General features: G+C 36.0%; 7 protein-coding genes and 2 pseudogenes across 7 annotated transcripts; 7 read left to right on the top strand and 2 right to left on the bottom strand.

Annotated features, from left to right (window-relative positions):
* Window positions 1-16115: 16115 nt before the first annotated feature.
* Window positions 16116-18898, top strand: LOC140865090 (uncharacterized). Its single transcript, XM_073269597.1, has 2 exons — window positions 16116-16230; window positions 16447-18898. Exon 2 carries the CDS (start codon window positions 16500-16502, stop codon window positions 18720-18722), a length of 2223 nt encoding a protein of 740 aa, XP_073125698.1. The 5' UTR covers window positions 16116-16230; window positions 16447-16499; the 3' UTR covers window positions 18723-18898.
* Window positions 18899-19008: 110 nt separating this feature from the next.
* On the top strand, window positions 19009-28704 carry LOC140865089 (DNA mismatch repair protein MSH2). The gene is made up of 14 exons (XM_073269596.1): window positions 19009-19145; window positions 20176-20356; window positions 20457-20506; window positions 20615-20647; window positions 21046-22119; window positions 22702-23256; window positions 23346-23456; window positions 23532-23621; window positions 23703-23774; window positions 24321-24431; window positions 25227-25353; window positions 26541-26743; window positions 27577-27726; window positions 28069-28704. The coding sequence occupies exons 1-14, from the start codon at window positions 19113-19115 to the stop codon at window positions 28267-28269; spliced, it is 2991 nt and encodes a 996-aa protein (XP_073125697.1). The 5' UTR covers window positions 19009-19112; the 3' UTR covers window positions 28270-28704.
* Window positions 28705-29162: 458 nt separating this feature from the next.
* LOC140865091 (peptidyl-prolyl cis-trans isomerase CYP26-2, chloroplastic) lies at window positions 29163-30842 on the top strand. The gene is made up of 2 exons (XM_073269598.1): window positions 29163-30131; window positions 30574-30842. Exons 1-2 carry the CDS (start codon window positions 29317-29319, stop codon window positions 30683-30685), a joined length of 927 nt encoding a protein of 308 aa, XP_073125699.1. The 5' UTR covers window positions 29163-29316; the 3' UTR covers window positions 30686-30842.
* A 676-nt stretch (window positions 30843-31518) lies between these two features.
* LOC140867429 (transmembrane 9 superfamily member 9-like) lies at window positions 31519-33540 on the top strand. Its single transcript, XM_073272501.1, has one exon. The coding sequence runs from the start codon at window positions 31576-31578 to the stop codon at window positions 33538-33540; it is 1965 nt and encodes a 654-aa protein (XP_073128602.1). The 5' UTR covers window positions 31519-31575.
* A 33481-nt stretch (window positions 33541-67021) lies between these two features.
* Window positions 67022-108543, top strand: LOC140862133 (transmembrane 9 superfamily member 9-like; annotated as a pseudogene).
* A 1632-nt stretch (window positions 108544-110175) lies between these two features.
* Window positions 110176-116796, top strand: LOC140862132 (transmembrane 9 superfamily member 9-like; annotated as a pseudogene).
* A 2619-nt stretch (window positions 116797-119415) lies between these two features.
* LOC140894709 (DExH-box ATP-dependent RNA helicase DExH3) lies at window positions 119416-129628 on the top strand. Its single transcript, XM_073303290.1, has 19 exons — window positions 119416-119896; window positions 120190-120344; window positions 120429-120516; window positions 120743-120967; window positions 121780-121875; window positions 123105-123293; window positions 123393-123552; window positions 123637-123767; window positions 124031-124198; window positions 124285-124557; window positions 125031-125225; window positions 125313-125516; window positions 125627-125696; window positions 125796-125944; window positions 127292-127597; window positions 127889-127948; window positions 128052-128204; window positions 128333-128443; window positions 128614-129628. Exons 1-19 carry the CDS (start codon window positions 119543-119545, stop codon window positions 129073-129075), a joined length of 3549 nt encoding a protein of 1182 aa, XP_073159391.1. The 5' UTR covers window positions 119416-119542; the 3' UTR covers window positions 129076-129628.
* A 790-nt stretch (window positions 129629-130418) lies between these two features.
* On the bottom strand, window positions 130419-131961 carry LOC140894630 (uncharacterized). The gene is made up of 4 exons (XM_073303192.1): window positions 131671-131961; window positions 131383-131575; window positions 131230-131285; window positions 130419-130873 (listed from the first exon to the last, which is right to left on the bottom strand). Exons 1-4 carry the CDS (start codon window positions 131914-131916, stop codon window positions 130586-130588), a joined length of 783 nt encoding a protein of 260 aa, XP_073159293.1. The 5' UTR covers window positions 131917-131961; the 3' UTR covers window positions 130419-130585.
* Window positions 131962-132676: 715 nt separating this feature from the next.
* On the bottom strand, window positions 132677-136952 carry LOC140894629 (beta-glucosidase 44-like). Its single transcript, XM_073303191.1, has 11 exons — window positions 136636-136952; window positions 136235-136293; window positions 134815-134890; window positions 134624-134695; window positions 134459-134546; window positions 134124-134376; window positions 133915-134030; window positions 133557-133774; window positions 133438-133469; window positions 133250-133352; window positions 132677-133163 (listed from the first exon to the last, which is right to left on the bottom strand). The coding sequence occupies exons 1-11, from the start codon at window positions 136868-136870 to the stop codon at window positions 132889-132891; spliced, it is 1527 nt and encodes a 508-aa protein (XP_073159292.1). The 5' UTR covers window positions 136871-136952; the 3' UTR covers window positions 132677-132888.
* Window positions 136953-144179: the final 7227 nt, after the last annotated feature.

Here is a 144179-nt window from a genome sequence, read left to right as displayed (position 1 = left end):
GGGAGTGTTCAGAGTGCGATGGGTACTACTCTCAGTTTGAGTACTGCCTATCATCCGAAGACTGATGGTCAGTCAGAGCGCACTATCCGTACTTTGGAGGATATGCTTAGAGCGTGCGTCATGGATTTTTGTTCAGCCTGGCAGGATCATTTGCCATTGATCGAGTTCGCGTACAACAACAGCTATCATACTAGTATTGGGATGGCACCTTTTGAGGCGTTGTACGGGCGACGTTGTCGTACTCCACTCTTCTGGGAAGAAGTGGGGAAGAGACAGGCTGAGGGACCGGAGTTTATCCAGCAGACGGTAGACATTGTTGATCAGATCAAGAAACGGATTAAGACTGCACAGGATCGTCAGACCAGCTATGCTAACACCAAGCGTAGGCCTTTGCAGTTCGATATCGGGGAGAAAGTATTTCTGAGAGTGTCACCTTTTCGCAAAATTCTCAGATTTGGCCTTAAGGGCAAGTTGTCTCCTAGGTTTATCGGTCCGTTTGAGATCTTGGAGAGCATTGGCGATTTGGCTTATCGACTAGCTTTGCCACCGCATCTTTGCAGTATTCACGACGTGTTCCACGTATCTCTGTTGCGACGATATGTGGCAGATGAGTATCATATTCTGCAGCGGTCTGAGGTTCAGGTAAGCAAGGATTTGACCTATGTTGAGAAACCTATTCGTATCCTGGATTATAAGGATAAGGTTTTGCGGAACAAAGTCATTCCTCTGGTTTTAGTTCAGTGGCAGCGCCGAGGCACTGAGGAAGCTACTTGGGAGCTTGAGGACAGGATGCGTGAAGACCATCCTGAGTTGTTTTGATTTCATTCTTAAGTTGTATTCAGTTGCAAACTCTGTAAACGTTTGATTTGAATAAAGAATGTTTCTGATTTCTGTATTACATTCAGTACTTAAAATCTGATTTCGAGGACGAAATATCTTAAGTGGGGGAGAATGTAGTAGCCCATAACCAAAATCAGTGATTAAGGAATTTATCATAATTACTTGGGAAGGGTTCGGAAGCTCCGAAGGTGAGTTCGGAAGCTCCGAACAGGATCGGAAGCTCCGAAGGAGCGATCGAAAGCTCCGATCAAATTACGTCAGGCATGACGTGTGGCAGGATCAGAAGCTCCGATTAGGATCGGAATTTCCGATCACCTCTATCCGAAGTCAACCAGTGAGATTTTGAAACGTGGCAGATAAGCGAGATCGGAAGCTCCGATGTCGGGATCGGACGTTTCGATCGTGATCGGACGTTTCGATCGAGGAACGGAGGTTCCGATCGTCGTCTATATATAGGGGTGCCGAGCTCACATTTGAATGCACCAGTTCCTCTCTCCTCTCTCAATTCCTTAGCCTTTTAACTCAGATCAAGGGAATTTAAGCGTCCCTTGGGGAATCCGAAAGTGGCATAGCGATCCAGGCGTCGTAGCAGAGCTGTGGCCTAGTTTTGAGGCACTCGACATCAAAGGGCTAACGACGGACGAAGGTATAACTTTTGCTTTCTATAAATATTTAGGAGTATGCAATGGCTTAGTTAAGGCTTTTAGAGCACTTTAATGATAGTAGTATCATTTGGCAGTGTAGAGATGACTATAGGCGTGGACTTAGAGTTGGTAGAGCTTGCACTGATTTGAGGTACGAAAGTACTATTCGAGATATCCTGACTGAGTATGCATGTATTATGTGACTGCATGGTTTATATGTCATTGATTTATGCTGCATTCATTTGCATAATGAGCTATCTCATTCGAGATGTCTATTAGTAGGGTTGTACACTATCCTGTTAGTGGATGAACTTCCATGGCTTTGGATCCGGTAAATCCACTGGTATTATGGTATGGGAGCCACCTCCTGAAGCGACAGCACAGCGTGCTACATACCAGGGCCCGGTCTGTATCTGTTATCTGACCCTTGACCTCGAGTTTATAGGGAGTTCACTTTGCATGCATGTATACTCATACTCTCGTACTGAGCGTTTTATGCTCACGTCTCGTACTCTGTGTTTCTGGACACCCTATTCCATGGGGCAGATTTGCGATTGGACGAGGCGGGTGGATCCAAGAGGGGCTAGGCAGTTGTTGGCCAGCTGGAGCTTCGCCTAGGTTTTATTCTGTTGTTATTGGATTGATACAACTATTCGATTTGGTTGTATTATATTTGAGTATTTACAGATTCCTTGCCTTGGGATTGTATTTTGTTTATGGTTTTCGCAGTTTTATTCTGGTATCCGTTTTATTAAGTTAATTGCATGTCTAAGTTCTGTTTAGTAGGTGATCCAGGTAAGGGTCACTACAAGAACTACAAGAAAATAAGGGGTATAGATAAGCGTACAGCTTTGTGTTGTAGAGAAAATGATCTTCCAACGATAATTGGAAACAGAACACAGGGATTTAAAAGGAAGAAATTCAGAAATAATCCCTATAATAAAAGAATGAAAAGTTCTTGGAAACCAAGAACATTTTGGTCCAAACAAAAAGCCAGATCCTATAGATCAGGTAGAAGAAATGGACCTACAAGAACTTCCCCAGCAACAGGCTCATCACAAAGCAGGGGAAGAACACCATCAAGAAGAACTTTCAGAAGAACTCATACAAGGGAAAGTGAAAGTTTCAAGGATTGCAACTGCTGGACATGTGGGGCAAAAGGACATATATCTACAAATTGTCCAGAAAACGAGAAAAAAAGAGTCAAACTCTTTGAAGCAACACCAGATATGAATGATGCGGTTTTCTTTCAAGATCTAGTCCAAGTATATCAATTTGAGGATATCCCCTTAGATGAAAGCATATACGAAGAAGAGATATTATTTAGTCAAGAAGTTTCTGAGGATGAATCAGAATCAGAATCAGAGTAAAGAGGAGGTGTTTCGACATGAAACACATGAAAGTTTGGCTGGGTTCTTTAGTCAAACCACGATATCTCATAATATGGTTCAAAGGATTATGAGAGAAAATCCAACACTACAGAAGTACCAAGGATTTTCGGCAGGACAAGTTGAAAGAGTTTTAGAAAACCTAGGGCTAAGACAAAGAAGACATAATTTGATTTATAAGGTATCCAAAAGGGAAATGACGATTCCTATGGAATTAACCAGTAATCAAATTGAGATGCAGTTGATTCCCTTTGAAGAAATTCGAGAGGAATTACAGAAATTAAAAGCAGAAGTAGCAAAGACAATGTCTTGGATTCATATTGGAGCAATCCAGATTATGATCAAGGCTACTTTTAAAGAAGGAATAGATTCACCCATAGATATCGTAGTATGCGATAAAAGAATGGGGAATATACAAGATGCGGTTCTAGGAACTATCTCAGGAAATTTGTGCGTAGAAAAAATTGTGGGAGTTATTTATCCAAGAATAGCCTACAATTTAGCTGATAGAGATTTTAGTCGAGTCTTGACGTTGCATCAAAACTTCAAGGAAAAAATACTAATGAAGGAAGGTAATAGGCCATATTCTATTACATATCAAATTTCATATGCTCTTTCTAATAATCACCATTCTGAATTATTTATTAGAAATGAGTTCATTGAAATTCCAGAGATATTTGGGAAAGTTGCTCATGCAATATACCCGGAAAGAATCGAGTTTCCTTTAATCCAGGAAACAGACATTCAAATTCAAGACAGACCTGTTCTATACAGAGACCTTAAAATAGAACCCCGAAGGTTATCTTTCCAAGGAGACCGAATGACAAGTAGAAGATGGGACAAATCTCCTATTCAAAAAATTCCACCAGAAGAAAGGAGTTTTCTATAATAGGAAAACTTAGATCTCCAGAAGGATGGAAAGAAGTGAAAATAGTATTCGAAATTACAAGTCATCGGAATCAGTTCCCTTGTAACTCGATTTACTATTTGGAACAACAAGAAAAAAAAACTTACCAATGAGTGATAAATATTGGAGAATTGAAAGTTCAAATCTGTGAAATTATAGGAAAAGAGATGGATCAGCTCATTCTTGGCCTAGAATTTCTGGAGGACCATAAACCATGAAAACGCCTTGAAAAAGGAATAGAGTTTATGGCAAAAGAGAAGACTTGGATGATTCAATAAAAATTCTACGAGATGGAAAACCAAGAAAATTGGATAAGGGACAATCCCTTAAACATATTCGAAAACTCTATTTACAAACAGAGGAAGAAGCAACTATTGAAATTAGTAAGTCATGAACATGATTTACTAGGACGCATCGAAGAAGTAAAAATAAGTAACCATACTCTACCTTCTGAAGCCTTAGGAAAACTAAAGGTGAAAAGCCTTAATCGGATTACTGAGTTGCAACACAGTCTGTTAAAAATGGCAGGGCCATTTAGTAATCCCTTTAAAAAAATGACAACAAGTCCTTTCTCCATATACATTCCAATAGGAATGTTGTATGAACAATATAAGGCTGGATACATTGCAGCTTATATTGACTCGGGAGCAGGAATTTGTACAGCAAAAAGAGGAGTCTTTCCTGAAGAATGTGAAGAAGAATTGCCAAAAATTGCTGGACGGGATTTCTCTAGAAGAATTTTAATTCTTTGCAAAGGAATAAAACAAGCAGAAATCCTCATGGGAGGAGCAGGTCAAACACCTTGGTACAAGGTAAAGACACCACCAATCTATTTCCATGATACATGAGCTGATATCCTATTAGGAAATAACTTCTTACTAATGTTTAAGAAGTACACACAAGACAATGAGTCAAGAAGACTTATGTTCACTACAATTTGTGATCATAAAATTATCGTTCAAAGACTCAAAATTGCTTTTTATCGACAATTGCCGATAATATTTTGCAGCCAGCGTGGTGATAAAGGACAACTTTTTCACCCAAAAATGAAAGATCCAAGAAGGTTTGGAAAAATCATGTTGAAAATAACAACAGAACAAGAACTCCAAACAGAGGATATGGAGCTTCTCAAGGTGACTCTAAATCACAGAGATATAGAGTTAGAAAATAAGGTATCCCTTGAAGATGTCAAAAAGAGGCTCAAAGAAAGTTACAACGAGCATCATTTGGCATGGTGGGATAGAAATCAACTCAAAGCTAGTCTTACTCTAAAGGAAGGCAAAGAGTATGAATTCGTCAGATATAAGCCTATCCCGATAAACATAACAGATCAAAGGGATATGAGAATAATTATCAAGGAACATTTGGACCTTGGTTTAATCAAAGAAGGAGTTTCACCATATAGCAGCCCAAGATTTCTGGTCAGAAATCATGGTGAAATAAAAAGAGGGAAACCCAGGTTAGTTATTAACTACCAAGGTATTAATAAAATCTTGGAGTTTGATGGGTACTTCATATCGAGTAGAGAACACCTAATTAGCTGTGTACAAAATGCTAGAGTGTTCTCAAAATTTGATTGTAAGTCTGGATTTAACCAGATTCGAATGGAAGAAGGCAGTAAAAAAATTCACAACCTTCTCTACTCCACAAGGACACTATATTTGGGAAGTTATGCCTATGAGATTGTTAATGCACCCCAGATATTTCAAAGAAATATGGATAACCTTTTTAAAGATTATTTCAACTTTGTGTTTGTTTATATTGATGATATTCTTATAGCATCAAAAAATATAGACGAACACGTTAAACACTTAGAGATTTTCTCTAAAATTAGTAAACAAGAAGGACTGATCTTATCTGAAAAGAAAGCAGTCATAGCAACAAGGAAAATTGAATTCCTTGGTATTGAGATTGATGAAACTGGAATAATTCTACAATCCCATATTGTGGAAAAGGTAAAGAATTTTCTAGATAAACTCAAAGACATAAAACAACTACAGAGTTTTCTTGGAGTAGTTAATTTCGCAGGGATGTTCATTAACAACCTAGCAATGTACAAAAAGGTGTTCAGTCCTTTGTTAAAAAAGGATGCTAGGTTTATATGGACCGAAGACCATACTCAAGGGGTAAACCAATTAATGGAGATATGTAAAAATCTCCCAAAAATGGCTATACCCGAAGATGAAGATGATCTGGTTTTATTTACGGATGCTAGTGACGATTGGTGGGCAACAGTCCTTACCAAGATCACTCCGGATGGAGAAATACCATGCAGATACTGTAGCGGTCTTTTTTCAGAATCAGAGGCCATCAGATGGCATATCAACGAAAAGGAATTTTATGCAGTTAAAAGGGCTTTCGAAAAATGACCATTATTTTTACTTGCTAAAAAATTCACACTAAAGGTTGATAACACCCAGGTAAAAGCTTTCTTAAAAAATAATATTGAATCTAAACCTGAGAAAGCTAGGTTATTAAGATGGCAAGCATTATGTCAAAATTATATTTTTGATATTGTTATTATTAAATCTCATGAAAATATTCTTGCAGATTTCTTAACAAGAGATGGAAGGCAGTGACGTGGATTCCATCATGAAAATGCAGAGGCATCTAAGGGAACACCTTGGGTTGCTTCAAACCGAGTTCAACCAGTTAGCCATTAATACTGAAATGGCCGGCAGGTTACAACAAGCTGATCAGATCAAAGTATCTAATCGAATTACAGGGTGTATGCAAGCTCAAACACAACTATGGGCTGCTATTCAAGGGCCAATTGTGAAGGCCATAGAAAAATCATTGGTTTCTCGTAAACAAGATATGCTAAAACCATTGGTTTTACAAAAACAAGAAATACAACCACCGGTTGGAAAACAAGATGTTGAGGAAGCTAAAACTCAAGAAACAAGTGCTAAGCTATCATCAGCTTTTGATGATCTAGATGAAGCAACAATTGATGAGGATTCCTCATCAAGTCAACCCTGCGTCTCTGGGGTAAAAGAGGAAGAGATCAATCTTAGACCCAACACTGACAAGGGCAAATCTAAGATCGATACTAATCCAGCTATTATTTCTCCATTTCAGGTTTATCAACAGAAGTGGGAGAAATTAAGTACAAGAAGTGAAATTAACCCTAACACTTGCAGGATTGATGTTGCAGGGATATATCCAAGGGTATGGCTAAAAAACAATGTCGATCCTAAGGATGTAAAGCTTTGGTATGAATTTGGAGCCTTGGCCTCAGTTTATACAACGTCACCAAGCTTCTCGGAGATATCATAGTTACCCAAATGGATTCAGGAAGCAGTCCAAGAAACATGGGCAAATAACGACCATTTGTCCAGAGGAGATGTGCTTGAATTATATTTCTTTAGTGCAGCTCCAGAACCAACAGGGAAAGGATCACACGAACCCTTTCATTTCATCAAGCTAAGGAGACCTGACATGAATAATCAAAGATTCATTAAGGACCCTATTCCTGAGGAAATACCATTAGTGTCCACTTTTGGAGAAAATGAAATCTCAACCAGAAGGGCATGGGGTATTTGGGTTTGTCTCACCGAGATGGACAAGGTCAAGTTTTCGTTCAAATTTTATCAGAATTTTGTGAACGGATCATTCCTGTTAAACACAATGACAGGAAAAACTACGGCTTATGCGGAAGAACTCTTCGAAAAGAAGAAAAACTTTTTATGGAACAACAAGCTGCCGGGGAGTAAAGAGACTCGCCGAAATTTTTTTAACATGGCTCATATCGGAAGATGGTCAGAAAACATCTGCCCAGAGTGTCCCAACCAGAAGGAGCCAGAATTCGGAAAAAACTTCAGACCCCGAACGGATCGAAAAGATTTTTCCGAGACAAGCAAAGGTGGACAAGGACCACCAAAGATGCATTTTCACAGGGGCCTACTTCAAAAGCAAAAGATGCCCCGACAACAATAAAGCAGACATGTGAGGAGCATAAAGCCAAAAGAAAGTGGCAGACATGTGATTCCTCCACTAGTAAAAGATGTCATCAATAATGACATAAAAAATACAAGACAGCTGCCTCCTCCACTAGTAAAAGATGTCATCAATAATTGCATAAAGAAATAAAAGATAGCTGTAAGATTCCCTGAAGTTTCTCGGTGAAACGAGTGGAACCTCAACTATAAATACAAGCGTTCAAGGAAGCTGAAGACATCGATCATTCCCTTCAGTTTTCTTACAAATAAATTGTTGTAATATTTCTCTCTCTATTGTATTAAGTTTTCTTTATGTATTACAAAAACAAGGCTACTATGAGTAGCTAAACAAGTTGTCTTCTCCTCTTCAAAGGAGTTGATTTATGTAATAATATCATGTCTGAATAATTTCTTTAAAGCCTCTTGTTCTTTCATGCTCATATTTTATAATTAAATTTATATACCATACGCCTTAAGGTAGAAAATGAATTAAGGCTTGTGTTGGGTGTCGTTGAACGAGCTTGTGCAGAAACCATCTGTTGCGACTGCGTGGTTGGAGTGTGAGGAGCACTTCGTAAAACTCGGCAGGTATGACCCGACGACATTTTGATCAAAGAGGTATTTAAATTTATTTCATCTTACGGAAGCATGTTGGACCCTAATTCGGAGTATATCGGCTGAAAACCTTGCGTAACTGATAGTCTTGCATGGCCGGGACTGGTTCGATAGGTTAACAATGCCACGTATAAAGGATTAGTTGCTAAATAATATTTAATTCAAAAATGGGGACCACTAGGGAGTTGAAATAAAGAAAATTGTGGTTAGGGAGTTAAGATAAAGTTTGAAGGGTTGGTAGGGATTTTTAAATCATTTACCCTAAATATAAACACATCAAAAATATATTTTTTCTACATGTATATTATAAAATAAAACATTAATAATACGTAGCAAGATTGCCAAGAAAGCCACGAAAGATATTGAAAATGATAGGAATTTCACTGCAGATTCATTGACCATCAACTTTAATACTTAAAATAAAATTCATTAATAGTATCACTAAATAAATACAATAAATAAAGTAATTGTTGTGGAAAGTAAAAATTTATGGTAAAAACTAAAAACTCTAAAACTCAAAATATATATCAAACCAAACACTTATAAAATCTTCTCTCTAAACTTGTGTTATTTTTTCACAAATGTTGAGGTCTATTTATAGATCCTCAATTGAGAAATGTCCAAAAATAAATATGTCATCCATTACATAATCAAAAATTAAAATATCATCACATCACCATCACAATAATTTTCAATCTAATTTTAATATATAATTTCCAATACTCCCCCTTGTGATGATGATCGTGATATAACGTGTTTGTATACTGCCTCGTTAAAAACCTTACTAAGAAAAACCCAGTGGGTTAAAAACCATAGCAAGGAAAAAAGAGTGCAGCCACGTAAACTCCCCCTTATGTTAATACGATCGATTCTTCACATACGCTGTAGATTTCGCATCCCAATATTATATATATGATTTTTGAATATTGTCGTAGGAAGCGCCTTTGTGAAGAGATCTGATGAGTTCTCACTTGATTGAATGTAACAGATATCAATATCTTTATTCTTCTCAAGCTCTTGAGTGTAGGCAAAGAACTTTGGGGGGGGGGGGGGGATATGTTTGGTTCTTCACTTTTGATGTATCATTCTTTCATTTGAGCAATACATGCAGCATTATCTTCATACAGCGTCATAAGATTCTTGTTTACTGATAATCCACAAGAAGTTTGGATATGTTGTGTCATTGATTTTAGCCAAACACATTCACGACTTGCTTCATGTAGCGCAATAATCTCAGCGTGATTTGATGAAGTTATTACTAGTGTTTGTTTATGTGAACGCTAAGAAATTGATGTGCCTCCACGAGTAAATACATATCCGGTTTGGGAACGTGCCTTATGTGGATCAGATAAATATCCAGCATCAGCATACAATGATACTTTGATTGGTGTCTTTTGAGTACAAAAGTCTCAAATCTGTCGTTCCTCGTAGATAACGGAATATATGTTTAATTCCATTCCAGTGCCTCTTTGTTGGATATGAACTGAATCTTGCTTACAGCAAAAGATATATGAGGTCTAGTGCAATTTGCAAAATACATAAGGGCGCCAATGACACTTACATATGGTACTTCTGGACCAAGAATAACTTCATCATCTTCATATGGACTAAATGGATCCTTTTCTATGTTTAATGATCTTACAACCATTGGAGTACTTACTGGATTTGATTTATCCACATTAAAACGTTTAAGGATCTTTTCTGTATAATTTGCCTGGTGAACAAAAATTCCACATTCTTTTTGTTCAATTTGCAAATCCAAGCAATACTTGGTTTTTCCAAGATCCTTCATTTCGAATTCTTCTTTCAATTACATCATAACTTCTTGAATTTCTTTATTCGTTCTAATGATATTTAAATCATCAACATATACAGCAATAATTACACATCCGGATGTTGTTTTCTTGATTAAAACACAAGGGCATATTGGATCATTTACATATCCCTTTTTCATCAAGTGCTCACTTAGCCGATTATACTACATTCGGCCGGATTGCTTCAACCCATATAATGATCTTTGCAATTTTATAGAATAAAATTCTTTGGGTTTTGAACTTTGTGTTTCAGACATCTTAAATCCTTCAGGGATTTTCATGTATATATCACTATCAAGTGATCCGTATAAGTAAGCTGTAACAACATCCATAAGACACATTTTCAAATTTTCAGACACGGCCAAACTAATCAAATATCGAAATGTAATTGCATCCATAACAGGAGAATATGTTTCTTCATAATCAATTTCAGGCCTTTGAGAAAAATCTTGTGCAACAAGTCTAGCTTTATATCTTGCTATTTCATTTTTCTCATTTTGCTTTCGAATAAAAACCCATCTGTATCCAACAGGTTTTACACCTTTAGGTGTGAGGACTATAGGTCCAAAAACATTACGTTTATTTAGCGAATCCAATTCAACCTGGATGACATCTTTTCATTTGGCCCAATCATGACGAGTTTTACATTCTCCAAAATATTTTGGTTCATGATCCTCATTTTCTTTTATGATGTCACATGTCACATTATAAGAAAATATCTCATCAATATCTTCTATATCTTTTCGGTTCCATATTTTTCCAGTATTAATATAATTGATAGAGATTTCACGATTCTCGTCAGTTTGTGGTTCTGACATAATATTTTCATCATCAGGTGTTTCTTCTGGAACACCATTTTCTATTTTATGATCATCGTGTTTCTCTATGCCTTTTCTTTTTCGAGGATTTTTATCCTTGGAACCGACTGGCCTTCCACGCTTCAAGCGTTTTATGACATCATGAGTGTCTTCAATTTGTTTCTTTGGAATTTCAATTCGAGCAGGGGTATTTACAACATGTATATATGATTTTGTTACCCCTTTGGTGTCTGCAAATGCATCTGAAATTTGATTTGCAATTCTTTGCAAGTGCACAATTTGTTGTACATCTTTCTCACATTGTTTGGTCCTTGGATTCAAATGTAACAATGATGGTACATACCATGTGATTTCCTTTTTGATGTGTTTCTTTTCTCCCCCTAACATTGGGAATATTTCTTCATTAAAATGACAATCAGCAAAGCGTGATGTAAACACATCGCCTGTCTGAGGCTCAAGATATCGAATGATTGATGGACTATCATAACCGATATAAATACCGATTTTTCTTTGAGGACCCATTTTTTATCGTTGAGGTGGTGCAATAGGCACATACACCATACATCCAAAAATTCTCAGATGAGAAATATTTGGTTCTTTACCAAATGCAAGTTGCAATGGGGAGAATTTATGATATGCACTTGGTCTGATGCGAATTAATGCCGCAGCATGTAAAATTGCATGTCCCCATATAGAAATAGGGAGTTTTGTTCTCATAATCATTGGTCTAGCAATCAGTTGTAGACGTTTAATCAATGATTCAGCTAATCCATTCTGTGTATGAACATGAGCAATAGGATGTTCAACAGTAATCTCATTTACATACAATAGTCATTGAAAGTTTGGGAAGTAAATTCTCCAGCATTATCAAGTCTTATTTTCTTGATTGTATAATCGGAAAATTGATTCCGTAATTTTATTATTTGAGCCATTAATCTTGCAAATGCCACATTCCGAGTTGACAATAAGCATACACGTGACCATCTACTGGAGGCATCGATCAATACCATAAAGTATCGAAATGATCCACATGGTGGATGAATTGGCCCACAAATATCACCCTGAATACGTTCAAGAAATATGAGTGATTCTGTTTGGATTTTAGCTGGTGATGGTCTTATAATAAGTTTTCCAAGAGAACATGCTTTACATTGAAACTTATTATTCTGAAAGATCTTCTGGTCTTTCAATGGATGACCATGTGTATTTTCAATAATTTTTCGCATCATTATTGAACCAAGATGTCTCAATCGACCATGCAAATTGGTTAATATTGAAGAATTATTAACCACCATATTTGATTCGATTGGCCTTATATGTGTATAATGCAATCCAGTAGAGAGCATTGATAATTTTTCAACCACATATTTTTTTTCCTGATTTATATGTGGTAAGACACATATATTTTTGATTTCCATCAGTTATCGTCTCAGTATCATATCCATGAGAATATATGTCATTAAAACTCAACAAATTTTTTTTCGATTGTGATGAATATAAAACATCATTTATCCGAAATTTTGTACCATTTGGTAACAAAAATTGTGCTTTACCATAACCTTCAATCAAGTCTACAAGACCTGATATGGTATTCACTATTGTTTTTGTTGGTTTTATTTCCATGAAATATTTTTCATCTCGCAGAATAGTGTGCGTTGTACGACTATCCGGTATGCAAATTTCCATTATATTATTTCCATGTTTGATCATAGCATTTTCCATATCAAACTTCACAAAAATGCAATAAAGAAAAATTAAGTACAATACAAATGCAAAATATAACATGCTTTATAATACAAGAATGCATGAAAAATACAAATTTATTACAATCTAGTCCCACCAATCTTTTAATCAATGTATTCGAAATCATTCAAAAAATTTGCAGCATTGAAACTAGTTGAACCAATTAAATGGTCACTATTTTCAATAAAATTGGTCTCTTTTCCTTTCCCCTTTGTCGATTCTTTATAGAGCTTACATAGGTACTCAGGGGTTCGACAAATATAAGACCAATGTCCTGGAGTGTCATATCTATAACAAACACTCTCGGATCTTTTTGAGTGATTTTCATTTTCACTCGTATTTTCATGCTGCCTTTTTGGTGGGTGGTTCGTGACGTTCTTTTGAGATGAGTTATTGAAATAACTATCTCGATTATTTTCATATCCACGGCCACGACCACGACCGTGATAATTTTTACGTCCACGTCCACACCCACTTCCTCGACCTCGTCCACGACCAAAATATTGTCTATGCCTTTGATTTTGGTTTTCATTTTTAATTACGACATTTGCTTGTGGAAATGCCGTTGAACAAGTGGGTCGGGATTGATGATTTCTTACTAACAATTCGTTGTTCTTTTCCACCACAAGAAGACATGCGATGAGTTCAGAATATCTCGAAAATCCACGCACTCTATACTGTTGTTGTAGAGTTATATTTGATGCGTGGAATGTGGAAAATGTTATTTCAAACATTTCCATCTCAGTAACAACATGCCCACAAAATTTCAATTGCAAGACTATTCGATATATCGCAGAATTGTAATCACTGACTTTTTTAAAGTCTTGGAATCTCAACGTATTCCATTCATCACGGGCGGTCGGGAGTATAACTTCCCTTATATGCTCAAATCTTTCTTTCAGCCTTTTTCATAAAATTATTGGATCTTTTTCTGTGAGATACTCACATTTCAATCCTTCATCAAGATGTTTACGTAAGAAAATCATAGACTTTGCCTTTTCTTGTGAGGATTATATATTAATTTTTTTGATGGTATCACTTAAACCCAATGACTCAAGATGCATCTCTACATCGAGAGTCCATGACATATAATTCTTTCCAGTGATATCGAGCGCAACAAATTCAATCTTTGCCAAATTTGACATGGTGGTACTAGAAAAATAACAATGCATTTTATTAGTTAATTTCTATTAGTACGACAATACAAAATAATGAAATAATGAAGATTACAAGTGCGTGAACAAATAGAGAAAAAGTATGTGGTGGAAAATCGCTGGTGAGTACAAGACTCGTGAGCATGATGATCATAGTCGTTATGAAAAATAGCCTTATAAATGTCATCATCTTCATCTTCGAAAAATCGAGGAGAAATTATTTTGAGAGAAAGAGTGAATTTGGTGTGATTGAAAATGAGTTTGAGTTAACATATTTATAGGGAAAACCTAGTCGTTTTTACCGTTGGGGGTAAGAAAAAAATCGAATATGTGTTGAATAAAAATTTGTGATAATCATGTGATGCATATAATGATAATCATAATTAAATATACGTAATAAAATATATATCATATCACGTTATTATAAAAGTATTATTTATTTAGTATTGATATGATAAATTTTTTTTTTATCAAAAATCTAAATTTTAAGTTAACGAAAACCTAGTATTTTTGCATCAATTCAGCTCAAATAGATCTGAATTAACTCTTCTAGGTTTATCCAGACCCGAGGAAATCCACAAATCCAAACAAATTAAAATAAAGATATGACTATGCTAACTAAAATTTAAATTAAAAATAAATTTATATTTAAAATTATAAAATAAAATAAATTTATTGAAAATATGTTGTTTAAGTTATCTAATACTTTTAAAAATATATTTGATTAAAATAAATTTATTAAATCATTCTAATTTTTTTTAACTGTAAATTTTTTGTTTTACTTATTTTTTAAAATTTTTTAACGTGGTCATCAAATTCGAAAATTAAAATTATATTTTTGTGAAAAAATTATTATACTAATACTAAATAAATAATATTTTTATAAAATATTATTAATTACTTAATTAATTTAAAAAATATTGTTAACTAATGCTTTTATAAATATATTTGATCAAAATAAATTTATTTAATCAATCTAATTTTTTTAACTATAAATTTTTTGTTTTGCTTAAAATTTAGCAGCGGACGCCGTTGCTCAAAGATGCGGACGCTGGAATTTAAAAATTCCAGCGTTCGCTGTTGGCAGGGGCTTTTTGCAGTATATTTGCAAACGCCCCTAATTCAAATTATTTTTGTAATTTAAATTTTTTTTAAAATTAAATATAAAAAACCCCTAACATAAATCATGAATATATAGAAATATATTTTTAATCATTAACAATTTAATTTTATGATAGAAATATTTATAAAGGGGAATGATATTTACACTCCAAAAATTTATAATTGCACTCGACTTTTAATTATTAATGTATTTTCTTACAATATTACCCTTACTTAATTATTCCATATTTTTATTAGATTAATATACCATTTCATCAATCATTCAATCTTACTAATTATTCACTTGTACATCTTATATATATTTTTATAATGATAATAACAATCAAACTTTTACTTAAATACACCATGGGTTCAAATAAATAAATAATAAATAAATAAATAAGTACTTTTTTTTAGGGAAAATAAATAAGTATTTCATGGGGAAATAACAAATATTTTGTTAAAAACATTATGACATTTTTAATTGTTTTAATATTTTAACTAGATTAATACATAATTTTTGAAGTATTTGAGGAGAGAATTTTAGATGATCACTTATTGAAGTGAATTTGAAGTCATTGTGATGATTCCATAATTGAATTTTAAATATATCTTCAAATTTTTTTTTTTGACGATTTATTGTCATATAATCAAAATTTTTTTTGACGATTTATTTTCGTCTAAGTTCTACTCGAATTAGGTAGTATTTGAGAGAACTTTTAAGAAACTCTTTTCAATTTTTTCTTAACAAAATTTTTATGTATCTTGCGTAAATGATTAATTTATCTAAATGGAAGTAAATCATGAGGGTATTCTTGTAATATTCTCAAAGGCTGCACCAATTGATTGAAAATCAGTTTATTAGAGCCTACTTTAATAAAATAGAAAGATATATATATATATTTATTTAAATATATAAATAAATAATTATTTGGGTACTCCACTCTCAGCTACATTGGGCCAATCCTTAGCTAAACCCAACTAGCACGTGCCTACCCACAAGTTATTGGGCTGGATATGTACTATCTTTCAATGCCCATTATATAGATATGCTGAGGCGGCCCATACGTTTTCGATTAGTCCAATTCGGCGGCCCATGATAAATCATATATATAATATAATCAAACCATCGCCCGCCTGCTTCCAAAGTGGCAAAAACAGGTGCCCTAGTTCTCAATCTCCAGCCATCATTCAGCAGTATTGGCTGTGGCGGCGATTTTTGCATCATTGTGAACATATTCAGAGTATATTTTCAATTAATCCAGGTATGTTTACACTGTTTCCGGTTGATTTCGTTCTGTGCTGATTGATTTTTCCTTTTCTTTTTCGTTGTTTTTGGGTGATGGTTTTTTTTCTGTTCGTCGTTAATTTTGATCGGAAGTATGAAACCGAACTTATTACGTGAATTATTTGTAGGAAGTTAGTTGAATCTTCCCTTTTAATGATGTTTTTTTCCTTGTTGGGAATATGGGTTCCTGTAGATTTTATCACAGAATTTATCCGTTCGAAGAGATTTGCTGGACATTGATGTGCGATGGTGGTGACTTCCAGGAAAAGCATGTTGTTGATTACTTACTCCAATGAAATTTTAGATGGGGAACCAATATATGTTTGCTGTAATGGTCTTCCTGTCAAGGCTTCGAGTCTAGAGCCTGCAGGGCATGCTTTTCACGCTGCTGCCCTTAGGTTGATAGGCCACGTTGAGGAAGTAGAAACAGAGAAGGATGGCAAAGAGGTTTCAGGAGAAAAAGAAAATGTTTATGTACAATCATCAGATTCGTACAGTAGTAAAGGTAGGAAGAAGTCTGGAAGTGAATCTAAGCAGCAGGATCATTATGCTCTGCTGGGTTTGAGCCATTTGAGGTATCTTGCCACCGAGGATCAGATAAGAAAGAGTTATCGCGAGGCTGCTCTGAGACATCATCCAGACAAGCAGGCTGCTCTTTTACTTGCGGAGGAAACAGAGGCTGCTAAGCAAGCAAAAAAAGATGAGATAGAAAGCCATTTCAAGGCCATTCAAGAAGCGTATGAGGTGTTGATTGACCCTGTTAGGAGAAGAATCTATGATTCCACAGATGAGTTTGATGATGAAATACCTTTCGATTGTGCACCCCATGAATTCTTTAAGGTTTTTGGACCTGCATTCTTGAGGAATGGTCGGTGGTCAGTAAACCAGCCAGTCCCAGCTTTGGGGGATGATAACACTCCATTTAAAGAAGTGGATAGCTTTTATGATTTTTGGTACAGCTTCAAGAGCTGGAGGGAATTTCCTCATGCTGATGAATTCGAACTCGATCAGGCTGAGTCTCGTGAACACAGGAGGTGGATGGAAAGGCAAAATGCAAAACTGTCTGAGGGAGCTAGGAAAGAAGAATATGCCCGTATACGTGCTCTTGTTGATAGTGCCTATAAAAGGGACCCCAGACTTTTGAGACGGAAAGAGGAACAGAAAGCTGAGAAGCTGAGGAAGAAGGAGGCGAAGCTTTTGGCTAAGAGATTGCAGGAAGAGGAAGAAGCAAGGATTGTTGAGGAGGAGAGGCGGAGGAAAGAGGAGGAGGAGAAAAAGGCAGCTGAAGCTGCATTAAATCAGAAAAAAATGAAAGAGAGAGAAAAAAAGCTACTCCGGAAAGAACGTACTCGTCTTCGATCACTGGCGGCACCTATTTTGTCCCAGCATTTACTCAATCTTACAGATAGCAATGTGGAGGATCTCTGCACGTCACTTGATAAAGAACAGCTAAAGAATTTATGTGACATGATGGAAGGAAAGGAAGGGCGAGAGAGTGCTAAGCTTTTGCGACAGGCACTTGAGGTTGATTATAAAGACAAGGATGAGAAACATGACGATAAAAAATTGCAGCAGAATGGGTCTTTAGGGATAAATGGACAAGTTGCACAAAGCAGCAACGAGAAAAGGGAAAAACCTTGGCATAAGGAAGAGATCGAGCTTTTGAGAAAGGGAATACAGAAATATCCTAAAGGTACTTCTCGAAGGTGGGAAGTGATTTCGGAATATATTGGTACTAAGAGGTCCGTAGAAGAGATTCTCAAGGCTACTAAAACAGTTCTTCTTCAGAAACCTGATTCTGTTAATGCTTTCGACTCCTTCCTGGAGAAAAGAAAGTCAGTCCAAACAATTGCATCTCCTCTTTCAACTAGAGAAGATTTGCCAGGATTATCAAACGGAAACGTGTCCGAGGGGAATGCTTCAAGCGTAGACAATTTGCCAGAATCATCAATTCAAGCAGGAAATACAGCTGCCGATGGGGTTGCTACTAGTTTGGATCAAGATTCGTGGTCTGCTGCGCAGGAAAGAGCTCTAGTCCAAGCTTTGAAAACCTTCCCCAAGGAAGCACCCCAGAGATGGGAACGAGTATCAACCGCAGTTCCTGGGAAAAACGTGAACCAATGTAAGAAAAAGTTTACCTTGATGAAAGAAAGCTTCAGGAGCAACACTGGGGCAAATAAACAGGCTACACAATCAGACGATTCACCCAACCCTTCCAACCACGGCGGAAATAGTGAAGTTTCAGATGATACTAACGTTGTGAATGACATTTCTCCTGGTTCTGACGAGGATACGTGGTCTGAGGTCCAGGAGAAAGCATTGATCCAAGCTCTAAAAACCTTTCCAAAGGACACCAACCAGCGGTGGGAGCGGGTTGCTGCTGCAGTTCCTGGGAAAAGTATTGACCTCTGTAAGAAAAAGTTTGCTTTACTTAAAGAGAACTTCAGGAACAAGAAGAGTGCAGTTTAGACTGTTGATCTTATTTTGTGCTGGTTTTGACGTCACATCCGAGCGGAAAATTTTTGGGTTACATTAAGTTATGTGATGAGAAATAGAAGCAAGATTTGTTGTCGGTGTTTCAAGTCATACTGTAATTCTATCAAACCTGAACAACCCTTTTTGAAAACAACAGAGTACGATATTTTTAATTGGATTACATGCTCAAGCTCGAAATTCTTTCGATCTTCTGTTGTTTTATGCTTCTACATTGTATTGTACTGTGTATGTACATCAGTACATGTGTGTTCAGGAATCACGAGATGCTACATCGGGGTGTTGCCTCCTCCACTTTACTACCGAATACGGGGGTCAATGCTTGATCTCACATAAAAGAAATACTTGGATCAATGGTAACCATTAATGATTACTTTGTCGAGCAGGGGCTCGAGAAGGGTGAGTAAAGATTGTAACAAATAATTTGTTTGGTAAAAAGTGTATCTAATATTGCAGACGATAAACTTACTACGAGTGTATAACCTCTGAAAATTGTAACAAATAATTTGTTTGGTAAAAAAAGAAATAGTGACATTTGTTAATCTCTAGACACACAAGTCTTCTCTTTCCACTATTTCTTTTCCTTATGATTATTATCTTATGAAAAACCAAGTTACGTGATATAAACTTAATTACTTCAATCTCGTTATACTTCAATATATTTTGTATTAAAATTTGAGATACTCGCACCCACGGTAGAACAAGTCAATTTGCTCAGGCATATTTTATCATTTCCGATGTTCTAAAAAGCAGGTGGTTTTTATTTTTAGCTTAAATATACAATTATTTTTGTTTATTTTAACATTTCTCCAACAATTTCTCTTTATTTAATTCACATGCCTAAGCGGTATTTTTTAATCTAAATTAATTATTATTTTTTATCTTAATATTATTCTAATAATTTTTCTTTATCGAATTCAAAGTTAAAATATATGGTGTATTCCTCGTCTTCATTTGATATAAATTGATAAGAAAATATGTAAATAATATATTTTAAAAAATTTATTTATTTTTAAAAATAATAAATATTATATATTAATTTTGACGTAGATTAGATGCCTAAACAGTCAATTAATGTAATAACACAAAACATCTTCAATTGTTAAAAAAATAAGGATGGTGAACAATCACATAGACGGTCATAAGGAACAACTTTTAGAACACTGATCATTTCTAAAACTAGAAAAATTATTTATTTTTTTATGATCGAAATAATGACGACTGAATTAAGTTAAAGAACCTAGTTAGAAATTTTATGTAATAAATAACTACCCCAGTATTAGTTATCTCCCTTTTAAATAAAGAGTTAGAAATTTTTTTTTTTTTGAAACCAAATAAAAAAGTTAGAATTAAGAATAATGTAAATTATATAGTACGATAAATACATATTATTTGCGGAAGATAAAAAGAACGGCCCTAACTATTGCAGGCCTGCGTGAAAGAGACCCCCGCCAACTCCTCCACTTCTTCCCGCCAATCGCTAAGCCCGAGAACTCATACGCACACTTCTTTCTCTGCAATTTCTACTCAGTTTCCGGAGACTGCTGTTGTTGCTAGAACAATGGACAAGGAATTGGAAGAGCAAAATAAGCTTCCCGAGCTTAAACTTGGTAGAATTGCACTTTCTTTAATCTTCCATTTTGGCTTAGTATGTCGATATTCTCGTTTTTGCTTTAACACCGGTGTGAATTTGGGTTTAATGTGTGCTAGATGCTAAACAAACTCAAGGGTTTCTTTCATTTTTCAAAAGACTACCTAGGGTAAGCGATTCTTTTTGTTCTTTTTTCCAACAGTGAGGTTTCATTGTGGTAAATATTGTAATATTGGGAAAAACGGTTGAAGCAGCTTTTATCTTCTCCATTTTGCAGGACCCTAGAGCCATTCGGTTTTTTGATCGTCGGGTTAGTTGCCCTTCTGCTCCAGTTTTTTTCATTGGCTCTCAGCATAAATACTTTGAGTATGTTGATTGCAAAGAATCTCCTTTGGCTCCTTCATCAAATAAACGGGTTTCGACCATGGTCAATTTTTGTAGACGAATGAGGATCGCGTGGCTATGACGGATTATTGCAGCTATTAGATGAATTGCTGGTGCTGAGATAATAATTGTGTTAATTAGTCAGGCTTGCATTTAAAAGCACTAATTTATTGATTACTTATCTTGCCACATTTTACATTTTTGTTATTAATAAAAATGTTCAAGCAATTTCTTTTGCTTGATCATCTTACAATTAACTGGCTTAAGTTACTGTGGATTACAATGCTTGAGGGCTAAAGTAACTTGCACTTACTATGTTTCCAGGATTATTATACAACTCATGGTGAGAATGCTATTTTCGTAGCAAAGACATACTACCACACTACAACTGCTTTGCGCCAGCTAGGAAATGGATCTGATGCCCTTTCTAGTGTTAGTGTGAGTAAGAACATGTTTGAAACAGTGGTTCGAGACCTTCTTTTGGAGAGGACCGATCACACTCTTGAATTGTATGAAGGCACAGGAGCAAATTGGCGACTAGTGAAGAGTGGGACCCCTGGAAATTTGGGGAGCTTTGAAGACATTCTGTTTGCTAATAATGACATGCAAGACTCCCCTGTAATTGTGGCTGTTTCACTGAATGTTAAGGAAAACATACGTAATGTTGGCTTGAGCTATATTGATCTGACTAGAAGGACACTCGGTCTGGCTGAATTTCCTGATGATAGTCACTTCACAAATGTGGAGTCAGCTCTTGTTGCTCTAGGATGCAAAGAATGCCTCTTGTCTGAAGAGATTAACAAATCTAGTGAATATAAACCATTGATGAATGCATTTTCCAGGTGTGGTGCAATGATAACAGAAAGAAAGAAAACTGAGTTTAAAGCAAGAGATTTGGTACAGGATCTTTGCAGGCTTGCGAAAGGGTCTACTGACTCAGTAAGAGATCTGCTCTTTGAATTTGAAATCTCACCAGGTGCCCTAGCGTGTATCGTGTCTTATGTAAATTTACTTGCAGACGAGAGCAATTATGGTAACTATACAGTGCAAAGATACGATCTTGATAGTTACATGAGATTAGACTCCGCTGCTATAAGGGCACTAAACGTCTTTGAGAGCAAAACAGATGCTAACAAAAACTTTAGCTTATTTGGCCTTCTGAATAGAACCTGTACTGCTGGAATGGGCAAGCGATTACTTCATTTGTGGCTGAAACAACCTTCGGTAGATGTAAATGAGATAAACTCTAGACTGGATGTGGTTCAAGCTTTTGTTGAGGATGGAGCCATTCGTCAAGATTTAAGGCAGCATTTGAAAAGAATTTCAGATATAGAGAGGCTTATCTGCTGTCTTGGGAAGAAAAGAGCAAGTTTGGTGCACGTGGTTAAGCTTTACCAGGTATTTTTAATTTCTTGATGTATACTTGAACAACGCCACAATGGTGGTGCATATGAATACTGCATCAAATAGATTTCAAAATTTTCTAACTTAATGGTAAACAACCGAAAGAAAAATGAAATTGCCCTTGGGAAGGTATCATTGAGCTAATACAACTGTGAATAAGGTAGATCCTTTGAATTCTAATTGCAAAAGCTATCAGTGTGGTCATATCTTGACAAACTAGCCACACTCTTTGCCCATCATGTAGGTGCTATCTGATCTCATTTTATCTCATCTCTTTGGCTTAAAAATATCCTCCTTTCGCTTACTTTAAGGCATCTCATTTCCTCTGGATTTTATGGGAGTAGCACTTTTTTTCTACTATATACTTTTGTACAAAAAGGGATTCCTTATGTCAGTCTGTCCAAAATGCTCAGTTGCAATAGCAAGGTATATTCTTTGAGATTTTTTTACCCATAAGTTCATATTTGTTGATTAGCATAGAAATTATGAGGTTGAAATGCTTATCACTCTTTATCTCAACTATTATAACTTTTTCACCGTACATTTCTTTGTTTGTTACTTTTTCATGGAATACAGTCGAGCATCAGATTGCCATTCATCAAAAGTGCATTAGAGCAGTACAGTGGGCAGTTTTCTTCACTGATCAGAGAAAGGTATTTGGATACTCTAGAAAAATGGACAGGAGATGCTCATTTGAATAGGTTCATTGGTCTTGTGGAAGTTGCAATTGACCTTGATCAACTCGAGAATGGAGAATACTTGATTTCGGCTGACTATAATTCACAATTATCTGTTTTGAAAAGTGAGCAAGAGTCTTTGGGACAGCAGATACATGAATTGCACATAAATGCAGCTAACGATCTTGAGCTGGCCCTTGAAAAAGCTCTGAAACTGGAAAAAGGCACACAATATGGACATGTCTTTAGAATTACGAAAAAAGAAGAACCAAAAGTAAGGAAGAAGCTAAATACCCATTTTATTATTCTTGAAACTCGAAAAGATGGGGTAAAGTTTACCAATACCAAACTTAAAAAACTAAGTGATCAATACCAAAAGGTGGTTGAGGAGTATAAGAACTGCCAGAAAGATTTGGTTGCAAAAGTAGTTGAAACTGTTGCTAGCTTTTCTGAGGTAAATGTAACTGAATGCTTGTAATCTCTCCCTGCCATTTTACAGAGTTTTTTTCCCATTAGTGTCATTTTTGTTGCTTTCTTTTACAGGTGTTCGAAGGAATTGCTGGACCTCTCTCTGAATTAGATGTTTTACTTGGTTTTGCTGATTTGGCTGCTACTTGTCCGACTCCCTACACACGACCTAGTATCAATCCACCTGTAAGAGTTAGTTAATCATCCTAACTCTCTTGCGAAGAAATTGTAACATGCTTTTTCCCATGTCTTTCTTGTCAGGATATGGGAGACATTATTTTAGAAGGAAGTCGGCATCCTTGTGTTGAAGCACAAGACTGGGTGAACTTTATCCCAAATGATTGCAAGCTAGTAAGTTCTCATGCTCTGTGGGCAACCTATCTTTAGTAGCCTATTCTCAGTTTTTCATGTAGTATTTTGTTTATGTTCCAGATCAGGGAAAATAGCTGGTTCCAGATTATCACAGGGCCTAATATGGGTGGAAAGTCAACTTTCATACGACAGGTTGGCAAAAATTCTTGTTTAATGTGGATATCAAAAAAGTACTTACTGGAGCATTCATAAGCATCATTCATGATAACCAAGGGATTAAACTTTTACTATCAGCATAGGGGTTAGTCCTACTTGTGTTGTTTAGATTTAACTCTTATTGACCATGATAAGACAAAGCATGGAGTTTGTCCACGTGTCTGATGATGCAGGTAAAAAGTTCCTTGGAGAAGGTGTTGTTAAACTATCAACTGTAGCATGCTATTTATACTGTTTACATGCATGCTAGTGCACATGGGTGCAAATGACAAAAGATATCTAAAAAATAATTTCTGATCTTGATTTCCCTTGTTATGATGAAAAAATGGGGTTTCTCCATGTCCTTTATAAGCGCAGCCGCTCAATGTGTTTAGCAAAGCAAAATAATTCATTCTGCTAAATTTGAACTGTAACCACAATTTATCTTTAACATTTACTTTTATGAGTGCCTGATGCATCACATGTGATTAAAGGTTGCTCACTTACTGAAATTAGGCTATTCTACGTTTTATTTACACACAGGTGGGCGTGAATGTTATGATGGCACAAGTTGGTTCCTTTGTCCCATGTGAAAGCGCCAGCATTTCTATTCGTGATTGTATTTTTGCAAGAGTAGGTGCTGGTGACTGCCAGGTAATATTGATGTGCTACGAAATGAACTTGTTGAAGTTGGTTAAATTCTTGAAGATTTGTTTCAGTGACTGCAGATGATGTATCTTATTATCACCTATTCATCCATGACCCGTGTGAATAGACCTACAGTTGTCAGCATGATTGTCAGGAGTTGGAGTTTCATGGAATTGAGTGGCGCCGCAGTTTTTTCATGGCACCGCAATTATTTTCTTTTATTGTCAAATTATTTTCTTCAGAGATTTTGTTTAATGGAAAAGATGAAAGTTGAGATTATGATTTTTTCATATGTTATTTTGGCTTTGATGATAAGTAGGAAGAAGTGGCTTGCTAGGATGACTTGATTTTATTTGACTTACATATCCCTTTATTAGTATGAATATCGATTCTGAGTTCCTCATTGCATCACTGTTGAAAACATTTTTGGTGGTTCAGATATTTATTTATCATTCTTCAATTGTTATAACATTGTAGACAATGTCATATATATATGTTTAAATTGTGTTTACGTCCCTATCAACTTGTGGACTTCTGATGAATCTGATCATAGATTACAACATTATGTCTGGTTGTGTGTCACTGATCCCTATGCACTCAGGAGAGAGAAAAGATTTTGAGAAGTACAAGGCAATTGCAGCTTTATAAGAAGGAAACCAAATGACTTGCACTTGCTTAGCTTAAACTATGAAATCCCTCAATATGTGCAAGTGTGTGTTTTTGTGCGACAGAAGGATGTAGATATTTATATTTCATTTGTTTAACATAGCTTCATTTTGCCTCTTTGTCTCCCTTCTATAGATGCGTGGAGTTTCAACTTTCATGCAAGAAATGCTAGAAACTGCATCAATCTTGAAAGGAGCTACAGACAAGTCTTTAATAATAATTGATGAGTTAGGTCGTGGCACATCAACCTATGATGGATTTGGTTAGTCTTTTTCTCATCTGCATCTTTGTTTGTTAATTTTTCAGCATGCCCATTCAGAACTCCTATGGGCATGTACACACCTTTTTTTATTTCTGCATACACTTATGCTAGTATTTGTCAATATGATCTTTTTGTTTAAGTTTTGTGACCCCTTTCCCAATAAATATCCTATTGGGATTGTTTTATGTGCTGGTGCAGAAGTGAGAATACTAAATACAATAATTAGAATTAGTAATTACCATTGTGCTTGACTATGAAATGTCATTCTTGCGGAAAATATGTTTGTTTGGGTGAATGTGCATAATAGGTGTGAACACATCAAAATAGCAGGAGGAAAATAATAAGTTTGTGGGAGCATATCAACTCTGATAATCGCTGAATTTTCATTCATTTCCGTATATCTTTCTTTTATCACACGTCCGATGGCATACCCATTCTCTTCTTTTCCGCACAATGTTGCAATTGTGTCACACCTGCACATATAAAGGACAGTGGAACATTAGTAGTGTGTTATATTTATTAATGCTTGTAATCTTTATCAACAAGAAAGGTAAATGCTTTGAAGTTAATGGATCACTTGGACGCATTTGACAGTGAATTGTCGGATGCAACATATGCTGAAAGAGAGAGATAGTCAATATCCTGTTTTATATATTTGAAAAATCTATGTAATTCTAGTCAAAGGATCATGTAAAAATGGCAATAGTTATATCTAAATACAATTCGCTTGGTGTGAACCGGATAGCTTGCATATGACATTGATTGTGGATCGACTTCACATTCTATTGTAATCTATAATGACCATGATTGCGTAATGAAGGATGTGTATTTGAATTAAATTACTATGAATGTTGTAGTTTGGTGACTGAATTTGTTTTCCCTATTCCAGACTGCTCGTAGAAAGATTTGAATTCCCAGAGAATTTCATTGAAAATATATATTTGCAACTTTATTTTTGTAGTTTCTAGAAACACATTATTTGCAGCATAAACTGATTAGTGTTGATGTGAATCATGTTTATGTCCATTTGATGTTCTCTTTTTACCCTCAATGCAATGAAGGTTACCTTTGTTTGATTTTGGCCCCTCTTTTATGGCTCAATCTTGGAGGATATTGCTAGCTTTTTCCCATTCAACTTTGTATTGCTAATAACCAGACTTTGAAATATTGTGTTGTGGCAATTACAGGTTTGGCTTGGGCTATTTGTGAGCACATAATTGAAGTTATAAAAGCACCCACCCTGTTTGCAACTCACTTTCATGAGTTGACGTCATTAGCTCATGATAATGCTGTTGATAAGCTATCTTCAAACAAGCATATAGGAGTAGCTAATTACCACGTGAGTGCACACATTGACCCATCAAATCGCAAGCTTACCATGCTTTACAAGGTGTCTCTCTCCCTCTCACACTCTACACGTTTGCCATTTTGTATTGATATTAAAGCTGCCTTTGTTGACCACCTAAAGTGTGGAAAGCAATGATAGGTTTGATGCTGAAGGATGAGTGTGATGTGCATGCCCACTTGATGCGAAGATGTGTGGTCGAGTTGATTTATGATGCATTCATCAACAGAAATCAAAATATTGGACAACATTAAATTTTTTTAAGGCAACCATGCATATGAGCCATCAACATTTTTTGTCTGTTGCAAACATGAAACAAATTAACTATGGGCTAATTTTGATTTAGATGGAGTAATTTCTTGTTTATGACTCTTTTGAGTTTCAATTGGGCTCTCTCGCGTATAGAGTGTAAATACATTTTGTCTAATTTTTTTTTCCACTTTTAACTTAAATAAAGTTTTTTGTGTTTCTTAACCTCAATTCTGCTTCTACTCAATTTAATTGAAATCAGAACCTAGACCGATGCTGCATCTGATTCTTAAAAGTGGTTTTGGTATTTTAGTAAATAAATGGAAAATTTTCTTGACACTATTACCCTCGATATTTTTGTGTAATTCAAAATTATTGTTAATTTCTGGAAACATTTTAATAAAGGTATTTTTGGTTTTTATTTTTGTTAAAAAAAAAAAAAACTAGTATTAGAATTACTTGTTCACCAAGGACTTCAGGAAAAAATCATCAGCTTTTCACTTTTATAGTCAAACACCAGCCACTTGTGTTTTTTCCATCACAATCTATAAATTTAAATACTTCTCTAATTACATAATATTTTGCAAACACTCCCTTAACAATGCTCGGTGTGCTTTACTGTTTCCAAGGTTGAACCAGGTGCCTGTGATCAAAGCTTTGGAATACATGTAGCAGAATTTGCCAACTTTCCAGAATGTGTTGTTGCTCTTGCCCGCGCAAAGGCTTCTGAATTGGAAGATTTTTCGCCCATGGAAATTTTTCGCCATGATGCAGATGAGGTATGCAAATAGCAACAGCAAGATTTTGACTTATAAATTTCTAGTTTCACTTTAAACTGTCCTGGTTGATAAAAATCCCACCGGATGATAAACTATTATTAGTGACAAAGAAAACATTTCTGATAGAAGAGATGATAAATTAAAAGAACAAGTAACTCTTTGTCCCTCCATGTATAATTGTTGCTGGTGCTTTGAATGACCACACCTTTTTGGTGGGCACCGTGGGATCATGCATATTTTGACATATCACCAACATTTCTATTTCTCCTCATCGCAAATGTATGAAAATTGATGATGCAGTAGCATGCTTGTTGATACATCTAAGTTTGTCCTGATATTCAGATTATACCAAAACGGAAGCGAGAATGGGATGCTGATGATGTAGGTAGGGGCGCTGAACGAGCTCGCCAGTTCTTGAAGGACTTCTCTGAGCTGCCGCTGGACAAAATGGACTTGAAGCAAGCGTTGGAACAAGTTAACAATTTGAGAGAGGGATTGGAGAAGGATTCCGTTAGCAATAGCTGGCTCCGACAGTTATTCTAGAAACTAGCCAATGCAAACATCTCATTTTTTGTCCCCCCCCCCCTCTGGTTTTGTTGAAGCTGATCAGCTTGGATACCACCACCCGAAAGCTGATCAGCCATACTGATGCTGCACTTGCTAGTTTTCCTTCTGTTGCGTATGTGTATATATGTAAGTAATGCACGGTTATGCCTTCTGATCCATTCGTGTAACCTTGCTGTTACATTTATGGTGGAGGCGTAAACAAACTAAATCGAGCCAAGTATGCCATAATATGAGCTCGAGTTCAAGCTTCAATTTTTTTCTGTTTGAAGCCTGAAAGATGAGATACTTTGAGTTCGGGCTCTGCTAGAATTAAAATTTAAATCGAACCTGATTTGTTTTATGAGATTAAGCTTGCTGAGAAAATGTTCAGATTCTTATTCGAGTTTTGAGCTCGGTTGTATTTATTATGTTTATAATATATTAAACAAAATGATATCATGCACACTAATTTGGGCTCAAAAAATTTATTTAGAAATGATCTAGCTCGAACTATTATTGAATGCAAAAGAAGTAATATTTGAGGCTCGATATATTTTTTAATACATAGGAAATAATATTTTGAAGCTAAAAATAAAAAGGAAATAATATTTTGAGTTGTTTCACAAATCATAACAAAATATCTTCATTTAATACCTAGCTTAAGGTGCCAAATGTTAAATTTCCTAAAATAGCTTTTTTTTTTAATGTTACACTTCCATTTTTCCAAAATAAATAAAATATTAACTTTATTTTTTACCCATATGTTATTTTTCTAAAAGAACATGTAAAAATATAGACTAAAAATTCAAAATCAGTCGCTTAACAAATATAATTTAATATTTTATGATCTATTATATTATTTTTAATTTTTTCTGTCTTCACTACAAAGTTCCAGATAAAACTTGCGCCACGAAATGCATACATGCTGCAGCTTTCTTCTTCTTCTTCCCCCTCCTTATCCAATCCAAAACTCTGCAACGTTTTCAAGTTTCAACCTTTTTCTCTTCTGTTAATCGCCCAGAAAAAATTGATACAGACCCACGAATGCATTCTTCATCTCGGCTACTATGTCAAATCCACCAGCTAATTCCCCCGAAGCCACTTCAGTTTCCCGCAACGCAAGCTCCCCCAAATCCAATCCTCCGCCGGGACCTCACCTTTTCGTCGCTGCTGCTGTTCATGATGGGCCCTCTTACGGCGCCGCAACCACTGCGAGCAGAAACAATGGTGATTACACCAGATAAACCCATTGTTCCATGCGTGGATAGAAACCCAGAAACGGGAAAGAAAGCATTTCTTGATGTGTCCATAGACGGAGAGCCTGTCGGCCGAATCGTGATTGGGCTGTACGGCGAGGATGTCCCATCTGGTTCCTCCAGGTTCAGTGATCTTGTCTCCGGAGCAGGTGGGGTAAGTTACCGCAGAAAAGAGTTCGTGAAGATAATGCCTAATTACGTGCAAAATGGTGGGCTTCGATATTACGGCGGGGATGCGGAGATTGCCCGGAAAACGGGGAGGAAACTGTCGATACTCGACCGTTTAGTGGACGAATTGGAGAAGCAGGATGTGTCTTGTGTAGGGACCAAGAATGTGGCCAAGAGTGTGAGCATTATTGTGAGGGATCCATTGAAACCACCTCCGAAGCTTAAGCTTGTTGCCAGAGAAGGGAAGCTTGAAATCGGCCAAGAAGAAGTCGGAACGGACCCGAACGGGACGGAGTTCGTGATCACGACGGAGGACTCGCCGGAGTTGGATGCCTCGGCTTTGGTGGTGGGGAGAGTGATTGAAGGAATGGATGTTGTGGAGAGGATTGGCAGAGTTGAGACTGTTAAAGAGAATACAACTTCTCCTTACTTTAGGTACTCTTTCTTGCCTAGCTCCTAATTGTAACAGAATTTTTTTTTTTTTTTTATTTATGAACAGAGGTTAAATAGTTATCCATCTCACAAGATTAAAGATTAATATATATGGGTATGTATATGCAATATGTTATGGTTTGAACTCAAGTTTCAACTATGTTGACAATGGATTAGTGGTTACATCAGTAACGCACGAGTTTGGCTAGAATTCATGCCTCTGAATTTTGTATGAGCCTTTAGGTCATATACACTAGCTAGATAACTCAAATCCAAAAAAATCTAGCTTTCTATATGCATATGAGCATATCCTTTCTGTCTTATAAATCATGCCACGATCTTTCGTCGAGCTGATCCAATATCACGATTTTTATTCGCCTATAAGTATCTTGTTTCGAATTCGAGTCTACTTGAAATAACTATATCATCTTCTCTACTTGAAAAGGGTGGCCAAGCTAATAGGAGACAAAAGGGCTGTGGTAGCGGAAAGAGGCTTCAACAGACCTTACTCCAAAGTGGTGATCACAAATTGTGGACTCATTATGGACACGAACTAGTTTTCTTTTAATCTTTTTTCCTTCTTCCCGAAATGTATTTATAATTTTAGACTCTTTTTTGATAATGGTCGGTGTAGTTAACTAAGCAGAGTTGTATTATTTGAGAGTATCACTTCTTGTGGATTTGCTTATTTGAATAAGAAGCAATATTCAAGTATTCAGCAATTGGGGTTAAGAATTTTGCTCACTTTGTAGGTGAGAGTTGTTTTGTTAAGTTTATTAAAAATATTTTATAATAGCTTATAAGTTGTTTTAAGATTTTATAAGTTTATTTTAAAAATAAGTTGTTAAAGTCTTTGAAACTTATTTTAAACATCTTAAAGATGTTGATGTATTTGTTATCTTTTTATTGTCGAAATTACCAAAATAATAAAATACTATGAAAATAATTTAAATAGTAATATACATAAAAAATAGTTTTACATTTATTATAAATGTTAAACATAAATTAAAAAATAAAACTATTTTTAATTTTAATTTAGAAAATTTTTTGAAAAATTATGTACAAAAAATTGGCATAGGACGTGCAGAGAATTTAATAAAATATATAGAAATAATATGTAAAAATAAAATATCAAAATAGCTTATAAACTTTCTCATCCTCTTAATAATATTGAATTTGTTTTTAATACATTTTACCTAGAAAAAAAAAAAGAAAAAAAAAGCTTCAATTAATAAGTGAACGAACTCTAGGAAAGTTTCATGAGTTTAGAATGTATCAAAAAAAGATATGCATCTCCCAGTTTTTCTCTCCGTTAGGATTCTTGCTTATATTCCAGTTTCCTCTTCTCTCCTATTCCACAATATCCTTCTATTTCTATAGTATACACACACACACACACACACAGATTTTCTCTACTTTAATCTTTGATCATCTTCTTGACATTTTAATGGAATGGATAAAGGATTTCATCGAGAAAATACCCAACGCATTTTGGATGTACTTGCATGTCTTCGCATATGGTTGCATCATGCTCAGTTTTCACGTCTCATATCTTCCGGGCACCGTCGATCCCAAAGATTTCGCCAATGGTGATCCTTTGTTGGTGGAAGTGCAAAGATTGACCTCACCGAAAACTCAGATTTCAGAATCCTATTATTCTCTCCCTTACTGCATACCAAAGAAAATTGTAGAGGACAGGAAGGACGACCTGGGGAAATTTCTTAGCAGTGCTCGCCTTGCGATCTCTCCCTATGAGTTCAAGATGGGAGAACCACAAATGTGCCAAGTTGTTTGTCGCACCATCCTTGATGCCAAAGATGTGAAGGAGTTGAAACAGAGGATTGATCGCGAATACCGGGTGAACATGATATTGGATAATCTCACTCTAGTTGTGCCATACAACAGATCATCTTATACGGATTCCTCTGTGTATCCTAGTGGTTTCCCGGTTGGGGTGAAAGTGCAGTATGGTGGAAAACTGGAGCCAAAGTATTTTATCAACAACCACTTGGCATTTACTGTAAAGTATCACAAGGATGAAGAAAGTACTGATCATGTGGCTAGAATTGTAGGATTTGAAGCCAAACCATTCAGTGTAAAGCATGGATATGAGTGTGAGAATGAGAAGCTGAGGTTGAAAAACTGCACTCTAACTGGCAATGATTCCCAACTAGAAGTTGAAGATGACAAGGAAATTATTTTCACCTACGACGTAGAGTTTCAGGAGAGTGGGATCAAATGGGCTTCTAGAGCCGATGCTTATCTTTATATGCTTGAAGATGTTGAGATTCATTGTTTATCATTCATCATTTCGATTTTTGCTGGTACTCTTCACTTGTTAATGTTGGCGAATATTACTGACGACGTCCAATTGGTGGAAGAAGAAGAAGAAGAAGAAGAAGAAGAAGAAGAAGAAATTGGATGGATATTAGTTCCTGAGGACATTTTCAGGCCTCCTGCAAACTCAGATTTGCTGTGTGTTTATGCTGGCACCGGTGTTCAGATTTTTGGGATGATTCTATTTACGATGATCTTTGCTGCACTTGGATTCCTTTCTCCTTCGAACCCATGGGAGATGATGACAACTTTGCTATCTCTCTGGGCATTCATGGGCCTGTTTGCAGGCTACACCTCAGCTAGTCTCCATACAATGTTGAATGCAAAGGAATGGAGAAGGATCGTTCTCAAAACATCTTTCATGTTCCCTGGAATATTGTTTGTCATTTTCTTCATCTTGACGACTGCTCTAAGTTGGGGAGAGGAATCATCCAGAGCCATAACATTTGGGGCAATGTTTGCATTAGTCCTCAAGTGGCTCGGCGTCTCTGTTCCACTTGTTCTTGTAGGTAGCTATGTTGGGTTCAAGATACCCGCCATCAAGGGTCCAGTAAAAATCAACGGAATTCAGAGGGAAATATCCGAGCAATCATGGTTCTTGAACCCAGTCTTAACTATATTATCTATACTAATAGGAGGCGCAATCCCATTCTTTGTTGCATCTGCAGAGCTATTCTTCGTCATCACATCAATCTGGTTACATAACTTCTATTGCGACTTAGCATTCCTCTTACTTACATTCTTCCTTTTTATCGTCACCTGCGGCTCAAGCAGTATATTGCATTGCTACTTCCACATCTGCAGAGGAGACAACTTGTGGTGGTGGAGATCATTCTTCGCCTCGGGTTCATCTGCACTCTACTTCTTCCTTTATGCTGTGTACTACTACACACAGTTCAAGTTCACAGAACCAGTACCCGCAGTTGTCTATTTCAGGTATGCTCTTGTTGGTTCATTCGCGTTATTTGTGCTCGCCGGCACGGTTGGTTTCTTGGCTTGTGTCTTCTGGTTAACTAGTTCTATCCACTCGTGCCAAGATCGACAAAATGTCGAAGCATTTGGAAGTAGAGATTGAAGCATATATCACTTGCAATTCAAAGATCTTACAACTCTGGGTTTTTTTTTGTTTTCATTTGCCCCATGTATGAATTAGTTGAATCTCTTTTAATTTTAAGTGATGTTTTTAGCTTTTTTGATAAACAATCTATCGTGACATCTATGGCTATTGCCTACTAGAGAACTGGTAAACCGATGCGATCCAATAATGGAGGTTATAATCAGAAAATTATTTTTATCAGAATTAAAATCTACACAAAAGCTCTCCTGTAGAGCATGGGTTTTTTTTATTTTTAATGTAAACAAAAGTTTTAATTTCAAAAATAATGTGAAATTGGGGTAATAACAAAAATAATGTAAAATGCCAATGTAAATGGCGGACGCTCGATTTTTTTAATCAAGCATCCGCCACACATAGTGGTGGACGGTGCCATGTGGGCAGCGTCCTCCACATCGTGTGGCGGACGCTGCCTACATGGCATTATTTATATATTTATATTTATATAGTATATCGTGTATATATAAACGTATATATATATATATATATTTGTATATAATATATTTATATATACGATATATATTTGTATATCGTGTATATATATATACGATATATATCTATAAATATATTTATATATCTTATATTTATATAGAAGATTAAAAAAACAAGATATATATATATATATATATATTTATTTATTTATTTAAAGAAAAAAATATATTTTGGTACACGAAATATTGGTAAAATTTCATATTGGTATACAAACTATTGAAAATGGCTTAATTGGTACATGGTCCAAATAAAAGGTCAACTTTACCCTTAATATGAATTAATATTATATTGATTAATTTTAAAATATCCTATTTATTAAAAAGTAATATATATATATATATATATATTAATAAACCACAAACTCAATAAATAAATCATATGCATGTAAGACTAAGAATACTCATTAATAAATTATTTATATTTTAAAATTTAAATAATTTATTAATGAAAAAAATACTCATTAATAAATTATTTATATATTTAAAATATAAATAATATATAACGAAGTGATATTTTTTCTATCAATGTAAATAATTATCCATTTAAAAAAATTGATATAAATTATATATTAATAAAACCATAAAGTCAATAAATAATATGCATGTAGGACTAAATATGATATTTTAAAATTAATCAATATAATATTAATTCATATTATGAATAAAATTGACCTTTTATTTGGACCATGTACCAATTAAGCCATTTTCAATATTTCGTGTACCAATATGACATTTTACCAATAGTTCGTGTACCAAAATACATTTTGCTCTTTAAATAAATATATATATATATATCTTGTTTTTTTTAATATTCTATATAAATATAAAATGTATAAAAATATAAATATATTTATAGATATATATATATATCGTATATATATATATATAACCATACAAATATATATATCGTGCATATAAATATATTATATACAAATATATATATATATATATATACGTTTATATATACACGATATACTATATATAAAATATATATATATATATATAAATATATAAATAATGTCATGTAGGCAGCGTCCGCCACATGGTGTGGAGGACGCGCCTACATGGCACCGTCCGCCACAGTGTGTGGCGGACGCTCGATTAAATAATCGAGCATCCGCCATTTTCAATGGCGTTTTACATTATTTTTATTATTGTATCCATTTCACGTTACTTTTGAAATTAAAACTTTTTTTTACATTAAAAATAAAAAAAAACCCGTAGAGCATTCGTGTAATCTGATTTCATGAGACCTATCTTCTATCATAAAAAAAAAGTATTAAATTTTTTATGTAAAAAATACTATTTTTCTCTTTAAATATAGATGGATTCGAGTGGTTTAATGAATCTCCTACGCTAACCAACTCAAGGAAAAATATTAATTTTCAAGACAAAATTATTACTTTTCCCTTTAGATATCTCAATCCGTGTATATAGGATTCAAGAGAAATATCACAAGATCTCATAACCCTCATAATTCATTGATCACAACTTATCTTTACATTGCAAAATCTTTACACAAAAAATCCAATGAGACAACGTCACGGGTCTATTTTGTGATACAAATATCTTATTTGACTCGACCCATAAAATTTTTTTTTTATGCCAATAGAATTACTTTTTCATTACAGATATGAGTCGAATCGATCTTTCATACCGATATAATTCCATGAAACCGTCTAAAAAATTCATCAAAATCTTAATATTTTTAATACAATTAACTATATACACACTGATACATATTATTATACTAGGCATAGCACGTGCGTTGCACGTGGCAAAGCAATGAAACCGATATTTCATATTAATAATTATATTATATGTTAAAAGAAATAAATCGGTCAACTCTATGTTGAATTCAGCTGAAAAAGACAAGAATTGAATTTAGGCAAAAAAAGATGAGAAATAATAGAACATAAATGATATGAATCTTTATTTATAAACGAAACATGTTGTTGGGATCGGTTCAGAGGGTAGAGGGGGGGTGAATACACTCTGAAACTTATTTTCTTTCTTTTCAAAATGATCAAGTGAAGTTTAGTTCACTTGATCTGTTTTCTCAACTTCTAAAACGGTTTGAACAACTTAAATAGTGCGGAAATAGTTCAGAGGTTTTAGTGATGCAAAGGCAACTTATAACACGATGTATGAGCAATATATAAGATAAATATGCAGTAAAGACTAAGGCACGATTTATGGAAGTTCGAAGGCTTAATCCTTCTACGTCTCCCCTTCTTCCACTTAGGAAGGAATTCACTAGAAGACTTTGGTTATTACAACGTCTTGCAATACACCCACTTCAGACTTAGGACTTATCCAATGCCTAATCCGAAACTCCTAGATTTACACAGATAAGATTCTCAGTTCTTATCAGACTGGTGGAAGCTTTCAGAGTAGCTTCAAGTCTCTTCAATAATGAATACAGTCCGGTTGAGCTTCTCAAACTGCAGAGCGGTCGAGAGGCTTGGAAACCCTAGGATGATCCTTGAAGATCAGATATGTAAACTGTAGGCGAGGGTTTATTTGAGCAGCAAGTGAATGATCTTGTAAGTGTGCTCAAGTATTGCCTCAGTATATCAGATGAGGACTTCTGATAGTATTCAAGTGATTGAGTTGATTGAGATTTTTCGTGTTGCTTGACTTCTTGTCACTTCTTGAGCAATCTTCCCTTTATATAGGTCAATCAACAACGTCTTTATTTTTGAACGTTCTGATGCTGCATTGAATGCACATTTAATGCTTCATAAATGCATTGATGATTCTGCATGAAGATCGTACACTTCTTTAAATGCAGACAACTTCCAGGGTCCAAAACTGGTATAAACGGTCGAATGCTTTATCTGTAGCCATTCTGCGTTTTTGCCATTTTAGTGCAACCTGTTGTCTCGATGCAAGAGTCAACAGATCTTCTGATACGCCGGTTCTTCTTTTGATAAAAGATCTTGCAATGAACGTCTTGTCACAAGTATTTGTCTTGAGATATCTTGATAAGCAGTTGACTTTCTACCGGTAGATAGATTTATCCTCTGCTGGTTTGAATAACCAGTCGATAGGCTTGTGACTGCAACCGGTCGAGAGACAACGGCGGTTGACAAGCTTCCGGTAGATAACTTGAAGGGTTTAGACGGTTGCGGTAGGAGTTGTAGTAGATTCCTGAAATACAAAAGATTGGCAGCACATTCCTATACAATGAGTTGTTGTTTGTTATCACCAAAATGTCGGATTCAACAATTTCCCCCTTTTTGGTGATGACAAAACTTAAGTGCTCCGAAAACAATATGAAAGCATTAAAATGAACTTCATTGAGAGAATGAATTTCATTAATTACAATAAGCATTCTTATTACACCTACTGAAGAAAAACAAAATGAGATACAGCTGCGATAAGTAAAGAAGAGACAAGTTGTTCATCTTTTGAACCAACTGGCTCCTCCTAACCTATCGCCTTCTCTTCTTCTTCTGTCGGCTTCTTCCTTTCTTCTGGATTCTTCTTCACGTCTTCTTGCCTCTGCTGCTCTTCGTTGCTCTTCTTCCCCCTTTTTGGCATCACCTTGGTTGAGTCGAAGGATGATCTCAGTGAGTTGAGTGCCAAGGCAGGCTTGCATAGTATCAATTTTTGCATCTAGTTGAGCAATTAGAGTAGCTTGCATAGTGTCCATCCGATCATTCAACTGCCTATGAAGGCGGTTTTCGGATCTGACAACTTGTTCGGAGACGGTAGAGAGCGTTTTGATTTGAGTGTGATGATGGGCAGTGATCTCTTTGGACAGATGAGCAAGGTCTCTAGACACGGTCTCAAAATGCCGAATCATCGTCGTGCGTGAATTGTCAACCCATGAGGATGTGTTTGTGATGGCTTGTGAAAAGGATCGAACTGTTTGCAGGAGCTCATGAAGCCTATTCATCAATGTGTGATCCAGAGATGCTGCCATGACTTCAATATATGATTCATCAGTCTGAAGCATTTGACTCTGTGTGTCATTCCTTGGTGAAGCCGGGCCAGACTCAGGATGATGTAATGCTGGTGATCTGGCTGGTGAGCTAGCTGATGGACCTTCCAATAGTGGTACAGTTGGAGATGTAGGGGTCTCGACTGCAGCCAAGATGGTTGGTGGAGTAGCAGGATCAGCACTCGGTTCATCCATTAGGAGATCTTCCACAAACTTTTCAGTAGATGGAGACGGTTGAAGTGCTGGGTCAGCATCAGTCACTGGCTGTTCTGGAGGTGCAAGTGATACAATAGTGCTTGGTATCTCTGTTGGGGGCACTACTGCTTCACTGCTGCAAGGAGCCTCTGTCACAGAGGTGACAGGAATTTCTTGTTCAATCACTTCTAAAGAATCTTGTAGACGACTGGGATAGGTGTGAGCGGTCGCCGCTGGAGATGAGTGAGCAGTCACAGCTGCTTCCGGTTGAATTACTGCTTGGACTGCGGTTGAGGCGGGGTCGACCGATGAAGATGCTGCCACACTCGATCTTAGAGCGGATGATTGAAACAGGTCAGCAGTGATGAGACCGGTCAGAATCCCATCTGAAAGAGTAATAGCAGAGACGTCTTCTTCACCCTGATCTTGGGTAAGAAAAGTCTTCATCATCACCTGTGCTTCCAGTCCATAAGCCTGTATACAAGCTGCTGAAGCTGTCGTCTTTACGTTGTTAAGAGCTTGGAAGTGCTGAAGTAGTTGAGTGATTTGACGTAGACTATTCTGTAGTCCAGTCAAAATCACAAAGTCATCGGCGGCGGTAGGACTCTTGGATTTGAAGTTATTGACACGCTCAGTAATCAACAGAGATATCAGGCTTCCTCGAAGCTTCAATTCGATGAGCTGTCTTCTTCCCAGAGCCTCCACGATGTCTTCAGTGTCAGCAAAAAGAAGCATCTTCTGCTCAATAACGTTCAGAGCTTTCCACTTAGGAAATATTTGAGCAAGCGTCAGGTGAGTACGGGAATGATGCCATCTATCAAAGCGCTGTAGGTGACGCTTGACAGTGCGGAGAACGTGAGAGATGATCAAGTTGAGCTCTACAGTAGCTGCTGGTTGAGCCTTAGGTGAGTAGATCATCACACCTTTCCCTTTGTCCTTGGGATCAGCGAGAGTGACCTTTGGAGTTGATGAGGCACCTTCCCTGATTATCACACCCTTGGTAGGACGTGGAGCAGTAGTAGTAGTAGTAGTAGTAGTAGTCTCTACCGTTGGCAGAATTGGTGTTGGAACGGTAGGAGCAAGTCCAGAAAGGGACTTTAACTTCTTGTGCTGCCTCTTCTTCTCGCCTGCAGGCGTGGATGGCACAGCTGCTTTGGAGACAGAAGGAGATGACTTGCTGAAGGCTTGAATCAGTGGAATGTTCTCACGTGATTCTTCTTCAGAGTCAGACTCTATGATAAGTTGACGCTTGGCAGATTTCTTGGTATGGGCTGGTTTGGCCGCTACCGGGACTGTTGAAAGCGGTTGAGTGACAGCAACAACACTTGCGGTTGAAGGCAGAGTGTCGACCGCAACCTCTTTCTTGTTCAGAAACTTGAAGATTGTAGACTTGTTGAGCCATTTGGTGGGATGCAGAGGCTCAGTCTTGGAGAAGTCTACTCCAAGGACGCTCAAGGTATGGCAAATTTGCAGAGCAAATCCCTCGGATTGCCCTTTTCCCCTGATCATTTCACATAAGGTAGTGAACAATATGTCTGACCAGTTGATGTTGATTTTGGAGGCGATACAAGCCATGTATTGGAATTTCTCCATCGTCACCTTGTCGTACGATCCAGCCTTGGCAAGAAGATTCTTGGCCACGATGTTGGTCAATAGCCTGAATGGAGCTTTAAGAGATGTCTTCTGAGCCGGCAGTTTGATCGGAGCATCAGTGGTTGAGAATTCCTTCAACCAGTATGAGCAGTTACCATCGGGAAGATCCGCGCATTTTGTCAAACCCCTGGAGGGCAGATCAAATGTGCTGGCGAAGAACTTTTGATTGAAGGAGTAGGACTCTGTCCGGATCAAGCATTTGACAGTCCCATGCTCGATTTGAGCGGTTGCAAAGAACTCCTTCAAGACAGGCAGATCGCAGATGGCGCTGCTTCCCAAAAACTTCTTCAGTCCAGAGGCTTCAAGCATGGTGAAGACCTCAGTGATTCCTGCATTGTTTGCCTCAATAACGGAATCAAAGTTGATTGCAAGGCAAGTCTTCTGGATCGACATGATAGCTGTAGATAAGAACTCGAGCAGAGAGTAAGCAAAAGCTTGATAGTAATACGATAGAACTTTTAATGCAATATGAAAGCTTTAGCAACGGTGAAAGGTTGATATACGAGTGTAAAGAAGTATATATAGGAACCTATGGGCCATATGGTGATGTCATGAAAAGTATTTTTGAAATTCAAAAAGTTTTGAAGAGTGTAATCACCGCGCCCAATTAATGTCATTTGGTTCAAAGCACAAAGCTGTTAGTACGGAGCCTGTCAGAGACTAGCTAAAGGCGGATGATATGCCAACATTTATGGCAATGTAACAGCTAAGCTATTAAAGTCATACTAGCAATCATTCCCCTTAAAAGCATGCATACTAACTTAGATCTACTAAGCCAAGAATATTTCGAAAATATGAAAACTTAGCGTCCGGTAAAGGCTTGGTGAATATGCCTGCTGCTTGCTGATCGGTAGAGATGTATTCCAGCCTGATTTCCTTCTTTAAGACATGATCTCGGATAAAGTGATGCCTGACATCAATGTGCTTTGTCCTAGAGTGCATCACTGGATTGTGAGTGATGGCTATGACACTTGTATTGTCATAGTAGATTGGAGCTTCACTCGAACGGATTCCATAATCATTAAGCTGCTGTTGAATCCAGAGTATTTGAGCACAACAGCTGCCAGCAGCAAGGTATTCTGCTTCGGCGGTCGAGGTATCAATTGATGTCTGCTTCTTACTTGACCACGAAATTAGTCTATCTCCAAGGAATTGACATGTGCCACTTGTACTTTTGCGATCAATTCTACAACCTGCATAATCTGCATCTGAATAGCCAATAAGATTAAGATTTGAATCTTTGGGATACCAAAGACCCACATTAGTAGTTCCTTTAATATATTTAATTATTCGTTTGGCGGCAATGAAATGAGATTGCTTAGGTGCTGCTTGAAATCTAGCACATAAACAAACTGAATACATGATATCCGGTCGACTGGCAGTCAAATAAAGCAATGAGCCAATAAGGCCTCGATACATTGTTACCTCGACCGGGATTCCCCCTTCATCTTTATCAAGCTTGATTGATGTACTATTGGGGGTAGATACAGTTGAGCACTGTTCCATTCCAAACTTCTTTACCAATTCCTTGGCATACTTGGATTGATTGATAAATATTCCAGTTTCAAGTTGCTTCACTTGCAATCCAAGAAAGAAATTTAGCTCGCCCATGCTCATTTCAAATTTCTCCTGCATCATCTTAGAGAACTTTGAGCACAACTTGGGGTTAGTTGACCCAAATATAATGTCATCAACATAAATTTGTACTAGTAACACATGATAACCTTTTACAAATTTAAACAAGGTCTTATCGACCGTTCCAATTTGGAAATCATGTTCCAGTAAAAATTTTAGTAATGTATCATACCATGCATGCGGTGCTTGTTTTAATCCATAGAGGGCTTTGTCAAGTTTATAGATATATTGAGGATGAGTAGGATTGACAAAACCTGGTGGTTGTTCAACGTACACCTCTTCTTGAAGTAGACCATTGAGGAATGCAGACTTGACATCCATTTGATAAACTTTAAAGTCCTTGAAAGCTGCATAGGCAAGAAAGATGCGGATTGCTTCTAGTCTTGCAACTGGCGCGAAGGATTCCTCAAAGTCTATGCCTTCTTCTTGTCTGAATCCTTGTGCAACAAGCCGAGCTTTGTTACGCACAACAGTGCCATGTTCATCGAGCTTGTTACGAAACACCCATCTAGTTCCAATCACATTTTGATTTTCCGGTCGAGGAACTAGATGCCAAACATTGTTGCAGGTGAATTGATTCAACTCTTCTTGCATAGCTTCAATCCAGCCTGGCATCTGATAGAGCTTCATCTATCTTCTTGGGCTCTACCTGAGATATGAAAGATGCATGCAAGAATTCATTAATCATTTGACCACGTGTTTTTCGAGGAGCAGAAGGGTCACCTATGACCAACCCAGGTGGATGATCTTTGTTCCACCTAAAATAATTCCCTAAAGGGTTGTCATCAATTGGTTGATGAACGTCCTCGTTTACTGGATCATCATTGGCAGGAGGATCGTTATCAACCGGTGGATCCTCTTCTGGCCTTGTTTGATCACACACGGTAGAGGGAACTGGATCATCCTTCTTTGGAGGATATGGATCACTGTCACTCTCTTCCTGTAGATTTGTGTTTTCCAGTCTATGACTCAGATCATTTATGCTCCCTTGAGTTTGTTCTGTACAAAGAGTAGATTCATCAAAAACAACATGAATGGTTTCCTCGACCGTTAGTGATCTTTGATTGAACACTCGATAAGCTCTGCTAACGGCTGAGTAACCAATAAAAGTTCCTTCGTCTGCTTTGGCATCGAAGGCTGTCAAATGATTTTTGCCATTGTTGTGGATAAAGCATTTGCACCCAAAAATTTTGAAGTATGAAATATCAGGTTTTGTGCCATTCCAGATCTCATATGGAGTTTTGTTAAATCGTTTATTAATCATAGATCTGTTTTGAGTATAGCAAGCTGTGTTAACTGCTTCTGCCCAAAGCCTTTGAGAAACATTTGAATCAGCAATCATAGTTCTGGATGCTTCTTTTAAAGTACGGTTCCTTCTTTCAGCCACCCCATTTTGCTGTGGGGATCTAGCAGCTGACAACTCATGCTTGATTCCTTGATCATCTAGATAAGTCATAAGAGTGGTGTTTAAAAATTCAGTCCCTCTATCACTCCTGATTCTATCTATCACAGTAGATTGTTCATTTTGCAAGCGTTTAAAAAGCTTAATCAGGTGAGGTGCAGTTTGATCTTTTGAAGAGAGAAATATGACCCAAGTAAATCGAGAAAAGTCATCTATAACAACAAGAGCATATCTCATTCCCCCTATGCTTCTTACTGGTATAGGACCAAATAGGTCCATGTGAAGTAAATCTAAGCATTTGGAAGAAGACATACACCCTTTATTTTTAAAGGTTGCTCTCACCTGCTTTCCTAGTTTACAAGCAGGACAAACTTTGTCTTTTATAAAATCTCCTTCAGGCAGACCAGAAACCAAATCATGCTTCCTCAAGTTAGAAATGGACTTAAAATTTAGATGATTTAACCGCTTATGCCACAACCAATGTTTATCATGATGAGCAGTAAGACAAGTAGGTGAAGAAATATGTGAGCAAGACCAGTTTACCTTGTAGGTGTTTAGGTCTCTTACACCGGTCATAAGAGTCTCACCTTTGTCATTTTTGATGATGCAAGTGTGTTTGTGAAACTCGACCGAATGATCATTGTCACATAGTTGACTAATACTTATCAAATTATAGCACAGTTTGTCAACAAGCAACACATCTTTAATAATGATGTTACCATGGATAATCTTAACCTTACCCACGGTTTTACCTTTGGAGTTGTCTCCAAAGCTGATCTTTGGTCCTTTGCACAGCACAACTTCTGTTAGAAGTTCTGGATTCCCTGTCATGTGCCGTGAGCAACCACTATCTAAGTACCAGTTAGTGTCCTTCATAGAAGTGGTCTTCTCGCCCGTTTGGACTTTTAGTACCTGCAAAAAGTGAAGAACTTTTGGTACCCATATCTAGTAGGGTCCAGGTCGGATTAGCCCTTTCGGGACCCACACCTGGAACACCCTTACAGGTTTGCACGTGTGTGTGTCCAGAAATCTGTGCGGTCGATAAGCAGTAAATGTGTGTGCTTGTGAGGTTGCTGTGTGCTGCTTCCCTTTTTGATCTTTATCAGTTAGCCTGTACCTCTTTTGAACTGGCCTGCAATTAAAGTACTGGTAAGGCTTCTCCTTTGACCATCTTCTCTTAGAGTAGTTAGACTCATTCCATGGTCTTTTGAAATTAGATTGGTTTCCCTTTCTTCTTTCATTAGGTTTTGGTTTAATCCAAGTTCCTCTTTGATTAGAGATCTGGGGATCCACATATCCCAGCCCTCTATGCTTAGAGCTTCGTTCGTTAGATACTTTCTGATTTTTGTCAAAGCTGCACTCATCATGTTCATATATCGTGCTGGACCTGACAAATCTTATTTTGTTAAGATTGCCTTTGTCCAGGCTTGACTGAATACAAGATTCCATAGACTGTTCATTTGTTCCAAACCCTAGACCGGTTTTGTCATGTGCCGGTCTTTGGATTTCTTGAATCTTGTCAATGGTTACAGAAGATTTATTCCAAGCCTTAATTGTTTCAAGTAGTTTTTTGTTCTCAGTCAAGGTTGCTTGGAACACTCTTTTCAAGGTGTCATTCTCAGTAGCCAGCAGACTTAGCTTGACCTTAAGACCATCAAGCTCTTTTCGCTGCATGCAGCTTGATTCGCTTGACTTATCTTTTAGGTCAGCTCTTTCTGCCTTTACCTCCTCGAATTCCTTGGATAATGCTTTGTATTCATTAGCCATTTCGTGTAAAGCAGTAACTAGATCACTGTGAGTAAATTCAGGTGAACCAAAGTCAAATACCTCCTCAGCTTCTTCTTCGATGTCAGCCATAAGACATTCCACCTTTTCATCATCGCTGTCATCTGAAGAGCTTCCGGTATTGGGGTTGTCAGAGTCAGACTCAGCCCACTTGCTTTTGCTTTCGTCTGCTACTAGAACCCTTTGGTCTCTTCCTTTTCTAAACGTCCTCTTGTCCTCCTTGCCCCTTCTTCTTTCGAAGAATTGCTTCTGATCATTGCTCTTAGGCTTGGTGCAATCTGCAATGAAGTGGCCTGGCTTGCCACAGTTAAAACAAGTAGGACCATCGTCTGTATGGTCCGATTTATGATAATTTTTAAATTTAGAATTGTTTTTACGCATAAATCTACCAAATTTCTTGACAAAGAGTGTCATGGCTTCGTTGCTGATTTGCTCAGCTGATCTCTTTGGAGCTTCCTCGACCGGTGGACGCATCACCGTTGAGGTTAAGGCCTTGGTTGGTTGAGAGGTAGATGGTTCATCTTCTGTCCTCATGTTGAGCTCGAACTCGTAGGCTTTGAGATTTGCAAAGAGATCATGCAGTTCAACCTTGCTTTAGTCTTTTGACTCCCTCATGGCCACTGTCTTGATCTCCCATTCTTTGGGAAAAGCTCTCATAACCTTCACAGCAATTTCACGGTTAGTATAAATTTTTCCTAAAGCAATAAGATCACAAATGATACTACTGAACCGTTAATCAAATTCAGCCATGGTTTCCCCTGGCTTCATTTTGGCATTGTCATATTTTTGAATGGCCATGGTGAGCTTGTTTTCCTTGGTCTGGTCATTTCCTTCACACAGCTAAGTGAGCTTCTCCCAAATCTCCTTTGCTGTGGAGCATGACTTGATTTTGCTGAACATGTTCTTGTCCAGTGTTTTGTATAGGATGTCCCGGGCCACATTGTCAAGATTGGCCTTCTTTTTGTCCTCAGTAGTCCACTCAGCTCTTGGTTTCTCAATCATTTGTCCTGCACCATCGGTTAGAGCTGGGTTGACCTTCATGATTTTGATAGGACCGTCTGTTATGACATATATCATGTCATCGTCCTGTGCTGCAAGATGTGCCTGCATGCGAATTTTCCAGTCATCATAATCTTCTTTAGAAAACATAGGAATTTTGTTGAAAGAAGTCATGATTTTAAAACTTTAGATCAGCAGTTGAGAAAGGAACCCGCTCTGATACCACTTGTTGGGATCGGTTCAGAGGATAGAGGGGGGTGAATACACTCTGAAACTTATTTTCTTTCTTTTCAAAATGATCAAGTGAAGTTTAGTTCACTTGATCTGTTTTCTCAACTTCTAAAACGGTTTGAACAACTTAAATAGTGCGAAAATAGTTCAGAGGTTTTAGTGATGCAAAGGCAAGTTATAACACGATTTATGAGCAATATATAAGATAAATATGCAGTAAAGACTAAGGCACGATTTATGGAAGTTCGAAGGCTTAATCCTTCTAAGTCTCCCCTTCTTCCACTTAGGAAGGAATTCACTAGAAGACTTTGGTTATTACAACATCTTGCAATACACCCACTTCAGACTTAGGACTTATCCAATGCCTAATCCGAAACTCCTAGATTTACACAGATAAGATTCTCAGTTCTTATCAGACTGGTGGAAGCTTTCAGAGTAGCTTCAAGTCTCTTCAATAATGAATACAGTCCGGTTGAGCTTCTCAAACTGCAGAGCGGTCGAGAGGCTTGGAAACCCTAGGATGATCCTTGAAGATCAGATATGTAAACTGTAGGCGAGGGTTTATTTGAGCAGCAAGTGAATGATCTTGTAAGTGTGCTCAAGTATTGCCTCAGTATATCAGATGAGGACTTCTGATAGTATTCAAGTGATTGAGTTGATTGAGATTTTTCGTGTTGCTTGACTTCTTGTCACTTCTTGAGCAATCTTCCCTTTATATAGGTCAATCAACAACGTCTTTATTTTTGAACGTTCTGATGCTGCATTGAATGCACATTTAATGCTTCATATATGCATTGATGATTCTGCATGAAGATCGTACACTTCTTTAAATGCAGACAACTTCCAGGGTCCAAAACTGGTATAAACGGTCGAATGCTTTATCTGTAGCCATTCTGCGTTTTTGCCATTTTAGTGCAACCTGTTGTCTCGATGCAAGAGTCAACAGATCTTCTGATACGCCGGTTCTTCTTTTGATAAAAGATCTTGCAATGAACGTCTTGTCACAAGTATTTGTCTTGAGATATCTTGATAAGCAGTTGACTTTCTATCGGTAGATAGATTTATCCTCTGCAGGTTTGAATAACCAGTCGATAGGCTTGTGACTGCAACCGGTCGAGAGACAAAGGCGGTTGACAAGCTTCCGGTAGATAACTTGAAGGGTTTAGACGGTTGCGGTAGGAGTTGTAGTAGATTCCTGAAATACAAAAGATTGGCAGCACATTCCTATACAATGAGTTGTTGTTTGTTATCACCAAAATGTCGGATTCAACACATGTGTTAACATTTCTACTGTATGATTGTTCAAGCAGCAGCGGGTTTCTAGTTATATGACGCAGTCTCTTTTTTAATAATTTTTTTTGCCCCAAACTTTGTGAATTCGCTTAATTTAATTTATCGTTATTCCTTTTGTCAAAACTTATAGCACACCAAACATAAAATTTTAATTGATTTTCATCATATTTCTAAATTTATTCTAAAGAAAACATGAGACGAAAATTATAGATATAAAATATTTCTATCATATATATATTTTATAAATAATTTAATTTGTATATTTATTTTTGACTCATTAAATATTGCAGCATTTTAATTGATTTTCATAATATTTTTAAAGTCATTCTAAGGAAAACACTAGAAGAAAATTATAGATATAAAATATTTCTACACCTATTTTTTTTAAAAAAATTAGTGTTGAATTTTCTAAATTAATCATTCTTATTTTAATAGTTACTAGGTGATGTGCACACAAAGTGCAAGATAAAAGTAATATCATGTAATAATGTCATTAATTTCAATATAATTAGTTATTTATCACAATGTCGAATTTTCGATTAGAATATTTATTAGATTCCTAGCTAAAACTAAAAAATTAAATTAAATTGAGCAAAAAATTTTACCTCTATCATAAAAAATGATGGATTTAATAAGAGGGTTGCGGTTAAAATAATGGGTTGAAAACTACCTCGACATTGTGTGTGCAAGATAATAAATTAATATCATGTAGTAATGTCTTGAAATTACAGTATAACTAGTTTTTTCACAATGTCGACATATTTTTCGTAAAAAATGTAAATAAAAGGGCAAAGTTTTACAATTGTGAAATAACAATTTTGCCATTTTATTTTACATTTTATGTAAGACCATATAAAATATATATGGATATAAGACTAAAATTCAAATTTTAGTTAGAGTATGAAAGTAAATATATATTTCTATTATATATAATATAAATGAATACATTAATTACTTTAATTGAATTGCAATTAGTGGATTTTAATAGCATATTAACTAAATATTTTCACATTGTCTACACTCATTTAATTTAAAAACAAACATCTGAATTTTAAGAACCTAAAAAAACCATAACAATTTCATCTTTTAAATATTTTATAAAATTAAAAAAAATTTGTTACCTATGTATTTGCACTCAAATTTTATTTATATTACTACTATAATATTTCAAGAAAAATAGCGACATAAAGCTAAAATATCTAAGTTTTAAAGTTTAGAAATTTTCAAAAATAAAAAATTATTTCATGTGGACTATTAAATAAATTATAAAAACTCATTTTAATATTACCAAATTATTTTATTTTGGTTATTTTTTTAGGATTTAAAATAGCGAGGGAAAGCAAAGAGACACAATTTTAAAATTTAAACCTTTTAAAAAATAAAAAATATTATTTCATATACTTATGAGAACTTTTAAATAAATGATAAAAAATTATTTTAATAGTGCTATATAATTTTATTTTGAATTAAATAGAAGTAGAATTTTATTTGGTTATTTCTTTAGGATTTTATTTTTTGATAAATTTATTTTTATACTTTAACAATTCATTACAAAAAAATTATTGAAAATAGTTAAAACACAGATGAAATAATAAAAATTTAAATTTAAATAACTTATTAATTTCATTATTATATTTTTGTATACCATCAATTTTTATTTTAATTGTGAATGAAAGGAAAAAAAATTTCTATGGGGAAAATTTTCAAATTGTGAAATAACAATCTTGTCAATAGTTTTGTTTACTGGATTGAAAATATTTTGAGATATAATTAAATATAAAAATGATATATTAGTTGGAACATAAAAGGAAGAAAAAAGTGGTTTATGTTGAAAAATATATTATTATTATTATTATTATGTTGAATATTGAATATTGAGTTGTAAAATGTGGAAAATTAGTGTGTGATGTTGTAGATGATGATGTATTAATTTTTGGACTAATCTCAAATGTGGATCTATAAATAGGTCTTCATTTGCGATGAAAAATACAATTGAGTAGGGTAATTTGAGTCGAATCGATCTTTCATACCGATATAATTCCATGAAACCGTCTAAAAAATTCATCAAAATCTTAATATTTTTAATACAATTAACTATATACACACTGATACATATTATTATACTAGGCATAGCACGTGCGTTGCACGTGGCAAAACAATGAAATCGATATTTCATATTAATAATTATATTATATGTTAAAAGAAATAAATCGGTCAACTCTATGTTGAATTCAGCTGAAAAAGACAAGAATTGAATTTAGGCAAAACAAGATGAGAAATAATAGAACATAAATGATATGAATCTTTATTTATAAACGAAACATGTGTTAACATTTCTACTGTATGATTGTTCAAGCAGCAGCAGGTTTCTAGTTATATGACGCAGTCTCTTTTTTAATAATTTTTTTTTGCCCCAGACTTTGTGAATTCGCTTAATTTAATTTATCGTTATTCCTTTTGTCAAAACTTATAGCACACCAAACATAAAATTTTAATTGATTTTCATCATATTTCTAAATTCATTTTAAAGAAAACATGAGACGAAAATTATAGATATAAAATATTTCTATCATATATATATTTTATAAATAATTTAATTTGTATATTTATTTTTGACTCATTAAATATTGCAGCATTTTAATTGATTTTCATAATATTTTTAAAGTCATTTTAAGGAAAACACCAGAAGAAAATTATAGATATAAAATATTTCTACACCTATTTTTTTAAAAAAAAATTAGTGTTGAATTTTCTAAATTAATCATTCTTATTTTAATAGTTACTAGGTGATGTGCACACAAAGTGCAAGATAAAAGTAATATCATGTAATAATGTCATTAATTTCAATATAATTAGTTATTTATCACAATGTCGAATTTTCGTTTAGAATATTTATTAGATTCCTAGCTAAAACTAAAAAATTAAATTAAATTGAGCAAAAAATTTTACCTCTACCATAAAAAATGATGGATTTAATAAGAGGGTTGCGGTTAAAATAATGGGTTGAAAACTACCTCGACATGCACACACAATTTGTGTGCAAGATAATAAATTAATATCATGTAGTAATGTCTTGAAATTACAGTATAATTAGTTTTTTCACAATGTCGACATATTTTTCGTAAAAAATATAAATAAAAGGGCAAAGTTTTACAATTGTGAAATAACAATTTTGCCATTTTATTTTACATTTTATGTAAGACCATATAAAATATATATGGATATAAGACTAAAATTCAAATTTTAGTTAGAGTATGAAAGTAAATATATATTTCTATTATATATAATATAAATGAATACATTAATTACTTTAATTGAATTGCAATTAGTGGATTTTAATAGCATATTAACTAAATATTTCCACATTGTCTACACTCATTTAATTTAAAAACAAACATCTGAATTTTAAGAACCTAAAAAAACCATAACAATTTCATCTTTTAAATATTTTATAAAATTAAAAAAAATTTGTTACCTATGTATTTGCACTCAAATTTTATTTATATTACTACTATAATATTTCAAGAAAAATAGCGACATAAAGCTAAAATATCTAAGTTTTAAAGTTTAGAAATTTTCAAAAATAAAAAATTATTTCATGTGGACTATTAAATAAATTATAAAAACTCATTTTAATATTACCAAATTATTTTATTTTGGTTATTTTTTTAGGATTTAAAATAGCGAGGGAAAGCAAAGAGACACAATTTTAAAATTTAAACCTTTTAAAAAATAAAAAATATTATTTCATATACTTATGAGAACTTTTAAATAAATGATAAAAAATTATTTTAATAGTGCTATATAATTTTATTTTGAATTAAATAGAAGTAGAATTTTATTTGGTTATTTCTTTAGGATTTTATTTTTTGATAAATTTATTTTTATACTTTAACAATTCATTACAAAAAAATTATTGAAAATAGTTAAAACACAGATGAAATAATAAAAATTTAAATTTAAATAACTTATTAATTTTATTATTATATTTTTGTATACCATCAATTTTTATTTTAATTGTGAATGAAAGGAAAAAAATTTCTATGGGGAAAATTTTCAAATTGTGAAATAACAATCTTGTCAATAGTTTTGTTTACTGGATTGAAAATATTTTGAGATATAATTAAATATAAAAATGATATATTAGTTGGAACATAAAAGGAAGAAAAAAGTGGTTTATGTTGAAAAATATATTATTATTATTATGTTGAATATTGAATATTGAGTTGTAAAAAGTGAAAAATTAGTGTGTGATGTTGTAGATGATGATGTATTAATTTTTGGACTAATCTCAAATGTGGATCTATAAATAGGTCTTCATTTGCGATGAAATATACAATTGAGTTGAGAGAAAAATATTATAAAGTGTAGAGTTTGATATATTTTGAGTTTTTGGAGTATTTACTTTTTACCGTAAATTTTTACTTTTTCACAACACGTTATCAGCACGATCGCTCGAAGGTTCTCTATAATTTCCGACGCTCCAAAATACAAGAAGAAGTCAAAAATATTCAACAAGTAAGAATTTTTATTTTACTGTTTATATATTTTTATTGTGTATATATTAATATATAATATCATGTTATAAAAAAAAATAAGTTTTTTTTTCAAAAACTTGTTATAAATCCTGGGAGGATGTTAAGACGACATCTCACACTCCCGGTAAAAGATACGACAAGTATAAAAGCCTCTAAGGTTCTTAAACAATATAATCATATTTGTATAATTTCATGTTATTATATAAAAGGTTGTCTATGACACCGATCTTATAATAATGTGATATGATATACTATACCTGACTTTATACTAACTATATTGGTATAATTTCACAATATTATATAAAAGGTTGTCTACGACACCGATCTTATAATAATGTGATATGATATACATAATTATTTAATTATGATTATCATTATATGTATCACATGATTATCATGAATTTTTATTCAACACATACTCGATTTTTCTTACCCCAACGGTAACAAACGGCTAGTTTTTGCCCTATAAATATGTTCACTGAAACTCATTTTCAATCATACCAAATTCACTTTTTCTCTCAAAATAATTTCTCCTCGATTTTTCGAAGATGAAGATGATGGCATTTTTAAGGCTATTTTTCATAACGATTATGATCATCATGCTCACGAGTTTTGTACTCACTAGCGATTTTCCACCACATACTTTTTCTCTATTTATACATGCACTTGTAATCTTCGTTCTTCAATTATTTGGTATTGTCATATTAATGGAAATTAACTAATAAAATACATTGTTATTTTTCTAGTACCACCATGTCAAATTTGGCAAAGATTGAATTCGTTGCGCTCGATATCATTGGAAAGAATTATATGACATGGACTCTCGATGTAGAGATGCATCTTGAGTCATTGGGTCTCAGTGATACCATCAAAGAAAATAATATATCATCCTCACAAAAAAAAACAAAGTCTATGATTTTCTTACGTAGACATCTTGATGAAGGACTGAAATATGAGTATCTCACAGAAAAAGATCCAATGATTTTATGAAAAGGGTTGAAAGAAAGATTTGAGCATATAAGGGAAGTTATACTCCCGACCGCCCGTGATGAATGGAATACGTTGAGATTCCAAGACTTTAAAAAAGTCAGTGATTACAATTCTGCGATGTATCGAATAGTCTCGCAATTGAAATTTTGTGGGCATGTTATTACTGAAATGGAAATGCTTGAAAAAACATTTTTCACATTCCACACATCAAATATAACTCTACAAACAGTATAGAGTGCGTGGATTTTTGAGATATTCTGAACTAACCGCATGCCTTTTTGTGGCGGAAAAGAACAACGAATTGTTAGTAAGAAATCATCAATCCCGACCCACTGGATCAACGGCATTTGCAGAAGCAAATGTCGTAATTAAAAATAAAAACCAAAATCAAAGGCATAGACCAGATTTTGGTCGTGGACGAGGTCGAGGACGTGGGCGTGGACGTGGACGTAAAAATGATCGCGGTCGTGGTCGCGGCCGTGGATATGAAAATATTCGAGATAATTACTTCAATAACTCATCTCAAAAGAACGTCACGAACCACCCACCAAAAAGGCAACATGAAAGTACGAGTGAAAATGAAAATCACTCAAAAAGAACTGAGAGTGTTTGTTATAGATGTGACACTCCAGGACATTGGTCACATATTTGTCGAACCCCTGAGCACCTATGTAAGCTCTATAAAGAATCGACAAATGGAAAAGGAAAAGAGACCAATTTTGTTGAAAATAGTGACCATTTAATTGGTTCAACTAGTTTCAATGCTGCAGATTTTTTGAATGATTTCGAATGATTTCGAAGACATTGATTAAAAGATTGGTGAGACTAGATTGTAACAAATTTGTATTTTTAATGCATTTTTGTATTATAAAGCATGTTATATTTTGCATTTGTATTGTACTTAATTTTTTTTATTGCATTTTTGTGAAGTTTGATATGGAAAATGCTATGAGCAAACATGGAAATAATATCATGAAAATTTGCATACCGGATAGTGGTACAACGCACACTATTCTGCGAGATGAAAGATATTTCTTGGAAATAAAACCAACAAAAACAATGGTGAATACAATATCAGGTCATGTAGACTTGATTGAAGGTTGTGGTAAAGCACAATTTTTGTTACCAAATAGTACAAAATTTCTGATAAATGATGCTTTATATTCACCACAATCGAAAAGAAATTTGTTGAGTTTTAATGACATATATTCTCATGGATATGATACTGAGACGATAACTGATGGAAATCAGAAATATATGTGTCTTACCACATATAAATCGGGAAAGAAATATGCGGTAAAAATATTATCAATGCTTCCTACTGGATTGCATTATACACATATAATTCCAATCGAATCAAATATGGTTGTTAATAGTTCTTCAATATTAACAATTGGCATGATCGATTGAGAGATCCTGGTTCAATAATGATGCGAATAATTATTAAAAATACACATGGTCATCCATTGAAAGACCAGAAGATCTTTTAGAATAATAAGTTTCAATGTAAAGAATGTTCTCTTGGAAAACTTATTATAAGACCATCGTCAGCTAAAATCCAAACAGAATCACCCATATTTCTTGAACGCATTCAGGGTAATATTTGTGGGCCAATTCATCCACCATGTGGACCATTTCGATATTATATGATATTGATCGATGTCTCTAGCAGATGGTCACATGTATGCTTATTGTCAACTCGGAATGTGGCATTTGCAAGATTAATGGCTCAAATAATAAAATTGCGGAATCAATTTCTCGATTATACAATCAAGAAAATAAGACTTGATAATGCTGGGGAATTTACTTCCCAAACTTTCAATGACTATTGTATGTCAATGAGAATTACTGTTGAACATCATGTTGCTCATGTTCATACACAGAATGGATTAGCTGAATCATTGATTAAACGTCTACAACTGATTGCTAGACCAATGATTATGAGAACAAAACTCCTTATTTCTATATGGGGACATGCAATTTTACATGCTGTGGCATTAATTCGCATCAGACCAAGTGCATATCATAAATTCTCCCCATTGCAGCTTGCATTTGTTAAAGAACCAAATATTTCTCATCTAAGAATTTTTGGATGTATGGTGTATGTGTCTATTGCACCACCTCAACGATAAAAAATGGGTCCTCAAAGAATAATCGGTATTTATATCGGTTATGATAGTCCATCAATCATTCGATATCTTGAGCCTCAGACAGGCGATGTGTTTACAGCACGCTTTGCTGATTGTCATTTTAATGATGAAATCTTCCCAATGTTAGGGGGAGAAAAGAAACACATCGAAAAAGAAATCACATGGTATGTACCATCATTGTTACATTTGGATCCAAGGACCAAACAATGTGAGAAAGATGTACAGCAAATTGTGCACTTGCAAAAAATTGCAAATCAAATGCCAGATGCATTTGCAGACACAAAAGGGGTAACAAAATCATATATACATGCTGTAAATGCCCCTGCTCGAATTGAAATTCCAAAGAAACAAATTGAAGACACTCATGATGTCATAAAACGCTTGAAGCGTGGAAGGCCAGTCGGTTCCAAGGATAAAAATCCTCGAAAAAGAAAAGGCATAGAGAAGCACGATGATCATAAAATAGAAAATGATGTTCCAGAAGAAACACCTGATGATGAAAATGTTCTGTCAAAACCACAAACTGACGAGAATCGTGAAATCTCTATCAATTATATTAATACTGGAAAAATATGGAACCGAAAAGACATAGAAGATATTGATGAGATATTTTCTTATAATGTGGCTTGTGACATCATAAATGAAAATAAGGATCATGAACCAAAATCTTTTGGTGAATGTAAAACTCGTCATGATTGGGCCAAATGGAAAGATGTCATCCAGGTTGAATTGGATTCGCTGAATAAACGTAATATTTTTGGACCTATAGTCCTCACACCTGAAGGTATAAAACCTGTTGGATACAAATGGGTTTTTATTCGAAAGCGAAATGAGAAAAATGAAATAGTCAGATATAAAGCTAGACTTGTTGCACAAGGTTTTTCTCAAAGGCCTGAAATTGATTATGAAGAAACGTATTCTCCTGTTATGGATGCAATTACGTTTCGATATTTGATTAGTTTGGCAGTGTCTGAAAATTTGGAAATGTGTCTTATGGATGTTGTTACAGCTTACTTATATGGATCACTTGATAGTGATATATACATGAAAATCCCTGAAGGATTTAAGATGCCTAAAGCACAAAGTTCAAAACCCAGAGAATTTTATTCTGTAAAATTGCAAAGATCATTATATGGGTTAAAGAAATCCGGCCGAATGTGGTATAATCGGCTAAGTGAGCACTTGATGAAAAAGGGATATGTAAATGATTCAATATGCCCTTGTGTTTTTATCAAGAAAACAACATCCGGATGTGTAATTATTGTTGTATATGTTGATAATTTAAACATCAATATTGGAACGAATAAATAAATTCAAGAAGTTATGATGTACTTGAAGGAAGAATTCGAAATGAAGGATCTTGGAAAAACCAAGTATTGTCTGGGTTTGCAAATCGAACAAAAGGAATGTGGAATTTTTGTTCACCAAATAAATTATACAGAAAAGATCCTTAAACGTTTTAATACGGATAAATCAAATCCATTAAGTACTCTAATGGTTGTAAGATCATTAAACATAGAAAAGGATCCATTCCGTCCATGTGAAGATGATGAAGTTATTCTTGGTCCAGAAGTACCATATCTAAGTGCCATTGGTGCCCTTATGTATCTTGCAAATTGCACTAGACCTGATATATCTTTTGCTGTAAATTTATTGGCAAGATTCAGTTCATATCCAACAAAGAGGCACTGGAACGGAATTAAACATATATTCCGTTATCTACGAGGAATGACAGATTTGAGACTTTTGTACTCAAAAGACACCAATCAAAGTATCATTGGTTATGCTGATGCTAGATATTTATCTGATCCACATAAGGAACGTTCCCAAACCGGATATGTATTTACTCGTGGAGGCACCGCAATTTCTTGGCATTCACAGAAACAAACACTCGTAACAACTTCATCAAATCACGCCGAGATTATTGCATTACATGAAGCAAGTCGTGAATGTGTGTGGTTAAAGTCAATGACCAAACATATTCAAATATCGTGTGGATTGACAGTAGACAAGAAGCCTGTGACACTATATGAAGATAATGCTGCATGTATTGCTCAAATGAAAGAAGGATACATCAAAAGTGACAGAACCAAACATATCCCCCCAAAATTCTTTGCCTACACTCAAGATCTTGAGAAGAATAAAGATATTGATATCTGTTACATTCAATCAAGTGAGAACTCATCAGATCTCTTCACAAAATCACTTCCCACGACGATATTCAGAAAACATATATACAACATTGGGATGCGCAATCTACGGAATATGTGAAGAATCACTCATGTTAACATGAGGGGGAGTTTACATGGCTGCACTCTTTTTTCCTTGCTATGGTTTTTATCCCACTGGTTTTTCCTAGTAAGGTTTTTAACGAGGCAGTATAAAACACGTAATGAAGACAATCATCATATCACGATCATCATCACAAGGGGGAGTGTTGAAAAATATATTATTATTATTATGTTGAATATTGAATATTGAATATTGAATATTGAGTTGTAAAATATGGAAAATTAGTGTGTGATGATGTAGATGATGATGTATTAATTTTTGGACTAATCTCAAATGTGGATCTATAAATAGGTCTTCATTTGTGATGAAAAATACAATTGAGTTGAGAGAAAAATATTATAAAGTGTAGAGTTTGATATATTTTGAGTTTTTGGAGTATTTACTTTTTACCGTAAATTTTTACTTTTTCACAACAGTTTATGCCTTTATGACTTGCTAATAACTATATTGATTAATAGCAACGGGCAGTCAAGAGACACAATTTTAAAGTTTAGACATTTTCAAAAATAAAATAAAAAAATTATTATATATATTTATGAGGGCTATTAAATAAATGATAAAAAAATTATTTTAATAGTGTTATAGAATTTTATTGTGATTTAAATAATTAGAATTAAAATTTGAATTTTATTTGGTTATTTCTTTAGGATTTATTTTTTGAGAATTTTATATTTATACTTTAGCAATTCATTACCAAAAAAAAAATTATTGAAACAGAGTTAAAACACAGATGAACTAATAAAAAATTAGAATTTAAATACTTTAGTAATTTCATGATTTTATTTATGTTTAGCATCAATTTTTATTTGAATTGTGATTTGAAGGGAAAATTTTCAAATTATGAAATAAAAAAACTTTTTTGTTTTTATTCTATAGAATTTTTTACTGGATAGAAAATATTTTGGGATATAAATGTAAAAATGAGATATTAGTTGGGGCATAAAAGGAAGAAAAAAATTTGGTTTATGTCTTTATGACTTGCTAATTATATACTACATTGATTTGGTTAACAATTAAAAAATTAAATTGGTTATTTATTAATTGAAATTTAAATGAAAGCCAACGTATGTAACCAACAAGTTGCAATTGGGTGAAAATTTAAATCAGTAAAAACTTTTTTGATCGTGTGCATGGAATATTAGATCAATTATATAGAAAGATAACCGATGCACCATAAATTTAATTTAATTGATTTATGTTTTGAGATGTACATCGATGGATTTTTTTATGACGTGAGAATCCTCAATCGTTATCTTTCGATGCACATTAGATAAACTTCTGAATTAATGTAATAGTATGCGAACTATGTAATTTAATTTAAGTTTATTTATTTATAAAAAAACTAAATGATGAGTTACTGTTCGATATATTTTCATTTGAGATTATGCATGATTTCAATACAACAAAATATAAAATTAATCATGGTACGAACATTTATATATGATGATGATTTATGTGAACTATTGATCAAATTAGGGATAAAACCCAAATACGTCCTCAAAGTTTTCTAACTTTCCCAAAAATATACTAACACTTTATTAGTTCCTAATTATGTCCCTTATTTAAAAACTAGTTTCCTTAATATGTCCCCCAAACTAAAAATTGCCTATAATACCCTTATTTTAACAATTATAACTAATAATTCCTTTGGGCTCAAAAAATGGTATCAGAGCCAAGGTAAAGAAAGATGATTTCTAACTCTCAATTTTTAGAGATTACCCTTGATTCCTCTAAACCCTCCGGAGATCTTAGAGAAATTCAAAAGACGGTACAATATTACAGCAATCAGTTGTATGAAATACCTCGGCAGATTGGAGAAATCCTTAAGAAACAAGAAGAAAATTCTTGTAACTCTAAAGGATCTTCAAACCAAAATCATAATAGAACACACTTCTGGTTCTAGAAAAGGAAATACAGGAGGAAGGTTACCACTCTCGTTTGGTACCGAACCTTTGTTACATCAGAAAGGTAAAACCAAAATGGTTCAAAAACCTTTAACTGATGATGAAATGATGATTAATCTTATAAAAGCAGTATCAGAGAAAAACACTATCTGATGACTACTTTAGAAAGAATAAATCTCAAGGATCTACAAGATCTTGCGGATTCTTTTGCGAATCTCAAAGTAGTAGATCTAAAAATGAATTTCACTGAGGGTGAACAACCCATAGGGAATCCCCCGAGATATGTGGTTAAAACAGAAGAACCACATAGTGAGTTCCATGTTGGAGAAAATTCACATCCAGCAGGAACCAGATCAAGAAGAAGTAATATACCACTACATCAAACCCCTTATGGAAAAACTGTTTTAGACCCGATACATCCTTATGGGGTTATGTTAAACCTTGATGTTCTAGACTTCAAAAATAGAGAAGATCTCATAGATGATTGGACATCAGCTATGAGAATAGCAGCAGGAACTTTAGATCTCAATAAAGAAGATCTGTTAAGATAGCTTGGGAAATGACCATGCCAAAAACCAAGGAATCAATCTTAGCAGGAGAATCACTTAGCGAGATTGGAAGAAGAATGACTACCCTTTTTAAAGCACAATTCATAGGGGTAGACTATTTCAATAATCAAGATACAGAGAAAAAGAGAAGATATACTCAAGCTCTGTATAGCCTCGAGTTACATGATATCTGTTTAGTTGATGAATATATTATGTTATTCACCAAATACAGATGGAACTCGGGAGTTGAAGAAAATGTAGTCATTCAGCTATTTTCGCAAAAATGCCAAGCCCCTGGAGAGAAATGCTGATAAAAGAATACGTTCCAGGTAATCTTGATACATTGGCAAGACGCGCCTCCTTTTTGAAAGAAAAATTGGCGGAATGGTGCCACAGCATTACAAAAGAACTACAAGAAAATAAGGGGTATTAATAAGAATACTCCTCTATGTTGTAGAGAAAATGATCTCCCTACGGTTATAGGGAATAAATCACAGGGATTTAAAAGGAAGAAATTCAGAAATAATCCCTACAATAAAAGAATGAAAAGTTCTTGGAAACCAAGAACATTTTGGTCCAAACAAAAGGCCAGATCCTATAGATCAGGTAGAAGAAGTGGACCTACAAGAACATCCCCAGCAACAAACTCATCACAAGGCAGGGGAAGAACACCATCTAGAAGAACTTTCAGAAGAACTCATACAAGAGCAAGTGAAAGTTTCAAGGATTGCAACTACTGGACATGTGGAGCAAGAGGACATATATCTACAAACTGTCCAAAAAATGAGAAAAAGGGAGTTAAACTCTTTGAAGCAACACCAGATATGGATGATGCGGTCTTCTTTCAAGATCTAGTCCAAGTATATCAATTTGAGGATATCCCCTCAGATGAAAGTATATACGAAGAAGAGATATTGTTTAGCCAAGATGAATCTGAAGATGAATCATAATCAGAATAAGGAAGAAGTGTTTCGACACGAAACACATGAGAGTTTGGCTGGATTTTTTAGTCAAACCACGATATCTCATAATATGGTCCAAAGGATTATGAGAGAAAATCCAACATTACAGAAGTACCAAGGATTTTCGGTAGGACAAGTAGAAAGAGTCTTAGGCAACCTAGGGCTTAGACAAAAGAGACATAATTTGATTTACAAAGTATCCAGAAGGGAAATGGCAATCCCTATGGAGTTAACAAGTAATCAAATAGAGCTGCATTTAATTCCTTTTGAAGAAGTAAGAGATGAATTGCAAAAACTGAAAAACGAGGTAGCAAAAACGATGTCTTGGATTCATATTGGAGCGATCCAAATAATGATTGAGGCAACTTTTAAAGAAGGAATAGATTCACTCATAGATATCGTAGTATGTGATAAAAGAATGGGGAATATCCAAGATGTTGTTCTCGGTACGATCTCAAAAAATCTATGTGCAGGAAAAATTGTAGGAGTTATTTATCCAAGAATAGCCTACAATTTAGCTGACAGAGACTTTAGTCGAACCTTGACGTTGCATCAAAACTTCAAGGAAAAAAATTAATGAAGGAAAGTAATAAACCATATTCTATTACTTATCAAATTTCATATGCTCTTTCTAATACTCACCATTCTGAATTATTTATTAAAAATGAGTTTATTGAAATTCCAGAAATCTTAGGGAAAGTTGCTCAAGCAATATACCCGAAAAAAATTGAGTTTCCTTTAATTCAGAAAACAGTTATTCAAATACAAGATAAATCGGTTCTATACAGAGATCTTAAAATAGAACCCCGAAGGTTATCTTTTCAAGGGGACCGAATGACAAGTCGAAGGTGGGAAAAATCCCCTATTCAGGAAATTCCACCAGAAGAAAATGAGTTTTCAATAATAGAAAAACTTAGATCTCCAGAAGGATGGAAAAAAGTCAAAATAGTATTCGAAATTACATGTCACGGGAACCAATTTCCTTGTAACTCGATTTACTATTTAGAGCAGCAGGTAGGGGTGTTCAAACTTCGGATAAAATCGAAATCAAACCGGAAAAACCAAACACCGAACCGAACCAAAAACCGAAATTTGAAATTTGGATATAAATGTTAAAATCGAAATTTATTTGGTTCGGTTTCGGATTATATATCTCAAAACCGAACCGAACGAAAAAACCAAAATTTTATTAAATTAATAATTTTATTTATATAATTGTTTATATTATATATTTTATGTGATGATACCTAATGAATAAAGAATTATTTTTAATAATTTTTAGTTCATTGTTGTTTATTATTGTTGTTTATTTAAGTCATTTAGACTTTGAATTTAAATATTTTACAAAAAAATCATTTAAAAGATAACATATTATATTTTAAAATATATGTATAATATTAATTAAAATAATTATATCAAAACCAAAATAACCAACCGAAATAACCAAACCGATTTAGTAAAAAACCAAACCTAACCGAAGGAAAATGGTTCGGATATCGGATTATATATTTCTAAAACCGAAAACCGGAAAAACCGAAATAAAAAACCAAAAACCAGACCGAACCGACCGATGAACACCCCTAGCAGCAGGTAATAGGAACTTACCAAGCATTAATAAATATTGGAGAATTGGAAGTTCAAATCTATGGAATTCCAGGAAAAGAAGGTATCAGCTCATTCTTGGCCTATAATTTCTGGAGGATCATAAACCATGGAAACACCTTGAAAAAGGAATAGAGTTTATGGCAAAAGAAAAGACTTGGAGGATTCAATAAGAATTCTACGAGATGGAAAACCAAGAGAATTGGATAAGGGACAATCCCTTATTTAGATTCGAAAACTCTGTTTACAAACAGAGAAAGAAGCAACTATTGAAATTAGTAAGTCATGAACATGATTTACTAGAACGCATTGAAGAAGTGGAAAAGAGTAACCATACTCTACCTTCTGAGGCCTTAGGAAAACTAAAGGTGAATAGTCTTAATCGGATTACTAAGTTACAACATAGTCTGTTAAAAATGGCGGGGCCATTTAGTAATCCCTTTAAAAAATGAGTCCTTTCTCCATATACATTCCGATAGGGATGTTGTATGAACAATATAAGGCTGAATATTTTGCAGCTTATATTGACTCAGGAGCAGGAATTTGTACAGCAAAAAGAGGAGTCTTCCCTGAAGAATGTGAAGAAGAATTGCCAAAAATTGCTGGACGAGATTTCTCTCGAAGAATTTTAATTCTTTGCAAAAGAATAAAACAAGCAGAGATCCTTATGGCATGGTGGGACAGAAATCAACTCAAAGCTAGTCTTACTCTAAAGGAAGGCAAAGAATATGAATTCGTCAGATATAAGCCTATCCCAATGAACATAACAGATCAAAAGAATATGAGAATGATTATCAAGGAACATTTGGACCTTGGTCTAATAAAAGAAGGAGTTTCACCATATAGCAGCCCAGGTTTTCTGGTCAGAAACCATGGTGAAATAAAAAGAGGGAAACCCATGTTAGTAATTAACTACCAATGTATTAATAAAATCCTGGAGTTTGATGGGTACTTCATACCCAGTATAGAACATCTAATTAACTGTGTACGAAATGCTAGAGTGTTCTCAAAATTTGATTGTAAGTCTGAATTTTACCAGATTCGAATGGAAGAAGACAGTAAGAAATTCACAGCCTTCTCTACTCCACAAAGACATTATATCTGGGAAGTTATGCCTATGAGATTAGCTAATGCACCCCAAATATTTCAAAGAAAGATGGATAATCTTTTTAAAGATTATTTCAACTTCATGTTTGTTTATATTGATGATATTCTTATAGCATCAAAAAACATAGATGAACATGTTAAACATTTAGAGATTTTCTCTAAAATTTGTAAACAAGGACTGATTTTATCTGAAAAGAAAGCAGTCATAGCAACAAAGAAAATTGAATTCCTTGGAATTGAGATTGATGAACTGGAATAATTCTACAACCCCATATTGTGGAAAAGGTAAAGAATTTTCCAGATAAACTCAAAAATGTAAAACAACTCCAAAGTTTTCTAGGAGTAGTTAATTTTGCAGGGATGTTCATAAACAATCTGGCAATGTACAGAAATGTGTTCAATCCTTTGTTAAAAAAGGATGCAAGGTTTATATGGACCGATGACCATACTAAAGGGGTGAACCAATTAAAGGAGATATGTAAGAATCTCCCAAAATGGCTATACTCGTGGATGAAGATGATCTGGTATTATTTACGGATGCCAGTGACGAATGGTGGGCAGCAGTCCTTACTAAGATTACTCCGAATGGAGAAATACCATGCAGATACTGTAGCGGTCTTTTTTCAAAATCTAATTCTATCAGGTGGCATATCAATGAGAAGGAATTTTATGCAGTTAAAAGGGCTTTCGAAAAATGACCATTATTTTTACTTGCTAAAAAATTCACTTCGAAGGTTGATAACACTCAGGTAAAAGCTTTCCTAAGAAATAAGATTGAATCTAAACCTGACAAAGCTAGGTAATTAAGATGACAAGATTTATGTCAAAATTATATTTTTGATATTGTTATTATTAAATCTCATGAGAATATTCTTGCAGATTTCTTAACAAGAGATGGAAGGCAGTGACGTGGATTCCATCATGAAAATGCAGAGGCATCTCAGGGAACACCTTGGGTTGCTTCAAACCGAGTTCAACCAGCTTGTCATAAGTGCTGATATGGCGGGCAAGTTACAACAAGCTGATCGAATCAAAGTATCCAATCAAATCACAGGATGTATGCAAGCTCAAACTCAACTATGAGCTGCTATTCAAGGGCCAATTATGCGTGCCATAGAAAAACCATTGGTTTTTCAGAAACAAGAAATGTTAAAACCATTGGTTTTAAAAGAACAATAAATACAGCCACCGGTTGTAAATCAATATGTTGATGATTCTAATACTCAAGAAACAAGCGTTAATCTATCATCAGATTTTGATAAAGCAACAATCGATGAGAATAACTCATCAAGTCAACCCTCCGCCTCTGGGGTAACCCAACACTGACTAGGGAAAATCTAAGATTGATACTAACCCAGCTGTCATTTCTCCATTTCAGGTTTATCAACAAAGATGGGAGAAATTAAGTACAAGAAGTGAAATCAACCCAATCACTTGCAGGATTGATGTTGCAGGAATATATCCAAGGGTTTGGCTAAAAAAACAATGTCAATCCTAAAGATGTAAAGCTATGGTATGAATTTGGGGATTTAGCCTCAGTTTATACAACTTCACCAGGCTTCCAAGAAATATCACAGCTACCAAAATAGATTCAGAAAGCAGTCTAAGAAACATGGTCAAATAATGATCATTTGTCCAGAGAAGATGTGCTTGAGTTATACTTCTTTAGTGCAGCTCCAGAACCAACAGGGAAAGGATCACACGAGCCCTTTCATTTCATTAAGCTAAGGAGACCTGACATAAATAATCAAAGATTTATCAAGGATCCTATATCTGAAGAAATACCATTGGTGTCCACTTTTGAAGAAAATGAAATCTCAACCAGAAGGGCATGGGATATTTGGGTTTGTCTCACCGAGATGGACAAGGTCAAGTTTCTGTTCAAATTTTATCAGAATTTTGTGAACGGATCATTCATGTTAAACACAATGACAGGAAAAACTACGGATTTTGCGGAAGAAATCTTCCAAAAGAAGATGAACTTTTTGTGGAACAACGAGCTGCCGGGGAGTAAAAAAACTCGCCGAAAATTTTGTAACATGGCTCATATTAGAAGATGGTCAGAAAATATCTGCCCAGAATGTCCAAACCAGAAGGAGCCAGAATTCGGAAAAACCTTCAAACCCCGAACGGATCGAAAGGATTTTTTCGAGACAAGCAAAGGTGGACAGGGACCACCAAAACCGCGTTTTCCCAGTGGCCCACTGCAAAAGCAAAAGATGCCCCGATAACAATAAAGAAGACATGTGAGGAGAATAAATCCAAAAGAAAAATTCAAGCATGTGACTCCTCCACTAGTAAAAGATGTCATCGGGCATGTGACTTACCCACTAGCAAAATATGTAATCAATAATGGCATAAAGAATTCAAGACAGCTGTAAGATTCCCTGAAGTTTCTCGGTGAAACGAGTGAAACTTCAGCTATAAATACAGGCATTTGAGGAAGCTGAAGACAACAATCATTCCCTTCAGTTTTCTTACGAAATAAAAATTGTTGTAATATTTCTCTTTCTAAGTTTGTATTAAGTTTCTGTTTTATGTATTTGAAGAACAAGGCTACTATGAGTAGCTAAACTAGTTATCTCCTCCTCTTCAAAGGAGGTTGATTTATGTAATAATATGTTGTCTGAATAAATTTTCGAAGCTCTTCCCTATCATGTTATTTTATTTTAAAAATTAAGCTTTTACTCTACGCCCTAAGGTAGGAAACGAAATAGGGTTGTGCTAGCTGCTGCTGAAGGAGTCTGTGTCAGGAACCAACGGTTGCGATCACGTGGTTTGGTTGTGAGGAGCAACCTGTAAAACTCGGTGGATATTACCCGGCAACAATGTGGTCAAAGAGGTATTCTGCTTTAATTTACTGACGGAAGCATGATGAGATTAAGCCTTTGAATATTAAATATGGAAATAAAGGGTAGAATGAGCATTATTTAGTTTTAAGGACAAATTCAAGAAACTATTTAATAAATTAGGGATATATTTGGAACATGAAAAGTGGAAAGGATATAATACGGAAAATGGAAAAGTTACAAGGATATATTTAGGAATTATCCGGATAAAATTATCAAAAAATTTTTTGAAATCCTGTTTAAGTTATATTTCATTATTTTTATAACAACAAAATTAATCATGATACGTAAATTATGAAAACTTCTTAATGATTAATATTGTATTATTTCAATTGATTTTTGTAATTAATAATTTAAATATATGATTTAATTATGAGGCCGTGAAAATCTCACTAAATATAATTATAAAAAATAATAAATAAATATATTATATAAACAAAATATCACCACATGCATCATGTTGTTTACTAGTGTATTTATAATTTTAGACTATTTTTGATAGTGGCCGGTGTAATTACTTAGCAGAGTTGTATTATTTGAGAGTTTCACTTTGAATAAGAAGCAAGATTCAAGTATTCAGGCAATTGGGTTCGAGAATTTTACTCACTTTGTTGTTTAATAATATTGAATTTGTTTTTAATAAATTTTGCATAGAAAAAAAAAAGCCGCAAATAACTCTAGGAAAGTGTCGGTTTAGAATGTCTCAAAAAAAGATATATATCTCCCAGTTTTTCTCTCCGTTGGGATTCTTGCTTATATTTCAGTTTCCTCTTCTCTCCTATTCCACAATATCCTTCTATAGTATACACACAGAGAGACTTTATTCAATCCTTGATCATCTTCTTGACATTTTAATGAAACGGGAAAATGGATTGCATTGAGAAAATGCCCAGAGCTGATTGGATGTACTTCTATGTCTTCGCATATGGTTGCATCATGCTCAGCTTTCACGTCTCACTTCTTCTCGGCACCGGCGGTCCCAAAGATTTTTCCAACGGTGATCCTCTGACGGTGGAAGTGCAGGGATTGACCTCAGTGAAACTCAGTTTCCATATTCCTATTATTCTCTCCCTTACTGCATACCAAAGAAAATTTTAGACGACAGGAAGGACCCGGGGAAATTTCTTCGCAGTGCTCGCCCTGCCATCTCTCCCTATGAGTTCAAGATTGGAGAACCACAAATGTGCCATGTTGTTTGTCGGACCATCCTTAATTCCAAAGATGTGAAGGAGTTGAAACAGAGGATTGATGACGAATACCAAGTGAACATGGTATTGGATAATCTCCCTCTAGTTGTGCCATACAACAGATCATATTATAATACGGATTCCTCGGTGTATCATCGTGGTTTCCCGGTTGGAGTGAAAGTGCAGTATGGTGGAAAACTGGAGCAAAAAGTATTTCATCAACAACCACTTGGAATTCATTTTAAAGTATCACAAGGGTGAAGAAACTAATGTGGCTAAAATTGTAGGATTTAAGGCCAAACCATTCAGTGTAAAGCATGGATATGAGTGTAAGAATGAGAAGCTGAGGTTGACAAACTGCACTTTAACTAGCAATGATTCTCATCTTGAAGTTGAAAATGACAAGGAAATTACTTTCACCTATGATGTAGAGTTTCAGGATAGTCGGATCAAATAGGCTTCTAGAGCGGATGCTTATCTTTATATGCTTGATGATCAGGTTTATTGTTTCTCATTCATCATTTCGCTTATTGCTGTTAATTTTCACTTGTTAATGTCGGCGAATATTATTACGCCTTGTGACGTCTCCAAGGACGACCAATTGAATAAGGAAGTTCTTGGGGACATTTTCAAGCCTCTTACAAACTCAGATTTGCTTTGTGTTTATGTTGGCACCGGTGTTCAGATATTTGGGACGATTCTATTTACAATGATCTTTGCTGCACTTGGATTCTTTTCTCTTTCGAACCGAGGGGAGATGATGACAACTTTGCTATCTCTCTGGGCATTCATGGGTCTGTTTGCAGGCTACATGTAGTGACCCTTACTGGATCACCTACTAAACAGAACTTAGACATGAAATTAACTTAATTAACAGAAAATCAGAATAAGCTGCGGAATCAGTACAAATACTACAATCCCAATGCAAGGAATATGTAAATAACCGAATAGTTATACAACCATATCGAATAACTGTATCAACCCAATACAAAAGAAACCCTAGGCGAAGCTCCAGCTGGCCAACCACTGCCTAGCCCCTCTTGGATCCACCCGCCTCATCCAATCACAAACCTGCCTCATTGAATAGGGTGTCCAGAAATACAGAGTACGGGACGTGAGCATAAAATGCTCAACACAAGAGTATGAGTATACATGCATGCAAAGTGAACTCCCTACAGACTCGAGGTCAAGGATTAGATAACAAAGACAGACCGGGCCCTGGTATGTAGCACGCTGTGCCGTCGCTTCAGGAGCTGGCTCCCATACCGAAATACCAGTGGATATGACGGACCCAAATTGATGGAAGTCCAACCACTAACAGGATAGGGTAAAACCCTACTATAGACATCTCGAACGAGATAGCTCAATATGCAAATGTATGCAGCATAAATCAATGACAATCAATGACATATAAATCATGCAGTCACATAATACATGCATACTCAGTCAGGATATCTCGAACAGTACTTTCGTACCTCAAATGCTAAGCAAGCTCTACCAGCTCTATGTCCACGCCTATAGTCCGCACTACACTGCCAAATGATACTACTATCATTATAGTGCTCTAAAAGCCTTAACTAAGCTATAATATACTCCTAAATATTTTTAGGAAGCAAAAGCTATACCTTCATCCGTCGTCAGCCCTTTGCTGTCATTGCCTCAAAACTAGACCACAGCTCCGCTGCGACGCCTGGATCGCTACGCCACTTTTGGATTCCCCACGGGATGCCTAGAATGCCCTAGATCTAAGCTGAAAGACTAATGAATAGAGAGAGAAGAGGTGAATGGTGCACTTCAAAATGAATCTCGGCCCTCCTATTTATAGACGGAGTTCGGGCCGTCCGAACATGATCGGGTCGTCCGATCTAGACTTCGGGTCGTCCGAACCCGATAACATGTCATTGCTTACGTCAGCAAAATGACGTCATGTAGTAGCCCGTACCAAAAATCAGTGATTAAAGGATTAATCAACGCTAATTAAACAAATTGGGTACCGGACGGATCGGAAGCTCCGATGCAGGATCGGACGTTCCGATCGAGATCGGAAGCTCCGATGCAGGATCGGAAGCTCCGATGGTATTACGTCAGGCATGACATGTGGCAGGATCGGAAGCTCCGATTAGGATCGGAAGCTCCGATCGCCCCTATCCGAAGTCAACCAGTGATATTTTGACACGTGGCAGATGAGGATCTTCGAAAGCTCCGATGGCAGGATTGGACATTCCGATCGAGGATCGGAGGTTCCGATCGATGTCTATAAATAGAAGGCCGAGGCTTCACTTTCATTTGCCAATTCAGATAATCCCTATCTATTCCAGGCATATTTGAGTAGTTCTAGTCTTCATAGGCTTGACCCGGGGGTTGGCGATGCGTTCGATAGTTGTAGCGGAGTTGTGCCCAAGTTCTGGAGGCATCGACATCAAAGGGCTAACGACGGACAAAGGTATAGCTTTTGCTTCCTATAAATATTTAGGAGTATGCAATAGCTTAGTTAAGGCTTTTAGAGCACTATAATGATAGTAGTATCATTTGGCAGTGTAGAGCAGACTATAGGCATGGACCTAGAGTTGGTAGAGCTTGCACTGATTTGAGGTACGAAAGTACTGTTCGAGATATCCTGACTGAGTATGCATGTATTATGTGACTGCATGATTTATATGTCATTGATTTATGCTGCATTCATTTGCATACTGAGCTATCTCCTTCGAGATGTCTATTAGTAGGGTTGTACCCTATCCTATTAGTGGATGGACTTCCATGGATTTGAGTCCGGTAAATCCATTGGTATTATGGTATGGGAGCCACCTCCTGAAGCGACGGCACAACGTGCTACATACCAGGGCCCGGTCTGTCTCTGTTATCTGATCCTTGACCTCGAGTTATAGGGAGTTCACTTTGCATGCATGTATACTCATACTCTCGTACTGAGCGTTTTATGCTCACGTCTCGTACTCTGTGTTTCTGGACACCCTATTCCATGAGGCAGGTTTGCGATTGGACGAGGCGGGTGGATCCAAGAGGGGATAGGCAGTGGTTGGCCAGCTGGAGCTTCGCCTAGGTTTTATTCTGTTGTTATTGGATTGATACAACTGTTCGATTGGGCTGTATTATTTTTGGGTATTTACAGATTCCTTGCCTTGGGATTGTATATTGTTTATGGTTTTCGCAGCTTTATTCTGATATCCGTTTAATTAAGTTAATTGCATGCCTAAGTTCTGCTTAGTAGGTGATCCAGGTAAGGGTCACTACACGTCATCCATGACGTCTGTCGGCAGCACGTTCGGAGCGTCCGAACCCTCTTCGGGCCATTCGAACTCGCCAACGGAGCCTCCGAACCCGACAACCCTCTAGCCATTATCGAGCGTTCTGAATCCATTTCCGACTCTTGTTAATCCATCTAGGACTTCCTTAATCCTGTTTATTGGATTAATCAACAATTACCCACTAAAACTGGGTACGGGCTACTACATTCTCCCCCACTTAAGATATTTCGTCCTCGAAATCAGATCTTAAGTACTGAATGTCGAACAATAAACAGAAACATACTTTTATTCAAAAGTAGCATTTACAGAGTTCATAACTGAATACAACTCAAAAAACGAAAATCAAAACAACTCAGGATGTTCTGAACGCATCCTGCTCTCAAGCTCCCAGGTGGCCTCTTCAGCGCCTCGACGCTGCCACTGAACTAAAACCAAAGAAATGACTTTGTTCCGCAAGACCTTATCCTTATGATCCAGGATAAGAATAGGCCTTTCAACATAAGTCAAATCCTTATCCACCTGAACTTCAGACGACTATAGAATATGAGATTGATCTGCCACATACCGTCGCAACAGAGATACGTGGAACACGTCATGAATACTGGACAGATACAGTGGCAAGGCTAGCCGATACGCTAAATCGCCAATGCTCTCCAAGATCTCAAACGGACCGATAAATCTGGAAGACAACTTGTAAGGCCCGGGATTAATTAATATTAATCCGAATTTAATTTGATTTTAATCCGAGTATATTTAATTTGGGAATATTTAGAGTTTTGATTTAAATTCTAATATTCTTAAATTATTTAGGATTGAAATTGAATTAAAATAAGGGTCGAGGACTAAATTGCAAATATTAAAGACTTAAGGGACTAAACTGCAATTATGCTTGAAAGTTATCAGATTCTAATTCTAACACTCAGCATGAATACGTGTTATTATCTAAGGAATTCAGAATTTGAGCAGAGAAGTCGATTTCCTTCGCTTTGGTTTGATTTCATGATTTTCGAATTGCCGTAACTTTTGCTCCGGTTATCCGATTTTGATTCCGTAAAGTGTTCTGGAATCCTTACAACGAGTGCTTCGATTTCGTGTAAGTTTTATGTTGTGTTATATGGATTTCGAAATCAATAAAGGGCAGATATCAGATTTTGAATCATTGATCATGTTTTTGAGTTTGTATCGTTTCTATTTTCGAAACCGGATGAAGAGCTTATGTTATTATGTTGAATCTTGATGCTAGCATGTTTTATGATTTTTATGGCTGTTTGTGCTGAGGTTTTGAAGATTATATCAGCTGGTTTTCTTGATTGAGAGCACGTACACATGGTTTGAATAAAAGAAATGATTTCGGGATTACGTCGGTTACCGATTTTGAATCGCTACGCCGTCGATTCGAGGTTTTGGATCGTTTTGATAGCCTATATCTGAGCTGAAGTTGTTATCTTGATGATGTGAATGTTATATAATTTTTATTCTTCAATTTCAGTTGAATTTGAAGGCTAAACGACACAAGACGCTGACTTAAACTAACGAAGAAAGAGTTGAGGTTTGAAATGCGATTGATTGATGAATTCTTGATGGTTTTGACTCGTTTCTGAAATGATAGATTTATTTATATATGTATTTTGTTTATATCTCACAGATTTGAAGAGTTCAAAACCTCAATAAACGAAGGTATAATGATGACATCGCGAAGTAGGGACTTTGAAACTCAAGAATGACAAATCTTGAGTTGGCCCGCAAAAACCACATACTTGTTTATGTTTTTGATTTGATTGTGATGTTGTCGATCCATCTCAGGTAGTGGATCTTTATATTCGAGTTGATATGATGCTATATTGAATTGATTCTATGCCAAGGTTGCTGTTAACCTTATTTGCGAGTCGGTTACGAACTCGTTAGATGGATATCCATGTCAAGATCAGTTATGAATCTTGATGGCCTTGAAGTTATGTGAATCAATTCGTATTTGAAGCATTAATTTACTCTATTTGTTGAGTTGAGTTTAAATAGAGTCAAGATGATTTATTTAACGCTTTTTATATGTTGGTTATACTGAGAATTGTATCTCACCGGAGTTTATCCGGCTGTTATCTTGTTTTGTATGTGTGCATGACAACAGAAGGGGCAGGAGCTAGTCATCGACGTCATTGACAGTTGGGAGAGAGTCTAGCACGTGAGGACTCGGGTTGTAGATTTACTTAGAAGTATGGAAAGCATGACAGAACACTTAACATGATATGTTGGAAGAACTTTGAAACAAGTTGTGTAATCTTATGTTTTGAGTAGTTTGTGATCTAGTTGAAGTTGTAAAAGCTAGTTTATTATGCTCAAGACTTGATTTATGAGTATATGTATGTTTATGGAAGTTATATCATGTTAGTATCTTTGATTGATGTTGAATTGTGCCAAAATGCAAGCCATGACAGCAAAACTAGTTCTGCAGAATTTCTGGAATTTGGAGGCCGCTCGATCCGCAGAAGTTGACGGATCGAGCGAGCCCTGTAATTTGCGGACAGAGGATTTGAGTTTTTGGCTCGCTCGATCCGCAAAAGTTGACGGATTGAGCGAGGCCAAATTATACTTCCATCCGAGAGCTGAGCAATTGTGCTCGCTCGATCGGGTGTTTTTCCCCGATCGAGCGAGACACTGAATTTTAAAAAAAAAAAAATTTTTACTTGGCTCTTGGTTTCTTAATTGATGTTTAATGAATGTTAATTGTTCATTAATTTCCCTAAGATGAGATTAGCAACCCGAGGTCCCCACAACAGGTGGTATCAGAGCATAAGTTTCTTGGACTGAGATTAGATGAGCGGGGTAGATCGAGTCTTATATTCTGATTTATTTATTGCTTTCATAATTGTATGGTATATGATTGATTGATTACAGATATTAAATTGTCACATGATGCTGTGATAATTTGCGAAGAATATGCTATACAATGGTTTGAATTACATGCTATCTGGTTATTTGATTGAAGTACTAGCATGTATTATGAGGATGAATCGAAACTCGATCTTTTATGAAGGCAATGTGGACTGCAACAGACTTGTTGTAATTGAGATTGAACTGTACACTAATATGTTTGATTATCAGATATGCCTCCCCGACCAGTACCGAGAGTTAGACAGACGTTGGCTATGAATCAGCCTGAACAGACGAATGCTGCACAGGTCCCAGTGACAGTGTCTGAACATGGACAGGGTAGTACGTCTACTGATGAGTTTAGTGATGCTAATCCGATGGAGAAACTTCTGAAACGATTCCAATCATTCCAACCACCGAAGTTGCAAGGAACTGAGAATGCTGTGGAATGTGAGAATTGGCTGGAAGATATTGAGCAGTTATTCGAGTCTATTGACTATTCAGATGATCGTCGTGTGAGACTGGTTATTCATCAACTGCATGGCCTTGCCAAGAGTTGGTGGATAGCGACGAAGAAAGCATTGGAAAACCAAGGTACTGTTATTACCTGGTCTGTATTTCAAACTGCTTTCTATCAGCGTTTCTTTCCTGTGTCTTATCGCAAGGACAAAGGAGCAGAGTTTGCAAGTCTACAACGGGGACAGTTAAATATCGAAGAATATGTTGCCAAATTCACCAGCTTGTTGAAGTTTGCTCCACATATTGTTGTTAGTGATGAAGCTCAAGCCGATCAATTTATCAATTGCTTGAATCCTGATGTGTTTACACTTGTGAATTCGGGAAGACCGAATACCTTTGCCGATGCTCTAAATCGAGCAAAGGGTGCGGAAGCAGGGATACTGAAACAACGAGGAGCACAGTTTGTGCCACAGCCAGTGAGACAGTCCCAAGAGCAGCCACAGATTCCACCGCCACCTCGATTTGAAGCTCGAGGTAGCAGCAGTGGAAAGAAAAACTTCTTCAAGGGCCAGAGTAAACAGTTCAAGAGATCTGGTGGTAGTAGCTCTTCGAGTTCAAGTAGTTCCCGACAGTCTAAGGCTGGACAGAAGTCTGATGTGTATTGCACCAAGTGTGGTGGACGCCATACCAATGAACAATGCCGAGGTGTATTTGGAAGCTGCCACATTTGCAACAAGATGAGACATTTTGCACGAGTGTATCCACAACGAGGATCTGAGGGTGCACATGGTGCGGGATCATCGAGACCGGTAGGTCAATCTACATCTTCTGTTCACTCTTTTCAACCACAGCCTGCAGCACCGAGTAGAGGAGGAGGTCAGACGGTGATGAAAGAGTGGGTGCCCGGATAGCCAACTTGTGGCTAAGGGCTTTTATGACTCTTTGTGTAAACAATCTTTGTTTAATATAATTTACATTTTATTAATGGCAATGACTTTATCTTTCTTCATATTGTTATATTGTGATATACTATTGTTGTTTTGATAAAGACCTTGAATATACTATAGTGTATGTAAGATGTGGTAGTACATGGGGATGACTATTATGAAACACATCTTATAGTCACTGTATATTCTAAACAGTTCCTAGTCGATTGAGCCGTCCGAAAATAAGGATAAGGATCGCTCGAGTTTGAGACTAGCATTTGTGATGCAGAGTACCACGTTTTATTGGTAGAGAACATAGAGATGTTCGAAGCATGCAAATGGATATTCATATGATGAATGATCGAACTACCCTATTTGGACTTTCCAAGTGGTTATCACTTATCGAGTGGATAAAGTCCGCGTTTTTGGTTGTACACCATTAGTCCTTATTACTTGAAACATCATTGAGACTCTATATGCTAGTACTGTGCTTTGACTCGTTTACCGACTCTATGGGGGTTCAGGTGTCGGGATTGGGTACAGTTACGACGCATATAGGAGTCAATGCTTTGTTGTCAAGGATTCACCACATACTTGCGAGTGTGGATATCCTATGCGATCTGAGGAGATATTAGTGTGACAAATCTCTGGCCAGAGTACATGATGTGTTTTAGGTTAATGGTTATCCTAGTAACACATGCGATGTCACTAATAGATCTCCAAGATGTTATGCATAGTTATCGAATCTCGAACGACTCTCGATGTACCAATGGTTGTTGATTTGATCGGGATATTTGGTTGAAGGGACCGTACCGTACGCTAACCAAAATCTACTGTTTCTTGCAGGCACTATCAGTAATACCTAGGGAATCATGGGGCGATGTTGCTAGACGCTCTTACCATGATTCGTTGGGTAAGTCGGAAATTGTTGTTCCGAGTCACAAGGAGTTGTGAGCCCACGGCTAGCTGTATTCCTGAACCATTTAGGGTTACACAAGTAATGGATTACTAAAACCCCGTAGAGATAGTTAAATTTAAAGAGTTAAATTTAATGAAAGAGAAATTGGATTTCTCAACTAAAGGGAGTGGATTTCCTAAAATGACATAGTGATGGGCATTTTTGGAAATCACTGAATTCGGATTCAGAAAAATTATCTTGACTCTAAAAGATGCAGAAATGGTTTCTGTGCATATTGGTGAAATCAGTTTATCAATCGGAGTCACGATGAATTTTATATTAATTTCTATAACAACGGGCTTGGCTTGTTGGGCTTAAGTTATGGATTGTGGGCTTTAAGGAGTTAGAGTCCTGATACAATTATATCTAGAAATTATCTATAAATAGAGGTGTTGGGTTCGAAAATCAAACACATTGTGTCTTATAATTTTCGAAATTACACTCTAAATATTTGAAGGGGATTTTCGAAATCCTCTGTCCCTTTCGGAGAAAATTCGGCTTGTGATTTTTATGAAAAATTACAATATGAATTAACAGATCATATCTGTTTATTCTCTACGCAAACTTCTGATTGATTTCTAGTGCAGTCAATCAGAGGGTTTTGTTTTCTATTCGTGGACCTGATTGAAGAAACGTTCGTTCATCAATTCCCGGGATATACAAGAAGAGCAGATTAAATTCTGTTGATGTCCATAATCTCGCTTCGAGATTGGAGGTAAAATATTTAATTAATTATTATTTATTTTACTTGTGTGATTTAATCGTTAAACGTTTTGATACCCATGATATGAAATTGTTTCATATCAAAGAAAAATAAATTTTTAAACTTCCGCTGCACCGGATATCGATTCAATTGATCTGAACACGGATTTCCAACAGTGGTATCAGAGCCAGGTTGCTCAGATCAAACGATTAAATTAATCGATTGTACAAAAATTTTTGGCCTCGGGTTTTTGAAACAAAACATATTTTTAAAAAAATCAAAAATTTTATTTTTCTGACGGGCAAGAAAAAAAGGGCAGCGATTGGATCGATGCCCAAGGGCAGCGCAACGCTGGGCGCTGCGCAGGGCAGCGCTGGGCAGCGATGTGGCGCTGCCCTGGGTAGCGGCGGGCTGCCCAGCCCGCGCCCGGTCAGGGCACGGGCTGCCCGGGATTGTCCCGGGATGCCCGGAAAAATTAAAAATTGATTTTTGAAAATTTTGAATTTTTGAAATTCTAGTGTTTGATCCGATCGAAAAATGTTTTTGATAAGATCACGAGGCATCGGATCGAATTGTTCGAGTCCAAAATTTTTAAAATTGATTTTTGGATAAATTTGAATTTTTGGAAAATTTAAATATTTTATCCGTTAAATTGAATTTTGAAAATTGATTATTTTGGTACAATTGATGATAAGATGTGATCTTATGGATGGATAAGATAAAATATGATTTTATCTTTTAAATTATGATGCCACAACATGTTTATCCAATTATTTAAATTTTGAATTTAAAATTGGATAATGGGATAATCGATTGCCATAACCAATTTTGTAGGTGTATGTTAGGAATTTACATTTGTCTTATTGTTGTTGGTGTTTATTAATGGGCTTGGTTTATAGCCCAATATGATTGTCATATGTAGTAAAAGTGGGCCTGGTTTATGGCCCGTTCCCACCCCTACAAATGTATCCCATATTTGTCATCAAAATTTATTGTAAATTTATTAGACTTAGTGGGAGACAAAGATTTGAAGAAATGGTGGGCCCAGCAGACAATGAAGACTGAAGAAATGTAAATTGGAAGCTCAATATAATAGGATTGCATTGCATACCTGCATATTACCTAGGATTGGACTTAGACTCGTGATTGGCAACCACGGGTCGAATAGATAATGGGATCGATAATCCTTAAATAATATATGATATTATTGATGTATGCATGTTTAGAACAAATTGTATGAATCCCGCAAGCATACATAAAAATGAATGATGAGACAAATTTTCAAAATTAAAAATCCCTCATTTTAAATATGATTTAAAATTTATATCAAGATTCATAAAAGGGAATTTAAATATTGTTTAAATTTTCCTACCTTTCTTCAACGATCAATGTATGAGATGCTACCCGCGGATATGGTCCGGCTCATATTATTGGGGGGGGGCCCGTTCGTTGAAAAGCTGTACATTGGATCGACAAATGTTGTAAGTTGGGTGGAACTCCCATGGGATCGGCTCATATTATTGTGGGATCCACATGGCGACCGTCCATCACAACTTAATATTGATGGGTCATCTTGACATGTCACAATAAACGGCGTCATATTATTGGGCCCTTATTGGACATGAGGTAAAAACATGGCGGTTACTTTGGAAGTAATTGGGCTCTACCTTTTGAAAATTATGGTTGGCTGATATTATTCGGGACTATAGTTTGTCAATTGGACTCCATGTTCCCACTAAAGAAAATGTTTCTCGTTTTCACTAGAGGGTGGTGAAATCGTCAAAATAGTGGGAGTGTGATTCATAAAATAAAATTCGCCATATTTTATGTCTTAGTAAATTATTAAACAAATCATCGATTATTGTCTGTTTCATCTCAGTATTTCATTACAATGAATTCGTAATCCACATGTTTCAATTCTCGAACAAAACAAACTTTCTGGCGCAATCTATACAGGATGGTTCAATAAGTTAAGATTGTCCTGAGTTCGGAAAAGATTTTCTAAGTGTTAGAAAAGGCTTCTCCGAAAACAGCCTCGGATGATGTAACTGCCGAAAGGTTGGCTGAACTAAAGAAATGGTTGGACCATGATCTCAAGGCCAAATGTTACATGCAAAATTCGACAAGTCTAAACAAGTTTGCCATTACTGCAAGAAACCCGGTCATTGGAAACGTAACTGCAAAGAATACCTCGAGCTGTTGAGAACTGCAAAGGGTATGTTTTACATTGAAATAAATGTTTTACTTATTACTACTTCTTGGGTATTGGATACCAGATATAGATCTCACATTTACAATGAGTTGCAAATGATGACAAGAAGTAATAAGCTAAGGATGGGTGAGACCCAGCTAAGGCTCAGGAATGGTTCTAGAATCGAAGCCAAAGCTATAGGAAACATTTATTTAGTTTTGCAGAACAATTTTAAGTTATTTTTGAGAGATGTTTCATATGTTCCGGATTTGGTCAAAAACATTATTTCTATTTCTATGCTTGATAGAGATGGTTATTCTTGCAATTTTGTGAATGAGATTTGCAATATTTACAAGAATGAATGTTTGATTGGAAATGGACAACTTGAAAACGATCTATATAACTTAAAATTAAAAGACGTTTCAATGAATTATGTCGATAAACCGGTAAAAACAAATAAAAGGAAAAACGATAGTCAAAACCCGGCAAATCTTTGGCATGCTAGGCTAGGTCATATTTTCTCAAGGAGGATGAACAAGCTAGTGGGAGAGGGCATGTTTGATATATCTGATATTAACTCTCTACCTACTTGTGAATCCTGCCTGAAAGGAAAAATGACTAAATCTCCATTCAAGGGGAAACCTGAGCGTAGTCAAAATCTGTTGGATTTGATCCATACAGATGTTTGTGGTCCATTTAGAATTGGTACTCAATTTGGCCACACCTACTTCATTACCTTTACTGATGATTATTCAAGGTATGAGTATTTATATTTAATGAAATATAAGTCTGAAGCATTTGAAAAGTTCAAAGAATTCAAGGCTGAAGTAGAAAACAAACTAGGCAAAAGTATTAAGGCACTTCGATCGGATCGTGGTGGAAAATACTTAAGTGCCGAGTTTTTGGACTATCTAAAAGAGAATGGGATTCTCTCTCAGTGGACTCCTCCTATAACACCACAGCTGAATGGTGTTTCGGAGCGTCGTAATAGAACCTTGTTGGACATGGTTCGATCCATGATGAGCTTCACTGAGCTCCCACCATCGTTTTGGGGCTACGCGCTTGAAACGGCGGTTTTGTTGTTGAACAACGTTCACACTAAAGCAGTAGATAAAACACCATACGAGTTATGGAATGGCAAAGCTCCTAAGTATTCGTACTTGAGGATTTGGGGATGTCCTGCTTACGTGAAGCAGACAGTGGGAGATAAGTTGGATAGTCGATCCATCTTATGTTATTTTGTGGGGTATCCGAAGAATTCAATCGGATATTATTTCTATCATCCTGCTGAAACAAAGGTGTTTGTTTCAAGGAATGCCACCTTCTTGGAGAAGGAATTCTTATTGGATAAGAAAGGCAAGATGATGAAACTCGAAGAAATTCGCGAAGAACCCGAAATACAAATTAACGATCCTACACCTCAAGAATCATCACAAGACACGCCTATTGCTAGAAGATCCGAGAGGACTTCTAGGCCTCCTATTAGATATGGTCTTCTTCTTGAAGGGGATCAAAGTGAACCCGACATTGGATGTGATCCAAGAAACTTCAAGGAAGCAATTTCTGATGCGGATTCAAATTTATGGCTTGAAGCTATGCAATCGGAAATAGATTCGATGCATTCTAACCAAGTTTGGTCTTTAGTAGATCCTCCCGATGGAATTGTTCCAATTGTGTGCAAATGGATCTACAAGAGAAAGCTTGGGCCTGATGGAAAGGTATTGACCTACAAGGCACGATTGGTGGCAAAAGGTTATACTCAAAGACAAGGAGTTGACTATGATGAAACTTTTTCACCATTCGCAATGTTCAAGTCCATAAGAATCCTAATTGCCATAGCAGCATGGTATGACTATGAGATATGGCAAATGGATGTGAAGACTGCATTTCTTAATAGAAACATTAAGGAAGAAATCTATATGATGCAGCCTGAAGGATTCACCTCCATGGGAAGCGAGCATAAGGTATGCAAGCTTCAGAGATCAATTTATGGTCTAAAACAAGCATAAAGAAGTTGGAACCAGAAATTTGATGAAACAATAAAGGATTTTGGTTTCATCAAGAACCCGGAGGAACCATGCATGTACAAGAAAATAGTTAAGGATGCGGTAACATTCTTAGTACTTTATGTTGATGACATCCTACTCATTGGGAATGACGTAGGGATGTTGCAGTCAACAAAGATATGGTTATCAGGTAGATTCTCGATGAAGGATTTGGGTGAGGCATCCTATATTCTAGGGATACAGATCTATAGAGATAGATCTAAGAGAATGATAGGACTCACTCAAGCAACCTACATCGACACTATATTGAAAAGGTTTTCAATGGATGAGTCCAAGAGAGGACATCTACCTATGTGTCATGGAGTTTCTTTATCCAAGTCTATGTGTCCCAAGACTGACGAAGAGATAGAAAAGATGACACACATACCATATGCGTCAGCCATTGGTAGTATCATGTATGGGATGATATCTACCAGACCGGATGTGGCCTATGCTCTGAGCGTCACGAGCAGATATCAAGCCAATCCCGGTCAAATGCATTGGAAAGCCGTGAAGGATATTCTTAAGTACTTGCGAAGGACTAAGAATGTGTTCATGGTTTATGGAGGAAGAGAATTGAAGTTGGAAGGCTACACCTACTCTAGCTTCCAATGTGACGTGGATGACTCGAAATCAACCTCTGGATTTGTATTCGTGCTCAATGGCGGTGCTGTCTCTTGGAAGAGTTCCAAGCAAGACACCACAGCGGATTCCACCACTGAGGCAGAATACATTGCAGCATCAGCTGCTGCTAAAGAGGCGGTTTGGATAAGGAAATTCATCCAAGAGTTGGGTGTGATTCCAGAATCTGTTGGTCCAGTCCCGGTGTACTGCGACAACACTGGTGCCGTTGCTCAGACAAAGGAACCAAGGTCTCATCAAAGATCCAAACACATACTGAGGAAATACCACATCATCCGGGAGATCGTGGAAAGAGGAGAAATTACAGTCGAGAGAGTGGCCTCTGCAGACAATATCGTTGATTCGCTTACGAAGCCCTTGCCAGGACCATTGTTTGACAAACATCGCGAAGCAATGGGATTACGTAATATGACTAGTTGGCTTTAGGGCAAGTGGGAGATTGAAAGAGTGGGTGCCCGGATAGCCAACTTGTGGCTAAGGGCTTTTATGACTCTTTGTGTAAACAATCTTTGTTTAATATAATTTACATTTTATTAATGGCAATGACTTTATCTTTCTTCATATTGTTATATTGTGATATACTATTGTTGTTTTGATAAAGACCTTGAATATACTATAGTGTATGTAAGATGTGGTAGTACATGGAGTTGACTATCATGAAACACATCTTATAGTCACTGTATATTCTAAACAGTTCCTAGTCGATTGAGCCGTCCGAAAATAAGGATAAGGATCGCTCGAGTTTGAGACTAGAATTTGCGATGCAAAGTACCACGTTTCATTGGTAGGGAACATAGAGATGTTCGAAGCATGCAAATGGATATTCATATGATAAATGATCGAACTACCCTATTCGGACTTTCCAAGTGGTTATCACTTATCGAGTGGATAAAGTCCGCGTTTTTGGTTGTACACCATTAGTCCTTATTACTTGAAACATCATTGAGACTCTATATGCTAGTACTGTGCTTTGACTCGTTTACCGACTCTATGGGGGTCATCAGGTGTTGGGATTGGGTATAGTTACGACGCATATAGGAGTCAATGCTTTGTTGTCAAGGATTCACCACATACTTGCGAGTGTGGATATCCTATGCGATCTGAGGAGATATTAGTGTGACGAATCTTTGGCCAGAGTACATGATGTGTTTTAGGTTAATGGTTATCCTAGTAACACATGCGATGTCACTAATAGATCTCCAAGATGTTATGCATAGTTATCGAATCTCGAACGACTCTCGATGTACCAATGGTTGTTGATTCGATCGGGATATTTGGTTGAAGGGACCGTACTGTACGCTAACCAAAATCTACTGGTTCTTGCAGGCACTATCAGTAATACCTGGGAATCATGGGGCAATGTTGCTAGACGCTCTTACCATGATTCGTTGGGTAAGTCGGAAATTGTTGTTCCGAGTCACAAGGAGTTGTGAGCCCACGGCTAGCTGTATTCCTGAACCATTGAGGGTTACACAAGTAATGGATTACTAAACCCCGTAGAGATAGTTAAATTTAAAGAGTTAAATTTAATGAAAGAGAAATTGGATTTCTCAACTAAAGGGAGTGGAATTTCCTAAAATGACATAGTGATGGGCATTTTTGGAAATCACTGAATTCGGATTCAGAAAAATTATCTTGACTCTAAAAGATGCAGAAATGGTTTCTGTGCACATTGGTGAAATCAGTTTATCAATCGGAGTCACGATGAATTTTATATTAATTTCTATAACAACGGGCTTGGCTTGTTGGGCTTAAGTTATGGATTGTGGGCTTTAAGGAGTTAGAGTCCTGATACAATTATAACTAGAAATTATCTATAAATAGAGGTGTTGGGTTCGAAAATCAAACACATTGTGTCTTATAATTTTCGAAATTACACTCTAAATATTTGAAGGGGATTTTCGAAATCCTCTGTCCCTTTCGGAGAAAATTCGGCTTGTGATTTTTATGAAAAATTACAATCTGAATTAACAGATCATATCTGTTTATTCTCTACACAAACTTCTGATTTATTTCTAGTGCAGTCAATCAGAGGGTTTTGTTTTCTATTCGTGGACCTGATTGAAGAAACGTTCGTTCATCAGTTCCCGGGTTATACAAGAAGAGCAGATTAAATTCTGTTGGTGTCCATAATCTCGCTTCGAGATTGGAGGTAAAATATTTAATTAATTATTATTTATTTTACTTGTGTGATTTAATCGTTAAACGTTTTGATACCCATGATATGAAATTGTTTCATATCAAAGAAAAATAAATTTTTAAACTTTCGCTGCACCGGGTATCGATTCAATTGATCTGAACACGGTTTTCCAACAGGTGAATCAACCTCCGAGGCAACAAGCACGAGTGTTTGCATTGACAGAAGAGCAAGCACAAGCAGCACCGGACGATGTGATTGCAGGTAACTGTTTTCTTTCTGGTTATCCTGCCTATGTCTTATTCGATACTGGTGTGTCGCATACCTTCATATCTGAACAATTTGTTACGTTGTATTCATTACCTGTTGAGTCATTAGTTACTGTAGTGTCTATATCTTCACCGTTGGGAAAAGGTATAGTATCAGTGAAGTCTGTTAGAAACTCTGTACTACAGTACGAAGGTAATGAAGTTGAGCTTGACTGTATCGTTCTTGGTTTATCTGATTTTGATTGCATAATCGGTATCGATATGCTAACCAAGTACAGAGCCACAGTTGACTGTTTTTAGAAGATTGTGAAGTTCAGACCTGATATGACTGATGAATGGAAGTTCTATGGTAAGGGATCACGAGCCAGAATTCCTTTGATATCTGTTATTGCTATGACTGATTTGTTACAGAAGGGAGCAGAGGGATTTTTGATCTATGCAGTTGATATGCTGAAGTCTAGTCCGAAATTGACTGATATACCGGTGGTGAGTGAGTTTGCAGATATATTCCCTGATGAGATTCCAGGATTGCCACCGTATAGAGAGATAGATTTCGGTATTGAATTGATGCCAGGTACACAACCGATATCGAAAGCACCTTATCGAATGGCACCGATTGAACTGAAAGAATTGAAGGACCAACTTGAAGAATTTTTGGCCAAAGGATATATCAGACCGAGTGTATCCCCATGAGGTGCTCTGGTATTATTTGTTAGAAAGAAGGACTGATCGATGAGATTATGTATTGACTACCGGCAATTGAACAAAGCAACGGTAAAGAATCGCTATCCTTTACCTCGTATCGATGATTTATTTGATCAATTGCAGGGATCGTCAGTATATTCGAAGATTGATCTACGATCCGGATATCATCAACTGAGGGTTAGAGACGAAGACATTCCTAAGACTGCATTTAGAACCAGGTATGACCATTATGAATTCATAGTCATGCCTTTTGGTCTAACGAATGCACCGGAAGTTTTTATGGGATTGATGAATAGAGTATTTCAAAGATATTTAGATGACTTTGTGATTATCTTTATCGATGATATTTTGATATACTCTAAAAATCTGTGTGAACATGCTGATCATCTTCGAACTGTATTGAGAATATTAAGAGAAGAGAAATTGTATGCCAAGTTATCCAAATGTGAGTTTTGGTTGCAGCGAGTTGTTTTTCTTGGTCATATAATTTCAGGAGATGGTATTTCAGTGGATCCGAGTAAGGTTGAAGTTGTGATCAGTTGGCAGAGACCGACATCTGTGCCAGAAATTCGAAGTTTTATGGGCTTAGCTGGTTATTACCGTCGTTTCATTCGAGATTTTTCATCGATAGCGAAGCCTATTACACAGCTTACACAGAAGAATGCACCATTTATTTGGTCTGAAGCATGTGAAAGGAGTTTTATCGAACTTAAGAAGAGATTGACTACAGCGCCGATTTTGAAAATCCCTACAGGTACTGGTGATTTTGTTGTTTATTGTGATGCTTCTCACCAGGGCTTGGGATGTATTTTAATGCAGAAAGGACATGTTGTCGCTTATGCTTCTCGACAACTGAAACCACATGAAGTCAGGTATCCGATTCATGATCTTGAATTGGCTGCAATTGTCTTTGCATTGAAGATCGGAGACATTACTTATATGGCAAGAAGTTTGAAATCTTTTCTGATCACAAAAGTCTGAAGTATCTGTTCTCACAATGTGAATTGAATATGAGACAACGACGATGGCTTGATTTTTTGAAGGATTTTGATTGTGAAATCAAATACTATACGGGAAAATCTAATGCAGCAGCGGATGCCCTAAGTAGAAAGGTATGTGTTTTATCCTTGTCTACGATAGGTGTATCTAATTTGATTGAAGATTGTTGTATTTCGGGGTATGTATTTGAGACAGATAGAAGACCGATGAGAGTGTATGCAATCAGTGCTGAGCCAGAATTGCTAATTCGTATCAAAGAAGCACAGAAAACCAATCAAAATGTGCATAAATCGATTGAAATGATCCGATCAGGACATCAGTCTGAGTACAAGGTTAGTGATGATGATATCTTGTATGTGAATGACCGAATAGTTGTTCCCAATATTACAGACTTGAGACAGAATATTTTGAAAGAAGCCCATTGTAGTCGCTTCAGTGTTCACCCTGGAGGCAGAAAGATGTACAACGATTTGAAGAGTCAGTACTGGTGGAAACAAATGAAGTTTGATGTGACTGAATTTGTATCTAAATGTTTGAATTGCCAACAGGTGAAGGCTGAAAGAAAGAAACCAAGTGGCTTATTACAGAGTTTATCGATTTCTGAATGGAAATGGGATCACATTTCCATGGACTTTGTAACGAAATTGCCACGATCATCTCGAGGATGCGATGCTGTTTGGGTGATCATCGACAGATTGACGAAGTCTGCGTTCTTTATTCCTTATCGAATGACTTATCGTCATGATCAAATGGCGGATCTCTATATTCGAGAAGTGGTAAGACTACACGGTGTGCCAAAGTCGATTGTATCTGACCGAGATCCGAGGTTTACTTCGCACTTTTGGCATAGTCTACAGGAAGCTCTAGGTACGCGTTTACATTTGAGTACTGCTTATCATCCTCAAACTGACGGTCAATCTGAACCAACTATTCAGACGCTTGAGGATATGCTTAGAGCTGTAGTACTTGATTTTGGTGTTACATGGCAAAATTCTATACCACTTGTGGAATTTTCTTATAACAACAGTTATCAGACGAGTATAGAGATGGCACCATTTGAAGCATTATATGGAAAGAAGTGTCGATCGCCTTTGTATTGGGATGATGTTTCTGAGGTACCTGGGTTAGGGCCAGACATGATCAGACAGATGACTGAAAAAGTGAAATTGATACAGCAGAGAATGAGAACAGCGCAGCATAGAGAGACGAGATATGCAAATGTACGACGACGGCCGTTATCATTTGATCAGGGAGATAGAGTGTTTCTGAAGATTTCACCGTTCAGAGGCACAGTTCGATTTGGCAAACGAGGGAAATTATCTCCGAGATATATTGGGCCGTATGAGATTCTCGAGAAGATAGGCAATCTAGCTTATCGACTCTCTCTTCCTATGTCTTTATCTGGAATACATGACGTCTTTTGTGAGACCTCGGTTCTAAACAACTAATCTCGGCTTAAACAACAATCAAGCATACAAGATCCAAGACCAAAGTAAGAAAGAAATTTTTTTTTAAAAAAAAAGGGGGGTGCGCTCGGGCGGGCAAAAACTGCCGCTCGAGCGTGCCCTAAACTCCAGCGCTGCTGGATTACTCGAACTGGGGCGCGCTCGGGCTGCTAAAAACTGCAGCTCGGGCGCCCCCCCCCCCCCTGCAGCAGAAACAGAACAGAGCAGAAAAAGCTTGGCATCTCAAGCTATAAGTTATTCCATACATCAAACTCAAATTCATGCATTAAAAACATAACTTCTCCAGTCATTACATGAAATGCTAACGTTGATCAACTACGAACCAGTCTATAACATGCAACATAAGACTCGCATAATCGATACAACATAAACAACGAAGTTCGAGATCTAAACATGTTCCAAAACAACTAGGTAGACATACTGACACGACTTCTAAACCGAGTCTCACTACTAGCTCTCCCTCTTGTTGCTAACCAGGCCTTCGCTGACTTGGTCCTGCCCCACCTGTTGCCAAGTACACATACAAAACAAAGCAACAACCGGATAACCGGTGAGAATAATAATCCCCGTAAAAAAACAACATATCAAGTAATACAACAATAAACATGCTTTCAAGAAAACAACAAAATCAATAACGATGTAATGAAATGCATGTCTTTAAACCGGGATATCAAATCTGATAACGAGGGATTGCTGCTGTGCTTTTGGGATCCCGAGGGTGAGATTACGTAACGACTCACCGACTCACCCAATCGAGGTGGTGCCACGTATCCCACTCCCCTAGACTTTGAGCAACTATAATGAGTATGCTAGCACTAGGTGAAATGACTACGACCTAGGCCACTCAATCATAGTTCCCAAACGTCTAAACAAAAATGCGGTTCTGCCCGCTGAAAACAAGATTGGCTCAAGATGAATGCATAACAGAAACATAAAACATAGCCATATAACAAACGCTCAATCAAAACAACAAAACACAAGTTCCTCATGCTAGAACGAGTGTAGATGCAAGTATGTGATTTTAAGGGAAACTCGAGAACCAACTGTTCCGAGTATGCTATCCCGCTATCGTTGTCTGCTTTTACCTTTCAATGCAGTAGTTCCAACTCTGGATAAGCTACAACAAAAGGTTTAATCAACAACTGAACAATTCAACAACAAAGGCAACGGTTCAAGGTAATCTCTTTACCGTTCTTCGTCCAACTCTTGACGAACAATGCTGCTAACACGGCTTGACAAACTCCAAACAAATCTGTTCAGATACAAATCAAAGATCAATTTCCATGATCGACTTACAAGCCAAGTTCAACAACTCAAAAATGGTTCGAAATCCCCAAAACTCAAACCGACGGCATAACGGCTATAAACTGAACAAACCGAAAACGCAGACAGCAGTTCAATACTGATATCAACTCATATCAAAGCCAATACAACCAAAACAAGGCAAAACCAACAAATCTCAAAATCAATATTTTCGAAAATGGCTTCCAAAAATCATAACAATTCCGAACGTCGCTCAAATTCAAAACCGACAGATAATAAACGATCAGAACTCTGTCAAGAACAACATACTCGAATCTCGAACGATTCTAACGACATCCAAAAACTAGAATGTATCTGATCGTAGAGAAACTTACGGTATAATGGAGCTCTCGCTGCAGTGATCGATAATCTGCCTTCAGAAATAAATTCCAACGGCCGGATCGAGCTCAGAATGAAATCACAAAGCTTGGAAACTCATTGGGTCGGCTTCAATGGAGATGGCGTGCAAGAAGGAAGAAGGAGAAGACTATTCTCAATCCAATCAAGTTGTAGATAATATATAAAAATCAATATTTGCGTTTTAGTCCCTGAAAAATCCAATTTTTGCAAAAAGGACCCTGATCAAAATCAAGTCGGCTTGTGAACTTTGTAATCTCCGATTAACTCAAATAAACTCATTTAAGATAAAAACGTGGTGTTACAATTCTCCCCCACTAAGAAGAGATTTCGTCCTCGAAATCAACAAGAACCACAACTCATAAGATAGAATAAAGAACAAAAGACAGTAAGAAGAACTCACGTCATCCGAATAACTCCGAAAATCGCTGCCTCATGTCAGATTCTGTCTCCGAAGTTGCTTCCTTGACGCCGTGATGGCTCCACTGCACTTTCACTAACGGGATCGACTTGGTTCTGAGTTGTTTCTCCTTCTGATCAAGGATCTGAATCGGTCGCTCAAAGTAGCTCAGAGTCTCGTCTAACTCGGCTTCGTCAGGCTGAAGAACATGAGAATGATCTGGATGATACTTTCGCAGCATAGAGACGTGAAAAACGTCGTGAATACCAGATAAAGACGGAGGAAGTGCAAGTCTGTGGGCAAGATCGCCTATCTTCTTGAGAATCTCGTACGGCCCGATGAATCTCGGAGATAACTTCCCTCTCTTACCGAATCTGACAGTGCCTCTGAAAGGTGAAATCTTCAGAAAGACTCGGTCTCCCTGATCAAAACTCAGAGGTCTACGCTTGACATTCGCATACTTCGCCTGTCTATCTTGAGCTGACTTCATTCTGGTCTGAATGATCTTAACCTGCTCTGCCATATCTCTAAGCATCTCCGGTCCCAAACCTGGTGACTCGGACAAGTCATCCCAAAACAACGGAGATCGACACTTCTTACCATACAAAGCCTCAAAAGGCGCCATACCGATACTCGCTTGGAAGCTGTTGTTGTAAGAAAACTCGACAAGAGGCAAAGAATCCTGTCAACTAGTGCCAAAGTCTAGCACTACCGCTCGCAGCATATCCTCTAACATCTGGATAGTCCGCTCTGACTGTCCATCGGTCTGAGGATGATAAGCTGTACTCAGATGCAATCGAGTACCAAGTGCCCCCTGAAGACTGTGCCAAAAGTGAGAAGTGAATCTAGGATCTCTGTCTGAAACGATCGACTTCGGCACACCATGCAATCTCACAACATTGCTAACATACAACTCAGCCATCTGATCATGACGATACGTCATCCTGTACGGAATAAAACACGCGGACTTTGTCAATCGGTCGATCACAACCCAAATGGCATCGCATCCTCGAACGGATCGTGGTAGCTTCGTGACGAAATCCATGGAAATGTGATCCCACTTCCATTCAGGAACAGATAAACTGTGCAACAGACCTCCTGGTCGCTTCCGTTCTGCTTTTACTTGCTGACAGTTCAAACACCGAGATACAAACCTCGCAACATCGCTCTTCATTCTCTTCCACCAAAACTGAATCTTCAGATCGTTGTACATCTTACGACCTCCAGGATGAATGCTGAACCGACTGCAATGAGCCTCTCGGAGAATACGCTGTCTCAACTCCGGAACATCAGGCACAACAAGACGGTTATTCACAAACAAGACTTCATCTCTAACCTGGAATTCAGACTGATGCCCAGATCTGAATTTCTCTACTGAAACCTGAATGCTCAGCTCAGACTTTTGTGCTTCTCTGATTGCAACAAACAACTCCAGTTCGGCTTGAATAGCAAACACTCTGATAGTCTCCCTATCTGTTTCAAACTCTAAACCAGAAGTGCAACAATCATCGATCAACTGAGAAACACCAATAGTAGAAAGAGATAAAGAACAAAGCTTTCGGCTCAAGGCATCTGCAACTGCATTCGACTTTCCCGGATAATACTTGATTTCACAGTCGAAATCCTTCAACAGATCTAACCATCTTCTCTGTCTCATATTCAGCTCTGCCTGAGAAAACAAGTACTTAAGACTCTTATGATCAGAAAAGATCTCGAAGGACTCACCATAAAGATAGTGACGCCAGATCTTCAAAGCAAAGACGATCGCAGCTAGTTCAAGATCATGAACCGGATAACGAGTCTCGTGCGGTTTCAGCTGCCTCGATGCATATGCCACCACATGCTTATGCTGCATAAGAACACAACCCAAGCCTCGGTTAGAAGCATCACAATAGACTGTGAAACCTCCAGTACCCTTCGGAATAGAAAGAATTGAAGCACTGGTCAGTCTCCTCTTCAGATCAACAAATCTAGCCTCACAATCTGGAGTCCAAACAAAAGGCGCATTCTTCTGAGTCAGCTGGGTAATTGGCTTGGCAATAGACGAGAAACCCTCGATGAAACGACGGTAATAACCAGCTAAACCCATGAAGCTTCGGATCTCCGGCACTGAAGTAGGTCTAGGCCAATTCATAACCGCTTCAATCTTGCTGGGATCGACAGAAATCCCATCTTCAGAAATAATATGACCGAGAAAGACAACTCGATCTAACCAGAATTCACACTTAGACAGCTTGGCAAACAACTGCTCAACTCGCAAAATCTGCAGTACGGTCCTAAAGTGCTCTGCATGGTCAGTACGGTTCTTCGAGTAGATAAGAATATCATCGATAAAGATAATGACAAACTCATCTAAATAATGCTGAAAGATACGGTTCATCAATCCCATAAAAACCGCTGGAGCGTTAGTCAAACTGAATGGCATGACTATAAACTCAAAGTGACCATACCTCGTTCTGAATGCGGTCTTAGGAACATCTTCCTCTCGCACTCTCAACTGGTGATAACCTGACCTCAAATCAATCTTAGAATAGACAGAAGAACCCTACAGCTGATCAAAAAGGTCATCTATTCGGGGTAAAGGATACCTGTTCTTAACTGTAGCCTGATTCAATTGGTGGTAGTCGATACAGAGCCGCATAGAACCATCCTTCTTCCGAACAAAAAGCACAGGAGCACCCCAAGGCGATACACTAGGTCTGATGTATCCCTTGGCAATCAAATCCTCAAGCTGCTCCTTCAACTCTCTCAATTCAACAAGTGCCATACGATAAGGAGCTTTTGAAATAGGTTGAGTACCTGGCACTAAGTCAATGCTGAATTCAACATCTCGAATGGGTGGAAATCCAGGAACATCTTTCGGAAACACATTCGCAAAATCTCTAACCACCGGTAAATCCACCAAAGCTGGGCTAGATTTCAGTACATCAACTGCATACACCAAAAATCCTTCTGCACCTTTCTGTAGCAAACGAGTCATAGATAACACTGAAATCAAAGGAATTCTAGATCGAGAACCCTTACCAAAGAATTTCCACTCGTCGGCCATTTCAGGTCTGAACCTGACAACCTTCAAAAAACAATCAACTGTTGCCCTGTACTTGGTCAAAGCATCTATACCGACAATACAATCAAAATCTGACAACCCAAGCACAATACAGTCGAATTCTAAAAATTCCCCTCAAAACAAAGTTCACAGTTCCTGACTAGTCTGACAGAAACAATTCCTCCACCCAAAGGTGAAGTAACAGCTACTACTGTAGGCAACAATTCAGTTGGCAAAGCATGCAATAACACAAATTTCTCAGAGATAAAGGAATGGGAAGCACCTGTATCTATCAAGACATGAGCAGAATAACCAAAAATCGAATAGTTACCTGCTATAACATCGTCAGGTGCTGCCTGAGCCTGATCCTCTGTCAAAGCAAAGACTCGTGCTTGCTGTCTCAGAGGCTGGTTCGCACTAGAATTACCTCCCTGTCTGTTCTGCTGCTGAGGCTGGAAAGAGTGCACTGCAGACGACTGCCTCTCCGGCTGAACTGCAGGTCTAGACGAACTCCCACTCTGAGCTCTATCTCTGTTACGCTGAGGGCACACCTTAGAGAAGTGTCCCGGTTGATGACAGGTGTTACAATTACCAAAGACTCCCACACACTGATCCGGTGAGTGTCTTCCTCCACACTTGCTGCAGTACAAGGATGATGACCCAGAATTCGGTCCTGAACCAAATTGCTTCGAACCACTGGAACTGGACGAACTGTTTCCTTGCCTCTTAAACTGCTTACCTCTTGCCTTGTACTGATCCTTTCTGTTTCCCCCACTGTTTCCACCTTCATACCTTTGATGCTGGTTCTGATGCTGCGGTGGCTGATTCTGATACTGATATGGTGGATTCTGATACTGCCTCTGTTGCTGAGGTGCTACCTGGTTACCTTTTTGCCTCCACAAGCCTGCTTCTGCTCCCTTTGCGTGATTCATGGCATCCGCAAAGTTGTTAGGCCTGTTGGTATTTACCAACGTGAAGACGTCGGGGTTCAAACCATTGATGAACTGATCTGCCTTAGCTTCTTCATCCCCGGCAATTAGCGGCGCAAAACGCAACAGACTATCAAACTTAGCCACGTACTCTTCAATGTTTAGATTTCCTTGCTTCAGATTTACAAACTCTGCTCCCTTATCCTTACGATACGAGATAGGGAAAAACCGCTTATAAAACTCAGATTTAAAAAGAGTCCAAGTAACCTCTGTACCTATACTCTCAAATGCTTTCTTTGTCATGATCCACCAGCTCTTAGCACCACCACACAGCTGATGAATTACTAACCTGATTCGGTGGTCATCTGTGTAGTCAATGGAATCAAACAACTGATCCATATCATCCAACCAACTCTCACAGTCAACTGGATTTTCTGAACCCATCAACAACGGCGGATTGAACGACTGAAACCACTTCAGCAAGGTTTCCATAGGAGTCACTGAAGCATCCAACTGATCAACTTCAGTGCTATCTTGCTCAGTCGCAGGGATAACTGGCGGTGTGTTTCTGTTTATCACTCGACGAGGACCCATCTGATAATCAAAGGTTAGGACACGAGATATCTCAATCGCTACAATCAGTGCCCTTACAACCGCTTGGAATACCGGATACCAGTCGATAACAGAAATAGTTATATCTCAAGTAGATCATGTTTTATAAATTAAATCACAAAATCATGTAATTCAATAACTCTCAATAATAAAGCATGCTCGCATGGAATTAAATACACAGTTAAAATAATTCAAATACATGCGAGAAGCCAATACACGCAGACTCGATCTACCCGCTCACTCTAGTTCGACCAAGAATCTTAATTCTCTGATACCACTTAATGTGAGACCTCGGTTCTAAACAACTAATCTCGGCTTAAACAACAATCAAGCATACAAGATCCAAGACCAAAGTAAGAAAGAAAAAAAAAATTTAAAAAGGGGGTGCGCTCGGGCGGGCAAAAACTGCCGCTCGAGCGCGCCCTAAACTCCAGCGCTGCTGGATTACTCGAACTGGGGTGCGCTCGGGCTGCTAAAAACTGCAGCTCGGGCCCCCCCCCCTGCAGCAGAAACAGAACAGAGCAGAAAAAGCTTGGCATCTCAAGCTATAAGTTATTCCATACATCAAACTCAAATTCATGCATTAAAAACATAACTTCTCCAGTCATTACATGAAATGCTAACGTTGATCAACTACGAACCAGTCTATAACATGCAACATAAGACTCGCATAATCGATACAACATAAACAACAAAGTTCGAGATCTAAACATGTTCCAAAACAACTAGGTAGACATGCTGACACGACTTCTAAACCGAGTCTCACTACTAGCTCTCCCTCTTGTTGCTAACCAGGCCTTCGCTGACTTGGTCCTGCCCCACCTGTTGCCAAGTACACATACAAAACAAAGAAACAGCCGGATAACCGGTGAGAATAATAATCCCAGTAAAAAAAACAACATATCAAGTAATACAACAATAAACATGCTTTCAAGACAACAACGAAATCAATAACGATGTAATGAAATGCATGTCTTTAAACCGGGATATCAAATCTGATAACGAGGGATTGCTGCTGTGCTTTTGGGATCCCGAGGGTGAGATTACGTAACGACTCACCGACTCACCCAATCGAGGTGGTGTCACGTATCCCACTCCTCTAGACTTTGAGCAACTATAATGAGTATGCTAGCACTAGGTGAAACGACTACGACCTAGGCCACTCAATCATAGTTCCCAAACGTCTAAACAAAAAGGGCGGTTCTACCCGCTGAAAACAAGATTGGCTCAAGATGAATGCATAACAGAAACATAAAACATAGCCATATAACAAACGCTCAATCAAAACAACAAAACACAAGTTCCTCAGGCTAGAACGAGTGTAGATGCAAGTATGTGATTTTAAGGGAAACTCGAGAACCAACTGTTCCGAGTATGCTATCCCGCTATCGTTGTCTGCTTTTACCTTTCAATGCAGTAGTTCCAACTCTGGATAAGCTACAACAAAAGGTTTAATCAACAACTGAACAATTCAACAACAAAGGCAACGGTTCAAGGTAATCTCTTTACCGTTCTTCGTCCAACTCTTGACGAACAATGCTGCTAACAGGGCTTGACAAACTCCAAACAAATCTGTTCAGATACAAATCAAAGATCAATTTCCATGATCGACTTACAAGCCAAGTTCAACAACTCAAAAATGGTTCGAAATCCCCAAAACTCAAACCGACGGCATAACGGCTATAAACTGAACAAACCGGAAACGCAGACAGCAGTTCAATACTGATATCAACTCATATCAAAGCCAATACAACCAAAACAAGGCAAACCCAACAAATCTCAAAATCAATATTTTCAAAAATGGCTTCCAAAAATCATAACAATTCCGAACGTCGCTCAAATTCAAAACCGACAGATAATAAACGATCAGAACTCTGTCAAGAACAACATACTCGAATCTCGAACGATTCTAACGACATCCAAAAACTAGAATGTATCTGATCGTAGAGAAACTTACGGTATAATGGAGCTCTCGCTGCAGTGATCGATAATCTGCCTTCAGAAATAAATTCCAACGGCCGGATCGAGCTCAGAATGAAATCACAAAGCTTGGAAACTCATTGGGTTGGCTTCAATGGAGATGGCGTGCAAGAAGGAAGAAGGAGAAGACTATTCTCAATCCAATCAAGTTGTAGATAATATATAAAAATCAATATTTGCGTTTTAGACCCTGAAAAATCCAATTTTTGCAAAAAGTACCCTGATCAAAATCAAGTCGGCTTGTGAACTCTGTAATCTCCGATTAACTCAAATAAACTCATTTAAGATAAAAACGGGGCGTTACATCTTTCATGTATCGATGTTGAGGAAGTATATATCTGATGCGTCTCATGTAATTCGATCTGATGAAGCTGAGTTGGATGATACTCTTTGCTATTTCGAACGACCTATTCAGATTCTTGATAGGAAGACAAAGCAACTCCGAATGAAGACCATTCCATTGGTGAAGATTCAATGGAATCGACACGGAGTTGAAGAAGCAACGTGGGAAGTCGAAGAAAATATGAAGCAACGATTTCCTTATCTATTTCACTGATGTGAGTTCTTATTCAGTTTTCAGTTATTCTTTATTCTTATGAGCATACAGTCTGCATATCTATACTGTTAATGAATTCGAGGACGAACTCATGTCTTAGTGGAGGAGAAATGTAAGGCCTTGGATTAATTAATATTAATTCGAATTTAATTTGATTTTAATCCGTGTATATTTAATTTGAGAATATTTAGAGTTTTGATTTAAATTCTAATATTCTTAAATTATTTAGGATTAAAATTGAATTAAAATAAAGGTCGAGGACTAATTGCAAATATTGAAGACTTAAGGGACTAAACTGCAATTATGCTTGAAAGTTATCAGATTCTAATTCTAACACTCAGAATGAATACATGTTATTATCTAAGGAATTCAGAATTTGAGCAGAGAAGTTGATTTCCTTCGCTTTGGTTTGATTTCATGATTTTCAAATTGCCGTAACTTTTGCTCCGGTTATCCGATTTCGATTCCGTAAAGTGTTCTGGAATCCTAACAATTAGGGCTTCGATTTCGTGAAAGTTTTATGTTGTGTTATATGGATTTCGAAATCAATAAAGGGCAGATATCAGATTTTGAATCATTGATCATGTTTTTGAGTTTGTATCGTTTCTATTTTCGAAACCGGATGAAGAGCTTATGTTATTATGTTGAATCTTGATGCTAGCATGTTTTATGATTGTTATGGCTATTTGTTCTGAGGTTTTGAAGATTATATCAGCTGGTTTTCTTGATTGAGAGCACGTACACATGGTTTGAATAAAAGAAATGATTTCGGGATTACGTCGGTTATCGATTTTGAATCGCTACGCCGTTGATTCGAGTTTTTGGATCGTTTTGATAGCCTATATTTGAACTGAAGTTGTTATCTTGATGATGTGAATGTTATAGCATTTTTATTCTTCAATTTCAGTTGAGTTTGAAGGCTAAACGGCACAAGACGCCGACTTAAACTAACGAAGAAAGAGTTGAGGTTTGAAATGCGATTGATTGATGAATTCTTGATGGTTTTGACTCGTTTCTGAAATGATAGATTGATTTGAAGTTTGATATATGTATTTTGTTTATATCTCACAGATTTGAAGAGTTCAGAACCTCAATAAACGAAGGTATAATGACGACATCGCGAAGTAGGGACTTTGAAACTCAAGAACGACTAATCTTGAGTTGGCCCGCAAAAACCAGATACTTGTTTATGTTTTTGATTTGATTGTGATGTTGTCGATCCATCTCAGGTAGTGGATCTTTATATTCGAGTTGATATGATGCTATATTGAATTGATTCTATGCCAAGGTTGTTGTTAACCTTATTTGCGAGTCGGTTACGAACTCGTTAGATGGATATCCATGTCAAGATCAGTTATGAATCTTGATGGCCTCGAAGTTATGTGAATCAATTCGTATTTGAAGCGTTAATTTACTCTATTTGTTGAGTTGAGTTTAAATAGAGTCAAGATAATTTATTTAACGCTTTCTATATGTTGGTTATACTGAGAATTGTATCTCACCGGAGTTTATCCGGCTGTTGTCTTGTTTTGTATGTGTGCATGACAACAGAAGGGGCAGGAGCTAGTCATCGACGTCATTGACAGTTGGGAGAGAGTCTAGCACGTGAGGACTCGGGTTGTAGATGTACTTAGAAGTATGGCAAGCATGATAGAACAATTAACATGATATGTTGGAAGAACTTTGAAACAAGTTGTGTAATCTTATGTTTTGAGTAGTTTGTGATCTAGTTGAAGTTGTAAAAGCTACTTTATTATGCTCAAGACTTGATTTATGAGTATATGTATGTTTATAGAAGTTATATCATGTTAGTATCTTTGATTGATGTTGAATTGTGCCAAAATGCAAGCCATGACAGCAAAACTAGTTCTGCAGAATTTTTGGAATTTGGAGGCCGCTCGATCCGCAGAAGTTGACGGATCGAGCGAGCCCTGTAATTTGCAGACAGAGGATTTGAGTTTTTGGCTCGCTCGATCCGCAGAAGTTGACGGATCGAGCGAGGCCAAATTATACTTCCATCCGAGAGCTGAGCAATTGTGCTCGCTCGATCGGGTGTTTTTCCCCGATCGAGCGAGACACTGAATTTTAAAAAAAAAAAAAATTTACTTGGCTCTTGGTTTCTTAATTGATGTTTAATAAATGTTAATTGTTCATTAATTGCCCTAAGATGAGATTAGCAACCCGAGGTCCCCACACAACTTGCCCTTAAGGCCAAATCTGAGAATTCTGCGTAAAGGTGACACTCTCAGAAATACTTTCTCCCCAACATCAAACTGCAAAGGCCTACGCTTAGTGTTAGCATAGCTGTCCTGACGATCCTGTGCAGTCTTAATCCGTTTCTTGATCTGATCAACAACATCTGTTGCATGCTGGATTAACTTTGGTCCCTCAGCCTGTCTCTCCCCCACTTCTTCCCAAAAGAGTGGAGTGCAACAACGTCTCCCGTACAACGCCTCAAAAGGTGCCATCCCAATGCTAGTATGATAGTTGTTGTTGTACGCGAACTCGATCAATGGCAAATGATCCTTCCAGGCTGAACCAAAATCCATAACGCACGCTCGAATCATATCCTACAAAGTACGGATAGTGCGCTCTGACTGACCATCTGTCTCCGGATGATAGGCAGTACTCAAACTGAGAGTAGTGCCCATCGCACGCTGAACACTTCCCCAGAACCTAGAAGTAAACCTGGGGTCTCGATCGCTGACAATGCTCATAGGCACTCCATGAAGTCGAACGATCTCCTGAATGTACAACCGAGCCATATGATCCACATTGTACTCTCGGCTATAGGAAATGAAATGAGCAGACTTGGTGAGTCGATCCACCACAACCCAGATAGCATCACAGTTCCTCGAGGATACCGACAAATGGGTCACAAAATCCATCATGATAAACTCTCATTTCCACTCAGGATTTGGCAGACTGTGAAGCAAACCTCCAGGTCGTCGGTGCTCCGCCTTGACCTATTGACACACCAAACATCTCGAAACATACTGATACACACTGCATTTCATTCCCTTACACCAAAACCGAGTACGTAGATCCTTGTACATCTTGTTGCTCCCCAGATGAATACTCAACTTAGTGCGATGTGCCTGAGACAAAATCTCCTATCGCAACTCTGCATCCTCCGAAACCACAAGCCTACCAGACAAACACAGAAAACCATCTCACTGATAGTGAAATCTAGACGTACTACCCTCATTGGCCAGACGAGCCAAACGCTGGGTCTTCGAATCAGACATCTGAGCATCCCAAATCTGAGAATACAAAGCTGGCTCAGATAGTATCGCAAACATCTGGATACTCTGCATACCTTTCTTGTGCTTGAAGGTATACTCTGAACTCTGAAGAACAACAATATTCGATCGCACTGGACATCAAACAAGTTCGAAGTGCGGATAGTCGCACCTTGCGACTCAAGGCATCAGCAGTGAGATTAGCAGCTCCCGAATGGTACTTAATCTCGCAATCATAGTCCTTAAGCAAGTCCATCCAACGTCTCTGCCTCATGTTCAACTCTGCCTGAGTGAACAAATATTTGAGACTCTTGTGGTCGGTGAAGATCTCAAATTTCTCGCCATACAGATAATGACGCCAGATATTCAAAGCGAATACAATGGCTGCCAACTTCAAATCATGGACTGGATAATTGTCCTCGTGCAACTTCAACTGTCTAGAAGCATATGAAATCACATGCTCATTCTGAGTCAGGACACAACCTAACCCCTGAAGAGAAGCATCCGTGTAAACCACATACCCTCCAGATCCTGACGGTAATGCCAACACTGGCGCTGAAGTCAACCGTCGTCGAAGCTCACAAAAATTCTCCTCACACTCTGAGGACAACTCGAAATCAACACCCTTGCGGGTAAGCTGCGCCAATGGTCGGGCTAGCTGAGAGAAGTTCAGAATGAAACGACGATAATATCCTGCTAGACCCAAAAAACTACGGATCTCAGCGACTGTCGTCGGACGCGACCAATTAAGCACAACCTCAATCTTGTTCGGATCAACAGAAATCCCCTCCCTGGATATGATATGGCCAAGAAAGACCACTCGATCTATCCAGAACTCACACTTACTCAGTTTTGCGTACAACTGCTCATCCCGAAGAGTTTGCAGTACCAACCTCAAGTGAGAAACATGCTCGTTCGCATTACGCGAATACACCAGAATGTCGTCAATGAAGACCACAACAAACTTATCCAAGTACTCCCTGAAGACACGGTTCATCAGATCCATAAATATAGCCGACGCATTTGTCAATCCAAACTGCATCACTAGAAACTCGTAATGCCCATAGCGAGTGCGAAACGCCGTCTTGGCTACATCCTGATCTCGAACTCTCATCTGATGATACACAGATTGCAAGTCAATCTTGGAGTAAACCGAAGTACCCTGCAGCTGATCAAACAAGTCATAGATACGAGGCAAAGGATACTTGTTCTTCACAACAACTCGGTTCAACTGTCGATAGTCAATGCACAGCCGCATCGACCCATCCTTCTTCTTCACAAAAAGAACAGGAGCTCCCCAAGAAGATACACTAGGACGAATGTACCCCTTGTCCAAAAGATTCTGTAGCTGATTCTTCAACTCACGCATCTCTGACGGAGCCAGATGATACAATGCTCGAGAAATAGGAGAAGTACCCGGCATCAACTCTATGCCAAACTCGACTTCCCTAGCAGGAGGAAAACCTGGAATCTCATCCGAAAAAACATCAGGAAATTCATCTACCACTGGAATACTCTCTAACCCAATGCTCTCAGCGGAAAAATCAAATGCATAGATGAGGAAACTTTCCCCGCCAGACTCTAGAGCTCGACAGGCTCTCAAAGCTGATACGTCGCACTCCCTCACCATAGAAAAACCAGCTATCACTCCCATCCGAATGAAAGCGTACTAATATATGATAGCAGTCCACTGAAGCTCGATAGGTAGTCAGTATGTCGATCCCCAGAATACAATCGAAGTCATCCATCGCAAGAACCATGAGATTCGCTAACAGAATGTTACCCTCGAGCTCTAAAATGCAACCCATCACTAGACGCTTAGCCAAAGCAGATTGGCCCATCGGAGTAGAAATAGATACTACTACGTCTAGTAAAATGCATGATAACTTATGCCTCTTAACAAAACGTGCAAAAATGAAGGAATGAGATGCACCAGTGTCAATAAGTACAAGAGCAGGTATGCCATATAACAGAAATGTACATGCGATGACCTTCTCATTCTCCTCCACTGCCTGATCGTGCCTCAAGGCAAACACCTGGCCAGAAGCCCACGGCCTCAAGTGAGAACTCCCAGCAGGCTGTCCCTGTGACCTCTTCTGAATGGTGGCCTGAGAACCAGATCCTGAACCAGAGCCAGAACCGCCTCTCCCAGATAGTGGACAATCTCTCCGAAGATGACCCACCTCTCCACAATGGAAACAAGCTCTAGAAGCTCTACGACACTTGTCTGACGGATGGTTCTTCCCACAATGATCGCACTTCTATTTCTTCCCAAAACGGACAACACCAAAGGAACCAGAGGAAGAAGAAGTAGATTTAGACTTCTTGAAGGACTGAGCACGGGGACCCAAAGAACTCACAGGCCTAGACTGAAAGAAAGACCTGTTACACCGAATGTTATCCTCCGCCTGGTAACAACGGCTCACCAAACCATCGTAGGACATGTTATCACCGACCTCTACACCGTCATGAATCTCAGGTTTGAGACCCTGAAGGAACATATTGTACTTCATCTCTGAGCTGTCAGCAATCTAGGGGCAATAGGATAACAGATCAAAGAACTTCTGCTGATACTCGTCAATAGACATGGCTCCCTGACGCAGACTCAGTAGCTCACCTGCCTTCATCTGGCGGAGTGCAGGAGAAAAATACAGCTTTTGAAAAGCTGTACAGAACTCGGCCCAGATGGCCACTCCTCTTGCCGCAACGAACGGTGCAGAAGTAAACCTCCACCACCTACGGGCTCGCCCATCCAGAAGATATCCAAGCGTCTCCATCTTCTGCTCCTCAGTGCAGTGAAAAGTCTGAAAAGTCATCTCCATGCGGTCTAACCAGTTTTCCGCATCCTCCAGAGACTCGCCACCAACCAAGGTCTTCAGACCCATCTGCAAGAATCGGCGCATACTGAAACGCTGATCCTCATGGCGACGATGATGGAGCTCTCGATGACGCTCTCGGTCAGCATCGCCCCAACGTCCACCTACACTGCCATGGCTACTCTGATCGTCATGATCTGCCATCTACAAAAATTACCTCGCGGTTATCTTATGCAAAATAAATTCCCAAGAATACTATGCATGCTCTGATACCATAAATGTAGTGACCCTTACCTGGATCACCTACTAAACAGAACTTAGGCATGCAATTAACTTAATTAACAGAAAATCAGAATAAGATGCGGAATCAGTACAAATACTACAATCTCAAGGCAAGGAATCTTTAAGTAACCAAATAGTTATACAACCATATCAAATAACTGTATGAACCCAATACAAAAGAAACCCTAAGCGAAGCTCGAGCTGGCCAAACACTGCCTAGCCCCTCTTGGATCCACCCGCATCATCCAATCGCAAACCTTCCACATGGAATAGGGTGTCCAGAAACACAGAGTACGAGACATGAGCATAAAACGCTCAGCACGAGAGTATGAGTATACATACATGCAAAGTGAACTCCCTACAGACTCGAGGTCAAGGATCAAATAACAAAGACAGACCGGGCCCTGGTATGTAGCACACTGTGCCGTCGCTTCAGGAGGTGGCTCTCATACCAAAATACCAGTGGATATGCCGGACCCAAATCGATGGAAGTCCAACTACTAACAGGATAGGGTAAAACCCTACTATAGACATCTCGAACGAGATAGCTCAATATGCAAATGTATGCAGCATAAATCAATGACATATAAATCATGCAGTCACATAATACATGCATACTCAGTCAGGATATCTCGAACAGTACTTTCGTACCTCAAATGCTAAGCAAGCTCTACCAGCTCTATGTCCACGCCTATAGTACGCACTACACTGCCAAATGATACTACTATCATTATAGTGCTCTAAAAGCCTTAACTAAGCTATAGCATACTCCTAAATATTTTTAGGAAGCAAAAGCTATACCTTCGTCCGTCGTCAGCCCTTTGCTGTCATTGCCTCAAAACTAGACCACAGCTCCGCTGTGACGCCTGGATCGCTATGCCACTTCTGGATTCCCCACGGGATGCCTAGAATGCCCTAGATCTAAGCTGAAAGACTGAGGAATCGAGAGAGAAGAGGTGAATGATGCACTTCAAAATGAATCTCGGCCCTCCTATTTATAGACGGAGTTCGGGCCATCCGAACTGACTTCGGGCCATCCGAACACGAGCGGGCTGTCCGATCTAGACTTTGGGTCGTCCGAACCTGATATTACGTCATTGCTTACGTCAGCAAAATGACGTCATCCATGACGTCTATCGGCAGCACGTTCGGAGCATCCGAACCCTCTTCGGGCCGTCCGAACTACGACTTTGGAGCCTCCGAACTCGCCAACGAAGCCTCCAAACCCGACAACCCTCTAGCCATTATCGAGCGTTCTGAATCCATTTCCGACTCTTGTTAATCCATCTGGGACTTCCTTAATCTTGTTTATTCGATTAATCAACAATTACCCACTGAAACTGGGTACGGGCTACTACACTACACCTCAGCTAGTCTCCATGCAATGTTGAATGCAAAGGAATGAAAAAGGATCATTCTCAAAACATCTTTCATGTTCCTTGGAATATTGATTGTCATTTTCTCCAGAACGATACCGTTTGGGGCAATGTTTGCATTAGTCCTCAAGTGGCTCGGTATCTCTGTTCCACTTGTTCTTGTAGGTAGCTATGTTGGGTTCAAGAAACCCGCCGTCAAGGGTCCAGTAAATTTAAACAAAATTCCCAGGGAAATACCCGAGCAAGCATGGTTCATGAACCAAGTCTTAACGATATTGATAGGAGGCGCAGTCCCATTCTCTGTTGCATCCGTGGAGCTATTCTTCGTCATCACATCAATATGGTTACATAACTTCTATTGCAACTCAGTATCTCTCTTAATTTCATTCTTTCTCTTTATCGCCACCTGCGGCTCAAGCAGTATACTGAATTGCTACTTCCACCTCTGCAGAGGAGACAGCTTGTGGTGGTGGAGATCATTCTTTGCCTCGGGTTCATCTGCACTCTACTTCTTCCTTTATGCTGCATACTACTACACACGGTTCAAGTTCACAGAACCAGTACCCGCAGTTGTCTATTTCAGGTATGCTCTTGTTGGTTCATTTGCGTTATTTGTGCTCGCCGGCACGGCTGGTTTCTTGGCTTGTGTCTTATGGTTCACTAGTTCTATCCACTCGTGCCAAAATCGACAAAATGTAGAAGCATTTGGACGTAGAGATTGAAGCATCACTTGCAATTCAAAGATCTTACAACTTAGGTTTTTTCTTTTCTTTTTCCCCATGTATGAATTATTTGAATCTATTTATTCTTTTAAGTGATGTATTTAGCTTTTTTGATAAACAATCTATCGTGGCATATATGGCTATTGCCTACTAGGGACCTGGTAAGCCGTTGCGATCCAATAATGGAGTTTCTAATCAGAAAAACATTTTCCCCTCTAGATTAAAATCCATGCAAAAGCTCATGTAACGCATTCTTGTGATCCAATTTTGTAAGACAGATCTTCTACCATGAAAAAATATTATCTTTTTACGTCAAAATTACTGTTTTTTTATTTTAATTAATATAGATGGATTTGACTGGTCTAATAAATCTCTTACCCGAATCTCAAGAAAAAAATATTATTTTTTATTACAAAATTATTACTTTTACTGTTAGATATCTCAATCCGTATATACTATATAGATTCATTAGACTTTATTACAAGATCCCATAACCCTCGTAATTCATTTTGATCACAACGTATCTTATACATTGCAAAATATCTATCTATTTTTATTATAAAAATATGAATGATCGGTAAAATTTTTGCATTGTGTATTTACTATAATGTTTAAAAAAATATGAATGATTGGTATTAATTGCATGGGTATGGGTGGGAAAATGATTTAAAATTTAGGGTCAATTTTGAGATATTGAATTTATAAAAATCAATATGTTGCTTATTCATTTAATGAATGTATTTATTAATGGTTGTCATCATATTCTTACATTTCATTCTTTAAACAAAATAATGAGAAGAAAAGTATAAATATTTCTACTTTTTTTTCTTATTGATTATTTTTTTAATTTTCTAAATGAAATTCACTTACTTTGTGTACTATTAAAACTAGTACACTAAGCACATGCATTGCATGTGCACATAATATAATTTTATAAAAATAATAATTAAAAATTAAGATAGTGAGATAGTTGGGATAAGATGTGGGACTTTTTTAATCCTAAATTACATTTTTACATTTTAATCATTGAATATATTTGAAAGAATTATAAGGATAAATTTGGAAATCTATTAGAATGATCAAATTTAATTACTCTAATGGGTTTATCAATTATAATATAGTAAAGATATAAATAATAGATCATTTAAAACATTTTTTTTAACAATATTAACACTTCTACAAAAGTTATGTTTAATATAATATATGTATAGAGAAAATCACCACAAATGTTAAGTTTCATACTTTAATATATTAATTAATAAAAGCATGCTATATTAATTAGAAAGAAAAATAAAACAATATAATAATTTTGTGAACTCAATAAACAAAAAAATATGATTGGCTTCAACAAACCTTACTCCAAAATGGTGATCCCAAATTGTGGACTCATTATATATATATATATATATATATATATATATATATATATATATATAGTTTTCTTTTAATTTTTTTCCCTTCTTCCCGAAATATATGTATTTATAATTTTAGACTCTTTTTTGATAATGGTCGGTGTGGTTACTTAGCAGAGTTGTGTTATTTGTGAGTATCACTACTTGTGGATTGCTTATTTGAATAAGAAGCAAGATTCAATTATTAATTCACGCAATTGTCATTAAGAATTTTGCCCACTTCTTGTACTATCCTGTCACAGAAAGCTTGTCTATCATGGTATACCAGCTAGCGTAGTTTGCAGGCTATTACATTAGTATGAGAGTTTACCCAATGTGCATCGAAAGATAGCGACTACGGGTTTCTATGTCACAAAAAAAAAGTATTTCATCCGTGCAAGTATTAGTATTTTAATAAATAAAAATTGTAATTATTTTTAAGAATATGTTAAAAAAATATCGAGTTTCTAATTAATATACATTTAATATTGATTTAAGAATAGTCAATATACCAAACATTCGTAATGATACCTTTTTAAAAGTTCGAAAACGTAATATTATTAAAAAATATTTATATTTATTTAATATGATAAAGAGTAGTGAGAACTGAATACATAAAAGTAACACCAATCAAAATCATAACATAAATTAAATAAAATTATACATCAATATATACATTTAAGTGCAACATATATTTTGAAATGAGTCGATCATTACATTGGTTATGTTAAGCAAAACTTAAATTATCATTTATAGCATTTATGCGAATTTAAACATATTCATGGATAAAAAAAAGTTAACTAAATTGAAAATTAGTTATATCCGATCAAATTTTAGATAAAAAATGATAGATTATCATATATATCAATTATGAAAATTTTTACAGCAACAAAAAAATAACGAAAACTATGAAGTAATAATAACATTCTATTAAATTCAAATTTTGAAAAAAAAAAAACAATATGATACATTATAATATAACATTAGTGGAAATTTTCACATATACGCAAAACAAAAAAATTAAATGAAATTAAAAAGTATTGATAATATTCTATCAAATTTAAAATTTGAACAAAAAAATTTGTACAATATCATATATAACATTTATGAAATTTTTAACTTACATATAGACACAAAAATTTAACTGAAATTAAAAGTAGTGATAATATCCGATCAAATTTAAAATTTGGAATCGAAAATTGGTACATTGTCAGTACTTATCGAAATTTACACATATACATCGAATCAAAAAATTAGCAAAAATTTAAAACTTTTAATATCATCCGATCAAATTTAAATATTTAACTGAAAGTTGGTAAATTATTATATATATGATTTGTAGAAATTTTTACATATATGGACAAAAAAATTATTGAACTTTAAAAATACTGATTATATCCAGTCAATTTCAATATTTGAACCGAAAATTAGTATATTATCATAACATTTATACGAATTTTCCCATACATATATAAATATTATATATATCTATATATGAACACGAAAAAAATTAATTACAATTTAAAAATAGTGATCATATTAGATATATATGGATAAAATAAATTAACTGAGGTTAATTAAAATTAGTGATAACATCAATTAAATTTTAAATTTGAATCGAAAATTGATATATTAATATTATCATATATAATATTTATGAAAATTTCACACACACATAAAATACAATAGCTGAATTAAGGATTAGTGATAATATCGATCAAATTTCAAATTTTAAACCGTATATTGTTACAATACCATTTATATAATTATTTACTATTTTCTATTTAGCATTAATTTTTTTGAGGAACCTACTATGTATAGTTGACAAATCGAATTTTAAATTTGACATATCCAATAAAATATCATATTTTGGATCGAAAATTTTCATATGTATGTAAATATCAAAAACTTTCACACACACATATTTAAAATTAACTGAAATTAAATTAATAATACTTCAAATAATTATTTTAACTTTTATTGATAATATTTATTTAATTATTAAAATTCATAACGACTAATATGATTATTTATTACATATTTATATTCATTGTTATATAGTTGGTGATTATTTATTGATAATATTTATTATGTTGATCACTTGTGCAATATATTAATATTATTATTTTTAGTTTTATTTTAAAATAATATAATCATATTATAAATATATGATAAATAATTATGAATGTTTTTATTTTGAAAAAATATATAAATTATTGATAAACGAAAAATAAATAAAAAGTAATGAAATGTCAGAATCGATGCATATTTTTTAATTTATTTTTTATTTTCAAAATTTTTAATTCAAATTTTAATATGATTTTGAAAAGTTTTGAAAATAATTTTAGATTTTATAGATGAATATAATTAATGATAAAAATTATTTCCTTTTATAGTATATATGTTTTGACGAAAAATTACCATTTTTGACAAAAACTTTACTTATGTTATAAAATAAAGGAGAAACTAACCAAAGAATATGCAAAAAAAACAAGTAAATTCAATATATTAAATGTGTTATATGAGTAACCTATTTATAGGTACAAGAAACTGGAGATAAGATCAAATAAATTGATATGTTCACGATTCTATATCATCTCTTTGAGATTTGAATATAACTTTATGATAACTCAATCTTTGATTATCTTGACATCCATAATATTATAACACTCCCCCTTGGATGTCAATCGACGGATGTGACTCGTTAAAACCTTACTAAGAAAAACCCAATGGGATAAAAACCTAGCGAAGGAAAAAGAGTACAACATCCCTCGTTATTGCTAAACTGCCTCGTTAAAAACCTTGTCACGAAAAACCACTTGGAAAAAATCACAAACAAGGGAAAAAGAGTGCAGTTTGGATTAACTCCCCCTGTTGCGAACATCACTTGAAATCTCTAAGCCGCCGCATTCCGATCTTGTACACCAATTTCTCAAAAGTTGATGTGGGCAATGATTTTGTAAAAAGATCGGCCAGGTTATCACATGAGCGAATTTGTTGAACTTCAATATCACCTTTCTTTTGCAAATCATGGGTGAAAAAGAACTTGGGAGATATATGTTTTGTCCTATCGCCTTTGATATATCCATCTTTCAGTTGAGCAATACATGCCGCATTGTCTTCGTAGAGTATTGTCGCTATGTTTTTAGTAGAAGACAAGCCGCATTCCTCTTTAATATGATGAATCATTGATCTCAACCAGACACATTCTCGACTAGCTTCATGGATTGCAAGTATTTCTGCATGATTTGATGAGGTAGCGACCATGGTTTGCTTCGTAGATCTCCAGGATATAGCCGTTCTACCATAAGTAAATAAGTACCCAGTTTGTGATTTTCCTTTATGTGGATCAGATAGATACCCAGCATCTGCATAACCAACCAATTGCAAATTACAAGCATTAGAATAAAATAAACCCAAATCACGAGTGCCCTGAAGATATCTAAATAAATGTTTAATTCCATTCCAATGCCTTCGTGTAGGAGAAGAACTATATCTTGCCAACAAATTTACAGCAAATGCTATGTCTGGTCTGGTGCTATTAGCAAGGTACATCAATGCACCAATTGTACTAAGATATGGTACTTCTGGACCAAGTAGTTCTTCTTGCTCATCACGAGGTCGAAAAATATCCTTTTCCACATCAAGGGATCGAACAACCATGGGTGAACTCAATGAATGGGCTTTATCCATATAAAATCGCTTCAACACTTTTTCTGTATATGTGGATTGATGGACTAAAATTCAATCCGTCAGATGTTCAATTTGTAAACCAAGACAAAATTTTGTTTTGCCTAAATCTTTCATCTCAAATTCCCTTTTCAAGACATCAACTGTCTTTTCAAGTTCTTCGGGACTTCCAATGATATTTAAATCATCGACATATACAACAATAATGACAAAATTTGATCCATTCTTTTGAATAAAAACACATGGGCAAATTGGATCATTTTTGTAGCCTTCTTTCAACAAATAGTCGCTAAGTCTCTTGTACCACATGCGCCCAGATTGTTTTAGTCCATACAAGGATCTTTGTAGTTTAATGGAGCAAACATTTGCAAAATTTGAAGCAAATGCTTCTGATATCTTAAATCCTTCAGGGATTTTCATGTAAATATCATTATCAAGTTTTCCGTATAAGTATGCAGTAACAACATCCATAAGACGCATTTCAAGTCTTTCTTGTGCGGCCATGCCAAGAAGATATCGGAATGTAATTGCATCCATCACAGGAGAGTACATCTCTTCATAATCAATGCCGGGTCTTTGAGAAAAACCTTGTGCTACTAATCGAGATTTATATCTAGTCACTTCGTTTTTCTCATTTCGTTTTCGTACAAAAACCCATTTACAACCCACGGGAATTACCCCTTTTGGTGTTTGGACAACAGGTCCCAAAACCTCACGTTTTGCTAGTGAGTTTAACTCTTCTTGTATTGCCTTTTTCCAATTTGGCCAATCATGTCTATTACGACATTCAGTAACAGATTTAGGATCTAGATCATCATCTTCATTAACAACATCAAATGCCATGGCATATGCAAACTTATTGTCGACAATAATTTTTGCTCGATTTAATCGTTTCCCCGTTTTGACATAATTTATCGAGATCTCTTCATTGTCAAGTACTTGAACTTCATTGGGGATTTGATGATCAACTTTTTCAGAGTTATCAATCAATGAATCAGATATCTCAATATGTTGATTCATATTATTTGCTCCTTTTCTTTTTCGTGGATTTTTGTCTTTGGACCCAATTGGTCTACCATACTTGAGTCGAGCAATTGACTCATCATTTGATGTTTCTTTGGGAACATCAATATGTGCTTGAGCATTAGCAGCCGATAAGTATGACTTAGTCACCCTTTTCACATCACTAAATGCATCAGGTAATTTATTTGCAATATTTTGCAAGTGGACTATTCTTTGAACTTCAAGTTCACATTCACTTGTCCGATGATCAAATTGATGTAGTGATGCATTTCAAGTTAATTCACTTGGTGATCTCATATTTTCTCCCCCTAATGTTGAAAATTTTGTTTCATCAAAATGACAATCGGCAAATCGTGTCGTGAAAATATCTCCCGTCGTGGGCTCTAAATATTTGATAATCGATGGAGAATCATATCCAACATATATTCCCAATCTCCTTTGAGGACCCATTTTAGTGCGTTGTGGTGGACTAATTGGAACATACACCGCATACCCAAAAATTCTTATATGGGAAATATTAGGCTCTTGGCCAAAAACTAATTGTAAAGGGGAGAATTCATGATAACTAGTAGGTCTGATACGTATAAGTGTTGCTGCATGCAAAATAACATGTCCCCAAACTAACGTGGGGAGTTTCGTTCTCATCATTAATGATCTAGCTATTAATTTGAGACGTTTAATCAATGACTCAGCGAGACCATTTTGTGTATGAACATGAGCAACAGAATGTTCAACAATTATCCCAATTGATATGCAATAGTCATTAAAAGTTTGGGATGTGAATTCACCGGCATTATCAAGACGAATCCTCTTAATAGGATATTCTGGGAATTGTGCTCTTAATCAAATTATTTGAGCCAATAATCTAGCAAACGCTAAGTTGCGAGATGATAGTAAACATACATGTGACCATCTTGTTGATGCATCAATCAAAACCATAAAATATCTAAATGGTCCACATGATGGGTGAATTGGTCCACAAATATCACCTTGTATTCTTTCCAAAAATGTAGGTGATTCAATACCAACTTTAGTCGGTGAAGGCCTAATAATTAATTTGCCTTGAGAACATGCATCACATGAGAATTCTTTAAAATTTAGAACCTTCTTGTTCTTTAATTGATGCCCATGTGAATTCTCTATAATTTTTCGCATCATTGTAGAACCAGGATGTCCCAAACGGTTATGCCAAGTCATAAACGTATTCATATCAATGACTTTTTGGTCAACTGTGGCATTGATCTCTACTACATTTATTTTTGTGTAGTATAAGCCAGAAGTAAATGTCGGTAATTTTTCAACAATGTATTTATTTTCCGACATTTTTTTCGTAATAAAAAGATATTCTTTTCCTTCTTGGCTTACAGTCTCAATATGATATCCATTCCGTCGGATATCTTGAAAGCTCAATAAATTTCTTTGAGACTTAGGAGAGAATAATGCATTATTGATAATAAAATTTGTCCCTTCATGTAATATAATATTTGCTCTTCCGGAGCCTTCAATAATGTTTTTACTACCACAAATTGTGTTGACATTACTTTTTTTCATTTGCAAATATGAGAAATATTTATCTTTCTTAAATATAGAATGCGTTGTCGCACTATCAACAAGACATAAATCTCCATCATTGACTTCATGTCCAAAGTCCATATTCTATTCAAAATAATAAAATTAATAAGAATAAGAAAATATTCATAATAAAGACAATATGAAATAAATAACTTTTATTCATAATAAAAACAATTAAACCAACTTAATATTGTTTCAAATAAAAATAACTCAAAAATATTACACTTAAATAAATCAAAACATATAACTAAACGATAGATAAAATATTTAATAATTCTGCACGCTGCCATCTCCAATCAAATGATCAATTCTCTCATCCGGGTCTTCAAAGAAATCGGAGACATCGAAAGGTGCCGAGAAAGATGGAACTTGGCTTAAATCTTCACCTCGATAAATAAAATTGGTCTCTGTATCCTTTGCCTTCTCTTTTGATGCTTGATAGAGATCAACAAGGTGTTTGGGCGTACGACAATTTTGATACCAATGCCCTTTTATTCCACATCTATAGCACTCATTTTCTGATTTCTTTGGCTTATTATTTTGATCACTTTCAACTTTCTTTCCTTGGTCATTACCCCATTTTTGGTAATTTGTATTCTTTTGATTGCTATGACTATAGTCACGTGGCTCTTCATGCCCACGACTATACGGATGAAAGTGTCCTCGACGGCCCTCATGGCCACGACCACGTCCATAACCATGACCATGACCACGACCACGACCAAATTCGGTCTTATTTTGTTTCCTCTTTTCATCATGCATTGCCGCATTCACTTCAGGGAATGGGTTGGCTCCAGTGGGATGGATTTCATGATTTTTCATCAATAATTCATTATTTTGCTCAGCCACAAGCAAACATGAAATCAATTCAGAATACTTTTTGAAGCCTTTCTCTCTATACTGCTGTTGCGGGATTACATTAGAGGCATGAAACGTGGAATACGTTTTTTCCAACAAATCATCATCAGTTATTTTCTCTCCACACAATTTCAATTGTGAACTGATGCGAAATAATGCAGAATTATATTCACTTACAGACTTAAAATCTTGTAAGCGCAAATGCATCCAGTCATAGCGTGCTTTTGAGAGAATCACGGTCTTTTGATGGCTATATCTCTCTTTCAAATTATTTCATAGATCAAGCGGATCTTTTATCGTCAAATACTCAATTTTCAAACCATCATGAAGATGGTGACGAAGGAATATCATAGCCTTTGCGCGATTTTTCGGTGATTCATTATTTTCATCTTTGATTGTATTTCCAATACCCATAGCATCTAGATGTATTTCAGCATCTAGTATTCAAGAGAGATAATTCTTGCCGGAGATATCAAGAGCGGCAAATTCAAGCTTTGAGATATTAGACATGATGAAATCTAAAAAAAAAAATTAAGAATCATATAATATTCATCAATAAATGATAAAATAAATTCGAACATATATTTAAGATGATAATTCATGAAATAGACATAATTTAATAAAACAAACAAAATAATATGAGTTGTATTCATATATATGTTATGCTCATGCGTATGCGTAGATTTAATAAATCAAATCACCAATCAAAATGCTAAAATCTGATAATGATGTATAATCAAGTAGCCATGCTTTTAATTCAATGAATTTAACAAAACAAAGAAAACATGAATTAATGGAAGACATCCACGTAAGTTAACATATGCAATTTAACAAATAAAAAGAAGATGATGAACTAGTCACGTGTCGCGAATGAGAAAAGCAAGCATTAAAAATTCACGAAGTGAACGATGAGATGCGTCTACTTTTCACGGTGATTTTTGTTAAAAGTGATAGCAAATCGTGCTGATAACGTGTTATCAAATAAAGGAGAAACTAACCAAAGAATATGCAAAGAAAACAAGTAAATTCAATATATTGAATGTGTTACATGAGTGACCTATTTATAGGTACAAGAAACTAGAGATAAGATCAAATAAATTGATATGATCACAATTACTTATATATATATATATATATATATATATATATATTGAATTTTTTTTTTGGAAAAATAGATTGAATTTGTGCGTTTTTAATACACGTTTTGCATAAAAATAAAAAAATAAAAAAAGAAGCCGCAAATAACTCTAGGAAAGTGTATCAATCAAAAAAAGATATGCATCTCCCAGTTTTTCTGAGGATTCTTGCTGATCTTTCAGTTTCCTCTTCTCTCCTATTCCACAATCCTTCTAGGTTGCGTTTGGATTGAAGTATTTCAAATCCATGGATTTCGATTATAATTTTAGTGTTAACCATGAAACATAGAGAAATCTCAAATTCATAGCTTAATTATTTACAAATTACTTAGATGGATTAAAAAAGATTCTAAATCACCATTTTATTGGATGAACTTAAAATCCATCCTAACTACCATGAATTACCATATAAACATAAAAGAAGTGGATTTGATGTTTGTGATGCTACTTCTCTAAACAACAAAAATGCATTTGAAATCCATTGATTTGAAATACTTTCATCCAAGCGGAGCCCTATAGTATACACACACAGAGACTTTCTTGAATCTTTGATCATCTTCTTGACATTTTAATGGAATGGATAATGGATTTCATTGAGAAAATGCCCAGGGCGGTTTGGATGTACTTCCATGTCTTCGCATATGGCTGCATCATGCTTACTTTTCACATCTCAAATCTTCCTGGCCAAAGATTTCGCCAACGGTGATCCTCTGACGGTGGAAGTGCAGATATTGACCTCAGCGAAAACTCGGTTTTCATATTCCTACTATTCTCTCCCTTATTGCATACCAAAGAAAATTGTAGACGACAGGGAGGACGACCTGAAGAAATTTCTTCGCCTTGCCATCTCTCCCTATGAGTTCAAGATTGGAGAACCAAAAATGTGCCATGTTGTTTGTCGCACCATCCTTAATGCCAAAGATGTGAAGGAGTTGAAAAAGAGGATTGATCGCCAATACCGGGTGAACATGGTATTGGATAATCTCCCTCTAGTACTTGTGCCTGCATACAACAGATCATCTTATCATCATGGTTTTCCGGTTGGAGTGAAAGTGCAGTATGGTGGAAAACTGGAGCAAAAGTATTTTATCAACAACCATTTGGCATTCACTGTCAAGTATCACAAGGATGAAGAAACTGGTGTGACTAGGATTGTAGGATTTGAAGCCAAACCATTCAGTATAGAGCATGGATATGAGTGTAAGAATGAGAAATTGAGGATGAAAAACTGCACTCTAAGTACTGCCAATGATTCCCAACTACAAGTTGAAGATGACAAGGAAATTATTTTCACCTACGATGTAGAGTTTCAGGAGAGTGGGATCAAATGGGCTTCTAGAGCAGATGCTTATCTTTATATGCTTGATGATGATATGATTCATTGTTTATCAGTCATGATTTCGATGATTGTTGTTACTCTTCACTTGTTAATGCTGGCGGCTATTATTACGCCTTGTGACATCTCCAAGGACGACCAAATGGAAGAAGAAGAAGAAGAAGAAGAAGAAGAAGAAGAAGAAGAGAAGGAGGAGGAACAAGAAGAAGAAGAGAAAGAAGAAGAAATTGGATGGATATTAGTTCTTGAGGACATTTTAAGGCCTCCTACAAACTCAGATTTGTTGTGTGTTTATGCTGGCACCGGTGTTTAGATTTTTGGGATGATTCTATTTACGATGATCTTTGCTGCACTTGAATTTCTTTCTCCTACAAACCGAGGGGAAACGATGACAATTTTGCTATCTCTCTGGGCATTCATGGGCCTGTTTGGAGGCTACACCTCAGCTAGTCTCCATAAAATGTTGAATGCAAAGGAATGGAGAAGGATCATTCTCAAAACATCTTTCTTGTTCCCTGGAATATTGTTTGTCATTTTCTTCATCTTGACTGCTCTAAGTTGGGGAGAGGAATCATCCAGAGCCATAACGTTTGGGGCAATGTTTGCATTAGTCATCAAGTGGCTCGGTGTCTCTGTTCCACTTGTTCTTGTAGGTAGCTATGTTGGGTTCAAGAAACCCGCCATCAAGGTTCCAGTAAAAATCAATGAAATTCCAAGGGAAATACCCGAGCAAGCATGGTTCGTGAACCCAATCTTAACAATATTAATAGGTGGCGCAATCCCATTCTTTGTTGCATCCGTGGAGCTATTCTTCGTCATCACATCAATCTGGTTACATAACTTCTATTGCAACTTAGTATTCCTCTTAGTGGCATTCCTCCTCTTTATCGTCACCTGCGGCTCAAGCAGTATATTGCATTGCTACTTCCACATTTGCAGAGGAGACAAATTGTGGTGGTGGAGATCATTCTTCGCCTCGGGTTCATCTGCACTCTACTTCTTCCTTTATGCTGCGTACTACTACACACGGTTCAAGTTCACAGAACCAGTACCCGCAGTTGTCTATTTCAGGTATGCTCTTGTTGGTTCATTGGCGATATTTGTGCTCGCCGGCACGGCTAGTTTCTTGGCTTGTGTCTGGTTCACTAGGACTCTACGCGTGCCAAGATCGACTAAATGTCAAAGCATTTGGAAGTAGAGTTTGAAGCATCACTTGCAATTCAAAGATCTTACAAGTTACAATTTGGGTTTTCTTTTCTTTTTTTCCCATGTATTAATTAGTTGAAGTGCAAATTGCTCAAAAATCCCCAATACAAACATGTTTTGCTCTGCACTCCCTAGCCAGTTTTTTGTACCACAATTTTTGTTAAGTTGTACCACATCTTGTATGGTTTTGTACCACATCTTATATTGTTTTGTACCACATTTTATGACTAGGGACCCCAAAGCAAAACATGTTTGCATTTGGGGATTTTTGAGCAAATTGCCCTTAGTTGAATCTCTTTAAGTGATGGTTTTAGCTTTTTTGATAAACAATCTATCGTGGCATATATGGGCTATTGCCTACTAGGGACCTGGTAAGCGGTAAGCCGATGCGATCCAATAATGGAGTTTCTAATAAGAAAAAATATTTTCTCGTGGATTAAAATCTATGCAAAAGCACTTGTAAAGCATTCTCGTGATCCAATTTTTTTGTGAGAAAGTTCTTTTATCAAGAAAAAATATTATATTTTTATGTCAAAAATACTATTTTTTATTTTAAATATAGATGAATTCGACTGGTCTAATGAATATCCTAACCGAACCTCAAGAGAAAATATTACTTTTCATGACAAAATTATTACTTTTTTCTTTGGATATCTCAATTCGTATATACTATATAGATTCATGAAACTTTATCACAAGATCTCATAACCCTCATAATTCATTGATCACAACATATTTTATACATTGCAAAATCTTTACACAAAAATCCAATGAGACAATGTCATGGGTCTATGTTGAATCCGACATTTTGGTGATAACAAACAACAACTCATTGTATAGGAATGTGCTGCCAATCTTTTGTATTTCAGGAATCTACTACAACTCCTACCGCAACCGTCTAAATCCTTCAAGTTATCTACCGGAAGCTTGTCAACCGCCTTTGTCTCTCGACCGGTTGCAGTGACAAGCCTATCGACTGGTTATTCAAACCAGCAGAGGATAAATCTATCTACCGGTAGAATGCCAACTGCTTATCAAGATATCTCAAGACAAATACTTGTGACAAGACGTTCATTGCAAGATCTTTTATCAAAAGAAGAACCGGCGTATCAGAAGATCTGTTGACTCTTGCATCGAGACAACAGGTTGCACTAAAATGGCAAAAACGCAGAATGACTACAGATAAAGCATTCGACCGTTTATACCAGTTTTGGACCCTGGAAGTTGTCTGCATTTAAAGAAGTGTACGATCTTCATGCAGAATCATCAATGCATTTATGAAGCATTAAATGTGCATTCAATGCAGCATCAGAACGTTCAAAATAAAGACGTTGATGATTGACCTATATAAAGGGAAGATTGCTCAAGAAGTGACAAGAAGGAGCAGACAAGCAACACGAAAAATCTCAATCAACTCAATCACTTGAATACTATCAGAAGTCCTCATCTGATATACTGAAGCAATACTTGAGCACTCTTACAAGATCATTCACTTGCTGCTCAAATAAACCCTCGCCTACAGTTTACATATCTAATCTTCAAGGATCATCCTAGGGTTTCCAAGCCTCTCGACCGCTCTGCAGTTTGAGAAGCTCAACCGGACTGTATTCATTATTGAAGAGACTTGAAGCTACTCTGAAAGCTTCCACCAATCTGATAAGAACTGAGAATCTTATCTGTGTAAATCTAGGAGTTTCGGATTAGGCATTGGATAAGTCCTAAGTCTGAAGTGAGTGTATTGCAAGACGTTGTAATAACCAAAGTCTTCTAGTGAATTCCTTCCTAAGTGGAAGAAGGGGAGACGTAGAAGGATTAAGCCTTCGAACTTCCATAAATCGTGCCTTAGTCTTTACTGCATATTTATCTTATATATTGCTCATACATCGTGTTATAACTTGCTTTTGCATCACTAAAACCTCTGAACTATTTCCGCACTATTTAAGTTGTTCAAACCGTTTTAGAAGTTGAGAAAACAGATTAAGTGAACTAAACTTCACTTGATCATTTTGAAAAGAAAGAAAATAAGTTTCAGAGTGTATTCACCCCCCTCTATCCTCTGAACCGATCCCAACAGTCTATTTGTGGGACGAATATCTTATTTGACTCGACCCATAAAAAAATAACTTTTTATGCCAATAAAATTATTTTTTATTGTATATATGAGTCGAGTCAAGTCGATATTTTTTTACAGGTATAACTCGGTAACATCGTCTAAAAAAATCATCAAAATATTATTATTTTTAATACAATTACATATACACACACTGATTCATATATATAATCTTCTCTTCTTTAAATTGTATTTCATTTTTTTGAATATATGACGATTATAAAAATTCAAAATTTTTGAAAATTTAATATTCAGAATGGTAGAAACAGTATATAACGATTAAAAAGATCAAATCTTGCCTGTGTCAATTTAATTTCTCATTTGATAATAATTCCAAATTTAAAATGAAATCTCGACTTCTCATTTTAATGAGTTTTAAAATTCTGAAATAAAAAGAAAAGAAAAGAAAAAGTAATAAAAAAAAATCAAATCTTACGACTTATTATTCAGAAATATAAATACCACAGAATATAAGTTGAGAATCACGAGTGAGAAGAAAGAAAGGCAGCTCGTCTTCTCCACGTCAACCATAAACCCTAGCCACATTTCTGATTTCAGTGCAATTACAATACCTAATTATGCAATGTTATTCGTTGATTTGCTACCGTAAGCTGTTGAGTTCTCAACCATGACTGTCCCTTCGATGTTCATTCAGAAAAGTTTGAAGTTCAAGCTCAGTGCCATGTCTATGGCGACTCGCACACACTCCCGCCGTCTTTTGGTTCCCGGGTTTTACAATTTGCAGTCATACAGTTTTCTTGCGCGAAAAGGCGTCTCCTTTGCTGCTTTTTCTCCTGTTTCAATTGTATTGATGCGGCATAGAAATGTTTCTTCTATTGCTGCTGCTACTTCGTTCCCTTCTTCTTCGTTTTCTTTTCCGTATACTTATCAGCGGAGTTTGGGATACGGGAGGTTTGCTTACGATGAATACCCGTCCGAGGAGGAATCCGACCGTGAATTCAGTTCGTCTTCTAAGCAACAGGTGCTGGGTAATTTGACTTGTGTAGCTTTTTATGGGATTTTGTATATTTAATTTATTCCTCACTGAGAAAGCTAGATGATTTTGATTCCTGTGCTCATTTTTTCGTTTGAGCATGTGTTAGCTTTGGAGATAACATGAGCACTGGACATGAAATCAGAACGTTAATTTATTATACATTGTGTTCAAATTGGAATTCATGCAATAGGGATTCCTCTTTTTAGTGGGCTCAGTTTGTTAGTTTTTTGTTTTCACCCATTTTTGACTATTTTCTTTTATTAATCTAATACTGCCAGGGTGATTCGACTCCTGATAACGTTGAAGAGTGGAGGTGGAAGTTAACCATGCTTATGCGCAACAAAGGTGAGCAAGAAGTTGTGTCCAGGGATAAAAAAGACCGACGAGATTTTGATCAGCTTTCGACATTGGCAACCAGAATGGGATTGCACAGGTACATTCGTACATGAAGTTTTGCCTAACTTACGTTAATTCTTTTATATTCCTTTGCGGTTGTTTATGTCATCTCCATTTGCAGTGGTCGGTATGAAAAAGTAGTTGTATTTAGTAAACTCCCATTGCCAAACTACAGATCAGATTTGGATGAGAAGCGACCTCAGAGGGAGGTATTATCTTAGTTGTATCAGCTCTCTTTTTGTGTGTTGTATTATTCTAATTCTGTTGATTGTCGAATAGAAATGGATTGCTCCAAGTGGTTTTAATATCCATCAAGTTTACATTTCTAGATATGATGACAATGTGTTTGGCAAATGCTTAAAATTTCTCAACTTTTGATATCTTTACTGCATTAGTTTCGTCTTGTTGATTTGGATATTTCCTACATATCCCTAGGTGATGCTACCTATTGGTTTGCAAAGACGGGTAGAGTCTCATCTTAGAGCGCATCTTTCTAGAAAAGCTACGACGGAGCATGATACCTTTTTGACATCAAGTGCAGCTCGCAACCTTTCACTTGATGGACTATATGAGCCTGAGTCCTCCACCCAGAATGTTATAGCTGAGACTATTGTCAGGCGAAGGAGCTTGCAAATGCAGGATAAACAGAAAGACTGGCAAGTTAGTGTTTCACAGATGTAAATGACTGTTAGTAGTGCTGATTAATCTTTGCGTTTACTGTGACGTCTTATCCTCTAAATGCCATTGTAGTTTTACATGTGAATTCACTTGTAGATATTGATTGCATTCTTGATATCTGGATGTGACTTATTTTCCTGTAGTCTGCTCTATATCACGGTTCTCATTTCCTTTGGGTTCCAATATTTTTTATTTGCTGCTGAAAAAGAAACAGTTGATATGTTCTCGATCCTCTTCAATTTCTTGTGCTGGAGATTGAAACTATCCTGAAATGATGCAATCATGCCTTTTTCCACCAGTAGCCAAATAGATAAATAATTAGGCTGCGTTTACTTGCCTTGATAAATGAAGGATTACATAATTAATACCGACTAATCCTATGTTTACTTGAAAAATTGAAAATGAGTATAAATCTTTCGGCCAGTTAATCATAGGATTCACAGATGATTTTTAGTCCTAAATTTTTCATGGGAGTATAAATCTTTACAAGGTGAGAGAGTCAAATTTTTTTAATCCATCCAACTAAACATATTATTATTTATCCATAACCACTTTATATCCTATCAAATTATCTTAATAATCATGCTTTAATCTATCATTGCTCAATCCCATCATTTAAAGTAAACGCAGCCTTAGGAGACATATTTGTAATCAAGTATGGCTGATGAGGTTTTCGGAAGATGGATATAAGCATGTATGATTGATGAATTGCTGAACGAAGTATATTACTTCTAAACATTTGAAAAATGTGATTTTTTATTTTATTTTAATGATTATTATTTTCTGCTATAAAGGAGTCTCCAGAAGGCCAGAAGATGCAAGAATTTAGACGAAGCCTTCCATCGTATAAAGAGCGAAACAAGTTACTGAATGTCGTGTCCCAGAATCAGGTTTCATTGTATTGTTTAAATTATTATTCTCGCAGAAATTTTTTTATGTTTTGTATTTTCGACTCTTTTAAATTTTACTTCAGATTGTCATTTGAGTTTTATTAGAGGGATTACAATGTTCTCCGAGTTTTGGATAATCTTTATTTATATTATGGTCGTACATTATTTCAGTGACGTGATGGTCATTATTCAAGATATTTGAACGGTTTTGGTATCGTCTGATAAATTCTAGGATGAATTTTCCTTCTTCCTGTTTTCTTCTGTGTTTGCTGTAGAAGATCCTAAGACATTGACTGCTAAATGAAACTAGGTATTTTGGCAAGGCAACTAAAAAAAATTTAAGTGGCTGTGACGAACTACATAAATGCAAAATTATTGTTCATTAGGATTTTCGCCAAAGCAACTCTTCAGAATTTTGTAAGCTGAGGATACGAATTACCAAAAAAACCGAATGATTTTTAATCACCAAATACATCCTTAAAAATCATAGTTGACCACGGTATTTCATTTCAGACATCCTTTTCTACCCCAGCAACTCCAACAAGATTTATACCATAGACAGTAACCGTTTCCCGTAGGGGGTGGGAAAGTTGGTTGTGCAGGCACTGCTTGGTGTTTTTTACTGTGATGTCTTGCGTGTGAGGAGAAAGGGTAATAGTTTTGATGGTCATGGCGGCATCACTAAAACTGGTACCTGGTATCAAACCTATACCAATGTTTTTCACTGATTGGGTAAGCTTCTGACCCTTTCAGAGCTGGATGATGAACCAGTTCTTTTAGTTAAAAGTTTCTGAAATCAGGCTTGTGCAGAACTTTGTGATCAAATTACATAGGGAAGTTGCATGTGAGTCATGCTATTTAACCGTAATACTAACAAGTTGCAAAAACTCGTGATCTAATATTTATAGGTAAGATTTTTTTCCCTAGCATCTGTATTCCACAATTCGTCTATGTTCAGTGGTTTCTACGTCATTTCAAGTTCTCAATGGTTGAGAGACCACTCTTTAGGGGGAAAGTGCTGGTTATATTTATTAATTTACTGCCCGTAACTTCCATGTGTTTGGAAACTGATGATTCTCTGTAAAGTTAGTTTTGTGTGATATAAGGTTTTCCATATTTTTATTTTATTATTTAATCAGCTATAGACAATTTTGAAAAATTTTATGTATTAAGTCACCAATTACAGGCCGTGTCATACAAATGACCTTGACTGACATTATGTTTGTTAGGTGGTAGTTGTCTCTGGTGAAACTGGCTGCGGGAAAACTACACAACTCCCTCAATACATCTTAGAGTCAGAAATTGATGCTGCTCGGGGAGCTGCATGCAGTATTATCTGCACCCAACCAAGAAGAATATCTGCTATTGCTGTGTCTGAAAGGGTTGCAGCCGAACGTGGTGAGAAGATAGGAGAATCTGTAAGGCTTTTGCCTATTGCTGCTTAACATTATTCTTTTGATAAGTTCTCTACTGGATATATAGTAAACACCTTATTTTCTGGGTTATACTGTTTGAAGGTTGGTTACAAAGTGCGGCTGGAGGGAATGAGGGGTAGAGATACTCGTCTCCTTTTTTGTACTACCGGAATCCTTTTAAGGAGATTATTGGTTGACCGAAATTTGAAAGGTGTAACTCATGTTATTGTTGATGAGATTCATGAGCGCGGAATGAATGAAGGTATGCCATTGCCTGGTAACTGTTAATTTCAATAAATATGTTTCCTGCATTCTTGCTTTTAGTATCATCTGCCTTTCATTGCAGACTTCCTTCTAATTGTCCTGAAGGATCTTCTTCCTCGTCGACCTGAGCTGAGACTGATTTTGATGAGTGCAACCCTGAATGCTGATCTTTTTTCTTCCTTTTTTGGTGGTGCTCCTATGATTCACATTCCGGTAGGTTCGAACAACTCTTGTTTACTTTATTGCATGATGTCATACTCTGCATGGTCTTAATGCCCCCTAAATGGGAGACCATAAAATTTTGAAAATGCTTTGATTTAAAATGGCCTCCTCCTTTTTGTGTAGATCTTATGTTCTCTTCCTCATTGTGATTTTAACCCCACATGTAATTTTCTGCCTTTCTTTATTTATTACCTCTTTTACGATCGATCCGATTGATCATTCTGTTTTCACTGTAACTTGGGCCTGATAACCAGGGATTCACGTATCCTGTTCGGAGTCATTTCCTGGAAAATATTCTAGAAATGACTGGCTACAGGTTGACACCATATAATCAAATTGATAATTATGGTCAAGAAAAGATGTGGAAAATGCAGAAGCAGGCTGTTAGGAAGCGGAAAACTCAGATAGCTTCAGCTGTTGAGGTAAAAGTTTTGTACAATCAATTTTTGGTTGTTTGTTTTGTAGTTAAAATTATATTATTTAATTTTCCTCATCCTTGAAATTTCAGGAAGCTCTTGTTGCTGCTGATTATAAGGAGCATAATTATAGAATTCAGGAGTCTCTCTCTTGCTGGAATCCAGATTCTGTTGGCTTTAATCTCATTGAGCATGTGCTTTGTCATATTTGTCGAAACGAAAGACCTGGTGCTGTGCTGGTATTTATGACTGGTTGGGATGACATAAATTCTTTGAAAAATCAGCTTCAAGCCCATCCACTTTTTGGAGATCCAAGTAGAGTTCTATTGCTTGCATGCCATGGTTCCATGGCCAGTGCAGAGCAGGTGAAATGGGCGTTTTTTACTTTCCCATTTGCATGTTGGTATATTGCCACTTCCAGCATTGCCATGCTTTCATTGCACAGTATCTGCCAAGTTACATAAAAGTATAATTTCATATTTGAATTCCATTTAAGGAAAAGGTAATTTCACTCTTAAAGTATAATGTAATATCGGTACCACCTTGCAGTGTTTTGTTTCCCCCACTGCATAAAAGTTGCATATAAGACATTTTGAATAAGGAAATTGTGCATTCATACAAGGCACCTATTGATTCACTGATGCAAAGTTTATTAGGATCCAGTGTGGAACAGGAAAAATAATTGTTATAGTAAATTGCCACACGATGAGTGTGATCTAAAGGCCTATCTTCTTGCTTGTTTCTTTTGAGAACACACTGATAGGAAGCTCCTCTTCCCCCGATCAATAATTTTTTGTATCCTTTGATAAATTTTTCCCTTTTTTCAATCGGAAAACAGAAATTGATTTTTGAAAGACCCGAGGATGGAGTTCGGAAGATTGTTCTTGCAACAAACATGGCAGAAACAAGTATCACCATAAATGATGTAGTTTATGTGGTTGATTGTGGTAAAGCTAAAGAGACATCATATGATGCAATAAATAACACTCCATGTTTGCTTCCTTCATGGATCTCAAAGGCTTCTGCTCGCCAAGTAAGATTGTGATAAATATTTTAACTTCATCAGACAATATTGGATAATTCATCTTTGCAAAGTGTTACTAATCTTACTTTTAATCAGAGGAAAGGCAGAGCGGGTCGTGTTCAACCAGGCGAGTGTTTCCATCTTTACCCTAGATGTGTGTACGATGTCTTTGCGGATTATCAACTGCCAGAACTTCTGAGAACTCCTTTACAGTCTCTCTGCTTGCAAATCAAGAGCCTGCAACTTGGAAGTATTTCAGACTTCCTATCTAAAGCCCTGCAACCACCTGAACCTTTGTCTGTAAGCTAAATGAAACACATAAATAACATGTGACTCACCCTATCATACATGGCCTTTTCATTCAGTTATGCTCGATCTTCCTTTATTGGCTTATCTTTTCTGGGTCTCAGGTCCAAAACGCCATCCAGTATTTAAAGATAATTGGTGCTTTAGATGAAAATGAAAACCTTACAGTGCTGGGTAACCATCAAACTCTGATATTTTTTCCTTGAATATTTGAAAGTTTTGAAAGAATGTTTGAAGTGATAAATTGACAATGATACATTTGTTCACTTCCAGGACGGAACCTGTCCATGCTTCCAGTTGAGCCAAAGCTTGGGAAAATGCTCATATATGGTGCTATTTTCAATTGCTTAGATCCAATAATGACAATTGTTGCTGGCTTAAGTGTCAGAGATCCATTCTTGATGCCATTCGATAAGAAGGATGTAAGTGAGATATTTGTTGTCTTGAGTGGTTTTTATGATTGGGGTGTGAATGGCTTTCTCCTACCTACTACATTAAAATCAAATATCATTGGACCAAAGGACAAGAACTGAACTTTATACCAAAATTAACTTCTAGGATATTTTGGAAAAAACCAAAAAAACCATTGACGAAAAGTTTTATCTAAAACATCCATTTGCTAAATTTTTATGTCAAAAGGTCCTTTTGGTTAAAAGAGAGAATTTTCCTTCAAGATCACCTTTGCATATTTAACATATAATTGTTGTAGATAACACAAATTTTAATAGAAAGTTATATTTGAAATAAAATTTTATTAGTTAAATATAAAAGAAGTTTGGTTTTATTCTAAGAAATAAAATATTTGAGATGATTATGTATATCTATGTATCGTTTCAAATCTAAAAATGTTATTTTTAGTTAATATTTATCTTATATATTTTAAATGAAACTTACTAAACATTATATTTTAAAGTTTAATTTAATTTAAAACTAAATTATTTTCGTCAGTGAATGTTAATCTGTTCCCGAATCAATGCCTTTATATGTGTTAGGTTAGTAGTAAATATATTAACTGCCACACTGGAAGGGCTTATATATATGAATCAGTAGAGTGCCATAAATGTTGATTTTACTATCTACATTGTAGTCTCTCTTGTTTTAAGTCTTAGGCATTTGGACTTAATATGATGGGAGATAAATGGGAATTAGTCTTATTACTTATTCTCATGGAGGGCTAGGTTCTTTAGTGGGAGTGTGTCTGGTCTCTTCGTAGTCTGAAGGACTCCACTGTGGGGAATTGTTTTCCTTTCATATGAATATACACTTTTTCAGAATTTCAGTATATAATTTTGTCATCGTCCATTGATCTGCAAGCATCCGAAAGAAATTGACTGTGAACATCCAACATTAGCATAAGTATTTTATGATTCCGTTGGTTTTTGCTTAATATTAGCCAATCCTGAATCCTTGTTTCTGTGGATTCATTGTTTGTTTATATTTTTCACATGTAAATACTGAAAATAAAGATTGATGTCTGCCAATTGATTTGTTCCATCACTCTTGTCACTTGTGCGTTCAAACTTATCTGTTCATGCTGCATGATGTTTTCTCCTCATTATTCTGGTATAGAATGTTAAAATAATGTTTTTTTATTCAATGTGAATATTTCTTGGTTTCCTGGCAATCTGGTATTTAACTTTTATTCTAGTGGACATCCTTTACACCCTTATCTTATATGCTTCCTCGTCAAAGATCACTTTCCATTACTTGAGAATTTTCTCCAAGGTTGAAAAAAATTTCCTTAAGTGATTTATTTTCTTGTACCACAGCTGGCTGAGTCTGCAAAGGCGCAGTTTTCTGCACGTGACTACAGTGACCATCTATGTCTGGTGAGGGCTTATGACGGTTGGAAAGATGCTGAAAAAGAGCGATCTGGATATGAGTACTGTTGGAAAAATTTTCTTTCTGCACAGACTCTAAGAGCCATTGATTCTCTTAGGAAGCAGTTTTTTTATCTTCTTAAAGACACCGGTTTAATTGAAAGTGAAGAGAGTTGCAACTCATTGAGTGGTGATGAACATATCATCCGTGCAGTTATATGTGCTGGCCTGTTCCCTGCAGTAAGCTTTGTGGTGGTGAGTTACTTGGCTATATATTGTATTTCTCTATTTTGGTTACTGAGGTTCAGGCCTCAATTCTCTTCCCCTAAAATTTGGTATCCACTTGGTGAATGGATGCACGATTTTCTTCCACACATCATTTCTTCTGAAACAAGGGTCCTAATGTAAGCACAAGAAGTAATTTTCCTGTTGAAATTGTTTTGATCCATATTGTTTCAGTACGATGGATTATAACATTCCTTGATACCGTTAGACTGGTTTTTCATTGTCCATATTTTGGAAACTTATCGAAATATGTTTATACAGAACAAGGAGAAGTCGATATTATTAAAAACAATGGAGGATGGTGCAGTTCTTTTGCATTCGGTGAGATACTTGAGCTACTTTTCAAATGCTTTGGTGAAAATATGGTTTTGTTGATTATGTTTTGTGTTCATCATGGATTAAAACATCGCTCTTTTCTGGTCAGAATTCTGTGAATGCCCAGGAAAGCAAAATTCCATTCCCGTGGCTTGTTTTCAATGAAAAAGTAAAAGTTAATGCAGTGTTCCTTCGTGATTCAACCGGAGTATCTGATTCGGCAGTTCTCTTATTTGGAGGAAATATCTCCAGAGGGGAATTAGTAAGTTTATTCTTCCCTCGTCCCCTGAAATTGCATTTTTTTGTTTTGCATTTTTATGTTTCCTAGAAGTCTTTGCCTTTGAAGCCACTCATTGTAGTAAATCTTTCCTTTTTCCCGTTATCTGATAGGATGGCCATATGAAAATGCTGGATGGATATCTGGAGTTTTTCATGAAGCCTGAGTTGGCTGATACATATCTGAGATTGAATAGTGAGCTCAATGAATTTGTTCAGAAAAAGGTTAATATTTCAGTTCTCCTGTTGAAGCAAAATTTTCGAATTCTGTTGTCTCTATTCACTTTCCATCGGTTAGCTTATTTTATGTTGTGAGCTAAAGATGTGGATTGATGTGCGATAACGTAATTTTCTTTGTTTGGGTGCCAATTGTTTTTCCCTTTCTGCTTATGCAGCTCTTAAAAAAAAAATTGGACATACAGAGTTATAATGACCTTCTATCAGCAGTTGGATTATTGGTCTCACAGGACAAGTGTGAAGGAAGATTTGTGTTTGGGCGTCAGATTTCAGCATCGCCCAAAAAGAAATCAAAAGAAACTCGAGATTTAGGAAGTGGTGGTGATAATGCGAAATCTCACCTCCAAACATTGCTTGTTCGGGCTGGACATCAGCCACCGACCTATAAAAGTACGCAACTGAAGAATAACAGGTTCAGATCCACTGTTGTATTCAATGGACTAGATTTTGTTGGCCAGCCTTGTGGTAGCAAGAAAGAGGCGGAACAAGATGCTGCTGGTGAGGCTCTGAGATGGTTTACTGGTGAGAGCCAATCATCTCAAGAGACTATAGATTATATGTCTACCCTTCTGAAGAAAAGCAAGAAGAAACAACAGACTATTGCTACTAGGTGGAGGTAATTTCTTGGAAACCATTTTGGTGCACTTGAATCATCAGTATCTCACACCTAGAAACGCACGAGCGCCGTTCACTGATTGATCATTGGATATATATGCTCTAAGATTGGAGGGCTGCAAGTAAGTTTCATGCAATTTCAGATCCCATTTGGGAAAATGAAACACCACAGTTGGAAGGACAACCTGTATTTCATTGTTTGCATGGAATGAGACCAGCAAGTGTGGTCACTGAACACGCATCCGCTATCAAAGAAAATTGCTAGAATTGCCAGCTTCGTATGGATACTTGCCAAGTGAGAACAAAAATACTGAGGTGACTCGAAAATATTTCAAGCATTTTTCAAGCAGAGAAAGTCCAGCCACCCTGCTGGAGTGCCTGGTGATTTCGAGCTTCATTTTCGCAGGTACTTTTTAGTTTTAAAATCTTTTTAGCTAAAGAAGGAAGCTGCTGTATATTTTTACAATACATATCAATACACTATTATGGTAGACTGAGGCACTGAGCTAGGGTAGAAAAAATGTACAGTGTGGTGCACTTGTGTAATTTAGATTTAGATTTCTGGGTTGAAAATTTAATGGAACATCTTAAAAGCAGCAATCTTGGAATAAAACTTGGAGTTGGTTCGATTATCTCTAATCATTCAGTAATGTGTACAAAATAACATTTCTTGTATATAATTTCTAACATTGGTATCAAGAAAATTAAAGTACTGAATCAAATCATTAATGGAGCTGTATATATTACTTGAAATTTAAATAATATGTAATTATCAAATTGATATTCAAATAGTTGGTGCTCAATTCGGGAAAATTATCAAAATGATTTTGGTCAGATTTATTTATTTTTTAGAAATGACACTTTCATGTGTATTTGAATATACTCAAATACATTTTAGAATGTTATTTTACACATGAATATATTCAAATACATTTTAGAATGCTATTTTTAAAATGAAATTTGATCAAGATTAATCACTTATATTTTCCCGCTCACGCTCACAATCGCAATTAATATATATAATTTTAGACCAAATGCTTCATATATTAGATTAAGGGTTATATACTTTTTTTTTTGAAGTGGGTTATATACTTATTTTAGATTTAGACAATAACTGGATCCTATAAATTCGCGTACGGACAACGAAATTGATAGGATAGGATTTTTTTTTTCTTTTGGTTAACACCAAAGATTGCATTAACAATGCACGAGATCAAGTTTAACAACCTACGAGCAAGTACATGTTCATATAATTTATAGCTAATATGATACCAAAATTTCAAATATGAGACAAGATCTTAAACAAGGCTCGTACACCAAAGAGTCATTTCAAATATGAGAAGAGATCTTGAATCAAGGCTCGTAAATACAATTCAAATTCAAGTAGATAGAAACAAAAGTTTACTACAAAAATATATGCATTCAAGTCACTTCTACTTGTTGGATGGAAAACAGAAGTAAAATCGGAGAACTTAAGAATTAGGATACGAACACTAATACACTATATATCAACTACTAGGTGAGGACTCGTTTACAACGAACCCAAAATGCAGTGCCGCCACTTCTTCCTCGAGCTACGGCTATTTCCTCATCCACATAGAACCAAATGAAGAAAGGGTCCTTGGTGTTCGGCTCCCTCTCATCTTTCCCTTTGAAACTGATCTCGAACGGGCTTAAAGGTCCAATCTTGATTCGAATCCGCTCGAATACGAATGCCAGTATCCGCTTATTCCATGACAATCTACCTTCAAACGTCAAGCTCCCCACACCACCAAGATACACTCCATTTTCAATCCTCTTTCCCTACAATACATGCACCGATGTAATCGAACATTAGCTGTATCGCGTAAATGAAGTAAAAATATGTGTGTCGGGGGTACAAAGAATGGTTTGTGAACTGTGATCATATAGTAACATCTAACACCATCCTCTGATTTCATGTTTCATATAGTACTATACCTTTTCACTGTTGTATAATGACTTGGTGCTATCTACAACACACTAGACACAGTTCGATATATCGAAATATAAACCAATGATCCATGAATACATGATTTGCAGAGCAATCTTACAACCTTACAAAGCATTCCAAATCCTTTGTTTCCAAATTCCAATGAAACTTAATATCATTGCTACATAAATTAGAGGAAGTAGCTTACAGTTGCATCAAACCTCTGAATGGCTGTGATGGGGAAATATTTACCGCTTTCCAATCCTTTCTGCAAACTAAGGTAACCCATTATTGTATGAACAAAATTAAAGCATAAAAAAGGAAATGGAACGATATTTTAGTCAGAAATTTCAACGCAAACTTGCTTCTGCAGTGAACACAAGCATCCAAGTTCTTCCAGGTGATTCGTATCCTCCGAGTGTTTCAAGAAAAGCCGAGGGATCGAATTTCGCCTTTTCGATCTCTGAAAAGGCAGAAAGAACTCCGTTGGCTGGGACTTTTCTTGTTTTGGCCGCATTTTTAAGCACTTTCACAGACTCTTCAGCAAGTAACTCCTGCGCTATGACCCAAAAGCATACGATTTAACTAAAGAATAAATTTTTTTTCCTTCAGAGAATAAATGATCGTAAATTCACTTAATTATTGATACCTTGGTGGGTTTTTCTTGATCTTCTTGAACAACCGATGGTACGGCGGAATCAGGAGCAGCTCCAGTACCGATCTTGGGTGTGGAAACTCTGAGAGGAGTTTTGATTCCCAGGAGAGGATGAAATGAAGTGAAATCGGAAAAGGGTACGCGAATTTGTTGAATTTGAAGATTCCGGTTTGAAGAAAATGTGAGAGAAGATTGAATTCGAAGTGTAGCGGGAACCACAGACGGAGAAGAAGCAGCCATTTTTAGTGGCAAACTGAGGAACTCGAAGAATTATCCGCCAACACTTCTAATATCATTTTCTTTCTTGGGGCCCTCAAACTCTTCGAATTATTTCATTATAATCCAATCCCTAAGCTCGATTATTATTATTATTTTAAAAAAAAAACACGTATTTTTTGGTGTACGACTTGAAATTCAACATAGTTTAAATAGCATAAAAGAGTGTTTTATATTTACAATCAGTAAATAAAATAATTCTTGGCCTTTTGGCTAAAAAAAATCAGATTTTTGTGTTTCTTAAATCGAGATTTTGTGTTAATTTTTTGTTAAAATTCAAAAGCTCGTCGTATTGAATTTTGATTATCCAAAGTGATTATAGTAAAAAATTTAAAATCATTCACTAATTTATCAAACACTAACTACTTGATTTTCAGTCTTTTACTTTTGTTTTCGAACACCAAGTAATTCTGATTTTTCTCAACTTTATCGTAATTTATAAATTTAATCACGTTTACAAAAACTTATTTTTTTGCAAATACTCCCTAAGTATTATTCTCACAGGTGATGATTTATTTATTTCTAATCATACGTTTTATCTACTGAATAGCTAAGACGATCATTCATTGTTTAATTCGAACTTAATCTAGATACTCAGTTTAATTTATCTTCCTTCTATGGTTTTTATTGTTTATTATATAACTCATCTTCATAATTCATAAATTCAATTGTTAAACAATGACTTGATAAAAAACCAACCATAAAAGTTCTTTATAATCAAAACCAACATATGAAAAGAAAAGAGGGAAGATGTTGAATTGAGTAACAAGCTTACATGTTCATCACAAGTTTGTAGAGAACTCATTTATTTCTCAACATGTTCCGTGAACATACATACCAAAACCAAACATAAAGGACAGTTAAACAGAAACAAAAACATGGATTCCTAAATCTTATTGTTATGCAGAAAGCTGAAAACTAGTGCTGCTTCATACTCTAATTATTCCTCCTCAGAAGCTTCTGAAACCAGTAAGCAGACAACTTGGGATACCTCTTCAATGTCTTGAAATCGACGTACACGATCCCAAACCGAGACGTGTATCCCAATCTCCACTCGAAGTTGTCGAGCAACGTCCACTGGAAGTAGCCTATAACATTGGCTCCATCTTGGATTGCCTTCTTCAGTTGAGCTAGGTAGCTTCTGTAGTAGTCAATCCTTAACTTGTCGTTTAAGCCCTTCGGAAGAGTCACTTCGCCTGGTTGATCCATCCCTATCGAATCCAAATCGAGTTAACTCACATGAGTATCAACAATTATGTTAGCAACAAGATATCAATCAAATTGTTTATATATGTACCATTTTCAGCCAGAATCATTGTGGGATTTCCGTAGTGTTCTTTGATGTACGTCACGGCTTTGTATAGACCCCATGGCACAATGTAAAGCCAGTATGAGTGTGCCTGCATACATACATATATTCAAACCAGTTGCTAAACTTTATAATTCAAGCAAGAATGTATTGGTCTTTGTTCACGAGGAACCTACCCTAGGACCGATTGGGACTCCATTGCGGTCATCTGCCAAATATTCAAGCCTAAAGTTAGTTGCTTCATGATGAATGCTCAAGTTTTAAGCCGAAAAGAGACGAAAGACAAGTTTCTTACAAGCAAATCCACAGTTCCAATCTTGCTGGTAGCCCAAGTTCTTAGGATTGGCCTGGTGAGCGTCATACATATAGTAAGCAGTGTACTGATTTATGCCAACGAAATCGAATGATCCCTTCACCATATACACCTCTTCCTTTGTGAATTTCGGAAGCCTTTTCCCAACAATGTTCTGCATTGTTTTTGGATACTCACCATACACCAGAGGATGCAAGAACCTATAAAGAAACGTCATTGTCGAAACATGAAACACTAATACAAGAATCCAATTACTGATATGAAAAAATCCAAATATAGTCTGAAAAAGAGTTGCTTTTCTGGTAGCTGGTATCATATAATCCTGAAAACAGAACAATACCATCCAATATGAAAGTCTCTTGCCCTTTGAGCAGCATAATTGTCGGCCTTCGATTTTGTAAGAGGTTCATACCAAACAAAATCCAATAGGATCCCTATCCTCCCCTTCTGTAGTTTCTGCAATTGCATTTTCATACAAAAATATACTCAGCTCTGATTCTCCAAAATGTAAAGTAAGCAATAAATAAAAAACGTGAACATATATTTTACTTGATACTTCTCGCGGTATCTCTTAGCCGCGGCTCCATGAGAAAGTATCATGTTATGAGCAACAATATAAGGCTCAGTAGACGAGTCACCCTCCGTGCAGTTTCCAAACGCTTTCGAGCACCTTCCAGGTGCGAAAAACCCGTTATCGTACCCGAGTGCAGCCACCACCCTAGGTTCATTAAACGTCTGCCAATTCTTGACTCGGTCACCAAATGTCTTGAAACAGAAGTCAGCATAATCAGCAAAATCTTCCCTGTCAAGTTCAAACAACATCATTCGATCATCAGAGTTCGTTATGTAGCCGTTGTAGGCTTCAGATGACGACGAATACTTACACTACTTGGCGTCCCAACCACCCCTTGTACCTATCCTCAAGTGCTTGTGGAAGATCATAGTGATTAAGATTAGCATATGGGGTGATACCTGTAAAATATAACATGAATATCAAACATAATACATATTGTATAATTTCATTAATTAAGTGAAGTTTGAGTATTCACCTTTATGGAGCATATAATCTATCAACCTGTTATAGTAATCTACTCCCAACTTATTTACTCTTCCAGTTCCATCTGCATTGGTGTAACATAATAAATTTTTTTTACAAAAAAGATTCAATTATTTAATACATTTTTGTTTGGATATATAGAAATGATAATTTATTGAGAAGAATTGCTACTATATAAATAACCTGGGAATATTCTTGACCATGAAATAGAAAAGCGGTAAGCATCAAAGTTGAGTCTTGCCATAAGATCAATGTCCTCCTGTGTAATAACCAACCACAAATATTTCATTAGAAATCTTCTGTAACATTTCGAATAACAATCCGTGCATCGCCCAGACATAAATTTGTTATTCACGTTTTGTCACGTTACCACTATCAACATTAATATTACTGGTACAATTGAAGTACTACTGGATATCTTAGGAGTAATATGTCATCCATCAATTCATAGATAAAAATTAAACAATCCATTTAATTTCTAATTTTAATTTACTCAGTATCTCTTCAAGGTGATAAGAGAAATTCCTTATTTAACTCAAATTTTTTTTTTATAAAAAAATTAACCTCTCATATCTCCTTTAACCTTCTCCGGGGAAAAATTCTAATCAAAAAAATTTTAAAAAGAAACTTTCTTAAAGCTGCATCTATGATAAAGTGAAAGCTTATAAGTGAAGCTCAAAACATGCTTGTTTTTCAACGATTCTTCAAAATTATTTAATCATTATATTTATTCATTATTGTATATAAATTTAAAAAACCTATTTCTTAACTCAAAATAAGTAAGATTCTTCAAAAGAACTTGAACTTTTTATCACTTAAATAAATAATGATGCTGAATGTTATTAATTATTATAATAGATGATGTGTGTGGATAACCTCATACAATAACAATATATTTTTTAAATAAATAAAAATATTATTACAAAGCATCAGAACATTAATAAAATAATAATGATAAAGGTTAACCTACCTATATATTAATTGTAAAATCTTATAAAAAAACCATTTTTAATATTTTTAATTTAACTCTTAATACAATCTCTGTTTTATAAAAAAAAAAATTAAAATGACTTAAACATTAAAAAAAATTGATTTACACTAAACGCACGCCGATTATTATTAGTGGCCCAAAAATTGGATCGTAATAATTTGTACAATATCTTTCATAGGTCCACAATCAGTCCATCCATCCAAAAGAGGTGTCAGTACGTGCCCCACAACTTGTCACAAATTATTGTCACTATCCAAAATAATATCCTCACAAATTCTAATCACGTAATTTGAATCAAATATTCAAAAAATATATATTAACTAAATATTCAAATTTTAAACACAATAAAATTGAGGCCTTGAGATCCTTTAGTCTCAGTCAATTCCCGCGCTCGTAGTTTTTTTAATTTATTTATGTAAATTTAGATATTTTTTTCGTAATTCTTCTGTTCGAAATATGCTCGAAATAAGAACGTTTCGAGTTCACGTTCAAGTCTGAAACATACTTAATATGATTCTTATTTAGATCAAAATTGTATTTGTTATTTAGATCAAAAGTGTATTTGTTATCTTAAAAAAAATTAACGCAATATTAATAATTGAAGCAACTCACTTTGTATTTGTGATACTGATCCACCGACACCTCTCCCGTAGCATTATTCGGCTCGCGACCTGTATAAAATTCCACCAATTTTTCTTTCAAAGAAATAATATTATAAGGTCTAATTAATTATAATATTTGAAAACTATATGATTGGCAACCCCCAAATATAAGAGCCATTTCATGAGAATTAAAACGTATTGAAACACCTCACATTTTTTTTATTTTGAACTAAAACTTTCGTGCGAACATCTTATATACAAAAAAAACAAAAACGGAAAAGTAACATAACACTCCAACACTAATAAAATGACATAAATCTTTCTCAATAGACGAGTGTTCTTCGAATAAATTTTTTTTAAAAAAAATTATAATAATAACAACAACAACAACGAAATGATTGGAGTACTGGCCTGGAGCTTTGATGAAAGTATCCCAAATGCTGGGTCCTCGGCCATCTTTGCTGGCCATGCCTTCGACCTGGTAAGCCGAACCGGCCGTCCCGAACACGAACCCTTTTGCGAAGCTGCTCCGGCTCAGCCCGCCCGTGTCCGGTACCTGGCCCCCGTAGCAACATTCATGACTAAAAGTAGCAACAATTAATATAAGCAACAAAAGCACACAATTACTACTTTTCTGAATTATCATTTCTATGTAGTGAGTGGAGTGTCAAATGTTAAGTGTGAGGGGTTTTATTTATAGACTAGTCTATAGTGAAGAAGGTACACTATGTTATGAAATTCCAGGAAATTCGATCCGGTCCATACTAAAAGTTTGGTACAATGTACAACAATGGATATGGTGGGATTAATTAACTTCAGATATTGTCAATAAAGAGAGTCAAAACATTTTAATTTACCGTCAAATTAATTTATATTTTCCCTTTTTGGACGACTTACTGTTGGAACTTGGAATCAATCCTTTTTCTTTTTTTTTTTTTTTTATCATTTCAGTAAATCATAATTTAGTTTAATGGAAAAAAATAAAATAAAATAAAACGTCTTACTTGTTGTTTTATCAAAAATTATATTTATATGCGTAAATTTCAGTGTCATATGTCAATCCGTCAACCTAACAAAAACAATTCCATCCTTGATGTTTGCCTTAATTAAGTTATATAGAATTATTAATTATTATGTTTTTGCTCAAATATTATGTTTATATATATATATATATGACGAGTCAAATGGGTAGATAATTTGTTTTTTTAAGTAACAAAATTATTATATTATATATAATATAATTGTGACATATGAACCGTTTTAATGACGAATGAACGGGCGTATTGGGAAATGTGGCGCCAACGATCTAATCTAATCTCTTCTGAAATCTGACTTGGTTCTGTTATTTTCTTGAGATTGTGATTTGTGTGCTCGCGCATTTTAATTAATTTATTGCCTAGATTTTATTACGTCAAATTTCAATAATATTAAAGTTTGTTATATTTTCGTGGCAAATTAAATCAATTTATCAAAATTTGTTTTAATCACAATAAGAATTATTGATATTTATATTTATAATACCTAAATTCTTGTTGTTGGATAATTATCTCTTAAATTAAAAATTATATTCGAATAGTTCCATTTGGTACGATTTTTATTAATCTATATATAATTTAGCTTATCCAATCACACGTTCTTCTCGTCAAATTATTTATCAATCTGTTAATTATTTATTTTATATCAATCAAATCATTAATTATTTATTTTACATAAATAAAATTATTTAATTTAAATTACTATATTACTTTTTAAAATAATATTATTCATATTTTATTTATTATTAAAAATACAAAATAGTAATTTATCATTTTTATATAAAATTTAATAAATCAAATCAAATACTATATTCACTATCATTTCTTTTTTTTTTTATTATATATATTACATTACTCATCTATATATTATTTATCATATCACTCAAACCAAACGAAACAAATTGTACTGATAATCATTTATTCGAGGATGAACTTTTATGATGACTTACAAATTACAATCAATAAGTGGTTCTATTTTTTTTTTTTTGGGGGCAATAAGTGCTTCTATTTCGGACATATATATAATACTTTTTAAAAACAATATTCCACTGTCAGAATTATATAGGATTCATTTTAAATATTAGTTCAATTTTTACATTTATGATTTGAGATTTTTCTTGTCTTATGACTAATAATATACCGCTCTTTAAAAAGTACTATCAGAAAAGTGAAATTATTTTTTTGAATAAATTAAATTAAATAAAGATAAATAAGAAGTTTGTTGGTAAAATTTGTTTTTCTCAACATTTTCTAATTGCTGTAAAAAGTTAAACAAGTTTGTATTTTTGAGATGGGATAAGTATATATACGTACAGTTACTCCGTCTCAATTATATAGCCACATTTTTTTGTCCCAAACCTATATGCATGGTTGTATCATTTTTAACAATTTTTGATTTTTTTTACTAATTAATATATACTTTGATTGACTTAGAACTTTCGAAAAACGTGCGTGTAACTATTTTTTGAATGAATTAAATATGAATAAAATAAAAATTTTGTATGTAAATTTGTTTTTTCAATATTTTTTTTAATTTATGTGTGAAAAGTTTTATTTAATTGAGACGGAAAGTAATATAATTTACTGTGAAAATCAAATCCATCGGTTTCGTCACGTATTTGATTTTTAGCATATCTTTTATTATGTTGGAATATACTATCATAGATTTTTTTTTAGGAATATGAAAGTTAAATTTAAGGTTCATATAGTTGGGAAATAAAATGAAAAATAGATAATTAATACTTTTTTGTTTTAAAAATGAGAAAATGTTTCCCAAAAAAATATTGAACGAACAAAGCCTTATATTTAAAATTCTTTTTTTTTTTATAAAAACTTGTAATTTTAATTTTTGTTCATTAACAATCGTCCATCATTAGTCTTATCAACCAAAATAGAAATTCACCATTTGTTCACACAAAGAGAAATGTGAGAAAGCACCAAAAAAGCTAAGTGATGGACTACCAAGTTAGCCAATCTACAAACGAGTAAAAATTGAATCACCAAGTCCAATAAGACGGTTTTTGAGTTAAAACAAAACCTTATTTATAATTATTAAGATGTATAAATTTTAATATTTCAAAAAAACAAAAAATATATATAACTTAATTTTTAATAATAATAGTAATTACTTACAAAAAGGAGTTGGTCAAAAGTCAAAACATACAATATATTTTGGATCTTAGGTTCTAAATGTATATATTAAATATCACGTGTCACTCTTGAGTGGTCTTCTTATTACAGTTTCATGTATTTTTCTTTGTGATATAAATTCATCTATTTATATTTATAATAAAAAAATAATATTTTTGACATAAAAAAATTATTTATGATTGATCTAAACCGGACATTCGTCTAAAAAAAATTAACTTGTGAGATCATCTCGGATGAGTTTTTGTATTTTATGATAATAAAAAGTAATACAATTGTTTAAGCTTGTGTTTAGGTTTGTAAGGTTTGGACAGTATGAAATCACAGAAATACCAGAAAACTTTTCGAGTGTGTGTTATCTTTCAGTGTTGTTAACACTTCACGATAACACTATGCAGCAGAATAATTAACTAACAGTAAAAGTAAATAACACACAGATATTTATGCACAAGTACTAAGTACTTGTACTATGCCTCATGACGAAATAATCACTAGAAAATTAAATCAGTTTACAAAAAACCAACTAGCGATTGTTTTATGAAAAACTACTTTTCTCAACAGATTGAAAAAATAAACGGCTTCCTAAAAACTAGTAAAAACTAGAATAATAAATCAATAGAAAGTTCTAAACCGAAAAACGAAAACCAAAGAAACACTTTCTGAACAACACTTTACTCGTGTGTTCTTCAGTGTTTCCAACACTACTCGGCAACACAACGTAGCAGTAGTATCTCTTCAGAAATTCTTCAATGATCGAACTTCAATACTCTAGAATTTCTACAGTACTTTCTCTATGTATTTTGCTCTCTATGTTTCACTCTCTTGATCTCTCTATCTCATTGTTGTCGTCTCTCTCGGTCCAAGCACTCCTATAAATAGATCTTCAATATATTTTCATAAATAAGAACCTACAAAGCATGGAAACAATATATCATCAGAATCAAATATTTCGAATCAAGATATAACTGATATTACCAATTTTAACACTTGTTCTAAGAAAGGCAAAACTATAAATATAGAAATTGAATGCAATAAGGAAATAATTTAAAAGACATGTGCACAACATGTTCTTTCAAACTCCCCCTTTTTGCCTTCCTAGACAAAACACACATAAGTACATTTAGTTGCATAAGACGTTCTTTTAAACTCTCCCTTTTTGCCTTTTTGGACAAAACACACATAAGTGCAAATAATTCCCCCTATCTTATGCAACTAAAGCTCCCCCTGAATTTAATCATCTGAGAACATAGTGTTGTATGGTCGTGTTGGCCACACCAACTCTCAACACTTACTAGATCAGAGTAGCAAATAGTTTAATATCATATCAGAGAGTAATAAGGAGCACAATAATAAGGAGCACAACCTAATCAACTCAGAAAAATATTACTAACTCAGAGCAAAATAAGATAAAAAATCCTAAAACCAATTATGATCAACTACATCTAATCATCTGCATCTTCAGCTTGCTCAGCACTTGACTCTACTCCCCCTTTTTGTCCAAAGGGCCTTGGTAGTCCAAGTTTAGTCCTGTACTCAGCCATTAAGGCTTCATAGTACTCCAGATCAGCTTTGGCTTGTGCAATTTTCAATTCAGCATGAGCCATTTGAGCACGAATTGCAGTAGAATTCAACATAATTACAACAGTGTTGTGAATAGTCATAGGTTGAACAAACTCAGTGTTGGCGACACTGGGTACAGCACCAGTCCATGGTAGATCAATCATCCTATTTCCTATCAGCAAACTAGGTGCGATCTTGATAAGCTCATCTCCTCCAATCAATTCTTCATCATCCTCTTTCGTGAAGCCTTGAGATTCCAGCATACCATAGATCAATGAAGGAAATGGAAACTTAGTTGCTTTCCAAACACCTTCTCGAAAGGTCATAATATTTTCAAAAACCAAATTACCAAAGTCCAAAGGAGCTTGAGTACCAATGGAAAACAGCGCAAGGGCTTGTGGCTTAGTTACCACTGTTGTATTGGTAGATGGTGTCCAATTCCTGATCGCAATTTTGTGAAGCACAGAAAAGAAAGAAGTAAGCTTTAGTGGAAATTTTTGAACCATTCCTCCAGTGATCACTTTAGTGACTTGATCAATATCCTCAGTAACTACATCATCATCGATATCAGGAGTATTGTAGTGCTCATTGATCAAAACAGGAGTAAAATCATACACCTTTCCTCGGATGTACACTCTTCCAAACTTAAATGATTCTTCATCTCCAGTCTTAATGTTCAGATTGCAGTAAAATTCTAACACAGCTCTTCTTGAAAATGATCCGGCAGTGGTGATAGTAGAAAATAAATTCTGCTGTTTCAAGAAAGTCACCAAGTTTTGCTTTTTGAAGGACACTTCATCAATATTTCTTTCTTCCCAACAGTCTTTTCCAGACAGAGCTTCCCATTCATCAGCAGATTCCTTTGAATAAAACTGAATATTGTATGCCTTAGCAGGATCAATATCAGAGTCAGATTCAGCAGCAGTGTTCTTATCAGTATTGGCAACACTGTCATCAGCAACTTGTTCCTCAGAACTTCCAGAACCATCAGAAGCAGTATCCTCATAATCTTCTTCCTCAGAAATCGAAGAAGATGAACTATCAGACTCCTGGGGCCGGTTATTCTCAAACTCTTGCATCATTTCAGAGTCTGGTTCATCACCATCTGATGGAACTTGTGATGGTGCAACTGGTTTAGCCTTGGTTTTCTGAATATTCGCCATGAAAGAGGCCAGTGAAATTTCCTCATCAGTAGAAGTTGGAGCCTCTGTAGTTGTCTTTGTGGTATCATCAACAACAGCAGTACTAGATGGCTCTTTCTCAGTAGAAACCACATCAGTAGAAATTTCATCAGAAGAATCATCACCACTAGATGAAACTCCTTTATTTGATTTGGTCTTTTCAGCACCAGAGGTTTTTGTCCTAGCAACCACCTCAAAATTTTGATCCGCAGAATCATCTCCAGATGAGAAATCTGGATCATCCAAAATAGGACGTGAAGTCTCCCCCTTACCATAAAATCTCTTATTGGTAGTGAAATCGGGGTTGAAGCCCGCTTGGCGCTTTGACCTTCTTGCTATTGGCTGTGTTGGGAACACACGATTCAACACTGAGAAATCAGGAGGATTCTCAAGGTCGATTTCGTTCCCGGGTTCTCTTGGAGCAATTTCTGCCAACGATGTAGGTTGAATGGCAACATGTACAATCGAGAGAATAGGATCAGAAGATAGCTCCGAAGGCTTGTCTTCTTCTTGATAAACCATCTCCGATCGTATATCATGCGAATCGAAAGCTTTGCCTGCCATTATAAACAATTTAGAAAGTAAGGGTTTCAGAGAATTTTTGCGGAGAGAGTTAGAAAAAGGTTGAAGACGATAAGATCAATTTCTACAGTGCTTAGAAATTTATAGGGATAAGGGGTTCAAACGGTAAAAAAATCAAAAGCCCCTATCTATCATATCAGACTAGAATCTCCCCCTAACGGTAACAAAACTTCAACGGGTAAAAAAAATCTCTCTAATTAAGGAAATTAAATTTGATTAATTAAGGATACCCTGAAACTCTCACTTAAGAATATATCAATATTCCCCAAAAATAAATAACTCCACATCGAGTTTTAACGCCACTGAAACATATTCAATCTCAATCAATTCAATTTTCAGCAAATTGGGCAATTTTTCCAATTTTTGTTCGTCTTTGAACTTTTAACCCTGAGCACGATATGATCACTATAAATGCAAAATGCATGACCTAATTTATGTCTAAAATAGAATGTAATGATATTAGATCAAAAATGATGCATGCAAAGTATGTGCAGCACGTGTTAAGCACCAGTATTGGCAACACTTCCCAACAACACTGTAGTCTTCAAAATACTTTTGAATTTGTCACACTTCCAGAGCCATGTGTTTCTTATTTTTATTTTGATTCAGAAGTGGTAGCCTGTACACTAAAAGAACGGTCTTCATTGGACTCTCTTAGGTAGCTTTTTCCAATTTTCTTCCAATTTTAGTTTGACTTTCAAGACATTGGTCACTGAAATTTTATCAAACCATGCTTTTCAATTTTTTTTTTAAAACCACTTTTCACATGGGACAAGATCATGGAATACACGAACATCCTTCAACTACTTTGTGGTTTAAAGCATATTTTAATGGCAAGTGTGATCTGAAAATAACTTTGACAGAAGAACTACAAAGTGTCAGTCAGTATTATCAAACAGTGAAAAACATAGAACAATATGAATATGCAGTATGCCTAAAGTCCTAAAAATGCTCATGCATATTTGGTGTTGTCCGTCAGTGTTGGCAATACTTAAGGACAGCAATCGTGAATGCTTATAAAGAACACATGTTGAGAGATTTCCTAAGACTGGAGAATCTCTCAAAGTTTAATGCTTTTGTAAAAACGGCCAGTTGGTTATTGGTCCCAACAAACTCCATTTGGATCATGTCCTCTTCAACCAAATCTCAAATGAAGTGATGTCTTATGTCAATATGTTTAGTTTGAGAGTGTTGTACTGGGTTTTTTGATATATCTATAGCACTTGAGTTATCACAGTACACAATTGGTGTTTCACTTTTAAGACCATAGTTTTGTAGCATTTGATTCATCCAAATTAATTGAGAACAACAACTTCCCGCTGCCACATATTCGGATTCAGCAGTGGAAAGTAACACACAGTTCTGCTTCCTACTATACCATGAAACCAAGTTGTTACCCAAATAAAAACAACCACCCGTGGTGCTTTTCCTCTCATCAACATCTCCTGCC

This window comes from Henckelia pumila, chromosome 4, assembly GCF_033568475.1.
Source record: "Henckelia pumila isolate YLH828 chromosome 4, ASM3356847v2, whole genome shotgun sequence".
NCBI classification, from domain to species: Eukaryota; Viridiplantae; Streptophyta; class Magnoliopsida; order Lamiales; family Gesneriaceae; genus Henckelia; species Henckelia pumila.
This window is presented reverse-complemented; position numbering and strand designations above follow the sequence as displayed.

Bases quoted from the DNA above. Each gene is read 5' to 3' on its own strand.
- LOC140865090 (XM_073269597.1), top strand. From the start codon at position 16,500: ATGGTGGTGACTTCCAGGAAAAGCATGTTGTTGATTACTTACTCCAAT.
- LOC140865089 (XM_073269596.1), top strand. From the start codon at position 19,113: ATGATTACTTTGTCGAGCAGGGGCTCGAGAAGG. The intron at 19,146-20,175 runs GTGAGTAAAGAT...TAACTATTGCAG, and splicing joins CGAGCAGGGGCTCGAGAAGG to GCCTGCGTGAAAGAGACCCC. The intron at 23,257-23,345 runs GTAAATGTAACT...TTTCTTTTACAG, and splicing joins CTGTTGCTAGCTTTTCTGAG to GTGTTCGAAGGAATTGCTGG.
- LOC140865091 (XM_073269598.1), top strand. From the start codon at position 29,317: ATGCATTCTTCATCTCGGCTACTATGTCAAATCCACCAGCTAATTCCC. The intron at 30,132-30,573 runs GTACTCTTTCTT...CTACTTGAAAAG, and splicing joins ACAACTTCTCCTTACTTTAG to GGTGGCCAAGCTAATAGGAG.
- LOC140867429 (XM_073272501.1), top strand. From the start codon at position 31,576: ATGGAATGGATAAAGGATTTCATCGAGAAAATACCCAACGCATTTTGG.
- LOC140894709 (XM_073303290.1), top strand. From the start codon at position 119,543: ATGACTGTCCCTTCGATGTTCATTCAGAAAAGTTTGAAGTTCAAGCTC. The intron at 119,897-120,189 runs GTGCTGGGTAAT...TAATACTGCCAG, and splicing joins GTTCGTCTTCTAAGCAACAG to GGTGATTCGACTCCTGATAA. The intron at 124,558-125,030 runs GTGAAATGGGCG...ATCGGAAAACAG, and splicing joins CCATGGCCAGTGCAGAGCAG to AAATTGATTTTTGAAAGACC.
- LOC140894630 (XM_073303192.1), bottom strand. From the start codon at position 131,916: ATGGCTGCTTCTTCTCCGTCTGTGGTTCCCGCTACACTTCGAATTCAA. The intron at 131,576-131,670 runs GTATCAATAATT...GTCATAGCGCAG, and splicing joins ATCAAGAAAAACCCACCAAG to GAGTTACTTGCTGAAGAGTC. The intron at 131,286-131,382 runs GTTTGCGTTGAA...GTTTGCAGAAAG, and splicing joins TGTGTTCACTGCAGAAGCAA to GATTGGAAAGCGGTAAATAT.
- LOC140894629 (XM_073303191.1), bottom strand. From the start codon at position 136,870: ATGATAATTCAGAAAAGTAGTAATTGTGTGCTTTTGTTGCTTATATTA. The intron at 134,031-134,123 runs GTAAAATATATG...ATGCAATTGCAG, and splicing joins GATACCGCGAGAAGTATCAA to AAACTACAGAAGGGGAGGAT. The intron at 133,470-133,556 runs GTAAGAAACTTG...AATATTTGGCAG, and splicing joins TTGGAACTGTGGATTTGCTT to ATGACCGCAATGGAGTCCCA.